This window comes from Pipistrellus kuhlii, unplaced genomic scaffold, assembly GCF_014108245.1.
Source record: "Pipistrellus kuhlii isolate mPipKuh1 unplaced genomic scaffold, mPipKuh1.p scaffold_m20_p_6, whole genome shotgun sequence".
Lineage (NCBI taxonomy): Eukaryota > Metazoa > Chordata > Mammalia > Chiroptera > Vespertilionidae > Pipistrellus > Pipistrellus kuhlii.
In genome coordinates, this window is record NW_023425562.1 from 73,570,699 (window position 1) to 73,704,365 (window position 133,667).

General features: G+C 46.5%; 3 protein-coding genes, 1 long non-coding RNA gene and 2 pseudogenes across 5 annotated transcripts; 2 read left to right on the plus strand and 4 right to left on the minus strand.

The window, feature by feature from the left end:
• Positions 1-2,167: 2,167 nt before the first annotated feature.
• Positions 2,168-3,946, plus strand: LOC118707593 (annotated as a pseudogene).
• Positions 3,947-18,763: 14,817 nt separating this feature from the next.
• On the minus strand, positions 18,764-19,151 carry LOC118707720. The gene is made up of 2 exons (XR_004984371.2): positions 19,089-19,151; positions 18,764-18,853 (listed from the first exon to the last, which is right to left on the minus strand). It is a non-coding gene; the product is annotated as an uncharacterized LOC118707720 (long non-coding RNA).
• Positions 19,152-21,629: 2,478 nt separating this feature from the next.
• Positions 21,630-75,751, minus strand: ACSS1 (acyl-CoA synthetase short chain family member 1). Of its 2 annotated transcripts, XM_036418470.2 has the most exons (14): positions 75,141-75,743; positions 66,490-66,586; positions 42,092-42,291; positions 38,859-39,034; positions 38,327-38,479; positions 33,167-33,314; positions 32,544-32,681; positions 30,696-30,788; positions 29,476-29,588; positions 28,590-28,716; positions 27,849-27,976; positions 27,687-27,750; positions 24,388-24,503; positions 21,630-23,282 (listed from the first exon to the last, which is right to left on the minus strand). In XM_036418470.2, exons 1-14 carry the CDS (start codon positions 75,472-75,474, stop codon positions 23,103-23,105), a joined length of 2,067 nt encoding a protein of 688 aa, XP_036274363.1. In that variant the 5' UTR covers positions 75,475-75,743; the 3' UTR covers positions 21,630-23,102. The 2 variants fall into 2 exon arrangements, with proteins under 2 accessions (XP_036274363.1, XP_036274364.1); XM_036418471.2 differs by lacking the exons at positions 24,388-24,503; positions 27,687-27,750 and having other exon boundaries at positions 21,630-22,302; positions 27,903-27,976; positions 75,141-75,751.
• LOC118707819 lies at positions 42,635-45,946 on the minus strand (annotated as a pseudogene).
• Positions 75,752-83,459: 7,708 nt separating the features above from the next.
• On the plus strand, positions 83,460-84,306 carry LOC118708118 (S-phase kinase-associated protein 1-like). The gene has a single exon (XM_036419144.2). The coding sequence runs from the start codon at positions 83,563-83,565 to the stop codon at positions 84,052-84,054; it is 492 nt and encodes a 163-aa protein (XP_036275037.1). The 5' UTR covers positions 83,460-83,562; the 3' UTR covers positions 84,055-84,306.
• A 14,168-nt stretch (positions 84,307-98,474) lies between these two features.
• On the minus strand, positions 98,475-105,534 carry VSX1 (visual system homeobox 1). Its single transcript, XM_036419162.1, has 5 exons — positions 105,132-105,534; positions 101,940-102,018; positions 101,368-101,491; positions 100,027-100,207; positions 98,475-99,301 (listed from the first exon to the last, which is right to left on the minus strand). Exons 1-5 carry the CDS (start codon positions 105,532-105,534, stop codon positions 99,030-99,032), a joined length of 1,059 nt encoding a protein of 352 aa, XP_036275055.1. The 3' UTR covers positions 98,475-99,029.
• Between the last annotated feature and the right edge of the window lie 28,133 nt (positions 105,535-133,667).

The window sequence follows — 133,667 nt, forward strand, 5'->3', positions numbered from 1 at the left end:
TAGGCAGTTAAGGTGAAGATTGACCTTTGTAAGAGAAAAATATTGCCTTATGACATGACTACCACCATGAACCTCTTTTAGTTAAGAAGTTTTCATTTCAGCCCTGCTAAGTTTGGCTCAGTGGGTAGAGCATTGGCCTGTGGACTGAAGGGTCTCAGTTTCTATTCCAGTCAAGGGCATGTACCTTGGTTGCAGGCTCATCAATGTTTCTAACTCTCTATCTCTCTCCCTTCCTCTCTGTAAAATCAGTAAAATATACTTTTTTTAAAAGAAAGTTTTCCTTTCAGACCATCCTGTGTGGTTACTGTAGGTCTCTAGTTGGTAAAACTGACACGCAGGCCTCCCCTGAGCTTGTCAGGTGTAGTATTTGGCCCCTTTTTCTCATTCATACATCTAACTCCAGGAGTCCCACTTGTTTCTGGGAGGGCTTTTCAGACTGCTACCCCCAGCCAGTCTACAAGAGCAGACATTTCTTTCTCTTTTTTTAAATATGTTTTATTGATTTTTTTTACAGAGAGGAAGGGAGAGAGATAGAGAGCTAGAAATGTCAATGAGAGAGAAACATCGACCAGCTGCCTCTTGCACACCCCCTACCGGGGATGTGCCCGCAACTAATGTACATGCCCCTGACCGGAATCAAACCTGGGACAAGGCGCCAAGAGCATAAGAGAAAGCCTTAGGGCAAACTCCTTTGTTCAGGGGATTAAATATCCCAAATTTCACACCCTTGCAGTGACCATTCTGGCCAATGACTTATTCCAAGTGGGACTGACAGGCAAGTGCCTTCCCAAGGTCACCCCAACTTTCCTGGCCATGTGTCTGTTCTTCTCCCTGTCCAGGCCCTTCCCCAGGGATCTGTGGGGAATGTACTGATGGTTCCCGGGGGAGTGTAAAACTTTAGCTTCCTGGTGAGGCTGCCTAAATGGCCTCTCCCTTCCTGTTATTAATAAACTAGAGGCCTGTTGTACTATATTCCTGCAAGAATAGGCCTTCCGCCCTAATCGGTTTGGCTCAGTGGATAGAGCATCTGCCTGAGGACTCAAGGGTCCCAGGTTCGATTCTGGTCAAGGGCATGTATTGATACCTTGGTTGCGGGCACATCCCCAGTAGGCAGTGTGCAGGAGGCAGCTGATCGATGTTTCTCTCTCATCAATAATTCTAATTTTTTATCCTTCTCCCTTCCTCTCTGAAAAATATCAATAAAATATATATTTTTAAAAAAATAAAGGAATAGGCCTTCCTTCTCCTGGCTTCACTCCCGGCTGCCCAGGATCCTGCAAGTCCCCACTCCCAGCTGGAACTCCGCTCCTGCAGTTCCCTCTGTTCCACTCTCCCCCTCCTAGCAGGTATCCAGCCCCATCTGGCTGCTTCCAGCCTGTGTATGCAAATTAACTCGCCATCTTTGTCATATTAATTTGCATATTCACTCCTGATTGGTTGTGGGCATAGAGGCGGTACAGTCAATTTACATGTTTGTCTATAATTAGGTAAGATAGGTTAATTACAACAGTATCAATTGGCCAAAATGGGCGTGGCCACTGCAAACGCAAGATTTGGGATATTTAATCCCCTGAACAAAGAAACTCACTCTGTTATTCTCTTGTGCTCCTGAGCTTTCAGGACCTTTGTTACCCTTGTGGCTTGGGGCACACCCTCCTGTATTCTCCTATGTGGCCTATGGCCATGTGGACCCCTACACCAGTGGTCGGCAAACTCATTAGTCAACAGAGCGGCAAACCGCCACAGTTTGCCAACTACTGCCCTATACACATGGTTTAGTGGACTACAACTGGTTGATGGTGTACTGGACCCAGCTTCAGCATGGAAAGGAAACTAGACTCTGGCTCTGCTTCTAGCTTTCTAGAGGGATGTAATTCCACAGAAATAAAGCTTTCTACCATATCTCATCCTCCACAGGGGCCTCCAGAAATGCCTATTCCGTCAGTATCCCAAGAACCCCACTTCCACTGCTAACCCGGTTGGTTTAGATTCTTTGCCCCAAGACTTATCTTTTGGCTAGCACTTTTGGCTCAATAAAACCTTACTTACAAAAAGACTTTCAGCTGTGGTGTAACACGGTATAGAATATTTAAAACAACAACTCACATTTCATTAGCTAACTAGCCAAGAATTAAAAATAAGAATATACTAACAAAAAACTTTCAGCCCAGGCCTTTCAGCTAGTGACCGTGGGTCAGAGGAATTTGGAGCCATGGAGCTGCTAAGCACAGCCGGGTCCTTCTCGAGATTTTATTCCCTCAAAGTTGCTCCCAAAGTGAAAGCCACGACTGCCCCTGCAGGAGCGCCTGTACTTCCTCAGGACCTTGAGTTTACCAAATTACCAAATGGTTTGGTGATTGCGTCTCTGGAAAACTATGCTCCTGCCTCAGGAATTGGTTTGTTCATTAAAGCTGGCAGTAGGTACGAGGACTTTAACAATGAGGAACCTCTCATTTCCTTCGTCTTGTACCTAGTCTGACTACAAAAGTTCATCTTTTAAGATAACTCATGGAATTGAAGCCGTTGATGGTAAATTAAGTGTGACTTCCACAAGGGAAAACATGGCCTACACTGTGGAATGCCTGCGGGATGACATGGAAATTCTAATGGAGTTCCTGCTCCATGTCACACAGCACCTTAATTTCACTGTTGGGAGGTGGTTGCACTTCACTCTCCGCTGAGGACTGACAAAGCTGTGACTCTTCAGAATCCACAGGCTCATATCATTGAAAATCTGCATGCTGCAGCTTACCAAAATGCCTTGACTAAATCACTTTTTCAATCCCATAATTATAGGTGAATAACATCACTATGTTCAGAACCATTTTACAAGTGCAAGAATGGCTTTGGTTGGACTTGGTGTGAGTCATCCTGTTCTGAAGCAAGTTGCTGAATGGTTTCTACACACGAGGGGTGGGCTTGGTTTATCAGGTGCAAAGGCCAGATTCTGTGGAGGTGAAATTCGGGAGCAGAATGGAGAAAGTCTTGTTCATGCAGCCTTTGTAGCAGAGAGTGCTGCCACGGGAAGTGCAGAAGCAAATGCATTTAGTGTTTTCCAGCATGTCCTTGGCGCCGGACCACATGACAAGCGGGGCAGCCACCAGCTCTCTGCACCAAGCTGTTACCAAGGGGATGCACCAGCCATTTAACGTTTCTGCTTTTAATGCCAGCTACTCAGATTATTTTATACTATCTCGCAGGCTACAGCTGCTGGAGATGTTATCAAGGCTGCCTACAACCAAGTCAAAGCAACTGCTCAAGGAAACCTTTCCAGCACAGATGTCCATGCTGCCAAGAACAAGCTGGAAGCTGGGTACCTAATGTCAGTGGAATCTTCTGAAGGTTTCCTGGGTGAAGTCAGATCTCAGGCTCTCGTTGCTGGCTCCTATGTGCCACCCTCCGCAGGCCTTCAGCAGATTAACTCAGTAGCAGACGCTGATGTCATAAATGCCGCAAAGAAGTTTGTTTCTGGCTGGAAGTCAGTGGCAGCAAGTGGGAATTTGGGGCATACACCTTTTGTTGATGAGCTGTAAACCTGAGACATATTGTAGGAAAGAGCTGGACATCTTCTCAACCGAGAGCAGCAAAGGCATGAAAGTTCCACCTCCTAATGTAACGTTTGTCTTGGTTTTCAAGGAGGTGAGATATCTTTTTTTTTTTTTTTAATATATTCTATTGATATTTCACAGAGAGGAAGAGAGAGAGATAGAGAGCTAGAAACGTCGATGAGAGAGATACATCGACCAGCTGCCTCCTGCACACCCCCTACCGGGGATGTGCCCGCAACCAATGTACATGCCCTTGACCAGAATCGAACCTGGGACCTTTCAGTCCGCAGACCGACGCTCTACCACTGAGCCAAACCGGTTTCGGCAGGTGAGATATCTTAAAAAGTATACATGCAAGTAATTGTTCCCTGCTCACCTAAAGTCAATAAAATATTCTAGATATTAAAAAAAAAAGTTATAGCCTAAAATATTAATAGTTTCATATGTAAGCATGTTACAGGCAACAGGAGTCCCCTTTTCACTGGCTCAACTACAGGAGTATAGCAGATCCTGATAGCTGGCCAGGCCTGCAACATCCTATCCTGAGAAATAAAATCTGCCAAGAGCAAAACAAAACACCAGACACTGACACACATGAAAGAGAGTATCCAAAGCACCCAAGAGCTGGAATGTGAAACTGCACCTCACCAAAATCCCTTATTCCCTCTTTCCATGACCCCTCTATACAGGCCCTTTGCCTACACTGAGATGTTAAGATGGTTAAGGCCTGAGCCTGCCATCTACTCAGGAAGTCAGCACCCAAATAAGTCACTTTCCTCCTAGGAGTACCTGTGTCTTGTGTTTGGCTTCATGTGGCAGGCAAAAGAACCTGAGGATCATGTGGGCCAATTTCAGTAGATGTTAAAATTTTTTAGTTAGCATATCAAAAGGTTACCCTTGGAATGATAAGAGCAGGGTGTATATAACAACAAAGTGTAAAAAGCATGACACAATCATCAGTTTGTTCATTAATGCTATTTTAATGAGCCAGTGCTGAGTGCTGGAAGATGATGGTGAGCAAACCACAGACAAACTTGTTCACTTATGGGTATTTAAGAGAGAGAGAGACACAACTTTAATCAGTTTACCATATACATTTAAATTTTCAATTCTATTTTTATTGATTTCAGAGAGGAAGGAAGAGGGAGAGATCGAAACATCAATGATGACAGAGAATCATTGATTGGCTGCCTCCTGCACACCTCAAATTAGGGTTCAAGCCCACAACCTAGGCATGTGCCCTAACCTGGAATCAAACTGTGACCTCCTGGTTCATAGGTCAGTATTCAACCACTGAGCCACGCGCCAGCTGAGCTAAATTTTTAAATGTAATAATTGCATTAAAGTGGAATAGGATGATCTTGTGATAACATTTGACAGATAAAAATGCTGAAAAATTAATAGGATTTGATGAAGGGAAAGAGAAGAGGATTTCTACGCACAGGAAACCAAGTCCTGTTACTATATATCATCACTAGAAACGGCATATACAAAATTAAATATTAAGAATTAATTTCCCCATTGCACTCAAAGGCTTTCCTGATGGAAATGTGCCTTTACCTTTCTTAGTGCTAGATGGCACTAGAATCCCGCATAATTGTTCCATAAGAAAAGATAAAGAACTAGCATGAAGGAAGTAAAAAGTTCTATACATCCAGGTCTGTAGGGATCCCAGGTTAAAATTCAGGCATTGGTCACATTTTACTACATTCCCTGCTAAATACAGCCAGTGTAACTGTTATATCAGGGACACCTTTAACAGTGCTACATGATCTGGCCCTTCCTGCCTGTCTAGATTATTTTTCCTGCCCTGAATCCCATGTTTCAGACATTCAGAATTGCTTGCTAATTCTAATTCTATGCCTCCCTGCCTTTGTCCGTATTATTCCTTCTCTCTGTGATAAAGCTTTCCTTCGCCTCCACTTCACCAAAACCATTTTTATTGTTCAGGACCTATGTCAAGTATCTTTACTGAAAATCATTCCTAATTTCTCAAGCAGAATATTTCTTCATTTCTAAGACACTTTGATCATGCCTGAATTAAAGGACTTAGTCCCCTGCATTGGAATTACTTATATCACATGCCCAGTGTTAAAACCCTCCAACCAAAAGCAACCAGGAACATATCTGAAAAAAATATTACAATAATACTACTGCCCTCGTGCATGGATTTGTGCACATTGAAAGGAAATTAGAAGGTGGCCAGTGGGCAGGACTGGGTGAGATGGGCCAGACCTGCCCTGGAGCCAGCCTCCCACAGTCCCTATCCAGCTGGCTGCACCTGGGGTGGTGCCATGGCTCGAAGGGCATCTGCAGAGTGTGCTGGGTCCCTCCAGCAGGTGGGGTCCCTGGGCCTGGCCTGCAGGGATTGGGCTGAAACCGCCTCTCTGACATCTCCCGAGGAGTCCCAGAATGCAAGAGGGCGGTTCTCAGGTGACACACTCCTGAATCGGGCTCCCTCCTCTCTGGTCTGGGATGTGTCACCTGAGAACCAATGCTGTCAAGTCACCACAGCTCAGCAGCTCATGTGTTGAGCATCTTCCCCCCGGTGGTCATTGTGCATCATAGCTGACTGTCAGACAGTTGCTTAGCCTTTTATGTATATAGACTAGTGTACTGCATACTTACTGGTTAATAATACTATATTGCAAATTTGAAAGTTGCTATGGTAATAAATCTTAGTCTTTATCACAAAAAATAATCTGTAACTATATATGGTGATGGACGTTAACTGGATTTGTGATCTTCTCACAAATGTTGAATAATTATGTTGTATACCTAACACTAATGTAATGTTATATGTCCATTATTCCTCAGTTTTAAAAAAAATAATATGTTTATTGAAGTTGCTGCAACAAAGAAATGCACCAGTGGAGTTAGCCGAAACAGGTTTGGCTCAGTGGATAGAGTGTCAGCCTGCAAACTAAAGGGTCCCGGGTTCGATTCCGGTCAAGGGCATGTACCTTGGTTGCAGGCACATCCCCATTAGGGGGTGTGCAAGAGGCAGCTAGTTGATGACTCTCTCTCATGGATGTTTCCAACTCTCTATCTCTCTCTCTTCCTCTGTGTACAAAATCAATAAAATATATTTAAAAAAAAAAAAAAAAAAAAAAAAACAACAACAGTGGAGTTATGGAAGGACCTCTTGGAATATGAGAGCTGATGTAGTCACAGATGGCCTTGTCAGGGGTCGGTCAGAATTTGTAAACAAGCAGAGTCAGTGGAAGGAGTCAGTCTTGGAGCAGATAGTCTGAACGAGCTAAATGAGTTAAATGATCTGAGCTTAGATCCCTATACCTTGTTTCTATCATTTTTTTCTTTGTGAGTCATGGTAAGGTACACTTTGATAGCTGTGCTTTCTCTCTCAACACTATTGACATTTGGGGCCAGATGATTTTTTTGTTGGGGGTTGGGAGTGGGAGAGAAGCTGTCATGTGCATTGTAAGATGTATCCCACACTAATTAACAGTCTCTGTGCAACGTCCAGATTCCTGGTCTGAGAATCTGATGTTCCCAACTATAGTGAGGTGCCAGAGCCTGGCTGATATCTGTGTTAGAAGACAGGATCCCATGACCCACCATTCCATGGGAGCCAGACTAGGCCAGTGGTCACCAACCTTTTGGACCTCACGAACCACCAGTGGTCTGCGGACCACCTGTTGGCGACCACTGGGCTAGACAGTGTCAGCATGCATAAGGTAGAACTGTCACGTGGAATTATGTTGGTCCCGGTGAAAAGAAAGCAGGCAGGGGTAGAGGTGAGGACCATGAAGAGGCTAACAGGCCTCAATAGCCCTAACAAGGAAGATTCTTAAGCTCAACACAGACTGGAAAGGAAAAGGTCTTCAGCAGGAAAGACGTTCAGCAGTAATTTGCCATGGGCATGACGATCATGTTTGCTATCTCTGTTGAAAAGAGAACTCAGCTGTCCCTTGTTCCCAGGGACGCTCAAACTGACATTTCAAGGTTAGCATGAGTCACTTATTACAGCCAGAAACCATTTCTTGAAAGCAACTGATCATTGCCCTTTGTCCTATTTCTGCTCTGCCTTTTTGAATAAACATATGCATAACTGTAAGCATTAAAGGTTTCCTTGATTCTCAGGAATGAAGGGATGTGTGGTTGGGTGAAGTGATGTCCTATAGGGAAGGAATTGGCCACTGGTGTGTCTGTTCATTCAGAAGGCGGCTAGCAGAAGTTTGGATCTGCAGGAGCAGGAAGACTAGACAACTCGGGATTACCCAGTTAATGGCTCTTACCCAGAAAGTTTTACCCTGTTGCAAGAGAAGTTAGCAAACTGATTATTCCAATATGTTTTCCGAACTCCTTAGTACTTACTGGTTTGTTAATACTGTACTGGGACAGCCACAATCTAGCTTTCTTCCCTTTTCTACTTCTGGGTTTATTCAGAGTAGGATCTTGCCCTCTGGCTTTTCACCTCCTTAGGAACAACACCAAGCAGATTAGCACTTCTTCCTGCCCTTCCTGCTTCGTAGCCAGTTTGCTTCCTCTTAAGTCAACTATTCCAGGAGGACCATCCCAGTGGTTAATTACTGTAACAAATGTGCTGTGACCTTCACGCTGGCAATGACTGGACTCAAAGACATTACATCAAAGTAAAACTAAACATGTACACTGTGCAACCCTGGCAAAATACTTCAACTGGTCATCGTGATAAGACAGTACTTTGTACATTGGAATAATCTGGGAAACTTTAAACTATGATGATGTCAGCACCCTACCCCAGGAATTCTGATGCAATTAGTCTGGGGTGTGGCTTGGGCATCAGAAGCTTAAAGTACTTCCAGGTACTTTTAAAAGCCAACTTGAACATTGCTGCTTACAGAGGAAATAGGAACTAGGGAAGTCTGTGTAGAAATCCAGTTTGTGGGAGGGATAGAATTTGAATCCAGTGTCCCTAAGATTGGAAACTTGGAGAATCACCCCTACCAACAACCTGAAGGACTGACTGCCTACCCACAAGAAACATCTGGGAGATAGCTCTAGAACGAGAGAGGTGGGGGTGGGGAAGACTTAGGCAAAACCCCGATAAAACAACCCTTCATTGGACTGGGACCCTGAGGGTCTGTGACCTGGCAGTGGAAGCACGAATTTTGATGAGCCATGGGTAGAGGGTAACTTCCAACATGCTGGCAATGTTTCATGTCATGACCTTGGTGAGGGTTACCTGGATTTTTGTTTTATGTTAATTTGTACATTTGGGGGGGGGGGGGTTGCACATATTTCTATTTGTTTGTTACACTTCATCAAAAAATGAAAGAAAAATATTATTGCCTGCCTTGAAAGATCTATCTAGGTCACTTTCTTACATTGAAATAGAAGGAAATACACTAGTGTTGGGCTTGATCAGTGATCCCCAAAAGCTGGTCACCAGGGCCTGGCTAGCTGTGCAAAACAACTGGAAGTTATTAAAATCCCAGATCCCTAGACCCCAACCTCCCGAGAACTTAGCTGGCAATTCTCAGGGAATCACCGGGCAGAGTGAACAATGTGAGCTAAGCTAATGGAAACTCAGATATGGTTGCCCGTTGGCTCTGATGGGGGCAGTCCCAGCATAGAAACAATGACCCCTGCGAGCACCCCTGTCTGGGAGAAAGCCACCCCCTGAGTTCTTGCCCTGATGCCAGACAATCCAATTGTCTCAAGTTTCTCTCCAGCCACCGCCCCAGCCCTGGAGCCCAGAGGAACCGAGTCTGAGTAAGTCCATGTGCCTGGGTCTCCATCAGCATCTGGGTCAACCAGCCACAATCCCCACTGGTTTTGACATTCTGAAGTTACGGGGACTTCTCTTCCCAACCCTGGAACCCTAGGCTGGGGATCTGGTGTGGGGCTAGGACCCCTTGCTCCTCATGGGAGGTCTCCACAATCACGATATTTCTCCATATTAAAAAAAAAAAAAGACAACAATAAGATGCCACATGTGGGTACCAGACCAACCCATTCTGTGCCTCTGCCCCTTCTACCAAGTCTCATGTACTTTCTTATTTACTTCCCTAGTTGTAGGACTTCCATTCAGCCAGATCTCAGGCGATTCTAAATGTTTGTTCTGTATTTTAGTTAAAATTTTGATATATAATAGTTGTGAGATGCGGTGAATACTGACATTTACCTACACTGCCATCTTGGTTCTTCCCAGTTTTTGTTCTTGTTTTTTTATTATTATTTTAATCTGTTATATTTTTTATTTATTTATTTATTTTTAGTCTCTAATTCATTTATTTCCATTCTGATCTTTATTATTTCCCTCCTTCTGCTTACTCTGGGTTTTTCTTGTTCTCTTTTTTATTCTTTTCGTTGTAGAGTAAGATCATTTATTTGAGATTTTTCTTGCTTCTGGAAGTATGCCTGCAGTGCCATCAACTTTCCCTTCTTGAGTGATACCACTGTGTGCCACAGATTTGGGGCTCATGTGTGTTCTTTTTCATTTGTTTCCAGCAAGTTTTTTATTTCTTTTTTATCTCAATGGTAACTCATGCACTGTTCAATAATATGATATTTAGCCTCTGTGTGTTTGAATGTTTTTGAGTATTTTTATTGTAGTTGGTTTCTAGTTTCATGCCATTGTGATCTTAAGATGTTTGACATGATTTCAATTTTCTTGAACTTTGTTAAGATTTATTTTGTCTCCTAACCTGTGGTCTATTTTTGAAAATGTTCCATAGACATTTGAGAAGAATGTATATTTTGCAGCTCTGGGATTAAATGCTCTGTAAATCAATTAAATCCATCTAACTATTGTGTGGTTTAAGATCACTCTTTTCCTTGTCTGGACGATCAATCCAATGATGTCAGTGAGGTGTAAAATTCCACCACTATGACTATATTGCTGTCACTCTTCTTTTAAATTCCTTCGAGAATTTTTAAATAGATTTCTGTGCTCCTATTTAGGTGAAGATATGTTCACAAGGGTTATATCCTCTCGTTTAACCAACCCATTTAGTATTATGTAGCAACCTTTTTTGTCTCTTTTATGGCCTTTGTTTTGAGTATTTTTTCAGATATAAATATTAATACTCCAGCTTTTTTTTTCCTCATTTCCATTTACATGAAATATTTTTTTCCATCCCTTCACTTTCATCCTGTGTGAATATTTTATTCTGAGGTGGGGCACTTGTAGACAGTATATATATGGATCATGCTTTTGTATCCAGGTACTCTATGCCTTTTGGTTGGAACGTTTAATCCATTTACATTTAAGGTTATTATTAACTATAGAGGCCCGGTGTACGAAATTCATACATGGGGGAGGGGGGTTGTCCCTCACCCCAGCCTACACCCTCTCCAATCTGGAACCCCTTGAGGGATGTCCAACTCACAATCCAGGACTGCTGGCTCCCAACTGCTCACCTGCCTACCTGCCTGATTGCCCCTAACTGCTTCTGCCTGCCAACCTGATCACCCCCTAACCACTCCCTGCCAGTCTAATCAATGCCTAGCTGCTCCATTGCCAGCCCAATTGCCCCTAACTGCCCTCCCCTGCTTACCTGGTCACCCCTAACTACCCTCCCCTGATGGCCCAGTCACCCCTAACTGTCCTCCCTTGAAGGCCTGGTTGCCCCCAACTTCTCTCCCCTGCCAGCCTGGTCACCCCCAACTGCCCTCCCTTGCAGGCCTTGTCCCTCCCAACTACCTTCCCCTACAGGCCTGATTGCCACAACTCCCCTCCCCTGCTGGCCATCTTGTGGTGGCCATCTTGTGTCCATATGGGGGCAGCCATTTGTGTGTTGGAGTGATGGTCAATTTGCATATTGCCCTTTTATTAGATAGGATAGGCACTTATTTATTGGCATTTTTATTCTTTAGTCCTATGTTCCTCTCTCTTTCCATTTCTTCTCCTTATAACATTCCCATTAGCTTTTCCTGCAATGCTGGTTTGGTGGTAATAAATTCCATTAGCCTTCTTAAAAATTCTGAGATGTTCTCTATTTTATCTTCAATTTTGAATGATAACCTTGCTGGATAAAGTAGTCTTGGTTTCAGATCCTTGCTTTTCATTATTTTAAATACTTATTCCATTCCCTTCCGACCTGTAAGGTTTCTGTTAAGAAATCAGCTGACAGTCTTATGGGGGCTTCCTTATAAGTAACTGACTGTCTTTCTCTTACAGCCCTTTAGATCCTGTCTTTGTCTTTAATGTTAGCCATTTTAATTATGATATTTCCTGGTGTTGATTTCTTTGTGTTCATCTTGATTGGGACTCTCTGTCCTTCCTGAATAATCAACCACTGGGGAAGGGACACACTGTGATCTTGGATAGAAGTCAAGGCCAAATTTTTCTCAAAAGTGAAGAGCAGGTATATGGGAGGCAGTCAAGTCTAAGGACCTTCATTAAGAAAATTACTCTGGCCCTGGCTGGTTTGTCTCAGTGCATAGATTGTCAGCCTACAGACTCAAGGGTCCCAGGTTCGATTCCAGTCAAGGGCATGTACCTTGGTTGTGGGCACATACCCAGTAGGGGGTGTGCAGGAGGCAGCTGGTCGATGTCTCTCTCTCATCGATGTTTCTAGCTCTCTATCCCTCTCCCTTCCTCTCTGTAAAAAATCAATAAAATATATTTTTTTAAAGTAAAATAAAATAAATAAATAAAAAAGAGAAACCATAAAAAGAGCATTATTGACAATAGAAATGTAATTTTATACACCTTTAGCAATTATTAACAGTTGGATTATGTACACAAGGTTTGAGAAAAGCCCAAAGAACAAGTATAATTATTATTATGACATATTAACAGACAGGTATAGATCATCAAATTAATAAAGTTCAACATCAATTTGTAGGTATACAGGCCTTGTCATTGTTTTGAGAAAGATGCTTTTCTCTGATATCAGCAACTTCTCATCCTCAAGAAGTCTTTGATCTTCACTATAGATGGAGGCAAGAATCAGAGACTGGGGTAGATGTCCATTTGAAGTTTGGGACCTGATAAGGTCCCATCCAGTAAAGGGAAAGAGTCTAATCAATGTCCTTTCCAATGGGCAAAATCTTCTGGTTGTAAGTCATGGTCTTTGAAGACTTCATCTCCCTGAAGCACACTTGTGAAATGAATGTCACTAATTTATCAGTTCCTATAATCTGGTTAATAAATTCTTGATAATAATGCAAAATGTCTTCTTCTATTGTAGTAAGGCTGATTTTATATGTCCCTTCATCCAGATGCATAGGATGACCCGTGACTATTTAATGAGGAGTTAAGATATCTGTTTACTAAAAGAAGTAAATTTCAGGCTGAGGAGCACCATAAGAAAAGCTTTTGGCCTAGTTTAGTTTTAATTGTACCATTTTCATGATCCAGACAACTGGGGTGACAGGCACAAGGAAAGTACTGTAGAGTAGGCCAAGTATTGCAAATGGATTGAATTATTTTCTCAGTGAAATGAATTCCTCAATCACTAACCCAGAGGAAATTCCCCAACTGGGAATAATTTTTGCAAATAGTAACTTACCTACTGTTAAGGCTATTGCTGTCCTACAAGCAAATGCCTCATCCCAGTGAAAAAAAAAAAATATACAAATCATAATTAACACATATTTGTATTCTTTAGATGGTGGCGTTGGATAAAATCTAATTACCACACTTCAAATGAATCCAAAGGATGTGGGAAATGGCCTTGGGATACATGCAGTGATTTTCCAGGGTTATATTTCCAGGGCCTTAGAACATCTGCTGTACACTGTATGAGCTATAGCAGAAGGTTTACAGTAATATTGTGTATTTCATGAAATCATATTTTTAGGACCCCAATGTGTTAGCACATGTACATATTAACGTATAGCTCATTAATTCCCTATAGATTGGCTTCTGATTTGTACCATTTCTGGATCAAAGGTTCCTTCTTTTTGTTGCCATATTCTCTTTCCTTCTTCTGCAGTTATGTATTGGAACTGCAAAAGATAATCTTTTATTGATTTACTAGAAAACAAGGAGCATTCTTGGGTCTGGATAATTTGACTGTTTAATGCCACCTGCCTAGCTGCAGCATTGGCTAAATTATTTCCTTTTGCTTCTGTGGTTGTAGTTTTAAAATGTCTTAAAATATTTATAACTGCCAATTATTTTCACTTCTGTATGACATCTAATAATTCTGCAACCTATTTTCCATTTTTAAGGGCTTCCCTAAGGAAGTTAAAAAGCCTCACTGCTTAATAACATTCCAAAGTCATGAGCTACACCAAACGAGTAGTAACTATCAGTGTAAATATTGGCTACTTGATCTTTGGCCATTGAATTAGAGCAATTAGTTCAGCTTGCTGGGCAGGCCTTATTTCAGGTAGATAAGAACTTTCAATTATGCACACCACAAAAGTTATTGCATATCCAGTTCGGTAATATCCCTGTTCATCTTTCAGATAAGATTCATCTATAAGCCAAATTAAATCAGCATTATCAATAGGAGTTTCTTATAAATCATTCTTAGGTGGTCAATAAGCAAAACACAATTGTGGGTGTCTTCATCCTGTAAAAAGGGTAACAAAATTGCAGGGTTAAGATGATTACATCGAGTCAAAGTAAGATTATGTGCAGAAAGCAAGAGCCAGTCAGTTGACAGTAGTGTTTAATGTTATGAGAATTCAACAGAAGGAGGAACATAACCAAAGGAAAGCCCATAACTATCTCTTCTATTTGTTTATACAACATGGCTATAGCAGAGATGGCCCTCATATAAGGAGGGAGCCTTTTGCTACTGAATCTAGTTGCTGACTAATATCCTATCTAAAAAAGAAGGAATATGCTAATTGAACATCATGCCCTCACAAGATGGTGGCACCCACAGTTAGAAGATGGTGGCATCCAGTCCCCTCAGCCCCGCCTCATCCAGCTGGAGTTTCCTAATCCCCTCAGCCCTGCTGGGGAAGGCAGTTGGGGATGATCACACTGGCAGGGGAGCCATTAGACATCAATCAGACTGGCAGGGGAGTGGTTAGGTGGCTATCAGGCAGGCATGCAGGCGAGTGGTTAGGAGCCAGCAGTCCCAGATTGTGAGAGGAATGTAGGCTGGGCTGAGGGACACCACCCCCATGCACAAATTTCATGCACCAGGCCTCTAGTAGGTCTATAATGATCTCCATGTTTCTGAGTTAAAATTTCCAAAGCATTTCCTTTACTTTTATTCATAAAAAATTTAGAAAGTTTATAATTAGGTGTCCCAGAGCAGGAACTTTAGATAATTCTTTAGAGATTTTATAGCTTATTTCCCTTCTAGGTTCTATGGTACTGAATTGGATCAGGTCCATTTGACTTTAATAGGACATATAGAGGCTGGGTCATTAATAAAAAATTTGGAACCCAATTGAGACAAGATCCAGGCAAACCCAGGACTGTTTTTGTAAGAGGAAAAGATAGGATTCCTCTGAGTCTCTCAGGGTTAATCAGTAGCCCATCTTTAGGTATGAGAAGGCCAAGGTATTTTATTTGAAGTAAGCAAAATTGAAGCTTATCCTTTGAGACTATATGTCTTTTTACAGCTAGCTGTTGTAATAGGCAGATTGTGTCCTTTGGGTAGTCCAGTAATGTCCTAGAGCCTTGGTCAGCAAACTGCGGCTCTCGAGCCACATGCGGCTCTTTGGCCCCTTGAGTGTGGCTCTTCCACAAAATACCACAGCCTAGGTAAGTCTATTTTGAAGAAGTGACGTTAGAAGAAGTTAAAATTTAAAAATTTTGGCTCTCAAAAGAAATTTTAATTGTTGTACTGTTGATATTTAGCTCTGTTGACTAATGAGTTTGCCAATTTCTGTCCTAGAGCATAAAAGTAAATCATCCACATGTTAGATTAGAGTAGAATCTCTAGGAAATTTGACATTATTTAAATCAGCCTTTAATATTTGGGAGAAATAGCTGGGGCAATCTGTATATCCCTGGGGCATTATTGTCCAAGTAAATTAGCAATCTTCCCAGGTGAATATAGGTGATATTGACTATATTTTTCTACTGAAATGCAAAGAAGGAGGAGGAGGAGGAGGAGGAAGAGGAGGAGGAGGAGGAGGAGGAGGAGGAGGAGGAGGAGGAGGAGAAAGAAGAAGAAGAAGAAGAAGAAGAAGAAGGAGGAGGAGGAGGAGGAGGAGGAGGAGGAGGAGAAGAAGAAGAAGAAGAAGAAGAAGAAGAAGAAGAAGAAGAAGAAGAAGAAGAAGAAGAAGAAGAAGAAGAAGAAGAAGAAGAAGAAGAAGAAGAAGGAGCTATAAAAATCTGTCACTGAAAATTATGGCAGTCCACAGAAACGGCTGATAATAAGGCACATGGATTTGGAACCACAGGATGTCTAGGGATAACAATCTTATTTCTAGCTCTGAGCTTCTGTTCAAATCTCCATTCTTCCAGTAAGGAAAATCTATTTTCCTTACTGGACGAATAGAAGACATACAGGGGCTTATCCTTGGAATTAGAAGACCCTTTTAAAAAATGATCTTGTATACTGGGCTCAATTCCAACTTGAGCATAAAGAATATCAGTGACTGGAATATCCTGTAACAAATATTCATTCAGTCAATCTCAAGATTAGTTTTCCCTTGTAGAAGTTCTTTTAAAATCATTATTTTCCCAATTGGTTCAGTATCTAATTTACTTAGTTCTAAATGCATTTCACCCTTCTTGGAAAAGGATATGCAAGTGTCATGGGTTTTCAAGGAAATCTCTCCTTATCAGGTGAATTAAGGCCAGTTTGACCGGTAAAAATATGTTGCCCTTAACATTTCTTAGTTGGAAGGAGACTGGTTCTGATTTTAGAACACTCATTGGTTGATCACATATCCCTACTAATTTCACAGAAGCTTAACTCTGGGGGAGAAGGCTACTTTATCTGTTCTGAACCATAACTGGGTATGGTTCAGAACAGATAAAGTATCCTAAGTATCTACTAGGGCCTTAGTAATTTCCCTTAGTGGTGATTTCAATTTATTTTAAACTATTGTAAACAAGAGGGAAAATGCCACCTCAAAGTCCTCAGAGCAACCATATTGAAATAGGAATTTTTAGATGTGAAATAGGCAGGTTTAGGGAATTTTTTTTAATTAAGGGAGTCCATGGAAAAAGTACAAGCTACAAAGCTGCAAAGGGGTACATTTCCATAAGACAAGGGAGGTGGGAGGGAGAGGCAGCAGTTACATTTCCAATAATACAAGGGAACTGGAAGTAGCAAAAGGTCTATATTTACCAAAAAAAAAAAAGGAGGGTCTCACATGTCCTATGTGAGGTTTGACCTTTGAGCTCAGGAGTTGCTGTAGTGACCAAATCAAAGGGGAATAGTGGCCAATCAGAGGGGATATTGAGGCACAAAAACTGTAGCCTTTTATAAAGGGGATGGAGGGACTCAGTGGGATTCTTTACCCCTCCCCACATGGGAGTCTGTGCTGTGGGACTTTTCCCCCTTCCCCATGTGGGAATCTGTACTTATTCTTCAATAACTTTCCAACTTTGCTATAGCACCACCTTTTGTCTTTGGTTTCATTCTTCGACAAGAACCCGAGAAACCATCCTGCCCAGGAAAACACATGTTTCCAGTCCAAAATTCCCATATCAGTATGCTTGCTTCTGTCTTTTTTCTCTTTCTAAATCCCATTTTAGTTTTCTGTAACCCTTCTGAAGGTGAATAGATTCCTCAACAGGAGTTTCCCAAAAAAACTTATTTGGTAATTCTGTTGCTTTGCTCCCAGAAACCAGTAGGTATATTAATTAGAATAGGTCAGAATAGCCAGAACCACATGGTCTAACAGGTAAATTAAATCATTTTGTGAACCCATCAGGATCCCAAAGAAAATCGCGGAAATCTTTAGGTAGATTCCTTAAATCTGTTCTAGTCCAAGGAATATTAGTATATACAATCATTGGTTCCCCCTGCCTAAGGCTGGCTTTTCCCTCAAAGGAGCTGATAGAATGTCTGAATTACCCTTGTCAGCATTTCTATTCTCATTTTTCCTTAGGTTAGTAGGAAGGTACAGTGGAGGAAATATAGAGAAGATAGAAGGGAAAGAGTGAGGTAAGGGCAAGACCGAACAAGAAAGCTCAGAATGCAAAGGATATGATGGAGGAGCTGCAGTAGGGGGGAGAATGGGTTGTTGGCATTTATTAGCTTCAGAAGCCTTCCTTAGTTCAGAGGCTATCACTAAAATGTGTTATCAACTTCTTGTAGAGAAGAGATTTTATCTGTGCTTCTCCTAGATTCTTTTAATTCCCAGTCAAGATATGCTTCCCATTTACTCATTTTCACTTTAGGGCCAGCTTTTTCTAATTTTGTATGCAAAAAGAAAATTTAGGCACCAAAAGAGTTCCATTTGGCCATCTTAAGTTGCTATCACTTCTAGTTAAAAAGTCCCATTTCTGTGAGTACTTACAGGTAAAGGCTTCCTATTTATTGTATATCTGTGGAAGTATTAATAGGGGCTGGGGCTGGAATTTTTCAGCCTTGGAGGCACAATTTCCCATGTTAATTTCAGTTTGCACAATCTGGACACATTTCTAGGGATACTGTGTGGTAGGTTGAAGTGTGCTGCTTATGAGTTGAGATCCAAGAGGCTGTAACCTCCCAAGTTGCACCAACCCCTCTTCTATGTCTCGGTTTCTCTTCCGGCTGTCGAATACAGCTGGAGGACTTAGAGCACTAGCTAACCAGCATTTTTGTTCATATTTCCAGATGAATCATTATTTTATTGAATAATTGAGTTAAAATTTTCTATAGGGCTCCTGCACATCATAAGGGATGCCCTCTGATACCTCCACAGAGATTCTTAGGCACCTAAGACCACCCAAGATTCAAGCTGAAGGGAAGAAGTGCCCATTATTTTCAGAGCTGAAAGAGTTCAGTCTCTCATTTATCCAGCAAAAGGTTTTATTCAAACTCTCAGTAATTCCAATTGAAAAGCCAAAATTGAAATGAGCCACCCACCCTAACTCCAACCTGAGTTTTCAACTCTTATCTTTAGCTTAGCTTCTCTCAACCCTTACCCTTTAGCTCCACCTGAAGAAATCTTTTTAAACAGCTCAAATAAAGTCAGGCCTCTTAGCTCAAAACAGGGAAGCCTAGAATTTTTAGAAAAACTCATCCAAGTTCACCTGATGCAAAGCAAGAAGCCAGTGGGCCTAAGAGGGCCCTGCTGATAACTAGCATAAGTCGAAGTCTTCAAGCTGGTCCAACAGGATTCCAGCTGTTGCACTATGCCAAGTAAATGTCAATGTAAGAAATGTTTAAACCTGTAGAGAATTTACATGAGTTTATTTGAGCCAAACTGAGGACAATTGCCAGGAAGCAAAATCTCAACAGATTGAGAAAATACTCCAGAGAATGGCTGTTGTGCACCTTATTTTTTTTTAAGTTTTTTTTTTTTTTAATATATATTTTATCAATTTTCTTACAGAGAGGAAGGAAGAGGGATAGAGAGCTAGAAACATCAATCAGCTGCCTCCTTCACACCCCCTACCGGGGATGTGCCCGCAACCAATGTACATGCCCTTAACGGGAATCGAACCTGGGACCCTTCAGTCCGCAGACTGATGCTCCATCCACTGAGCCAAACCAGTTTCAGCTTGTGCACCTTATTATATTACAAAGGATAAGGCATAAGGGGTTACATGAAATCCATTGGCAGTACTTTAGGGAGATAGAAGAAAGCAAAGTGGAGAAATCTCTGGGATTGGATAAAAAATAAAAGAAATAGACACATACTTCTCTTACATAGGTGGGTATAGGATAGTTAACAGCTAACATTAGCACAGTAACAATAGCAATGAGAGGCTCTGAGTTCTTCTGCTCTGGTGGGAGATTGAGCCTAAGGGGTCTGGAAAGAGGAAATTATCCTGACATTCGAAAGATATGTTATTGTAGATGCAAAGCAACAATAACACTAGACAGGCTCAGTTAAAGACTGACCTTTGTCTGGAAAGATACCAGTCTAGGACATGGCTATCAGCCATGACTGGCTTTCAATTAGAAAGTTTTAATTTTAGACCATCCTGTATGGTTACATTAGGTCTCTGAGTTGTTATTTTTAATTTTTTTTTTAATTATTGCTTTTAGAGAGAGAGAGGAAGGGGTAGAGAATGAGAGGGAGAGAAATGTTGATTTGTTTCACTTATTTATGCATTCATTAGTTGATTCTTGTTTGTGCCCTGATCCGGGATAGAACTCCCAACTTTGCTGTGTATCAGGATGATGCTCTAACCAACTGAGCTACCCAGTCAGGGCTAGGTCTCTGAGTTCGTCAGGCCCACCATGCAGATGTAGTATGTTGCCCCTTTTTCATCCACACTGCCCTGGAAGGTGTAAGGATAGATAATGCTCAAAACCTCCTTGCATATAGCACTCAGTAATGTAAGCACTTCTTTCCTCATTCACAATATTGGGTGTCTTGAGGGTAGTGGTCAAAGTCAGCTCTGCAAGGACTAGCACAGCTTACGGTGATTCTGTTGCCGGTAGAAAGGGAGTCTTTTCATAGGATCATAAAAAAAGCATTTCCAGGGACCCACACGTGGGAAATTAGGGCGTTGTGGTAAGGCATATTGAAGCTGTGCACGTTATAATTTCCTCTTTCCCGACCCCTTAGGCTCAATCTCCCACCAGAGCAGATTCATAGCAAATACAAAGGACTATCCTGGGCTCAGCTCTGTCCCACTGTGGGAAAAATCCAGCCTTTCCTTAATGACCCAGACATAGGGCCAGTGTCTAGACTTAGTCCAGATTAGTCTCTGTCCCCATCTGGCTATCTTAGTCTGTTTCCAGAGGTGCTTTGGCTGGTGCAGTGCCCAGGTTCATGCTTGGAGTCCACACTTCTAATCTGTGTGGCTGCTAGGCCCCCATGGTTGCTATGGAGAGAGAGTACATGAACAAACTCAGCAAACTCGTGTTACCCGGTGAGAGAGAGCTTTGTTAAGTTTGGGAAGGACTAGGCATTTCTTCAAACTAACCAATCAGTTTCTCAATCTTTTACAGGCTTGCATAGGGTCCTTCCCTAACCAATCCATTTCCTAGGTCTTCCAGGGTTCTGTGTCCCTATCCAATCTGATCCTTTTCCCAGGCTAGGCCGAGAATCCTATTTTCTTCCCCACAAATTCAGCTGCTGTGTGTGAACTTGGTACAAGTGTGTGCCTGAATCACCTTGTGATTTACTTTTAGATAATTGTTGTGCAAACCATGAACTTTAGCCATGATTTATTTTTTTCTATTTAATAGGAACATATTTCCCCTTGGGAATTAATCATGTTGAAAGTTGAATTTTCCCTTTGACATGACATTTGTGGGGGTTTTTTAGCCACTTTAAAAGAGAATTATTCTTTTGTTAAAATATATTTTTATTAATTTCAAAGAGGAAGGGAGAAGGAAAGAGAGAGAAAGATCAGTGATGAGAATCATTGATGGGCTGCCTCCTGCATGCCCCCCACTAGGGATGGAGCCCACAATCCGGGCATGTGCCCTAACGGGGAATCAAACCATGACCTCCTGGTTTATAGGTAAGTGCTCAACCACTGAGCCACACCTGCCGGGCAAGAGAGTTATTTTTTTAATATATTTTATTGATTTTTTTACACGGAAAACCTCATCCACCCACATCTAATGTAAAGACATCCTGGGCTATACGGGAAGTCTCACCGGCAAGCCTGGGCTTCTCCTGTGTGCAGTCTGTGCTGTTGACTCAGTTGCCTAGCGGTCTTTTTGTGTCCTAATTCTCATCTATGTTCTAGATCACCACTCACTACCAGACACTGCGTGATGACTGGAATGTTCATCCACATGTCCAATCTGGCAGCTACTGACCACATGTGGCTACTGCCATGGAGGAACTAAATATCCTATTCTGTTCTGTTTTCTATTCTATTCTGTTGTTTATATTTACATTGAACTAGCCACATGTGGCAAGTGTATTGGACAGCACAATCATCTAAAGACAGGTAAACTTAAGTCTAAGGTGGGTGACCTGTTATTGTATAGTTCCTCACTAACAGACAATAGATTGTGTGTGTGTGTGTGTGTGTGTGTGTGTGTGTGTGTGTTCTTTTGAGTGAATAGGCCCCTTCTAGTTTTGTTCTTGGGATTATATTCAGCAACATTATTTGATCAAGAACACACCACAAACAGAAGAGAATGAACAAAATAAAGCTTTATTAGAGCTGCCCTGCAGATCACTCTGAGGCCCTGGTCACTGTGCAAGCTTCCATCTAAGCCATCTCATAAATAGCACCATAACTATGGTCTTCTTAGTGCACCACACATGTGACAGGTCCAGGTGTATGGTCCTCTGTGGCTAAGCACTGTGACAACAGACCGTTACTCGGTATATCTGTGTGCTACAGCCAATGGCCACTCCGTTGGTGCTACAGGTGTACTTGCCTAATCACCCCAGAGGCCAGCACGGCTACCGCCCACAGTAAGTATCCAATACCCCAGACACTCCTTGAACACCGACACAGGTGCAAGGTACTGTGGACTGTGAGGTAAAGACAAGGATGACCTGTCCTGTCCTCCAGGCTACCTTCCCCTGTGCTCAACACCATCGTCCCTGGCATGCTTGGCTAATAAACAAACACTTTCTGACTTGATGATTACATCATCATGCTAACCTTAGGGGACTTAAGGCACATTGAAAGGGAGAAACTTGATTCAGGGCTCCAGCCCTCATTCCTGGGCCTCTGTGGTTCTTGTGCCCCAAAGACAGAATGAAGACAGGCAGAGTTCTAGCCGAGTCCATGCTCTCAGGTACCTGAGTTTTCGCTGGCTTCCCTGAACCACCCACAAATTGGGAGCATGCTGATCTCCTACCAAGAGGTATCCAAGGTGGGGAGGGGAGAATCTTCCCAGATTACAGTGTGGAGAAACAAGAACGTGTGACTGGAGCAGCTTTAGGACTAAAAGGTGAGCACATCCATGCCACCACTTTACAAGTTGAGTTTCACTGTACACAAACCAAGAGAAGTAGAAATGTATACCAGAAAAAGGCATGCTGCAGACTCGAGCATTCTCAAGAGAGCTGTGTTTAGACTGGGGTGCCAACACTTCCGATTCACATTTCCAACTATGCCAAACCATCATCACAAGTGCACCCCCGACTCTCTCCATGTTTCCCCATGAGAGAAGGCAGACAAGATTTTCATAACTCTAGGTGTTACAAAGAGCATGTACAAGCAAACCCATACATTCCACATGTTTGCATGTTATTCTTCCAAAATATAAAAGTATAAAAAATAACACATCCATCTTTTATATCTAGAAACATCTGGAAAAAAAACCCTGCCTGCTTCTACTTCTCAGTCATCTGAGCAGGCACGCTTCACCAAGTTTTTCACCTTCCTGTGCAGTCTGGCGCGGGCACAGACACAGAGTCAACAGGGACTTTTCATTCAAGGAAACCAAATTCAGGACAAGTAGAACGGACCTTAACCAATTTTACAGAATCCTCGCATGGGTTCTCCAACACAAAGGGGAAGGGGTTTTGGCACGGACTCTACATGAGGGGCGGTGTGGGTTACGTATGCGCTGGGAGGACACTACTCTGGGACATCTAAAAACAAGCCAACGGAGGGCTCTGCCCTAGAAGGACAAGTTAGGGGCTTGGGCATCACCGGCCAGCGGCCTTCTTGTCTTTGTGCTCCTTGTAGGCACTTATTAATTCCGTGATGATGTTGGGGTCCTCCAGGGTGGTGGTGTCCCCCAGGTTCTGAGTCTTGTCTGTGATGACCTTCCTCAGGAGCCTCCGCATGACTTTTCCAGACCGAGTTTTTGGAAGACGTTTCACTACCTGGCAAGGAAGGGGTGCAATGTTAGAATCTCACGTGGTGCCAGCATCTTCACGTGGTGCCAGCGTCCGACCGCATTGAGGAAAGAAGGGCTCTTCCCAGGGGATCAATGAGGCCCACAGTCTACAATCTGGACCTGAAGCTGTATCACCCCAAAGGGCACACTCAACTGTGGGTCCTGCCCAAGCCTCCAGCAGACCCTGGTTCCCCTGTACCTGCACACTGCTGACACCTGTTTCTCCCATAAGCTACATTAGCGAGGACCCCTGGGCAGCAACAGGAGCAAACCCGCACCACAGCAGCTTGTCTCTAACCACTGGCCTGGGTCTGGGTTGGTTTTGTCTTATGTATAAGGTGAGAGCTACTTAAGAGAAAAAATGTTGTCTTGCTAGTGTGTAGGAGTTTAGCATTTCACACTTTCCAAAAGCCGCGACCCACTCACGGTCAATGGCAGTATCTTAGGGGATGTATTTGGGCTCGTTGTTAATGACCTATTTTTTTAAGAAAGAGTTCAGTTCCTGCGAGGAGAGTTCAGGTCTCACTGGAACTCTGGTCCCCAGGTTAACAGCTTGACCTTGTGCCATACCAAGTGGTGCTTCAGAGGGCCGCTTCCATGCGAAGGAACACGATGGGGTGGAATGTAATGAAAGAGTGAAACACTAAAGGGCTGAGAGGGTGGCCCAGTTCTTCCACTAAACCGCTCCACCACAGGCTCCCCCAGGTAGGCTCTGCGGCATCTCCTTTGCCGGCACTGGGAAAAGTGTTCGGGAACCACACCCAGGGGCTGAAAAACTCTGGTGCTCTCCACCTGTTTCTCCATTTCTCCCTAATTTTCTTCCCCTTGTAACCAGCCCCCAAATGCCAAAGTAAGAGAGCATCTAATCTTGCTCGGCACTACCCCCTGAACAGGCAAGCTGTGCAAACTGATGCCGCTACATCTCCCTGCCCCTCTCCCCCTCTCTCTGACAATACAACCATCCGCCACCCTCACCTACCACCCAGGGAGCCAATCAGCTGGCGTCAGTGTTGTTGTGATGTTCGTTGTGTGAAGAGAAGAAGGTGTAGATGAACAGTGCAGTTCAACCTGAGGGCCGTAAGTCCACTTACCAGAATCTCATCGGGCACAGCGTACTTGGCAATCTTGGTGGCCACTGAGGACCTGAGCTCTTTCATCACAGCATCCGAGTCTGCTTTATCTTTCAACACAATGAAGGCAAATGCACCTGGAAGGAGAGCAAGATTTTAGGATGTGTTAGCCAGAGTGCTGTACACAAATCACCATAAATTCAAAGGATTTCAAATCCTATGTTGATGATCTTGTTGCAGCTGGTTTCTTTAGTTGCATCCCTAAAGATGCATTATCATCTTCATTCAAAAAAGAAGTGATTCTGTCAGTTCCTCTGAATGTCCCACGTTGGGTGGGCATGGGTGGGCGAGAGCTTGGCACCATGGCTCTGGTGTTGACTGGCTGTGTGTGTGACCTTGAACACAGGACTTATCCTCTCTCACTGTCCTTGCACCTGTGAAATAGCCTATGACATGGGCTCATAGGAAGTTTGCTCTCAGCTCCCGTGAGGTAGTACTGCACATGACACCATCTTTGTGGTTATGTGTGCAACATGGCAAGCACTAGCCACAGTGGATAGCTAAATAAAGAATATGTTAAAAATGCAGTTATTTGGTTACATGAGCCCCATGATGGACAGATCTGTCATGGCAGAGTCTGCTGGGCAGCAATGGCCATCCCATACTAGAGCACAGACACTTTGCCAATATCCTACCACACTCCAGAAAAGCTTTACTGGAGCTCCCATGGCTACTGCAAATAAAGCATTCCTTTTTAATTTATCTGAGATAATCTTGTATTTGGTATGACATCAGGATCTAATTCAATATTTTGTCCATTTGATTAGTCACTTGTCCCAGCACCATCTTGGACAGTCTGTCCTTTGTCTCACTGACCAGCAATGTCCTCCTCTCTCATACATGGCAAGCACTCCTCGTTTATTTGTATTTTATTCCTATACCAATTCCACCCTATCCTAACAAATTCTCCTTATGGCACATATCGCCTAATATACTATGTACCTCAATAGTTTCCTCATTGATCCTATTTATTGTTTAAGTCTTTCTCCCCCCTCTAATCTCTAACCACTACAGCATGACAGAAACTTCTATCTCTTGCTTTCTGCTGTGTCTCAGCATCTACAACTGTGCCTGGGATATAGTAGGTGCTCAACAAATGTTTGTCAAATGCATCAGTGAATGACTTTCCTGAATAAGCTACAATCGGTAGACACTTACAGCCTTTCCCTGAAAGCCTCCTCCCATTTCCACCTGGCAAACTCCTGTTCATCCCTCAAGACCCAGTTCAGCTGCCTTGGACTCTGGGAAGCGGTTCCTGACTCTGTCCGTGAATGCGGCTGTGGCACTTGCTATGTGTGAACAGCTGTTGGTCCCCCATGCCCACCTCACTAAGGCTGTGAGATCTTTGAGGGGAACAGCTGCACTTTTCTCTCCTCTTGGTATTTGAAATTCCGAACGTTCTAAGCCCAAACCACTGGAGCTCAGAGGAAAGGCACAAAGCTAACACCTGAGCTGTCTGCGTAGGCCCACTGAGAGATGTTTATTTTGGATTTAATTAAAAATTTGAAACTACCAAAGCAACACACACTGATTGCCAAAATTAAAACACAGAAGTTTGTAAAATAAAACTATACCTCCCCTCCTGGCTCTCTCCCTTCACTCCACCCCTGAAAGGCAGAGCAGAATTATGATTAGGAGAGACTGTTCTTGCTCCCTATTCCGGCTCTGCCACTTGCTTCCTAAGGAAGTCAGTTAGCCACGCTATGGCACAGGTTTCTACCTGGGACCTGTGAGCTAACCGTACCTGCCTCGTGGCTGCGTCAGGATTAAATGGTGACAGAACCCATGAGAGTTCTCAGGGGCTCTGGCTGCTGTCCCCAGACACAGATTTTAAAGCTAACCCCTGGGTGTATGGCGCCATCTTTTAGACCCTGGTGGGATCACACTGGACATGCTGCCAGGTGTCTCTAATCGGCACCCTTCCCTGCCAGTCTCTTGTATCTGTAATGAGATGGCAATAAACTGAGCCTGGATTGGAGAATTCCGGGCAGAGATGGGTCAGGAAAGCCTGGACGTGGGAGGAGGAGTCGGCTGCCAGCCCGGAGGAGGCGTGCACGGCTGACCTCAGGGACCAGTGAGCCAGGCCGCTGGCAGAGGCACGGCACGGGGGTGAGAAGAAGCACAGACAGAGAGCGTGGGCACCAATAAATGCAAAAAATCTTTCGCAAGAGCAGCTGATGGGTTATGTACTACAAATGGACAGATGCTCGATTTTGTAAGAAATAGGGGAAATTCATATCACCATACTCCTTATGTATAATACAATTCTCCCCCACTAGCCTGGCAGACATGAAAAGACTTGGCAATATCAGTTGCTGAGGGCGCCAGGGAGCAGTGCTGAGAGCTGCTTATGGGAGCGTGAAGTGCCTGAGGCCTTGACAGTCACACAGGAAGACCTGTTTTCATCTCCACGCCCTCTGGTTCCCGAGAGCTCCCCTCAGCCCAATCCCCTGTTAACAAAGAGAAGGCCGCCTCATGGGCACAGCCTTCTCATGGCAACTGAAACAAATATTAATGTTTACAAAGGGCCGGTTCAGAGCAAGTGCCCAGCAAATAACGGAGCAGTGGCACACACGGAAGGGAGGAGGTGACCTCCGGGACACGCGACACAGACTCTCTCTGACGGCAGGGCGAGGAGCGCCCAGGCCAGACCACTTGGCAGGCAGCTGAGGCCAGCCCGCCCAGCAGTGCAGCATGGGGTCAGTGGACATCCAGGTCACTGTGCCCCTGGCATCACAACACTCAGGTGACCCTGCACCTTCCCACCTGCTTAGAAACCAGCAGACTTTGGGGAAAAGCATGTCTGCGGTAAAGAAGACAATTCTGGCCCTAGCCCGTTTGGCTCAGTGAATAGAGCATCAGGCTGTACACTGAAGAGTTGTGGGTTCGATTCTGGTCAAGGGCATGTACCTTGGTTGCAGGCACATCCCCACTAGGGGGTGTGCAGGAGGCAGCTGATGGATGTTTCTCTCTCGTCAATGTTTCTATCTATCCATCCCTCTCCCTTCCTCTCTGTAAAAACTCAATAAAATATATATTTTTTAAAATAATAAATAAAGGACAGCAGGGCCAGAGAGTCTCAGAAACCTGGCCTCAGTCTAACAGGCATACTGCTCAGCCTCCTCACCCCAAATCTGCACTTGAAAGAGAAGAAAACCAACAGCTTCACCCATCAACGCCCTGCCACCATCCTCCAGAGGCTGTCCTCTTCACAGAGGGGCTGTGATGGGAGCGAGACCAGAGTTCCTCCCGGGCCTCACCTTCTCCTTTGATGTCATGCGGGTAGCCAATGACGGCGGTCTCCGGCACTTCGGGGTGGCTCGCCTGCACAGAACAGAAGCAAAAGGCAACGTATGTGGGAGGGTGAACACCCGACATCTCCAATTACAGCTCCCAGCCGGGCGAACGGGGCCTGTGCTCACGATGGCATCCTCGATCTCCGCCGTGCCCAGCCGGTGGCCGCTGATGTTGATGACGTCGTCCATCCGCCCCGTGATCTGGTAATGGCCTCCCTCGGTTCGGCAGGCTCCGTCTCCGGTGAAGTAGTAGCCTGCAACCCAGTAGGGAATTCAGAGCCAGCACCTCCCAACCAGGACCTCCTAACCAAAGACAGCAAGTGTCATGCATATAAGCCTAACCAGTTGTGTCCTTCCTTCGTGGGCACAAGGGGGCCGTGTCCCAGCCGTGCTCTACGGAAGGAAGCTCTGAAGCCCCGCGCTCTGCCAGCCTCCTGCCTGCTGGCCCTCCCCTTTCCCCAAAAGTGAGTCTCGTTTACAGACTCGAGACTAAAGGCCATGGGTTCCAACAGCTATACTATACACGCAAACGTCCAACCAATGGCACAAAGCCACCCGTGGGGAAAGCAGCCAGCAGAAAGCATCCAGCCGTCCTGACAGTTTCCCTGACAGCCTGCCGAGTCCGCACCATGGGCCATAGGCTCAGGGGTCTGCACGCTCTCCCCCTGCACCCCGGGATGTTCCCGAGGTGAGTCTCTCCCATTTCAGACATAAAGTCAGGGGGGCAGCGGGGAAGGGAGCAGGACTTAAATTCAGGCCTCAGAGCCCATGCTCTGAGCCTGCACTAGGGACGCTCACACGCACCGTCCCCTTGGAAACATGTTCCGCGGACAGGGCTCCGGCAGCGGGCGGAAAGGCACCGCTCACCTGGGTAAACCTTGAAGTAGGCCTCCAGGAACCTCTGGTGGTCTCCGTAGATGGTCCTGGCCATGCCCGGCCAGGCCTGTGCGATGCACAGAGCGCCGGAAACATTGTTGCCCTTCAAAAGGTTCCCCTGCAGACCAGGGAGACAGGCATTTGAAAATAAGGACAGACTCTGGTTGAGAAGCAAAGAACCGACAATCAGTATCATTCTCCTAGCTCAGTGGTTGGCAAACCTCGGCTTGAGAGCCACGTGCAGCTCTTTGGCCCCTTGAGTGTGGCTCTTCCACAAAATACCACATGCACCTAATTAAGTTAATAACAACGTACCTACCTACATAATTTAAGTTTTAAAAATTTGGCTCTCAAAAGAAATTTCAATTGTACTATTGATATTTGGCTCTGTTGACTAATGAGTTTGTCGACCACTGTGACCTAGCAGCTTGACTTGAGACAGAAAGATAGCAAGTGTCATGCGTATAAGCCTAACCAATGGACACAGACCACAGGGGGGTGAGGGCATGAGTGGGGAGGATGGGGGGTGATGGGGAGACAAGGACACATGTGTAATACCTTAATCAATAAAGCAATTTAGAAAAAGGAGAGAGAGAAAAAAGAAAGACAGTAAATGTGCCCCAAAGGAACTGTCCGGAGCCTCTTGCTCCGCGAGGAAACCCCCGGAGAGGGCTCTGCGGGGACCTGGGCTCGGCCCACGTGGTGACTGCACCCGCGGGGTCCACGAGGAGCCTGCAGTGCACGCTGCTGAGGACACCCCCTGATGGGCCCTGGGCATGTGTCACGTGGGCGAGTGAGCAAAGGAGGCCAGGAAGGCAGGCAGAAACACCGGGGAACGCAGTGGAGTGTGCGTGGAGGAGGGGAGGCCCCTACCCACCTTCTCATCCATGAGAGCCGGGATAATGCCATAGAAGGGCCTCATGGCCATGGCGGGGAGGATTTCTGCCCCTTCTTCCGAGGGCCGAGGTGCGATGCAGATGCCGCCCGTTTCTATGGGGATGACAGAGAAGAAATGCGGATGGGCCAAGAGGTTAGCACCACATTTTTCCAGGCCAAGCCCTCAAGAATCTGGGACAGACTGGCTGGGACAGAGTGGGTGGGACTGCCGATTTGGGGCAAGGAAACAGCCCCCTCTGCCCCAAGGACTTTTCTCCGAGACGAAACTAGACTTGGATCCTGGGAGTGGGCCCCGGCAGGGGGCTCCGGCCCAGGTACGGTGGCTCCACAGCCCATGGGTGCTGCCTCTCCTCCCCGGCCCCGCTGGTCCCACCCCCGTGTCAGTGGAAGGGGTGGAGCCCACCTACTGGCACAGGAAGATGAAGAATCGCTTCTGGACCAGTGCCCCAAACAACAAAGCCAGAAGCCCACGATTCGGTGTTGCATTATCGCTCTTCCCTCTATTGGCCTGCATGGCAATACCTCACGGGACTCAGCGGTAATCTCTGTCCTGTGCCCTCACGAATGGATGATAACTAAGCCACTCGGAGCGCCCCAGTTTTCTGGCTTCCGGAAAGACGAGCCCTCCGCTGCCCCAAACATCCTGATAAGTCAGACACTCCAGAGACGAGGGGGCAAATCTAAACCAAGTGCCACAGAAAACGCCTTTTCCCACTAACGTTTAGGTTTAGACGTGGAGTCCCGTAGGCAGCAGGGCTAGGCTCATCGCTCGCATGCAGAAAGGGGCCCTCCCGAGGAGCGCGCACGTTCAGCTGAGCGCCTACAGCATGTCAGGCCTGGGCAACAGGAGTGAACGGTATCCTCCTCACTCAGAGCCTGGAGGGAGCACCCCATTTTACAGATGAGGAAACTGAGTCTCAGAGAAGTCATCACACATCCCAAGTCTTACAGCTGCAAAGCCAGGTTCCACCTCTGAGCTTCGGCCACCAGGCTTTCAGCAACCACCATGTGGAGGGCAGAGGCGTTCGTGGTGTTGATCCCACATTCTCACGCCTCACGCCTGAGCCCCCGCCCTCGGTGCTCAGCCCCATGCTCTCACAGCGCAGTAACAGGAAAGCACAGCGGCTGCAGGAAAGGCCCCCGGGCGAGCCCTGCACGGGTTCCCAGGGGCCCTGACGCCCTCCTGGGAGACGCTCTCACCTGTCTGCCACCAGGTGTCCACCAGAGTGCATTTGCTGTCCCCCACCACTTTGTGGAGCCATTCCCAGGCCTCTTGGTTGATTGGTTCTCCCACTGGAATCACACACACAAGAAAAAAGGACATTAACAGGCCCCAGTAAACCCGAACCCAAAAGGAATAGATTGCTCAGGGGGAAACAGCTCTGAAATTTTCCTCAAGAGCATAGAAAGAAGGTTTAGAAAAGCACCGGGATCGGTCACATGATGGCCGATTTATCAAAGGAATAAAAGTTAAATAAGGTGTTGCCGAAACCGGTTTGGCTCAGCAATAGAGCGTCGGTCTGCGGACTGAAAGGTCCCAGGTTCGATTCCAGTCAAGGGCATGTATGTTGGTTGCGAGCACATCTCCGGTGGGGTGTGTGTGTGTGTGTGTGCAGGAGGCAGCTGGTCGATGTTTCTCTCTCATCGACGTTTCTACCTCTCTGTCTCTCTCCCTTCCTCTCTGTAAGAAAAACCAATAAAATATATATTTTTTTAAGTTAAATGAGGTGTTTTTACCACTGGAGGGTCAAAAATAAAAAATAATTATAAGAATGTAGGGACAGGAATACTCCATGCATGGTAAGGGTGTAGTTTGGTGCAGCAATTCTGGGGAGCAATTTGGGTACTTCTCTTTATTTTTTACATAAGTTTTACATAAGTCTCCTTTTTCCTCACCAAGGAGCATGGGGGGCCTCCCACCTTATTTTCCTTCCTGACCACACCTGGTAGCACATGTAGGGGCATCAGGGAAAAGCTGAGAGAACGGGCAAAGCCTCCGAGCTGCCCTCTGAATCAACCCCATATCTTTTCCCAAAAGCTTTCATGTGCCTTGGCAACCTCAGCTAAAACTAAAAACAGAAGTAACCTGTACTCTGCAACACTCGCATGGAAATATCTAGAATGAGAGCAGTGCCCAGCACGGAATGACATTTATTACAGGGCTTGGGAACAACCGGCGCCTAGCATCATGGGAATGCTTAGGGAACAGCAGCTGGCTTCCACGGGGTAGTCCCATGCAGCCACTGAACAAAGAGCTCAGCCCTTACTTTACAGAGTTGGTAAGGATTCATAGTAAGGATGAAGCCCGCCTGGCTGGGGTAGCTCAATGATTGAGCATCGACCCATACACCAAGAGGTCACTGGTTCAATTCCCGGTCAGGGCACATTCCCAGGTTGCGGGCTCCATTCCTGGTAGTGGGTGTGCATGAGGCAGCCAACCCATGTTTCTCTCTCATGGATGTTTCTATCTCTCTCTCCCTTTCTCTCTCTCTCTAAACATCAATAAAAATATACTGTTTAAAACATATTTCAGCACTGAAACAGATCTCAAAGGTTCAGTGATGATAGTAATAATAATAATAATAATAATAATAATAATAATAATAAAGCCCATAATAAGGAAGGGCACAGAAAGTGTGTGGAGTACTGTGCCCAGGCTGTTAACAGCTGTGGGCTCTGGGGAGGGGCTGACAGGCCTCTGCGTCCTACTGGGCGGGGTCTGACATTGACTTCACCTCGGACACAGACACGTGGCTTCTGTGATTAGAACCATCTAGAATAGGGGTGTTGAACTCAATCAGAGAAGGGGCCAAAATCTAAAATCCAGCCTAAATCGCGGGCCGAATGGTTTACTGAACAGTCATAAACTGTCATTGTGATGGAAACGCAGCGGAGTGCAGTGATGACAGCGCGGTGCGGGCCACATTGCAAGGCCTGGAGGGACGGATTTGGCCCGCGGGCCTTGTGTTTGACACATGTGATCTAGAAGCCTGCAGTGGCTCTGACAGACAACACCCACACCCTCCCCCGCGACAGAGGAGTGCTCACCTGACCCCAGAGTCCGCAGGGACGAGCGGTCGTACTTCTTCACCCAGGAGTCGCCGTGTTTTATCAACAGCCGGATAGCCGTCGGGGCCCCGTAGAACTGATTGATCCCCAACCTCTCCACCACCTCCCAGTACCGACCTACAAAAGAGCCCCCGTTCAGTCCATCTGAGAGCCCACCAGACAGTATCTATTTTCACCCAATTCGGAGATCAGTCAACAATACTGGGTGCTGGATACATGCAAGCCTGCAATCAACAAACCCCATCACCGGGATGGAAAGGGAGACCTCTGGGAAGGGGTTCCCTGTGGCAGTCAACCCCCCCGGCACTTCCCCATCCGCAGGCTGGCCCATTTGCAAAAAGCCTCCACCTGTCTCTGGACAGCTCCACCCCGCATAGGGTACCCCTACACTATAGTGAGGAATCAGTTAAAAACATGTTTCTGTGAATTAAAAAAAAACAACAGCCAGGCAGCGTTAATATAGAACTCGTGTTCAGTTGCATTTAAATGGTCTCTACAGTGGCGGCTGGTGCTCCCCCTGGAATGCTGCGGACAGGCCACCGATGCTTGTGTCTCCCACGGTGCTCCCTCCCAGGGACCCCATTTGGGTTCCCAGGCCTCACCAGGGTCAGGGTAAACTGGAGTGCTCTCAAAAAGGACACTGGTCCCTCCATTGCACAGGGGCCCGTATAACACGTAGCTGTGCCCAGTGATCCAGCCAATGTCGGCCACGCAGCCGAAGATGTCTCCCGGCCGGTAGTCAAACACGTGCTGCAGAAACAGGAGAGGCTGTCAGAGCCCGGGACCCACGCCCCACGCGTCACTAAGACTGTTCTGGGACTACAGTGTGGCCACTCCATCGGCCGCAGAGAGCAGAGGGGTGCGTGAGAAGACAGAGTCACTGGTGCAGTACAAGCAACAACACGCCGACTCTGGCAGAGGACAGGGAAAGAGGCCAGCCCTCGGCGTGCACACCGTGTAAGCCCCAGCTTGACCAAGCCAACCTGCATGCAGAGGTCACACTAGAGCTGGCCTTGCTGGGGGACTGCACGGGAGGCGCATGGCAGGGCCTTCCAGCGGCTGAAGGTGCCCCATGCTTGTGTGTACTCACAGGGAACACTTTACCGAGTGATATGTATAAGGACGTTTTTCTGCATTGTTATACCACAATTTAAAAAATTATTTTTTAATACGTGTACATGTGTTTTTTTTTATAATTCGTTTATTTTAGAGGTGGGGGGGGAGAGAAACATTGACTTGTTGTTTCACTTATTTCTGCATTTACTGATAGACTAGAGGCCCAGTGCACGAAATTCATGCACGGGGGGGGGGGGTGTCCCTCAGGCCAGCCTGCACCCTCTCCAATAGGGGACCCCTCAAAGGATGGGGTCATAAAGCGAATCCCTCTCACAATCTAAGAGTTCTGGTTCCCAACTGCTTGCCTGCCTGCCTGCCTTGCTGATTGCCCCTAATCGCTTCTACCTGTCAACTTGATCACCCCCTAACCACTCCCCTGCCAGCTTAATTGATGCCTAAGTACTTCCCTGCAAGCCTATTGCCCCTAACTGCCCTCCCCTGCAGGCCTGACCACCCCCAACTGCCCTCCCCTACAGGCCCGGTCACTCCTCACTGCCCTCCCTTGCAGGCCTGGTCCCTCCCAACTGCCCTCCATTGCTGGACATCTTGTGTCCACATGGGGACAGCCTTCTTGTGTGTTGGAGTGACAGTCAATTTGCATATTACGCTTTTATTAGATAAGATTCTTATATATGCCTTGACTAGAAATTGAACCTATAACCTTGGGATCGAACCCACAACCTTGGCATATCAGAAGACTAGTCCTGGAGAATCCAAGATGGCTGCTCGGGTAGGCAACTAGCTGCAGCCGCACACAACAATTTCAACAAAATACAACTAAAATATAAAATGGATATTACCCAGAACTACAGGAAAGTCGACTGACTGGAAATTCTACAACAAGAAGCAAGGAGAAAACCAGAAGGAAGCGCGGAGGAGCTGTAAAAGCCCAAGGTACGGAGACACGCGGCACGCGGAGAGGATGAAGCCGGAGAGGAGGGAGGCCGAGTGCCTGGCTGGCGGTCCCAAGCGGGAAGGAGAGAAAAGATCCGACTGTGCTGGGCCCAGCTCCAACTGCTCTGAACCCCAATTCTAGGCCAGACCCTGGGGACCCAGGCTCATCCATAGGGAGCCGGGCTGTAAGGCGGGACTCTGGGGAAGCGGCGAAAGGAGGTCCCGGAGGCGCGCACACTGCGCGCAGAGAAGGGCCGGTCGGCTGTGCCGCGGGATTGCCCTGACGGGAAGGAGACAGGGGCTCCAGACTGCTCTGAACGCCACCTCCAATCCCACTACCAACTGAACTGAACCCCAATACCAGACTCATTGGGGGAGAGCATAGATAGTTTGGCAGCAGGCGAAAATCGAGGGCACCTTTCTCTCAGAGGCGCTCGCAACAAGTACTGAAGGACCCTGAGTCTCAGGAGTCGCATAGGGCGGGACTGACAGAAGCCAAGGCTGTAGGCTCCACCCTGAAACCCCACCCCATCAGGAAAGCTGCCTGTGAAAATGCCTAAACCAAATAGATCACAAACGAAAGAAATGGAGGACAAAAAGCGACTGGATATAGAGTTCAAAACCACACTTATAAGGTTGTTCAAGAATCTCCTAGAAAAGGCCGATAAAATAAACAAGACCTATGAGGATATGAAAAGGGATCAACTAGAAATAATAAGGGATCAACAAGAAATAAAGAATACATTGTCTGAAATAAAAAATATTTTATGGAGTCCTAAAAACAGAATGGAAGATCGCAAGAATCAAGTCAAAGATTTGGAACATAAAGAGCCAGAAGACACTCCTCCGCAGACGCAAGAAGGCCAAAGAATCCAGAAAGTTGAAGATAATGTAAGAAACCTCTGGGACAACTTCAAGCGAACCAACATCAGAATTATGGGGGTCCCAGAAGATGAGAGAGAGCAAGATATCGAAAACATACTGAAAGAAATAGTGACAGAAAACTTCCCCCACCTGGTGAAAGAATTAGACTTACAAGTCCAGGAAGCGCACAGAACTCCAAACAAAAGGAATCCAAAGAGGACCACACCAAGACAAATCATAATTAAGATTCCAAGAGCAAAAGACAAAGAGAGAATATTAAAAGAAGCAAGAGCAAAGAAGGTAGTTACCTATAAAGGAGCACCTATACGATTGTCAGCTGATTTCTCAACAGAAACCATGCAGGCCAGACGGGAATGGCAAGAAATATTCAAGGTGATGAATAGCAAGAACCTACAGCCAAAGATAATCTATCCAGCAAAGCTATCACTCAGATTCAAAGGTCAGATAAAGAGCTTCACTAATAAAAAAAAGCTAAAGGAGTTCATCACCACCAAACCAGAATTATATGAATTGCTGAAGGGGGTTCTTTCAGAAGAGAAAGTAAATAAAGATAAAAATTATGAACAACAAATACGTAACTATCAACAAGTGAATCTAAAAACCAAGGAAACTAAAAAAAAAAATCTGAGGAACAATAGTAACTGTTGAATATAATAGAACCTTGGCATATCAGGATGACAGTATAACCAACTGAGCTACCCAGCCAGGGAAAGTTATGCCACAATTTTTTTAAAACCTTAAACATTGCAAAAAAATTAAAGTATGAAAGGCCAAGAAATTCCTCAAGCGTCATCAGCTTCTAAGACTTTATACTCCCCAAATCAGTTCACAGTCCCATCACCCCTTCAGAGTCAACTGTCCTTTTCCCTGAAGAAACAAACTGCCTTAATATCCTCTGCATGTGCACGCAAACACAGGTGTCCACATACGTAAGACACATGTACACACGTACACATACACACACACTTATGTATAGACGAATGAAAGGTTCTATTACTAATACTTCCCCCCAAAATCTCATTGTATTGAAAAAAAAATTCAAAAGATGGTGCTTGTCCCTATGTCCCCACCCTTCTCTTGTTCATGTAGTTTCCTGGAAATGCAAAACACCTTAAAAATGCAAAAAATAAAAATAAAAAGATGAAACTCTCACCTGAGCTTCCCTAATATTAATCTATATTATAAAGGCCAGTGGCCATAACACTGTAACACCGTAACAACCAAACAACCGGTCACCAGGACGTGCATTGATGGGTCTCACGGCAGTGGGTCTGGAGTCCTGCAGCAGCGCAGCAGGTCTGGGTCTCACATGATTTTGCAAGCTGGGCCTCTAATTTTTTTTTTTTTATAAATTGGTGGAAACAATTTGATTCATTCTATGACTTTCTTGGTATGTTGTCTCTGTGTTCATATTTTCCAAAGTATTTTTACTTACATTATATAACTTCCCTACCAAGAACTGAGAAAGGGTGGGGTTTTTCAGACAAGAACATTAAGTACTTAGGTTCTGTGACATTCTCAAGGTCACCCAGCAGCAGCCAGAGGCCGCTGTTTTAATAAGTACGGTGTATTAAGCGTAACACACTGAATGCTCAGCCTGGCTCTGTACCACATCTGTCTTTCTGCCTCACTTTCATATCCTTACGGGTGGTGTGAGTGGCCACCCGTGGACAATGCCATGTGAAGGCTGTGTGCACGCTGTCCAGCACCTGCTCCTCATCCACTCTCGTTCCAGAAAGTTTGCCTCCTCCATGACCCAGCCTGGCCAATCAGCATATTTCACCCCCGCCCCCACCCCCGCCCTGACCACAGTGACTGGGATTGTGGAGACTCCCTCTGGCCCCTGGGGAAGCCAAACTGATAGCCTGCTTGGGAACCTATGGACTTAGAAGAGGGCTGAGTCAGGGAAGATACCACGACCCAGGACAGTCTCCAAGCCCTGACTGGAAGGGCCTGGGCTTTCTAGTCACTTGGCCAGACGCCCCCCTTTGCTGCTGGCACCTGTTGGAGCTGAGTTTGGGTTCTGCAACAGAGAGAGTCTGGTCCACAGATGGTATGTCGAAACCCAATCCCACCTGGAAATGTCAGCCACCTCCCAAGGCAACCAGGGATGCCATGTGAAACTGCAGTCCTCCGCCAACATTTCAATGAGTACTGCTTTCTAAACAGACTTATTGGAATAACAAAACATGTCCTAGGGTTTGCTTTATGACTCCTAAAGATGGCTCACTATAATATTATAATTTCCACATACTAAATGTAAGTTGCTTTATCAAAGTAAATTTTTTACTTTTGAAATATGGTCCCAATGGGCACGGTAATTTTAGGGGCCCATGAAAATCTTCTACTTTCTCTTAAAATCAGGAGAAAAATATGATCTTTTAAGTTTAAAAGAAGTTTTAAAATATAATAGTATATATTATGTATTTGGACATTTATTTAATAGAGGAAGGGGCCCAGGAAGGCCACAGTGTCTTGGGCCTGAGCATCAGAATGTGGCCCCACCAGCGAGTATGCCAGAGCTGGCAAGGGCCCGATTCCTGCAAGCCTTTGAGCCAATAGGCAACACGGGCACAGGTGCAAAGGGCTAAACACCAGCAGTGAGTCCAGGTTTGGGGCCTGGACTGTTTCAGCAAAAACAAGACCACGGCCCCCCTTTCAACCCACTCCACTGGACCAGTGCCACGACTGGTAGCAGCCCTGCTCATGAGCACACTCACTGCGGGGGACACAGGAGCCCCTCACGCCCACGGGCACTGCTTTAGAACAGGAGGCACTCCAGCCTTACACCCAGCCCCACAGGCCCCTGCCCTACCCCACCAGGGAGGCGAGCACTGCCCACGCTGTGCCCACCACCAAGGCCGTACCTTGTGTGTCATGGCGGCAAATAGCAGGTAGCCCGCCTGGGTGTGCACGAGCCCCTTGGGCTTCCCAGTGCTCCCGGAGGTGTACAGCAGGAAGAGCATGTCCTCACTGCCCATGCTCTCTGGGGTACACACAGGTTCCTCCTGGGCCATAGCCTGAAGGGGGAGACAAAAACAGCCCCACCCAGGGCAGTTAGTCTCCCCTCCACTCAGCGCCCCTGAGAAGACCTCTCCCTGCTGCTGTGAGACTCCTCGGACCGAATCCGAGCTCATCTTCTCTGACCTAGTTCCATTCCAGATACAGAGAAGACGCAAAGTAAAAGGATTTATCCAATCATTTCTGTTACATCAGCTGTTTTCACTGCTGGTGGTGTCTGAGTCCCATCTTCCCAACCACATGTGATCCCATCCAATACCACCCGGAACATCTCAGGGGGACCCAGATTCAACACTGCAATCTGACAAGGCTCAGACCCAGATAACCCAACAATAACCTCTCCTCATCAAACTGTACAAAGGGAGGCGGCGGACCCACCTCCTCAAGGTGGACATCCAGCTTCCCCATGGGGACCTTGTTGTCCGTCCTGTGAGCCACCAGGACGTGCTGGACCGTTGGGCATTGCTTCACGGCTTCATCCACTATCTTCTTCAGCTCCACCACACGTCCTCCCCTCAGTCCTTGGTTGATGGTGATAACCACCTTGCACTTTGCTGACAGAGACAACAGACATTTCTCATCAGCTTCTTCTCCACTTTGACCCTCACAGCCCAGACCGGCAGACACACATTCCGGGCACAGGAGGGAGATAAAGTCCAATGTTGAGTACATGAGTCAGCAACACAGAAAAGGGTGTGCCTGCTTTGCAACCTTTGTGCAGACTATAGAAGCTCCAGGCCTTTCCCCAGCTCTGAGGAAGAGCAGGAAGTCAGTAGAGACAAGTAACTTGGAAGCTGAACTCTCCCAGCCTTCCACCTGCCCGGCAGCTTTCCTAGGTGAGAGGCCGTCACATCACCCCCAGCCACAGCCACCATGAGGCAGAGACCAAGAAAGCTGGGCAGCCAGAGAGCGAGCCCCAATATGCCCTGTGCACTAACTAGGGCTAAAGTGCCAAAGAACAGAGATCACACCCCAGGTGAATGCCAGGAGCTGCTGGCCCTTACCCTCACCTTCAGGGAGGGCCCTCCAGGCTTACAACTGCTCTTCAATGACCCAGCCAGGCTCAGCCAGGTCGGTGGCAATGCCGGACTGAGCAGAGCTTCCATGGTTAACCTGGGGTGGGGGAAGGGGAGGTAGAGCAGGGAATCATGTACAAACACAACCAGGCCTCAGGACCACAAATGAACCTTGCACTGCGCCCTTAACTTGGATGACCCGGAGGAATCGGGTTACAGTGGGGTTTTACTTCCCTAAGGAAGAACCTGGAACAACCATCCAGTGTAGGACTGGCTAGTGGGGCCCCTGTAGTCACTCTGCACCAACAGAGCCACAAGCAGAACCCCGACTCCAGCAGCCCTCAACAAGTGACTCTCAAAAACCGGAGTATAGCCGAGACTGGTTTGGCTCAATGGATAGAGCGTTGGCTTGGGGACTGAAGGGTCCCGGGTTCGATTCCGGTCAAGGGCATGTACGTTGGTTGCAGGCATATCCCCAGTAGGGGGTGTGCAAGAGGCAGCTGATCGATGACTCTCTCTCATCCATGTTTCTAACTCTCTATCTCTCTTCCTTCCTCTCTGTACAAAATCAATAAAATATATATTTAAAAAAAAAACACAAAAAAAAACGGAGTATAAATGCCCTGCTCCCTCATCCCTGGGTAGGGGGGTTATCCTAACACACGTGGTTGCATCAAATTACAAGATTTCCCTGTGGGACTGAGCACTGGGCACGCACTGTGAAAGTTGCTCTTATTTGATTCCTCTTCCAAGCCTCCCTCCCACTGCCCTATAGCACCTTACAGGACCCCTTCCCAAATGAACTTGAACTCACACCTCAGGGTCTGTTTCCAGGGGGAGCCCTAACTAAGGCACCAATCTCCCTCGGCTTTTCAGTCTGAAAAGCAATTTCAAGCAATATACCCACATTCTTCCTTCCTCCCTAGAGCCCTAGACATGACATAGCCTTGAGGGCTGCCTGAGAAATCTCTACACAGGCCTTTGCAGCTGGATGACTCAGCAGGTTCTATACAGGGATCAGAGATCCTGACTCATTGCTCTTCTTTGGAACTTCACAATCAGTCACCTTGTGTAAACAAATTCTGTTGGGTAGAACCTGTCAGGGACTCTCCAAGCCCATGTCCCCCAAAGCTGGGACTGGTCCAGGTGAGCTCCCTTCAGGAAAAGAAGAGAGAAGACCCAGAAGGTTCAGACGGATCCTTCTCAAATAAGCGCTCTCCCCCACACCACCACCACCCCAAGAGAAAACATGGGCCTGTCCCATCCAACATGCTACAATCCTGTGATGTGGGTTTTAGCTCCTCCCCAGCCTCCCATGGCCCATGCCCCAGTCCTGGAGCTCATTTGTCCAAAGCCTCTACTTGGGTGCAGGGCAGGAGTCTGTGTGCACAGGTTTGGTCCCTAGGAGGTGTGTGGGGAGCACATATCGCCTTGAGGTTCCCCATAGCTGGGCAACAGGTCCTGGGTGAGTGCACAGCACAGGGGCTCAGGCAGGATCAGCCTGACACTTTGAGAGGATTCATTTTACCTTTTTGTGTTATGAGCAGGTATCAGCATCTGTATTAGTTTTCTATAGTTCCCATGTCCAATTACTATAAACTTAGTGGCACAAGCACTAATTTTTTAGCTCACAGTTCTACAGTCCAGGTGAGCTGCACAGGGTTCTGTCCTAAGAATCCCAAGGTCAAAATCAAGGTGTCAGGGTGTTATTGTCATAATCAGCTGGCTAAAGTTAAAAATAGAAAGAAAGCAACGCGGAGGCCAGACACCAGAAGCATGGTCACCTGGGCAGCTTCACTAGGGAGCTGCAACTTTACACTCCCCGGTCCAGCTGCTCACCAGTCCATCCACTGCAGATCACTGGGGGGAGGGGCCCAACAAAGGGGAAGATGGGCGCATGTGCAGTGAAGTCTGAGTGATGTAGGGAATGTAGAAACGAAAATGTTAATCCTAAAATGGTTATGAAAATGTAAGAACCCCAATGGCCCCCAGAACTTGGCACCGTCCTTGGGGAGCCAGCTCAAGGACTCTCTAAAATCTCACTGGAGCAGGGTTCAGACTGCATGGACATGGGGCACCAGGCAAACACTGGACTCTGACACCAAAAAAAGGAAGGAGATGCTATTGTTCTGCACACTGTCCAGGAAATTCTGAGCCACCTGTGGACAAAAGCCTTAAAGATTCATCACACGCTCTCATACCTGACTCTAGGCCTCCAGAGATGGTCCTTCATCATACTTCCCATTGGAAGGCTTCCAGCTATTGACCTGTGAGACCTCACCTGTACATCTCCAGCTTTATCTCTTCTCCTCTGGAGTGACACCAGCTCACTCCAGGTCCTCAGGCACACTGTGCTCCTCTCACCATTCAGCTGGTACCTACGCTGTTCCCTCCACCTGGAACCTTCCCTCCCTTCCTCCCCTGGCTAAATCCACCACACTTGGATCTTAGCTCATAGAACAAATGCTCAGGGAGCGGTAGTGTCTGTCAATTGTCTTGTGTGACTTTTATGAATGCCTGTCTCTAAGTCCAAGGAACAAGGACCAGGGGGCTCTGGGCTCCTCCCTCGCTCCCTCCCCCTGCCCACATGCTTACCATCATTGATCCTCCCAGCCAAGGACTCTGCGCTGAAGCCAGCAAAGACGACATTGTGGACAGCGCCAATCCTGACACAGGCAAGCATTGCAGCCACAACTTGTGGGGTCGTAGGCATGTAGATGGCCACACGGTCCCCTCGACGGACCCCATGCCTCTTCAATGTGTTGGCTATGCGGCATGTGGTCTCCAACAGTTCCCTGTGGCACAGAGAAGAGAAGGCCATCAGAGAAGGAAGAGGCCCAAAACTCAGAAGATTTGGAGTGGAATCATTCTGCAAGTACTATATACACATACAGCCAGTGCCTAGAGCAGCGATTCTCAACCTGTGGGTCGTGACCCCTTTGGGGGTAGAACGACCCTTTCACAGGGGTCGCCTAAGACCATCGGAAAACGCAAATATTTACATTACGATTCACAACAGTAGCAAAATTACAGTTATGAAGTAGAAACGAAAATAATTTTATGGTTGGGGGCCACCACAACATGAGGAACTGTATTAAAGGGTCACAGCATTAGGAAGATTGAGAACCACTGGCCTAGAGGATAGCAGACAATCAAATACTTACTGCATGGTGAGGTCGTTGTTTTTTTTTTAGAAAAGAATGTTTTTAACTTTGTAAACTAGTATTGACAAAGATTCATTATCACACTACTGAGGTAAAATGACTGTCTTTGGGTCCATGTAGGGCATGGATTCTCAAAGACTGTAAGGATCCAAAGCCTAGATCATCATATTGCTGAGTCTTCTTAAAACATTCACCTCCAAAATAGAGACTTCATAAGTGAGACAGTGGGAAAATGCAAGACCCCGTCTTTTTAATCAACACAGTTCATGGCATCAAGGAAGGCTCTTGCCAGGCAAGGTCCCAACCCAAACTCACGCAGCAGACCCCAACTCTGTAAACCCACAGTGAGTCAGAAGGGAAGGTAGGACAGTAACCCTCCACGCAGCCTCGAAGGAGTGTTGGTGGGTAGTAAGAGCACCCCATTTCTCCTCATACTAAGTGCTAAGTGGGTGCAGTGGGATGGGGACTGTGCTAGGAGCCCACTAGCCCACACCTCTCCCCTCCCACATGTGACCCCACCCTCCACTCCCATGCTTATTGTGAGGCTCAGCCTGCCAATCAGAACCCTGTACCTCCTTGACCAAACTGATTGGTTTAGGGGTTAGCACATGACCTAAACCAGCCCAATCAGAGTCTATGGCAATCATAGACTTCCCACTTTTCTGGAGAAGAGCAGGAAATGGGAGAAAAGCAGCAGTGTGTATATACATACACATACACATACACATACACATACACATACACATACACATATACATACACATGCATACATTCAGGATGAGGCAAAAGTAGGTTTACAGTTGTCGGCATGGAAAATATTTCAATAAATGATAATATAAGAAAAAAACACTGTTTCCCATACTCATCTATATGACTGGGTTCCAAGGATTAGGCTCCACACTCACTAGTGGTCCCAGATTTTAGAATGCTACCCACACCTGAGGACTAGTCCACCTTTTCAGCTCAGAAGCCTTGGGAAACACAGAATGCTCAGTTCCTGAGGGGGTTCTTTCAGCACCCCGTGAAACCAAAAGTGGAGGACTTTCCCCTTGCCACCTCAGCTCTATCACTGATGATCTAATGACTTTCCAGTAACAGTCTCAGGGCTGGCACTGGGCTCATGTGTAAGTGATAAACCCCACTGATCCTGGAATATAGCCCTCAGGTCATGCTGGTCTGTCTGAGAGGGTAGATCCACAGCACAGTTTGCATATCTGAAGGGTAGATAAAAAAAAGGCTAGACTTAATTTATTCAACAGCTGCTGAAATTAGACTTGTGTCTTGAAGAACTGAATCAGTCCCAGAAGAGATGGGTGTTAGCATATTAGCAACAGTAGTTAGCAGTGGCTGAAGCCCTGGAGAATACACACTTCATCAGTCCCTGCTAAAACAGAGCTATTAGAAAAATTGGCCAAAGTAACAGATTTCAGCGCTGACACAGGGAGCTGGGATAACTGACTTGAAGACAGAATCTGAGTTTTCCTAGTAGAGGATGAAGACGAAGATGGTGACACAGAAGAGTTCTGTAGTTTTGTTGAGGTTTTCCTTCATTTTACTTGCATAACTTATTTTAGGCACTATTTTAGCATGGCTGTTGTCCAGAAAAACTGGGGAGGTTTAAATAGGGCCCAGGAGTCCTCTTTGGAGGCAACAGCAGAAGCATGCTTTCCTCTGAGCCAATCAGCAAACTTTTTCTGCTCACACCAGGTTTAATATCCGTTTTTCTGCAACATATCATCCACAGCAGGTTTTCCTCAACTTGTTCTTCCAGGCCCAGTTTCATATTTCAAGATGGGCTTCAAACCATCTACTCGATTTCCCTCTTGCTCATTGTAGTCAGGATTGAGAGTTTCAAATCCCTGTTTTAAGGTTGAGACACTGGTCTCTGTTGCATTATTTTGTCACCCCTAACTGTCCTTCCCTGCAGGCCTGGTTGCCCCAAACTGCCCTCCCTTGCTGGCCTGGTCCCTCCTAACTGTCCTCCCCTACAGGCCTGGCTGCCTCTAATGGTCCTCTCCTGCAGGCCTGGTCATCCCCAACTTCCCTCCCCTGCAGGCCTGGTTTCCTCCAACTGCCCTCCCCTGCAGGCTTGTTCCTCCTAACTGTCCTCCCCTGCAGGCCTAGTCTCCCCTAACTGCTCTCCCCTGCTGGCCTGGTTCCCCACAACTGCCCTCCCCTACAGGTCCAGTCCCCCCCCCCCCAACTGCCCTCCCCTGCTGGCCTGATCACACACAACTGTCCTCCCCTGCTGGCCATCTTGTGTCCACATGGGGGCAGCCATTTTTTACCACATGGGTGTGGCCATCTTGTGTGTTGGAGTGATGGTCAATTTGCATATTACTCTTTCATTAGATAGGATGCCTAATATGCAAAGTGTCCCCTCAGGGGATCAATCGCTCACTCACTATGACATGTGCTGACCATCGGGGTGGTGCCAAATGAAGGAAGGCCCCTATCGGCCCTGATGGCCCGCCAGACCTAGGGACACCACCCCTGAAGAATTTTGTGCACTGGGTCTCTAGAAAATTAAGTTTTTCACAATCCTTGGCACTATTGTGCCTAGTTTTCCTTTTGTTAGGAATGATATATCCACTCTCAGATCCACTACCACCATTATCATATAACCATTTTATGATACAGCTGGAATTATTTGTTACAACACCATTTGGAATTACTACAAGATCACTCTTATCTACAGAGTGGTTCTCTTCAGATTTCTTTTCACAAGTCTTTCCATTCTTTTTTGTCTATACTGTTTTTCCTGAATAAAATTTCTGGTTTTAATTCCTGCTTTCCAGAAGGTGCTGGTTTTTGCTGTCTGCTTCAGATTAGTGTCTACAACTTGCTGGTCACCACTAAGGACCCTGACACTAGGGTTGCTGGGTTCATCAGAACCCAGCTTCTTTAAAGATATCTCTCTTTCTCCAGCATTACCATTTGGTTCACCACAGCCTGTATTCCTCTTTGGTGTTTCCTGGTGCAGCTACAGGGTGTGTTCCTGCTCATGTTCCAGCTGCTTCGGCTGGGCATTGGAGCAACTAAGCTCCATACTGCAGGTATTAGTGAGGCTGCAGGTAAAGGTGGAGGTGATGGTGGTTGTGGCTGTGGCTGTAGAAATAATAACCATGCTGGTGGTGGTACAGCCACTGCTGCTGCTGTTGGTCAGATGGTAGTGGCTGTGATGGTGTTGAGGTTGTGGCTGGGACTCCTTGCTGAGGCTGTGGGCTGCTGCCTTTCTTATTTTCTCTGATTCCCCAACATATCCCCTAGTAAGAGCTGACTGACCAAGTCAGGAAAGGGTAGAAATTCCAGGAGAAACTAAGCCTACAGGAAAGAACCAGATAAAAGGCCCGAGACCACAGAGAAGAAACTGGTGTGCACGGGAAAGATCCAAGATGGCACTGGCAACCCCTTCCTGAGTGACCTTTTGACAAGCTTACCTTCATTAGCATGTTAAAAACCATGCCCAGTGTGGAGACTTAACAGGAATGAGACGTGACCTATGGCCAGGCATGTTCTCAGCCTGTTTAGAAGCTGGTCTACTCCCCTGCAATTCCTAGCTCTCTCCACCCTTTTCTCAGAAATCCTCACCCCCTAAACCCACCTACCTGCCACCAACCCTGTAAGACTCTCCTAATTTCTTCAAGTCGGAGAGAAGGTGTCAGAGTATAAGCTTGCCCTTCTCTGTGCCTCGATAGAAGAATAAAGCCTCTGCTCTGCTTTACTGAACACAGTCTGATTCTTCCTTTGTGAGCAACATTGGGCAGAAGGGCCCTACTGTGGGGTCTCTCACTGACAAGGGCTTGGTGACACTCTCTCGGGTTGAGGCAGGATCACACCTTTGCCCTCTGCGGTGCTCTGAGAGGCCTCGAGGGGGCAGTGGCAGCCTCCACGGCCAGCAGTAAGCCAGAGGTCAGACTCTCCTCCAAGTTCTTTCTGCAAGGCCCCTACAAACATTGTCACAGCTCCCCTCCGTTCAAAGGGCCATCAAGGAAAGGGCTACAGAGAAGGGTAAAAGTCAACAAGAGACTGTGCAGGAAACTATAGCAGAAAGAAAATGAAAGGTCTCTACCAAGGGCAGGGACCTCCAGGGGCTTCTGCTTCTTCCCACAGCCATCATACAAGAGCCCAGATGAGAACCAGATCCCAAGCGCCCTCCCGCCACCACCACCAGCTACTCCTGCCCAGGCGGCTCCAGCACGCCTCTGTGAGATTTCATCTTTTCTCCTTAAAGCTTGTGGAAGGAGGACCAAGCTACCTTTCATTAGCACCCCACCCACCACTTGCCAAATGTTATGATGTAAGAAAGAGAACCCCAACATCTCCCAACACTGAAGTCGCCAGAATCCAGGGACCAGAGACACGCCAATTATATCCAGGGGAGGAGGCTGGGATGGCCTGCGACAGCGCTGAAGAGGCAACTATAGCCAATAGCATGGCCATAGCTCTGGGCAGTGCTCCAGGGAGATGGAGCCGGAGTGTGAGTGACAGATCAATGGTGCTGAGATCCAGTCATCCTGCAGACCAGAGGCAGCAGTTTGCAGTCAAGAAACAAATGTGAACTGTTCCAACAGAGAAGCCTGCGTTAGTTTCTATAGCAACTGCACAAGCATGGGAGCTTACCTTTCTCAACTGAGGCGCAGCAGGCGCCATCCGCCTTGTGTAACTGTCACAAGCATTAATGACGAGGATCACCCACCTGGGACCCTGCCAAACCTTCAGTAGGTATTATCTTTCCCATCAGATATCTTTGTGTGAACTCATTTTCTAGAATGACTAAAATCAGCTAACTCACTTTAGTGAACTGCCAAGATGCTAATAATTCCATTTCTAGGAATCATGGGGGTGAGTGGGGCATCAGACAAGAAAATGAGAAGCAATGTTTCCTCCAAGAGCACAGTCTGACTGGGGAAATGAAGGTACATGCACGAGAGTGTGACGCGCATTACGATCTCAGTATGGTGACACACCGCTGAGGCAGCTATGGAAAGCCTGGCTGTAAGGAGGAGGAGCAAGGCAGCAAAGAGGAAAGGAAGGAGTGAACGCTCCCTAGAGGGGCACATGCCGCCTGGCTGTCACAGCTGGGCAGCTGACCCATAGCCCTGGGGGAGGGCCTGGAGACCACCCTGAGGCAACCCTTGTGTCCCATGGAGAATCAAGGGGACTCAACCTGTGCCCAGGGGCTAGAGCTGGAGCTGGGCCTGGGGGAGAGGCACAATCCTGCTGCATCCAGAGGAGAAATTTCTGATCAAGGATTTGATCCAGGTATATCTCTAAGCTCACTCGCCTTCCTATCCACTCTGCCAAAGCCATAAACTCAAAGTAAGAAGGTGCAGCCTCCCCAGGTTTTGAAATCTCATTGTAACATTCTTTTTTGTTTTGTTTTTAAATATATTTTATTGATTTTTTTTTTTTTTAAACAGAGAGTAAGGGAGAGGGATAGAGAGTTAGAAACATCGATGAGAGAGAAACATCGATTAGCTGCCTCCTGCACACCTCCCACTGGGGCTGTGCCCACAATCAAGGTACATGCCCTTGACCGGAATCGAACCTGGACCTTTCAGTCCACAGGCTGACCGCTCTATCCACTGAGCCAAATCAGTTAGGGCTTGTTTTGTTTTGTTTTGTTTTGTTTTGTTTTGTTAATCCTCACTGAGAATATTTTTTCCATTGATCTTCAGAGAGAGTGGAAGGGGGGAGGGAAGAGAGAAACATCAACATGAGAAAGACACATCCACTGGTTGCTTCCACACGAAGCATTGGGATGGGCCATCAGAAAATATGGTGAGCGAACCTAAGTCTTCAAAACATTAAAAAATAAATGTTATTAAAATGATCTTGTTGTTCCAAGTGCTCAAAGATTGTTCAAACGCATGTTTTTGGATTCTCATGCCTTCGCAGAAACTTCCACAAACTGAAATGCTACTGCTTCTGTAGCAGAAGGATAACGCCTCAGTGACCAGAGCTTCAGGCTGCTCCAGGAACCACTGGCTGCCTCCATGGTCTCTTTCCAAGGATGGTTATGCACACTTTCTGAGAAATGATCTCACTAAAATGATTTAAAATTATGTCTTCAAGTGCAAAGAGAAATATGACACTTATTATCCAGGTACTGAGCAAGATATCTAAACTTGTCTGCCATGTAGACTCCTCGGGGCCAAGCACTCAACCTGGGCATATACAAATAATGTCACCAAATACGCAAATGTGGCCTTGTGTGCATGGTGCTTAACACCAGTAAAATGCTGACTGGCCTTGTGGGGAAGGAAGAAGACCTTGTACACTAGTAGCTAACCCTTAAGCATCAACTGGGAATAACATCCTATCCTAAAGACATCGTTTGACTAAAGTATTTGTAACCAGTACGATACCCACCCCAGCTCAGGTGTTATAAAGGCACCTCGGGTCCAGCTCAGGCCAAAGCAAGACACACTGAATTGGAGTTCAGAAGAAAGAGAAAGAAATACACCAGCATCCATTTATCTGTTTTTAAATAAAGCTTTTTTTCATGGTTACTATTTGGAAGTATCTTTCCTTCCTAGTTCTTTCCTGATGACAGCCCAGGGAAGTAAGATAAGCCATGTGTGTGATCGTGTATTTAACGGGAACGCGTGATTTGCTCACTTTCTAAAATTACTCTGGCTCTTAGTGGTCATTAAATAAACACCTGCTATCTGACTTACCTCTGATGTGTACCCACTGAGTACAATCGACTCAGGCAGAGACTGGGGGTTTATTGCCTCCTTCCCAGTGTCTAGAACTGAGCCTAGCTCACTCAGGATACTCCATAGGTATTTGTTGAATTAATGGGAACAGCGGGTAAGCCTGAAACGACAAGAGCCTGGCAGGCCCAGGGTCACTTGAGCTTGTGCTCTGACCATGACCACTGTCCACCTGCAGGTGCCTTCCACCTTCTGAACCGAGAACGGGCGGGCGAGGTTTGCCATCACCTCAGTGTCACACTGGCCGGTAAATACCCTGCCCCTTTCAGAGAGCAAATAGAAAGGACCACCACCACTAGTAAACCAGCTCACACCTACTTTTCATTTCCTCCTGCCAATGAGAGACTTAAACCCAGGTCATTGTGTTGATATGGGAGTAGAAGGCCTGTAGCAGACACAAAACACTTCACGGACAGTTATTTCTCTTCTCTAAGCCGACTGCTTACAGGGGTAGGGTAAACTCCGTGGTCTAGTTGCAAACAACTGAAAGAACGCTCATCTTCCCCTGGGACACTTCTCTAGAATTTGCTATCCTCGTCAGCAAACCATTTCTGAAAGACAGCGGTGGTGAGAGAAGAAGGGACTGGCTTGGGGAAGCAGAACACTGAGGAAGGACCTAATGAACACAGGGAGGACATGAAAGCCAGGCAGGGCGTGGAGGTGGCTCATGTATGGCCCCTCAGAACTCCCTGCCTGCTGCAGACTCCTCAGATCCAACATTGCTGTGGCCACTAAACCTGATGTAACGGTAATGGAATCTGCTCCCTCTGCTGTTTGTTCCGTGAGAGACTGGAAGAGGCTTGGGAAATTCAGCCTGATGGGCTCATAAACCCAGTACCAAATTCCTCACACAACAGTTGCAGTGAAATATAAAGCAGTCGCCACACTTAAACACGAAAAGCTCCCAAAGCTGCTATTTTCCAAGGAAGGCCCCAGACATTCTTAGGCTTCACAGGAGCCAATATCTAAACTGCCACTGGTGATGCCGGGTCAGCCAGTGAATTGGGGATCGCCAGAGCAACCTGTTTTCTAAAGTTCTTACAAGAAATAAATGTATTTTCCTTGAGGCTTTGCCGTGCTCTGTAGAAAGTACTGGAGTCAGAGTTTATCTCTCAGGCCAAACAACATCTGACCAGAGATGGGGTACCCACTCCAGCTCCCCATACCCCTAGAGCCTTGGCTGTCTTATCTACCGAATGGCCTCGGGATAAGGCCCACTTTCAGAGGGATTGTGAGGATGGCTGTGTTCTGAACTGCTGTGTCCCCCCAAATTTACATGTGGAAACCTTAGCCCCCAAAGATGATGGTACCAGGAGGAGGAGCCTTTGGGAGGCGATTAGGCATGAAGGTGGAGCCCTCAGGAGTGGAATTAGTGCCCCTATAAAAGAGATCCCCCAGAGCTCCCCTGCCCCTTCCACCGTGCAAGGACGCAGTGAGAAGATGCTGGCTGTGATTCAGGAGAACCTCAGAATGTCACCAGGCTGGCGCATGAACGTGGACTTCCAGGCTCCACTACTGTGTCTCCTACTTACAGGGCCCCAGGCTGTGGTGCTTTGACATAGCAGCTGGAGCCGACTGAAGACAGGGATCAAATATGAGGTCCCAGGCACAATTATCGCAGAGAGTGGCAGAAAAAGACGCGCAGTGAAAATCGGTGCCTCCTTCATAGAAGGTGGGCACCTCCAGTGCCTGTCCTCAGGAGGGAGGATGAAAATGCCCGTTTGGTTTCTGTGTATGAGCAAGTACTGTATCTGTGTTATTCACTGACTCAGAGTGAATGAGCCTCGCAAGCTTGTGAATGCCATGTGTGAAGCCCTCACCTACATAGCCCACCTGCTGTGTCCCTGTGGCAGGGGCTACTGGGAAGTCCTCACCTTGGAGAGGGGGTGGATCTGAAAAGGGTCCATCAACCACAGTCAGGTCTGCAGGTTCCCAGCACTCACTCAGCCTGTGGCCTGTGATTCTGAGAGGCTGGAGGGAAGGCAGACCCACCCCTCCTTGCTCTGTGCACCCCACCCATCCATCACCCACCGCATCACCCCGCAGTCTCCATCAGCAACCCCACCTCCTCCAGCCACACCTGCTGCCCACTAAAGCACAAGAAACCTCCTCTCCAGGCCTCCTCAGCATCAAGGGGGCTGGCTCCTTCTCTGGCCTCCATGTGTTACTATCCAGAGCACCTTCCCCCTATCTGCCTACCCCCATCATAATTCCTGCTCATAGAATGACAACAGTAACTGCTATTAAGTGCATGTCCTGTGCCCAGCTGCTCTGAATCCTTTGCACATCCATTTAACCCTCACAACAGCCTGTCATCACCCCACCCTCAGTTTCCAGATGAGGCACAGAGGCATTCTCACAGCTCTTCAACTGAAAGGGTTAGGCCTGGCTCCAAGGATCTTGTCTCAACCAGTTCCTCTATGGTATAACCCTCAGCATCAGAACTGCTCACTTTCTTTACTTTTTTCTTTTTTTTTTATACTCTGACATTTTTATATTTTATTTTTAAGTTGTAGGTGTATATAGTTTAATAATAATAGCAAATACTTATAAACCACTAAATACCACTCTTCTAAGTGCTTGGGCTTATTAACTGATTCAATCATCATTATTATTATTCCTGCTTGAAAAGGGACATTGAGGCATGGAGAGAACAGAGTCAACAATTGTTAGCGCTAAAATCCAAAATCTAGGTCCTGGCTTGTAAGCTCCATACCATACCGCTTCTCTGGAACAGAACTGCTCACTTTCTATGGCAACTGCCTGGACTTCAGGATTTTTGCCATCTGTCATCCCTGTTATAGATGTATCATTGTGTGTGTGGGGGGGGGGGGGGAGGCATTTTTTAAATATATTTTTTATTGTTGATAGTATTACAGATATCTCCAATACCTGCTCCCTTTGATATCCTCCTTCCAGTCCCTACCCCCCACCCCCAGGTCTTCCCTACCCTATTGTCTGTGGCCTGTAGAAAGTACTGGAGTCAGAGTTTATCTCTCAGGCCAAACAACATCTGACCAGAGATGGGATCCCCACTCGCAGGGCTATGCACATAAATATATAAGTTCTTTGGTTTATCTCTTGGGAGGGGGGGTATTTTTATGTAAATTTATATTTTAATATGCTTTTATTGATTTCAGAGAGGAAAGGAGAGGGAGAGAAAGATAGAAACATGAATGATGAGAGAGAATCATTAATCGGCTGCCTCCGGCACGCCCCCTACCCTGGATCAAGCCCGCAACCCGGGCATGTGCCCTGATCAGGAATCAAACTGTGACCTCCTGGTTCATGGGTGGATGCTCAACCACTAGCCACACTGGCCAGGATATGTAAATTTATTTTAAAAATAAACTAAAGGCTCTGAACCTGAGGCTGGACCCATTCAAAACGGAAATAAGGAAGTGTTAAAAGTCTGCTAACTGCAGTTACATCCAGCTTCTCTTGTAATCAGGAGGAAGGAGAACTAGGATGGGGGGAGCCTTTTCTTTCATAACTCAGTGCTCGGTTCCACACTCAGGACCACGTGTCCCAGGGTTGTCTCCCTGGGCGTGTCCAGGCCAAATGCCACGTCGCACATCTTTCTCTCCTACTCTGACACAGCCTAGCATGGCACTGGCCTCTGGACAAGCCTGTGGAATGGAAGTAACCATAAGACTTCAGAAAAGCTCTGTCCTCCTCCCTAATTAATGCCTAATTTCTGGCTGGACCCATGTCCCCTCTGACCCCAGCAACTGGCCTTCAACCAGAGTCTTGTCCCCTGAAAAGACGTTCTTTCCTTTCTAGAGCAAAGCCCGCTCATATCACTTGAAGGAGGAGCCAGGTTCCCATGCTCCAGGGGCGCCTGCAGGCTGGCAGCCTGGACAAGAGACACTGGTGGACCTTGGCCTGGAACCCGGCCCGGAAAACAGCTGGTGTCCTGGCAGGACATTCACCCCCTGCCCGGCAGGCTTGTTTACCTTCCAGGAAAGCCACAGAAGTGATGCTCTTTCCCGGGCAGAAAATGAGAGAGGATGTTGGTTTTCACTTTATAAAGACATGCACTTTTCCCTGTGGTTACAGGAAAACATGCCACAGAATGTTGTCAGGACCCTCTCCAGGTTTGCATGCCCACGTGCCATCTGGCGGGTCTCTACTGCTCCACACAAGTCCACTGGTCAACCAGCAATGACAAACCAGAGCAAGTGGGCTCGATACCATCATAATCAACTAGTTATTAGCAACAGGAAAGAAGCAAAGGGAAGGCCAGACATGGACCAAACCCTGGGGGAAGGAGACTGGACAAAAGGAAGACAGACGTATGCCCAGTAAAGTTGGGAGGGACTAAAGAAGGTGTTTGCTGTCGATCACACCGGGGGCGAGGTGGGGGGGGGAGGGGGTGAAGATTCAGGATATATAACCCCCTCAACAAAGGAGTTTGCTCTCTTGTGCTCTTGGCTCTCTTAGAAGTCATGTGACTCCATGTTTGTGGGCTCCCTTGCTCCTGTTCGCCTGCATTCGCCCACACACAATGGACTGATGGGCAGCAGCTAACCTGATGCTGAGCTGGACCTGGCTCCCACACGCAAAGGACACTCTGGACTATGGCTTTGCTTCTAGCTTTGTTGAAACCCCAGCTACACTTCTTCTATGATGACCTAAGGGATATTGGTCTTTGGAAATGCAGGGATTTAATTCCACACAAATAAAAATCACTCGTTCTCCCATGCGAGTCCCAGAAAATTCTTTTCTCAGAATATTGTAAGAAGTGCTAGTCCCTCCTCCCCACCTTCCCACCACACCCCCCGACCCCCAGCCAACACACGGTGGGGAAGAGGATCCCCCACTTCGTCTCACACCAGGTTCACACAGAAAGATTCAGACCAGACACAGATGGGGGTGGCTCTATTTCTCGGGCTTTAAGGGGAATCCGCAAAGCCTTCGAAGTGAACCCCCAAAGGAAAGTAAGTAGGGCCGGTTTGCTCTGGCTGACACAGCCACGTGGGTGGGGGTCCAGAGGGCACACTCAGGGTGACTGCCTCTGGCCCAGGTTGTTTTCCTGGCCTCTGGGTCGCAGCCTGGAGAAACACCACTGCTGACAAGAATGACTCATGCAGTCCACTGCTGTGCCAGCAAATGTTTAACAGCCAACACTTTCGGGGAAGAAAGCCCGATTTATAGCATTTGCCAATCACCGTAGTGCAAATAGTCCCACCACATTCCATTTCCAGCTGCCAGCATGACTTCCTGAAAGACTGAGCCAGGACTTGGGAAGAGGAGCCCCTATAATACAGATCCAAGCCTGTGGGCCTTCAGCACCCCCAACACAGCCTGTGACTCCCCACTGAGGCTGGCCCTGCAGGCCATTACAACCAATGTCTTCCTTCACAGAAACAATCATTGTTAATTACTTAATTCACTTTATTTAATAATTATTCAGTTAATAATCTACACTAATAAAAGAGGAAAATGCTAATTGACCATACCTTCGCTACGCCGACAGTTGATCAGAGCCAGTATGCAAATTAACCCAACAAAGATGGCGGTTAATTTGCATACTCTAAGGGGGGGAGGAGTGATGACTGAAGACAGCAGAAAAGGAAGAGGGAGGGAAAGCAGAAAGCAAGGCAGCTGCCAGAGGGAAAGCACGGGTGGGGTGGGGCGGGCATCAGTCCAGGGGTTTTGGCTGTAAAACCAGCAGAGACTGTGGTTGAGTGAGACAGAGGGCTTCTTTTGGGGGGGTGGGGAAGCTTCCAGTCAAAATGGTGAAGTAGGTAATGCTATACTTACCTCCTCCCACGACCACATCAAAATTACAACTAAACTACAGAACAACTATCATTGAGAACTGCCAGAAGTCTAGCTGAGCAGAAGCCCTATAACTAAAAACACATGGAAGTAGCCACATAGAGACTGGTAGGAGGGGCAGAGATGTGGAATGGGCAGTTAAAAATTAATCAGGGGTATCTCAGCTGTGGAGGTTCCCCCCTGAGGATAGAAGCATCCCAGTTCCACCCAGGCTCCCCAGCCCAGGGCTTCTGGCTGTAAAACCAGCAGAGACTGTGGTTGACTGAGACAGGGGGCTTCTTTTTTTTAATCCTCAACCCAGGATATTTTTTTCCATTGATTTTTTTTTTTTTTTTTTTTTTTTTGAGACACAGAGTGTGGAGGGGAGGGAGAAATGGGGGAAGAGAGGGAAACATCTATGTGAGAGAGACACATCGATTGTTTGCACCCCTGCAACTAGGGCCAGGGATTGGGCCTGCAACTGAGATACGTGCCCTTGACCAAGAATCAAACCCACAACCCTCTGGTCCTCAGGCCGATGCTCTGACCACTGAGCAAAAACCAGCTAGGGCGATACAGAGAACATTTTAATGGCTGCTGGAAAGGAAAGGGTAGAGAGAGGGGTAAAAAGGTGAAGGCACTGAGAAGTACAAATTGGTAGTTACAAAATAGTCATTGGGATGTACAGTACAGCATAAAGAATATAGTCAATATGTAATGACTATGTATGATGTCAGATGGATACCAGATTTACCAGAGTGATTACTCATAAGTAATATACATGTCTAATCACTATGTTGTATAACTGAAATTAATATAATATTGTATGTCAACTGTAACTCAAAGGTAAAAAAAAAAATTAGTTAAAAAAAAAAAAAAAAAGAGCCAGGGCTGGTTTGGCTCAGTGGATAGAGCATCGACCTGCGGACTGAAAGGAGGTTCGATTCTGGTCAAAGGCATGTACCTTGGTTGCGGGTACATCTCCAATAGCGGGTGTGCAGGAGGCAGCTGATCGATGTTTCTCTCTCATCGATGTTTCTAGCTCTCTATCCCTCTCCTTTCCTCTCTGTAAAAAAATCAATAAAATATATTTTTTTTAAAGAAAAAGAAAAGAAAACTGGCCTTGCTGGTGTGACTCGGTAGTTGAGTGTTGACCTATGAACAGGAAGTCAAAGTTGGGTTCTCGGTCAGGAATATGCCTGGTTGCGGGCTCGATCCCTAGTAGGAGGCATGCAGCCAGCAGCCAATTGAAGATCCTCTCTCATTATTGATATTTCTCTCTCTCTCTCTCTCTCTCTCTCTCTCTCTCTCTCTCTCTCACTCTTTCTCTCTCTCTCTCTCTCTCTCTCTCTCTCTCTCTCTCCCCCCCCCTTCCTCTCTAAAATCAATAAAAAAATACATTAAAATTCACTTGGAAGGAATGAGAGGAACATAATGTATGCCTCTTTTATTCCACTCCCGGTCACCACCCTTTTTTTAAAATTTACTTTTGATTATAGTTCACATACAATATAGTATTTTTAGATGTACAAAACCATGATTAGACATTTATATAACAAGTCACTTTCTGTTCCAGGCCATAGACCCCTGTCCCTGGGCTTAAGGCACTGAAATTGGGCTTCCACAGGCTCCACTCCCATCTTCTGGGTCAGAGAATATACTCTCAGATACACTCCCTGACAGGCTGTCACCTGGGCCACTGTAGCTGGCTGTGCAGCTCGGTCAGCCTGGTCCCAGGGCACTAGCTCCCCGCACTCCAGAGCACTCCCACGCCTTGCAACACCCTTTTGCAGTTCCACAAAACTGCCCTCATTTGCACCAGCTGCTAACATGACCAAGACTTCCTCATGTGAAACATTAGACTGGAAAACTACCCATAATTCAATCATAAGGGTTAGAAAAATAATAGGTGTTGTAATGTGAGGGGGGAAAAAACAATCCTTTGGAAAATAGCCAATGCACCTACAACAAGTATAAATCGTGACTGGCCCACCCTGGTGGAACCACTTAGTTACAGGTAAAGCCTGGAGCCCAGTAGTTAGAACAGAACTTGAACAGCCATGGTGCACAAAGGAAGGATTCAGAGGTTCTCGTCACTTGCACTGGGAGTAGGGACGACCAGGCCCCACCCAAGCAGCCTGGGACGGAGCAGGTACAGGCCCAGTCCCCACACTGCAACCATCAACCACGCACGCATCAGCTGGAATTAGGTGCACAAACCCACCCTGCCAGCAATAGCCACGGCATTCTCTCCACATCCAGGCCAGCCTCCCAGGGGTGCATCCGCCACCTCAGATGCCTCACACCCAGGTGTGCGGGTGCCTCGGGCTGCACCAGGTAGCTGCATGCAGGAGCAGCTGCATGGTGGGCTGCTGTCTTGCTGTCACCCAGTGTGATCAGGAGATGCTGGGCTCTGCCCGGAGAGGCTCCACTGGCTGCAAGAGGCAACTGAGCCAGTAATACTTGTGGTTTCCTGACCCTTAGACCAAAGCTGTAAAAATGTGTTTGAAAGCTCAGCAGTGTCTGTGGGTCCCGTGAGTCCATTCTGATTGCCCCCGAGGGAAGGGCTGGAGTCTGCCAGAGGCTGCTCCTTGGTGGATTTGTAAGCACCTGGGATAAATTCTGCTTCTGCTTAGAAGAGAGGCAGTGAATGGAAGCTAACGAGAAAATAAACAAATGGGACTACATCAAAATGAAAAGCTTTTGCACAGCAAAAGAAACCATCAACAAAACACCAAGAAAGCCCACCATGTGGGAGAACATATTCGCAAATGTCATCACTGATAAAGGTTTAATCTCCAACACCTACAGGGAATTTATACAATTTAATAAAAGGAAGATAAATGATCCAATAAAAAAAATGGGCAACGGACCTAAATAGAATATTTTCCAAAGAAGACAGAAGGAAGGCCAAGAGACATATGAAAACATGCTCAAAGTCACTAATTATCCGAGAGATGCAAGTCAAAATGGCAATGCGGTACCATCTCCCACCTGTCAGAATGGCTATCATCAACAAATCAACAAACGACAAATGCTGGCGGGGATGCAGAGAAAAAGGAACCCTCGTGTACTGCTGGTGGGAATGCAAACTGGTGCAGCCACTGTGGAGAACAGTATGGAGTTTCCTCAAAAAAACTAAAAATGGAACTCCCATTTGACCCAGTAATCCCACTTTTAGGAATATATCCCAAGAAACTAGAAACACCAATCAGAAATGATATATGCACCCCTATGTTCATAACAGCACAATTCAACACTGCTAAGATTTGGAAACAGTCTAAGTGCCCATCAGCAGGTGAGTGGATTAGAAATCTGTGGTACATCTACACAATGGAATACTACGCTGCTATAAAAAGGAAGGAATTCTTAACATTTGCAGCAGCGTGGATGGACCTGGAGAGCATTATGTAAAGTGAAATAAGCCAGGCAATGAAAGAAAAATACCACATGATTTCACTCATTAATAAGGAACATTATAACCTGATGAACAAAAAGATAGATACAGAGGCAGTAAAGCACCGAACAGACTATAAAATTACAGTGGGAAAGCAGGGCAGTATTAGAGAGACAGGGAAAGAGATTAACCAAAGGACCTGTATGCATGCAAATAAGCACAACCAATGGACACAAGACACTGGGGGGGAAGGGGGATGAGGGCATGCGACAGGGGTAAGGGAGGCTGGGGGAAGATCAATGGGGAAAAAAAGGAGATACATGTACTACTATATGTAATGCTTTAAACAATAAAAAATAAATAAATAAAGTAAGAGAGTGGCAGTGACTTCCCTTTTCTGCAACTAAATCCTGACAAATACTTTCTTGCCATGTGACCCGAGATGCATTTGCACATGCGAATACCCAGGCCCCCCCAGGAGATCCTGGCTCAGGGCCCAGGCAGGGTCTGGATGTGTGTGGTTAGAAACCTCCCAGGAGACTCAGGCACACCTGGGCTAGATCACACTGCTTCCGATCCTGCCAAACGGACATGTCACTCAGGCTCTGGCATGTTTGGAGACCACAGGGAACTCCTGAAAACGTCTGCATCAGCAAGACCCTTCCACCCTTTTCTAAGTTCCCTGCCCACACTGCATACACAGGCAAGGCTTCCCCCAAGCCGCCTTCCAAGAAGAGCCAGCAGGGGAAAGGGGCTGGGGCAGCCCGGACAGGGAGCATGCGGATCCTCTCACCTGCCAGTGGTCCAGAAACCTCGCTCCAAATTTCTAAGGGGAAGTTTAACTGGGTTTGTTGACAGGAAATGGTCAAGCCTCTCACCCACCCCTGAGGTTACCACAGCAGATGGGACCCAAGACAGCCACAGGGAGGGCCAGGAGAAAGAATGGCGAGGAGCGAGAGAGGGACAGCACCTGTCTGAGGAGCATGCAGCACCCACCACTGTCCCTTCCTCTGGTGCCCACAGCGATGCCCCCTTGCCTCAAAGCACCCCGAAGTGCCATGCCACGCGAGCATGTGTGCTTTCTCCTGTTCCACTGTAACACCAGGACTCCACAGCCCAGCCTCCTCCTTACACTGTGCCTTGTGCCTCCTCCCAGCGACCTGGAGCCCCTCATACTGGTGAGTCCCCTCCCCCTGAGCTGGTATTAACTGACCCATCCTCCTGGGGGCAGGGGGGCGGGGAGGGAGAAGGGGAGGGCAACATCTGGAACACATAGCCCTGATCAGTGAAAGGGCATTTTGTCTGCACACAGCAGAGTTCAGGCTCTGCACACAGCAGAGTTCAGGGCCTCGGCCTCGGATCTGTCACCACGCTAGTGCTCCTTGGGAGACTCGGGTTACTCGGCACAGCCAGCGAGCCAGGCAAGGCTGACTTCAAACCCCACTTCTGACCCTTCCAGCTGGGTGAGCTTGAGATTTCCTGAAGCTCACTGGGTGTCAGGTCCTGGGCTTTAAAACCAAGGGCCACCATGAATATGAACCAAGATCATCCGCGTGAGCTCCTTCCAGCTGACCAGGGGCTGCCCCCAGGGCAATGGGCAGCCATGACTACAGGAGGACCCAGGGCTGGGCTGTGAGGTTTTCGCTGCAGCCTTCCCCAGATTCGTTCCCCGTGGCCCTGGTCCCGGGCAGGTCCTGACGGGGACCAGGCACAGGGCATGGCGGTGTGTCCCACAGTGAGGCCCACAGCACAGCTCACCCCACTGTCTTGAGCCTCCAGAAGCAGAGGGAACACACAGACAGGAACAACAGAGCACTGTCCTGGAGGCCTTAACTCCCAGCCAGCTGCAGTACAGCCTGTGCCCTTCCCTCCCCTCCCCAGAGCACAGGCAACCCTACCCCCACCCACTCCCCCAAAGGCTGGTACCAGCTCCCATCTGCACCCCCAGAGTCTGCCTTCTCCCCTCACCAGGCTGTGCACCTTCACCTCCCACAGCCCAGCCAACCCCCAACACCTCCGGATGGAAGAAAAGGGTTCACAGAAGCAAGGATCCGGTTCCAAGGGGTGTGTGCTCCCCGCAAGTGAGCCTCTCCCACTGCACTCAGAAAGTCCTTCAAGGAGGTTTCCCAGAACGGACAGACAGACTCCCTCGGTGTGGGTCATTCTAAAATATGAAATTCCAGGGGCCTTGGTTTGCCCAAAAGAGGGACAAAGAAAAATAAGTGGTCATGTTCAGAAAGGTTCAAACACTTCTACTTCAACACCAGGAGCCAAAGTCTTAGGGAAAGTCTTAAAGCCAGCAGGACCCAAGGAAGACCGGGTCCTGCTGGATTCTGGTAGCCAGCTTCCTCCCGGGCTGGAAGCTGGGACACCATTCGGACGGAAGCCACTGGCCCCTCCGCCCTACCCAGGGGAGCCCAGGGAACACACCAGCTTTGACCTGTGCAGCAGTGACCAGTCTCCACACCCTTCAGCCTCACTCTGCCAGTTTATGATCCTCCCCTCAATTGCCCCCAAATTTTAATAAAGAATCTGCTTACCGAGGTAATTATTTGGGGGTGAGAAAAAGAGCAAGGTGCAAGGGTCAGGAGCTGGAGAAGGTGGAGGGGAAGCCTGTTCGTGGACCTGATTGTCCTCCTGAGTTGAAGTCCTCACCCTGGAAATGCAGCCCTATCCTCCCAGCTCCGGCAGCCATAGGGCCACCCTGTCCCCTCCCCATTGTCAGATCTGAAATCCTCTGCTGACCTCCCTTCAACTGGCCCCAACCTGCCGCTAAATGGACCCTCATCCTCCCAGATACTGTTCTGGGCTTTGACCTACACCCCCCGCCCCCCCCCTATGTCCTGCTAACACTCAGGCACCTAGTGGAGAAGTGTGTTTCCATTTTCCAGATGAGAAAACTGAGGGTCAAAAGCTGGAGTGATTTGCTGACGGTCACACACACAGCCAGGGGACGGAGCGCGGACACAGGTCTCCCATCTCCACCCACGCTTGCTGCCTCGGCCAACAGTGTGCTCGCCTATCACTACCCACTCTGCCTCCACCATCACGCCTCCCCTTCCTCTGCCTTCCAAAACCCAACCCTCCCCAGGACTTCCCCGGGCCTTCTCAATCATGGTGAGACTTCCTGCTTCCCTCCCCCGGCGCCCACAAGGACCGGCCACGTCTGTGGCCTTCAGAAGGGGCCAAGTTTGAAGACGCCCAGGAAGGTCGCACACCAGCCTCTGGGGGAGGTGCCTCTAGGCTGCAAGCCCGCCCGCTCCCTCTGCCCATGTGGCTGGTCCAGCTGCCTGGACAGAGGGGCGCTCCACGGGGCCAGGCCCCGTCTTATATTCCCGGGCCCTCCCGCACTAGGCACTGGGCTGCATCAAGTCTCCATGGTGCCCAATGCCTGGCCCAGCACAGCCGGGAGAAAGCCATCCCCGGGCACCTGAGCGCTGAGACAGGTGGGGGGGGGGGGAGGCGATGCCCCCCAGCTCCTCACTGTGGAGAGACCCTCACCAGTAAAAAGGCCCCACAGAAATCCTCCTCTCCGGGGGCTTGACTCACAGTGAAAACTACACTCAGCTCTATGGTGAGAAGAGGGGGCACTGTGGGAGTAGGGACAGATACACACACACACACACACACACACACACACACACGAGAGGACGCCTGCCCTGCCTGGAGCAGCACCGATGCCCAGCTCTGCTACTCTGTGTTTTACAACACTGGGCATGACGCCCTGCGCTGCCCCACACCCACTAGCATTGGAACAGGACTGGTCTCTAACCCGTGGGTGACAGATGAGGATGCTGTGCACAGTGTTAAAACCTGTTACAGCTTAATTACAAGGGTCACATCTGGACTCAGGTTCAAGTTCAGAGCCCTCTTTAAAGGACCTTAGGCTGCCCTAGCCGGTTTGGCTCAGTGGATAGAGCATTGGCCTGCAGACTGAAGGGTCCCAGGCTCAATTCTGGTCACATGCCTGAGTTGCAGGCTCCATCCCCAGTGGGGGGCAGGCAGGAGGCAGCCAATCAATGCCCCCCCCTCTCTCCCTCTCTCTCCCTTCCTCCCTCCCTCCCTCTCCCTGCCTCTCTGAAATCAATAAAAATAGGTTAAAAAAAAATAAAAATAAAGAACCTCACGCAAAAGATGAGCTGGTTAAAAGCTTCGGTAAATACTCTCAGGGTGGCACCCACAGCCTGCTATCTCCTGTTTCTGGGCACCCACATACACCATGGGTCTGAATCTACCTGAGACCCCACCCCCGCTGCCCTGAAGAAAACGGATCTGTGTTTCTCCACAGCCCCATCCCCCAGGGCCTCTGAAACCTGCCAACCAGAGCTACAGGTGAAGGGCAATCGTGTAAAATAGGCACAGGCTGGAGAGCTGCGGCCAGCCCCGGGCAGTGCCAGAGGGGTTTGCAGTCCTGCTGGTTCACAGGCGAGAACAGCATCCTCGGGCCATTTCTGAGCAACGTCTGAAACGGGGCTGGAGGGCCCTCTGACCCTAGCTCCCGCCTCGGGTCACACGCTGCCCTCTTTCCTGGGAGAAGTGTGTGCGGACTACCCCAGACTGGTCCCTGCCAAGCAACACCTTCCTGCCCCTTCACCTCAGAAATGAAGCGAGCACTACACTTCTCCAGGAGGGAGCACAGAAAACCACAGCCAGAGAGGCTCTCTGACCGGAGGCAGATGGCAGCACAGGCCTCCCAGCCCTGGCCCATCGGCAGGCTGTGCCTCGGAACTGGTGCCAGCCGGTGTCCCAGAAAGCAGGGCCCGATGGGCTGGAGTGGGGGGGGGGGGGAAGGGTTAGGACAAGGGCCTCCTGGAAGGTCGGTTCCCAGAGCTGACCTGCCAGGCCTCTCCCACCCGAGGGAGATAAGGTTACAAATACAACCAGTCTTCAGGATTAGTAGACAGTTGAAGGCAACAGCTAAGTAATCACGGGCAATGCTAACAGAGCAGGAGGCTGTGCCTGGAACCTGGAGAACGTTTCCAGGACAGATCGTTCCACACGAAGAGCAGCTTATAAAAACACCTGGAGTCCTGGCCGATGTGGTTCAGTGGTTAGAGTAGGGGTGTCGAACTCAATCAGAGAAGGAGCCAAAATCTAAAATCCAGCCTAAATCGCGGGCCGAATGGTTTACTGAACAGTCATAAACTGTCATTGTGATGGAAACGCAGCGGAGTGCAGTGATGACAGCGCGGTGCAGGCCACATTGCAAGGCCTGGCGGGACGGATTTGGCCCGCGGACCTTGTGTTTGACACATGTGGGTTAGAGCCTCAGCCCACGCACCAAGGGTCAAGGTTCTATTCCCAGTCAAGGGCCTGTACCTGGGTTGCAGGTTCAATCCCCAGGCCCAGTCTGGGTGTGTGCAGGAGGCAACCAATCGATATCTCTCTCACTTCTCTCTCTCTCTCTCTCTCTCTCTCTCTCTCTCTCTCTCTCTCTCTCTCCCTTCTCTCTCTCTCTCTCTCTCTCTCCTCTCTCTCTCCCTCTCTCTCTCTCTCTCTCTCTCTCTCCTCTCTCTCTCTTTCCCCTTCCACTCTCTCTAAAAAAAAATGGGAAAAATATCCTTGGGTGAGGATTAACAACAACAACAACATACTTGGAGAATGGAGAATGAGCATGATTAAAATGGATATGTGCGAGTATACGTGGTGTGTACACACACAACACCCGTGGACATGGACATGTATGTCTGCCTACACATATGGAAAACAGTGGCCATTCTCGTGAATGGGATAAAGGTGTTGCCAATAGTTATTGGGGCAGAAGCTGTCGGTTTGTTAACAAACTCAACAATGATTCTTCAGAAATGTGCCCCATCCAGAAAATCCAGCAGACCCGGGAGTGAGAGGCTTTGGGCTCCTGAGGAATGAGACCTTCACCCAAGCTTGAGACCGACAAGTGGGCGTGGTCCCCAAGAAACTGCGCTGCCACCCGCAACCCCCACGTGTTTCTTTAAGGGACCAGGCCATGAATCCAGAACTGGATCTGTGGGCGTGTGGCCGTCCTGGGGCATCTGGCTGCCACCGTGGGGAACACCGAAGGGGAGAGCACTCATTTCAGAGGCAGTTTTCACGCGGGCAGTACAGCCAGCACCAGGGTCTAGGTGGCTTTACTCCGAGGTGACATAAAGCTTCTGTCAAAAATGACCAGGAAAGCAATAACCCAAGTCTTTCAGAAACTAGCTGCACTTTTAGACAACCTGTATGTACACTTTTTACTCAAAACAGTAAATAGCCATCTGGTGCTAAGATAGCTAAAGTCTATACAGCTCTTCTGGGCTAAATCTCCATATTTTTAGAGAGAGAATAGTTGGCCTGCACTTATAAGTTTGCCGCTTGCCCAAGGTTTTTTGCTGAAGTGGAACTAAAGCTATCCTCAGCTTCAACACGCTGGCTGCAGCCCTGAACAATCCCCGCGGTTTACTGTAAAGGACACAAACCACACACCTCCAAAGGCCAGGCTGAGCCCAGCTCTTAGACTGTCGAACGCGCTGCTAAACACCCACGCGGTGTGTGCACAGGCGAGGCCCAGCAGGGAGATGGGACCCATCGCCCACCCGCCCCCGCCCAGGGCCCAGGCGGGCCCCAGGCAGAGAGGGAAGGAATTCCATCTGTGGCTGAACCACCTTATCTCCCCAATCCAGATGGTAAGCTCCTCGGCCCCACCCACAGAGCCTTGCTCTTTTCACTAACGGATCGCACATCACTCAAGATGGCCGATAAAGGTGAAGAGCGGTGGAGCCAGTCTGTCTATTGGAGCAGCGCTCCCTAACGTCCGCTGTGCACACGTGACCTGGGACCTGACCGAGGTCCGATGGGGCCTGGGGTTTATCTGTTTAGACTCTCGCTCGGCCCGTGGGAGGCAGGTGGATGCAGAGGCTGGGAAGGCCATGAGGGGCTGTGGCTGCTGAGGGTCTTGGCAAAAACAGGAGAGGACCCGTAGGGCAGTGCCCACCGGAAGCTGCAGCAGATAAACCAATGTCAGTTTGCTGCGCCCAAAGGTCAAGCTGAGTAGTTTTTATCATTTTGGGCAAATTTTACCATCTTTGGTGATAAATCCCAAGTTCAAGAAACAAATGGGAAACTAGAGGTGCCTAGTGCTCCCTCCTCCCCCCTCAGCATCTGAGTGGCAGGAGAGGAACTGCTGTTCTCGGGCCCCTGGGTCTGGACCTGCTTCTCTGGACCTTCCTCCCACCACATCCCCTCACCGTACCACCCCAGGCACCCTCTTTCTGCTCCCAGGGACCTACGCTGAATAAGGACCCCCAGGGTTCTGAATTGGCCTGGAAAGTGTTTACCCCATTCTTCTTCATATATATATATATATATATATATATATATATATATATATATATATTTGATTTTTTTACAGAGTGGAAGGGAGAGGGAGTTTTGTTCAAACTCCTCAACACACACACAATATCCAGAAGGGTGCTTGGCCCTTAGAATATGTGAAGAATTTAAGGAATCAAAGAATACAAATGTCAGGTGTATCCCCTCTTTAAAAGACTTGCTTTTATTTTTGGTCCCACTCTTATGAGCGCACTGAGAGTGATTATAATAATGATGTCAGCGTGTATTTCCTTCAGCTCGCGTTCACACTCACTTCTCCTGGGATGCGAGAACATGCCCAATGTTCCTTCACATTCAGACAACTAGGACACCTGCCCAGGACCAGACACACACTCACAGGACTGTGCCAACGGCCTCCCCAATGCCCTCAACATTCATCATCGCTGTTCCCAAGGAACCAGTTCCTTCTGTGGGAATCTGAAGACAATGAGCATTGCCAAGTACACAGGAAAGCCAGGCCTTCTCCAAACTGGGCAATTCTGGGAAACAGTTCAGCAGAGGCACCAGGTGCCAGCGTCTACAGCGGCCACAGAGACCCAGGAGACCCGTGGGGGGCGGGGGGCACCAAGATGTCTGCCGTCAGGGAGCACACAGTACCTGTAGGTGATCCTCACTTCTGTTCCGGGTTCGTCTCGCTCCCAGATCAAAGCAACACTCTCCGGGGCCTTCCGAACATGATGATCCAAGCAGTTGACTGCACAAAAACAGGTTAACAAGCATTAGACAGGGTGTTCTCAGAGTCTGAATCAGGGGAGGGCCTGGTTTGCTGTGACCTGCACTGCTCTCCGATGAGGTGGACCCATCCCTCATCAAAGGTGAGGTGTCTACTTCCTTGCAAGGAGAAGGATGATTGTCAGAGCCTGGGAAAACAAGACAATAACTACGCACATTTGATCTCACAGGTTTGGGGTGATCCCCTGTGGACAATCTGAGGCAGGTACTTCAGGCCAATAGTCTCCAGCCCAGCCACACATTGGTGTTACCTGGGCCTCCCCCACGGGCCCTGATCCAATTGACCTTGTGGTTTCAAGGCTCCCTGGGTGGTGCTAATGTGAAGTTGGGGCTGAGCACCGCAGCCTGCGCTGTTGGGAAAGAATATTTCATGCAAATAGGATGCTCCTGATGCAGTACAAGGTTCATGCAAGGAGCTCCCACATGTGGTAGAGATACACACAGTCCAGGCCAAGGATCCACATTCCTTCTCAGGTGTCCAGCCAGCACCCTAAAACCAGCCTCTGCTCCAAGGAGTGTTGCAATGACGGGGAAATGCAATGCTGGTTTGCCGGAAGGCTCTGCTCCCCTCCTGCCCACCCCCCCACCTCTTACTCAAGCTCAGGTCACATGATTTCCCATGAAAAGAAGAGGTCAGTTGTTCTGGTTTACTGTAAACCTGAAGATTAGTAAAATCATGTTCATTTGCTGACATCCTGTTCAAGGTGAGCTTAGCTGTGGCTGCAAATGCCAGCCTCGGAAGCCGGCCTTTCACTGCTCACCTCCCCCACAGCAGGGGGAATAAACATCACAAACAGCTGTTGGGGGGTAGCAGCCATCTGTCCACCTGCTCTTCAGGTCACCCCAATGTCCAGACATGTAAATGTGTGTATTTGTTCTCTTTGGAGCAGTTACTTATCTTCTCCAAATCAATCTCCTCCTAGTAACTGCGAGCTATTATCTCTAACTCAAGAGGCCATAACCGGAAACAAATGAAATACCGAATGTTCAAGTACCGTTATATAAATATAAGGAACTGATAGATGCCATACTGTGAGTGAGAGGCTTTTACATGGGATAACCGTTCTGACAAAAGTGATGGGAGGTACCAAAAGATCATAGGATTTCTATAATGCTTGAGAGGGTGAACTCATGTGAAAATATTACATAATTTAGTTTTTATGTGTGTGTCTGTGTGTGTGTGTGTGTGTGTGTGTGAATTACATTTTCCCCTCTTGGGCTATTTTATTCTTATAATAAAAAATTTCGTTTCAATTTCCTGGCTTCCAACATGTATGTAAATTATATGTCAAAAATTTTAACTAAAAGTTAGATGTCATGGGGAAAAAGTTATTAATACTATTACTGATGCAGAAACATTATTTGAATTATTAGAAAAACAGAAGAGAAGAAATGCAACAAAAAAAAAACAGAACAGAGAAAAAACAATATGAGAAATTGAGAAGAAGGGTGGTAGAACCTAGATTTATACAATAAAGTGTGTTTGTGTGTGTGTGTGTGTGTGTGTGTGAGAGAGAGAGAGAGAGAGAGAGAGAGAGAGAGAGAGAGAGAGGGGGGGGGAGTGGTCTGAAGTTGATAAATCAAAGTTTCCCACTAAAGCTAGAGATCTCTGGCTTCTCTTGAACAATTAGTAGCTGAGGACACACTCTCCCCTGAGTCCCCAGAGGGGGAACTAGAGTTGGAGTGTCTGTCAGAGACCGAGGAGTTTGGCTTTGAATTTATCAGAAACAGAGCTCAAACCACACAAGATGCCAATCCAATTAGCCACACAAATGGCACATGCAAAGGGGAATTCTGGCAGACACCCAGCCCAAAAGGTTAATGACTGTGCCACTGTGCCCATCAAGACACCTCGAGATGTTCATATTTGTACCATCAATAGATGAGTGGATAAAAAAGCTGTGGCACATTTATACAATGAAATATCGATACTATACAGTTGTAAAAATGATCTTTCTATTATCCTTTGAAACAGCATGGATGGATCTGGAGATGATTATGCTAAGCAAAATAAGCCAGTCAGAGAAAGACAAATATCACATGATCTCACTTATATGTGGAATCTAAAGAACAAAATAAACCGATGAACAAAATAGGTTTAGGGGAGGCATGGCTACATGAAACAGATTGACAGATCTCAGAGGGAGGGTGGGGAAGGAGATGGGAAAAGATTAATCAAAGTACATCTATGCATATATGCACAGCCCCTGGACATAGACAATAGTGTGATGGAGGCCTCGGATGGGGCAGGGGCTGGGTTGAGAGGGGTAAAGGCAGGGAAAATGGCAGACATCTGTAATACTATCAGCAATAAAAATAATAAATTTTTAAAAACAATTGTGAGCCGAAACCGGTTTGGCTCAGTGGTAGAGCATCGGTCTGCGGACTGATAGGTCCCAGGTTCGATTCCGGTCAGGGGCATGTACTCAATACGTTGGTTACGGGCGCATCCCCGGTAGGGGGTGTGCAAGAGGCAGCTGGTCGATGTTTCTCTCTCATCGACATTTCTAACTCTCTATCTCTCTCCCTTCCTCTCCGTAAAAAATCAATAAAATATATTTTTTTAAAAGCACACTTGTGAGCTCTATAAGATATCTGACCGTGCCCTCACCTACATCACAGGTCAAACCCACCCTGCAGAGTCCAACCCTGTCCAAACACTCATCAAGCAGAGAGGACACACTTGTCATTTAATCTAAATGTCACTTTCTTAATCCAAAATGGGGTAACAGTTCCTAACGCCGGGCGTGACAATAGGAATTAGATGCCATTGGAGAGTTTCCTGTCACAGGGTCGGGTTGTGTGCAGTGTTCTCGGGGACAGGCAGTGTCTCAGCTGCCATGGTTTACACTCATGTGACCTAGAGAAAGCACAGTGCAGGGACTGAGTGACAGTGGCCCTAAAACAGCATGTGATCTGCTGGCATTTAACACATACATATGGTTCCTGCTGTTGCTCCAACTTCCGGGAGAAAAGCAAAGAATAAAGGGAGAGAGCAAGGATAAAAGGAAGAAATTCTTGTTCCTCCACATTTTAAAAAAGCGTCTCCACCCATAGAACTGAGAAGTGGGACAAGAAAATTCCGCTTACAAGCATTGCCAGGAAGAGTTGGGCAAGACCCTAATGCAATGCAAGGCTCAGCTCAAACCCCACCTCCTAACTCAAATTTCCCAGCAATGATCTCTCTTTGTCTCCAGCACCCAGTGGCCCACACCATTTAACACTTAGTTATTCTGCCTCGTGTTCCCATTCTGGGACACAATGCTGCCTCTGCTAAACTCTCCTCCGTCTAATTCATAAGATCCCTGAGAGCAGGGACCTTGTCCCTATGACTCACACAATCATGGGGGTGTGGATTGGGGGCGCCATCATAATTCTTCCCTTAGCAACTGTAAATGCCTCGAGGAAGTAACCCTAGAGTGGATTTGCTCATTTACTGATTTGTGATTCATCTCCTCATCAGAATGCACTCAGTGGCACTGGGGCATCTTCTGCACTGCTCCTCACTCTTCATGAGTTGGAACCTTTATTTCCACATCTGTACAAGGGGACCACCAACCACTTCACACTGGTGTCATGACAATGAGATGAGAAGAGGCTCCATCATGCTCACCTCAAGGCAGGTCTACCATTGAGCCTAACACAGCTCTGCAAATAGTTCAGCAAATGACTGCTGATGGTTCATAGGTTTGGGATTTGGGGAGGTTTTTTGTTTTGTTTCTTTAAAAGAGGTTATAATATCCATTATAAAGATGGCACACACACATATGCAGGAATTTTCAAGAACTCCTGTCGGTTGTCTTAATACATCCTTCCCCTCCCCAACTTGAAGCGAACCCACGTATAAGAAATTCTATTTTAATCAAAAGAAACAAGGGAGTTAATATTCACAAAAGGATTCACAATGGGTTTTCCTAAAATAGAAAATTTCCCTGGCACGAGGTAAGATATTACATCAGTCACAAAAATTGTATCTGCCAACTCTCCAGAAGCATCTGCCCTTTAAAGGAAGTGAGGCCTCTGAAAACTGCGGACAATTCGGTCCCTTCCGGAGGAACTTTCTCCCAAGACATGGGGTTACATTTTCATTTCAAGTTCCTGGAAGGACCTTGGACAAGTTACTTCAATTGCTGAGAAATAAGCAAAGCACAAGACCATCATGTCTTGCGATTGTCAGTGAATCTGCCTTCTGAATTATTGGAGGCGCATCATAAAAGAAAGATATAGCAAAATGGTTCCCATTGCCACAATGAATATCCCCAAAAGCATCCAGAAACCTCTGTGTTCAATGCTTGGTTAAAAATAGTTTCTCTAAACCCTTGCTTGAAAGAAAGAATACACATATTAAAAAAAAAAAAAAATCAGACTCAGAATTTGATATTTATAAAAGATGTTTGGCCGAAACCGGTTTGGCTCAGTGGATAGAGCGTCAGCCTGCAGACTGAGGGGTCCCAGGTTTGATTCCAGTCAAGGACATATACCTTGGTTGCGGGCCCATCCCCAGTGGAAGGTGTGCAGGAGGCAGCTGATCGATGTTTTTCTCTCTCATCGATGTTTCTAACTCTCTATTCCTCTCCCTTCTTCTCTGTAAAAAATCAATAAAATATATATATTTTTTAAAATATGTTTGGTTGTGTGTTTTATTTTTTTTTAATATATTTTATTGATTTTATACAGAGAGGAAGGGAGAGAGATAGAGAGTTAGAAACATCGATGAGAGAGAGTCATCGATCAGCTGCCTCTTGCACACCCCCTACTGGGGATATACGCGCAACCAAGGTACATGCCCTTGACCGGAATCGAACCCGGGACCCTTCAGTCCCCAAGCCGACTCTCTATCCATTGAGCCAAACCGGTCCCGGCTGGTTGTGTGTTTTAAAAGCAACATACATTATTACCCTTCAGTTCTGCATTTGCACCTTTCTATCATATTGCGTTTATACACCACAGAGCAGAACATCGGTTGAGCCATATGGAGGACAGAGCCAGATCTCAAAGTCTGGGAGGAATCCTTTTTAGATCTTAGGAGCCCTACTGACCACCTGGGTGTCCTCCTGACCCGTTTCCAGCCTAGTCCAGACTGATCAGACACAAGCGCATGTGGTCCTGTTCAGAGGAAACACGGCACTCTCAGCAGCACTGCTGAAGGTGAGGCTCAATGTCACAGCCCCCTAGCCACCCCCAGCTCCCTACTCCCACAGGATTCATTCATTAATAACAACTTGACTGGGTGTGAGTCAAAACTGTGCAGAGATTTGACTTAATTTAATGTTAACAACAGCCCTGGGTGTCCCCAGGCCATCCACTTTGTGTCAGAAGAAACCTAGCAGCTTCTGCTGTAGTGTCTGTAACTTCTGGTCGATGTTCCCTGGGCCTGTGTAAGTGGTTTAGGACACAGTTCCAGCCGAGCCAGCCTGAGTCCTCCCAGTCAAGGCCCCAGACTAGTGACGACAGCCTCGGACTCTGATCCGCGGGGAGCAGAAGCAAGCCATGCCCCTGGGGCCCTGTCCAAAGTCCTGACCCACAGAATGGCGAGAGCACTACGAACTCTTGGGGGCAGTTTGATATGCAGCAATAGTAACTAGAACACAATTCAGACTGTCTTGTTGTGCAAACAAGGAAATCCACATACAGAATGGTAAGGGGAAAGCAAGGATGCAGACCCAGGTGGGATTCTCAGGACATACCCAGAACCACTAAGCTGTACTGCACCACCCATCTGCCATTTCTGTTTGCTTACTAGAGTCATCTCTGGGACACGAATCCCAATTCTGCCCATTTAGAAGTGTCTTGTCTGCCCTAGTTTGGAGCCTATGGATCAGTGGTTCTCAACCTTGTGTGTCCCTCAGAAGCACCCGGAGAGCTTATAAAAACAGATGGCAGAGCGCCACCCTCAGGGCTTCAGATTCCGGGGTCTAGGATGAGGCCCAAGAACTTGCATGTCTAATAAAATTGCCAGGTGCTGCTGGTCTGGGGACCACAGTTTGAGAACAAGTGATACAGATTTTCCTAAAGGTGTAATGGGAGTTTCAAAAGTGGTATTTCCTGCCCTAACCAGTTTGGCTTAGTGGATAGAGCATCGGCCTGCGGACTGAAGGGTCCCAAGTTCGATTCCGGTCAAGGGCTGGCATGCACCTCCGTTGCAGGCATATCTCCAGTAGGGGGTGTGCAGGAGGCAGCTGATCGATGTTTCTAACTCTGTCCCTCTCCCTTCCTCTCTGTAAAAAATCAATAAAATACATTTTTTTTAAGTGATACTCCTTTGGAATAAGCCATCATTACAGTGACTATCAGACAGACAGATCAGCCCAAAGGATACCCACCATCCACAACTATCTAGGGGGCTCCTGGCCCGGTCTTTTTCACACCATCACCTCTGTGGTTTGCAGACACTGTCAGAGGGCAGAGATATTCCTGACAGATGAAAGGGTGAACATACACATTCAAGGTGAGAATGCTGCTGGAAACCTGTTTTTCCACAAGGCAGTTTCTAAAGCTCAGTTTCTGGTTTAAAAAAAATTTTTTTAATTAATTAATTAACTAATTAATTAATTAAATAAGTGAAGGAAAAAAGAGGCACTTCTGCTGGCCAACCACTTGTTGAGCCTGACTGAGTGAGGCTCAAGAGGCCCTTCCTGCCTGTCCCGTGGGGTCCATCCCCAGTGAGTGATCTGGGAGTGAGAGGCGACAAGTATGCCTGAGCCAACCCTGACCAACCCCGGTGGCCTCGGGCCTCCACAGTCCCGGTCGCTTGCCCAAGAGCTGCACATTGCATGCCCTGCTCTCTCCTGTAAGCGCTCTCCTCCCTTCAAGGGTAACTGCAAGCCTAAGGGTTTGTTTTGTGCTTCTTTTACCCACTAGTTCAAGGACACTTGCTGCTGACTCAATTTTAAAGAAAACACTTACCTCCTAAGTGATTCATTTTAAGTAAACCATCAAAATAGTATGCAAAATGGGGGGTGGGGGTTGGGGGAGAAATCTAGCCCAAAGTTCTTCCCTAAGTTTCTTTGTTTGAAAAATAACTGCAAGAGCCCTAGCTGGTTTGGCTCAGTGGACAGAGCAGAGCGCTGGCCTGCAGAAAAGGGGTCCCGGGTTCAATCCCGGTCAAAGGGCACATACCTTGGTTGCAGGCTCCTCCTCGGCCCGGTGAGTACAGGAGGCAATCAGTCGATGTGTTTCTCTCACATCGATGTTTCTCTCTGTCTTTCCCTCTCTCTCTAAAAGATCAATGCGAAAATATCCTCAAGTGAGGATTAACAAAAAATATACTTAAAAAAAAAAGAAAGAAAGAACTGCAAAACACTACCTATAATTGTATGGCTATTTCTAAATATGATAAAATTGCTACTACTTACTGATCACCAGTAAGTGCTTGGCCTGTCCCACACCTCCAGCACTCCGTCCTCACAATCAACCTTCAGGTGGGCTTACTGTCCCAGGTTCACAAATGAGGCGACAGGCTCAGAGGAGAAGTCGTAGGCCCAGTAAATGGTGGAGTTGTGCACACACCAGACCCTACCATGAAGTTCAGGTCTTGGCCAGGGACCTGACCCTGCCATTAAGATCTACATGTCAGTCTCCCCCTCCCCCTGCCCCCCCCCAAACATCCCCTAGACCCCACTTCCGCCTAAAGGGGTACCTCATCCTCCCTAGCCATGCAACCCCCCTGAGCACTCCACCTAGAGATAAATCCCCTGCTCCCCAGGCTACCCACACACCCCAGTCTACCCTGCCTGCATGGCCACTGCCTCCAGTTCCTGGGCCTTCTCTCCTTGCTGCCTCCAGGCACAGTGTACTCATCCCACCGCCCAAATCCCAAATCCTAACAGTAGTCAGACTCCATCTCAGCAGATACCAAAAGGCCTAGGGGCTGGTGGTGCTAGTTTCTGGGACCTCAAAGAGAACCAGATCTAAAGCAAGCCATGGGTAGGTGTTTTGGGGAATTGGGGGGGGGGGGGGGTGACTTGGGAGGGGCACGGTCATCTGAAACTGAGAGCTGGGAGGCCCCGCCCGTTCTTTTCCTCACTCCCACAGGCACCGCCAGGGAGCCAAGAGATAAGTGATTCCAGCTGCGGGCCCTGGGCTTCCTCCTCCCAGGCTACGCGCCACGCCACCACCGCTTGGTTTGTTTACTTGGGCAACCTATCTCCCCAAACCAGTCGCCGCCAGGCAGGCAGCTAGCTGGTGGTAACACCGAGTGCGGGGAAGTCCCCACTACTCCTGTGCACCCGGCACTCTCCACCCCGGCCTGCCCCGGGTGTCCACTGCTGCTCCCCGTGGTGACACTTGAGAGCCCACCACGGGAGGAGGCGGCAGGGCAGGGCCAGCAGCTGGGCCGCCCGAGCTGACACCCGGGCGGGCGCGGGCTGGAGCCGGGGAAGTGGAGGGGGGACGCGGGGGGACAGCGCAGAGGGAGGTGCCGGCCCTCGGGCCAGCGGCCCGGCCCGGACGGCTGCGCTCGGAGTGGCCCCTGGACGTCTGAGCTGGGGGCGCCCTGCTCCCCGCCGCCCACTCACCAGACACGTTCAGCTGGCCTCCCAGGAACCAGCCGATCTTGCCGCTGTTCAGGTCACAGTCCCAGACGGTGTGGAAGGGGTTGTCCCACACCAGCATTTCGCGCGCCAGCGGCCCCCAGAAGGCGTCGGGCTGCCGCTCCGCCAGCGCTCTCAGCTCGGGGTACGAGGTGGGCAGATCCAGCGCCCCGGTGCACGGGGTGCAGCTGCCCGGGAGCCCGGAGGCCGCCCTGCGCGGTGCGCTCCCTCCGCCGGGCGGCCACCCCCGGGGCCCCGCGCGCCCCCGCAGGACGCTCCGGAGCCGCCGGACGCCGCAGCCCACACTGCGCGCCGCCATCGCCCCAGCGCCCCGAGGCCTCTGCACCCCCGGCCAGGCTCCCAGCCGGTGGGGAGGAGGAGGAGGAGGGGGGTGTCGCTCTCTCCGAGGGCCCGCCCCGTCTCCGCCCTCCCGCCGCCACTCACTCCTCGGACCCCTCCGGGCCTGAAGCCGCCGTCAGCACCCCCCTCCCCGCCTGGAGAGGGGACCCCGAAGGAGGAGGGGTAGCGGCCCGGGGAGGGGCGCTGGGGAGTCCCCGCCCCGGCGAGGCTGAGGGCGGACCTGCTGCCTGCGCTGCCTGCGCTCCGGCCCGGCGGCGGCGGACTGTGGCCGTTTTAGTTTCAGTTTGAGGGTCAGGTTCGGACCGAACCGCGGGGACACGTGCGCCCCGGCCGGGCCCGCGCCCCGGACTTCCGGGCCCCAGGAAAGGAGCCTCGTAGAACCATCGGCCAGCGCAGCGCAGCGCACAGGTGGGCGCGAGGAGCGGAGGCAGGTCGCTTCGTATCTCAGGCTGAAGTCTACCTGTCAGTGTCTGTGCCATTCAGAGAAAGCCGCCTCCCCACACCCCTCGTGCCAGGCCGGTCTGTCCCTCCGTCCGTCCGTCCGTCCGCACACACAAACTCAAGGAGCCCCTGTGGGCTAAATGGGCCGATCAGGCGCCCTCCGCCCAGGAGGCTGTGGGGATCCGGGGTGGTCCATTGTTTTCATCACCCAGCTGCCTGGTTTGGAAGCGTGTGACTTTGGGGGTTTTCTCCAGTTGCCTCAGTCTCCGTGGCCTGGGTTCAAACCCTGGATTTCCTAGCTCTGTGGTCTTGGGCAAGCTCCTGAACTTCTCTGTGCTTCGTTTTACTTCTGTGGAAAACGGGAGTAATATCTCCAGTGCAGAATAAATGCTACCGTGAAGAATAAACGAAGATTGTGTTGGAAGCGTAGAAGGCCAGTAGGAATGCCCAGTGTGAGGCTGAGGGAAACTATTCAATGCAAACAGCTCCATTGTGATACAGCATAGCTATGCAACCAGCAGCACCTCTCCAGCTAGACAGCTCTGCTCCCTGTCCAGAGAGACATCTTTGGTGTTTCAGCTCCTGGAAAGGACATCTTAAGGTGGAAAGGGGCAGTGCACTCCCAGAGCTAGAGGAGAGCTGACATATAAACAGAAGGCCCTGCCTCTGGTCCCTGATGCAAATGAGGACTCCAAATCCTCTCAGTTTGATTGGTTCCAGAGGCACTGTCCTGATTGGTCAGAATGGTGCCTCTCTGATTGGTCAGTGAAGATGTTGAGGGAGTTATACCCCTGCAGATCCCATTGGAAAGGGAAAATCTCAGTCCTATTGGTTGAATTAGGATTCCAGGAATCCTAGCTAATAAAAGAGTAATATGCAAATTGATTGTCACTCCAACACACAAGATGGCTGCCTCCTTGTGGACACAAGATGGCCACCACAAGATTGCCAGCAGGGAAGGGCAGTTGGGGCAATCAGGCCAGCAGGGAAGGGCAGTTGGGAGGAACCAGGCCAGCAAGGGAGGGTAGTTGAGGCCGATCAAGCTTGCAGGGGAGGGCAGTTAGGGGTGACCAGGCCTACAGAAGAGGGCAGTTAGGGGCAAACAGCCTGGCAGGGGAGCAGTTAGGCATCAATCAGGCTGGCAGGGGTATGGTTAAGGGGTGATCAGGCTGGCAGGCAGAAGTGGTTGGGGGCAATCAGGAAGGCAGGCAGGCGAGCAGTTGGGAGCCAGCAGTCCTGGATTGTGAGAGGGATGTCCGACTGCCCGTTTAGGCCCGATCCCGGTAGTCGAACATCCCTTGAGGGGTCCCAGGTTGGAGAGGGTGCAGGCTGGGCTGAGGAACACACATTCCCACCCCGTGCTGAATTTCATGCATCGGGCCATTTATAAAGGGCTGGACCAGATGGCAGGAACACAATTCAGTTGAAGGCAGGAGACGGTAGCTTATTTCAGGCTTTTCTCTGAAGTGCCATTTGCATGAGAGGCCCCTTGGTGGGAATGGCTGCTAGGCTCTGTTTTTGTTTGTTTGAATCCAGTTAGCCACCAGGAGCCCATCTTATTGGGTATCTTCTCTCTCAGGTCACACCTGGAATCAGCACCTGGGGGCTTAATAGTAGAGGTGGTGTTTTTCTTGTCAACCCAGAAAGGATAGAAGGGAACACATAGAAACTTGTCTCAACCGGCTTCCTAAATGTTTCAACACCCAAGAAGTAAACACATAATAAAGAAGACAAGCACATGGGAAAGGGGGTTTTTGAGAACTGGTTGGTTGAGTTTTTTGGGTTTGGGCAAGATTCTGCACTCTTAGCTGTGAGATTTGCAGAGGGAATGCCCCTGCCATTCTGCTGTCCTTTAGCCCCCAGCCACGTCGAATACCTGCTTCCTGCCACAGAAGAGAGGATTTTAAGGCTGGAACACCAGTGATAATAGCTACCACTAGACATGTGCCCTGATCTGTGTGCGCTTGATCTGCATTTTGTTTTGTTTTTTGCATGTTTCAAGGCATTCAGTGCTGTCACCTCCTGCCCATCATAAACCTCTACTGGAATGAATGAGGAGAATGAGACCAAATGAATCAATTGACTTACTAAAGAACGCATGGACTGATGGAGTAGCAGCATCAACACCCAGCACCCTCTATTCCCCCTTTCAATATCAAATCACCACTTGGCCTGAACCCTCATTTTTAGTGAAAGAAAGGCCATGACTGTGCATGGGTCCCAAAGATACCACCATTGCTGTATCCCCTGGAATAAGTGTGTGAGAAGCGCACTCCATCAAGAGGAGGAGTGCACTTGTTCCCTCCCTGCCTTGAACCTGGCCTGTTGGATTGTTCTGACAGAACGAGGTGGGAATGCTGCTCTGACAGCCCCAGGTTTGGGCTCTGTGAGGCCACGGCTGCACCCCTGCTGTCTTGGGGCCCAGCTGCCATGCTGTAAGGGAGTGGAAGAGACCCTACAGAGAGAACAATGAAGAATGTACATAGAATTGACTCTTCTTTAAGTAAAGAAGTGCACAGTTCCCATTTCCTTCAGGTTGGATAAAGAAGCCACTATAGCCGAAACCGCTTTGGCTCAGTGGATAGAGCATCGCCTGTGGACTCAAGGGTCCCAGGTTTGATTCCAGTCAAGGGCACGTACCTTGGTGGTGGGCACATTCCCAGTGGGGACTGTGTAGGAGGCAACTGATCAATGTTTCTCTCTCATCGATGTTTCTAACTCTCTAACCTCCCTTCTTCTCTGTAAAAAAAATCAATAAAACATATAAAAATAATAATTGATGAACTTTAAAAAAAAAAAGAAAAGAAAGAAAGAAAGAAAAGAAGTCACTATATGTACATAAAACACCTCAGAACCCATCAGGTGGCACAGAATTGTACTTCCCACGGCCCGAGTTATTCGATTTCCTCGTGAGCATCACAGCCTCTGAGGCCAAGACTGTCCCTGCTGTGTCCTGGAAGGAGATCTCTCTGAGCTAGAACAAGCTGGAGCCACCCACCCCTGCCCTAGCCATGTCCACACAGCTGTGTCCTGTGGGGTCTGGATAGTTCTGGGAGAACAGAGGTTACCCAAGCCACACTGATCAACATTTCCTTCCCAGGAAGCCCCCCTCAACCTTAATGTGAGCAGGGCCCTCCAGTCCTGAAAGCTGTAGAGTCAGGAAGGACTGGGGAGGGTTTCTGTAGGAACCTTATATCTCAGACCTGAAGGAACCTTATGTCTCAGACCTGAGATTTAACTGGAGAAGGTGGTACAGCCACAGTTGCTGACCCTTACAATCCTTAAAGATAGATGCTTTGATCATCACTTTACATGTAAGAAAACAAGCACAGAGAGGTTAGATGCTCAAGGCCACACAGCTAGCAAGTGGTAGGGCCTTAGCTTTCTGCCTCCACAGCTTCTAGTTTATTTTGTTCATTTGTTTTTTGTTAATCATCACTGAGGATATCTTTGCCATTGATTTTTAGAGAGAGTGGAAAGAAGAGAGGGAGGAACATCAATGTGAGAGGGACACATCAATTGGTTGTCTCCTGGGCCAGTCCTGACTGGGGCTGGGATCAAACCTGAGACCCAGGTACAAGCCCTTGACTACTAATCGAGTCCACAAACCTTTGGTGCATGGGCTGATGCTTTAACCTTGGAGCCAGGCCAGCCAGGGCCAAAACTTCTAGTTGTAGCAGCTTTTGCCATTTGTCTTCATAGGACCTACAACCAATTTTACTTAGAGAGTTGCAGCACTTGGATGCCAGTCTGCTTTAACAGATCCCCTGGGAGACCCACCTGCCCCCAGTCAGCAAGACCTAACATCAAGTCACCAAATCTGTTCACTGTAGTCTGGTGCCTTCAATGCACCTATAAAGCACTCTGCTTCTTCTTCCCTGTATTTTTCCTTTTCCTCATTCCTCCATCTCTTCTTTGCAAGGACACACAAATACCCTGTTTCCCCAAAAATAAGACAGTGTCTTATATTAATATTTTTTCTCCCAAAGTTGCGCTAGGTCTTATTTTCAGGGGATGTCTTATTTTCGGGGAAACACGGTAGTACCTGTGGAGCCCATTCTGTGTGCGCAGCCCACAGGGGGCTGTCAGCTCAACAAGAATGAACCCAACACTGCCCTTGAACTCAAGACGATGATTGGGGGAGGAGTGTGGGGAGGAACAGAGAGACACATACCAGCTCAAATAAGAGAGATTCAAAGCAAATCCAAAACAAAAAAATCCACAAGTAGAACCTTGAAAGGATTTGGAGGAAGAAGAGAACCCAATTGGCTGGGAGTATGGGAGTGGTCCCTTGAGAGGGAAGGGCTCACCTTCCCTTCCAGTTCCCATTTCCTGATGTTCCATGAACTCAGTGGTTGCAATGACATGTGGGAGGCTAAGTAATCTGCTTCATTGGGATGGGGGGGGGGGGCGCGGGAGGAGGGGGCGGTGAGCTGCAGCAAAACCTTTGTCTCTGTCTTGTAAGTTGCACACTCCATCTTTGTGGGGCTTACCCCACAATGCATAGCAACTCCAGGATGAGTAGGTTCACCACCAAAGAGCAGGCACAGGACACAAGAGGTGAAAAGCAGGACCAACACCAGGTGGTGCCAGACTGGCAGCTGGGTGTTCTCAGAGGGTCCCTGGAGCTGGGGGACCCCCATCTGAGGGCAGTGAGACTGTGGAGCAGCCAGACCTCATGGCAGGGTCCATTCCCTGTTAGCTCTAGCAACACACTAATTAAATTCCATCAAACCAAATCCTGTAAACTCTTAAATTGCTTCCACTTTTGAATTCGCTTGTGGCCTCCATGAAATGCCCTTAGCCAATAGTGGCCAAGAGAATGATCAGAGAGACAACAGCGTCTCCTGTGACTGCTAATCACTGACACCTGGAAGAACCCAGTCTCCTAACTGCCAGGTGCACAGGGCCAAGGGGAACCAGGACTCCCAGCCCACATCCCCTCTTCTTGGTCTCCTAGTAGACACCCTTCTGGGGAGACAACACCTCCTATTCCTGCTCTCACTTGAGGCCAGGCTGGCATTATTAGTGATGATCACACAGACACAAGTTATCCTACCCTGTTTTCCGGCGTATAAGATGACCCCCTAATTTTACAGTTAAAACATAGGTTTAGGCCTATATTCGCTGTATAAGACTACCCCCCACTTCCGAGGCAACACCAGTTCTTTTTTCAATAGACTCTGACTCTGACTCTGGCCAATCTGAGCAGGCTTTTTACTAGAATAAAGTGTAGCTTCGGGTACAGAACATGTATAATTTGCATGCATAAAAAGCCTGCTTGGATTGGCTGAGTTAGAGAGGCGGTCTGAGCAGCCTTGCAGTGATTGGTGTGGAATCGAGTTGGAAAATTCATTTAGCGGCATATCGAGACGTTTTTTCGGGATATACTCGGCGTATAAGACGACCCCCGATTTTTCGGTTGACTTTTTTTTGTTTCAAAAGTCGTCTTATACGCCGGAAAATACGGTAAGCCTGATATAAGTGGCCACCATCACACGTGGATCAAACCCTGACTTTATAACCTGAGAAAGCTGAGTGGACAGAGTGCTGAACAGTGAGCCAGGTGACCTGGACTAGACTCTCGATTCTGACCCAGCCCACCACAGGGTAAGTCCCTCAATATCTCTAAGCCTCGGTTTTCTCATCTGTATAATGAACAACATGAACAAATGTGAGCCAGATTCTGAATCCTTTAGCTCTAAAATTTGGAGTGGTGCATTCATACCAATAAGGATATGTCAAACTAAATACTCAAGTTCCTTCTGTTTCCCTAGGTTACAGCTAATGCCAGTGTGAGGGCTCCATGGGTGTGTTTGAGGAATGTTTCACTTCAGCTTTGGAGAGCTCAAGCCCAACCCCCTCCCCCATTCCTTGCCTTTCTTTGTTTCCAATTCAGTAGACTGCCCCACCCCACCTGGATGGGTGCAGTCCCCCAGATCAACAAGACTTTTGGGCCCAAGCTCACACCCAAGTGATGCAGTCAGGAATACTCTCTGTGGTTTTCTTTTAAAGCTGGACCAACTAGAACTGACTTCAATGCAACCAAGAATCAACAGTTTGACGGAATTCTGGTCCCGTGCTCCCAAGAATGTCATACAGCTCTGGCTTGAAAGCTTTGTATTTTGACTTGCATAAAATGAGAAAAATTAAGGGGTGGGCAGCTAGGAAAGGTGCTCTCAGCTAGGTCCTGGAGTGTCCTTTAACTTGAGTTTGAATGAGGAGTCACAGTGGGGAGGTGAGAGGAGGATGCCTATACACCAAAGGGCAAATGGGATGGGATGGCCAAGTTCAGCCCTACTCAGAGAAGCAAGTCGACAGAATCGTCTTGAAAAGTATGTGGATTTCCAACACGTGCCAAAAAGGCCACTTGCCCTCATGGTCCATCCAATGGGTTCATCATCTGGTAGAAGCCTATACAGTCCACACACTCTGAGCCAATGTCCCAGTGCCCACCAGCAGTCTGCCCCCACCTCTTCGAGGTCTCAGTCCAATGAATATCCTTGCTCAGATGCTTGCTTGGCAGTGATCACCCGGGTTGCTTGGTTCCTCCATAAGAGGCTGTGAGGTGAAGGAAGGGAACTAGGGAGCAGCTGTTGGGCAGGTCTGAGCTGTTGGGCCCCTTTTTCCTGACCCCACTGTCACCATTGCTGCCTGTGGCCTTAGGAACCATGGGCTTCCCAGCCTCTCAGCTCAGTCAACTCATGAGGGAGAGTTTATGATATGGGCATGACTTTGAGACAGGGACCATGGACAACACTGCCACCTGGTGGTGAATTCTGCCTTCCTATCATCTGAGGAATTTAATGTTTGTAATCTACAGAGCCATCTCCAACCTTTGGGACCTTTCGGTCTATGACAGGAAAGGGGTCAGAACACAGACATGTGCTGAGTGCCTGGAGGGACATTGCTTTCTCTGAGGCCAGGAGAGATTAAACAGGGCTTCCAAAAAATACCGTGTGAGGATCCAAGAGGCTGTATATTGATTGAGCAGGAGCTCAATAAGTAGTGACTGGAAAGATGAGTGATAGCAAAACAAATCTAATATTAGTAATCAAATTTCTTACATCACTGAATTTGAGAAATTTTAAAGCTGGCCAACACTGCCACCTGGTGATGAATTCTACCTTCCTGTCATCTGAAGAATTTAATGTTTGTAATCTACAACAGCGATCACCAACCTTTCAGAGATCACAGTTCACCAGTGGTCCGCGGACCACCGGTTGGCGACCGCTGATCTACAGGACATGCCAACTAGAAGAACACAACACATTCCTTGCAACCATGTCAAAATCAAGAGAAGTCCAGGAACATTTCCTGAATAACAAGGTTCCTTGGAACAGTCTTTGTCACTTCTTGGTCTTTTTAGTGAACTTATCAACCGTGATTGATTAGCAGTCATGGACTCAAGGGCAATGAGAGAACTATTCTAAATGAGAGACTCAGTCAAGATGGTGGAATGGGTATATGACATAACTAAAAATTTTTATTTTAAAATCTGGAAAGTTGGTAAGAGGCCTTGTTCTCCACCTTTTTCGTCTGCTTCTGCTGACGCTGCTCCGCTCTCGTCAGCCTCCGGCCCGTTCTCTCCTGGAGACCGAGCACCATGCCTTCAATTAAATTGCAGAGTTCTGATGGAGAGATATTTGAAGTTGATGTTGAAATTGCCAAACAATCTGTGACTATCAAGACTATGTTAGAAGATTTGGGAATGGATGATGAAGGCGATGATGACCCAGTTCCTCTACCAAATGTTAATGCAGCAATATTAAAAAAGGTCATTCAGTGGTGCACCCACCACAAGGATGACCCTCCTCCTCCTGAGGATGATGAGAACAAAGAAAAGCGGACAGACGATATTCCTGTTTGGGACCAAGAATTTCTCAAAGTTGACCAAGGAACACTATTTGAACTAATTCTGGCTGCAAACAATTTAGACATCAAAGGTTTGCTTGATGTTACATGCAAGACTGTTGCCAATATGATCAAGGGGAAAACCCCTGAAGAGATTCGCAAGACCTTCAATATAAAAAATGACTTTACTGAAGAAGAGGAAGCCCAGGTACGCAAAGAGAACCAGTGGTGTGAAGAGGAGTGAAAAGTTGTGCCTGACACTGTAACACTGTAAGGATTGTTCCAAATACTAGTTGCACTGCTCTGTTTATAATTGTTAATATTAGGCAAACAGTAGACAAATGCAGCAGCAAATCAATTGTATTAGCAGAATATTGTCTTCATTGCATGTGTAGTTTGGGTACAGATACCAAACCTGTGGCTGAGTTTCTTCCAGTATGATCAAAAGTATCTTTTTTCTTTGCTCTGAATAAAACTGAATTGTGGGTTCTCTATAGAAAGTGGCATTTTGGGCTTTCCCTCTTTTTGCAAAGCGATTTCTGCCTTGTTTATTGTCTAATTAACTTTAGTGACTTTTTGAAAGTTGGCGTTGTAAATAAAACAACTTGCAAAAGTTTTCTGAAAAAAAATAAATAAAATAAAATCTGGAAAGTTGAGGAAAGATAAAGCCCTTGTATTTTAGTTTGGCATAATTTTTTTTTTAATACCATGAAACTGGACAGCTGAAACACAGAAATTTATTTCTCAAAGCTTTGGTGGCTAGAAAGCCCATGATCAAGGCTCTGGCAGCTTCAGTGTCTGGAGAGGGCTTACTTTCCAGTGCATAGACAGCAGTTTTCTCATTCTGTCCTCGTGTGGCAGACAGAGTGAGAGACCTCTTTTATAAGGGCACTAATCCCATTCAGGGTACTCCACTCTCAGGATCTAATCGCCTCCTATAGGCCCCACACCGATGTTCCCTAATGTGTGCATTCTCCTCTCTCTCTCTCTCTCTCTCTCTCTCTCTCTCTCTCTCTCTCTCTCTCTCTCTCTCATTTAGGATTTCAACATATGACTTTTGGGTAACATCCATAATACCTTGGTTGAAGAGAAATCCTAAGGATGATTTCTGCCAGATGAGAGGCAAACAAGGTGGAATTAAAGGAAGAAATTACAGCCCAAAACACATACAAAAGTTGAACGTGACTTGGGGAAGCCAGATGTGAGCAGCAGAAAGATGCTCTGGGGAAACACCAGGTGTTCGGTTTGGAGTCAGGAAGAAGTGAGGGGAGAGAAAAGTTGCGGCAGGGGCCAGACATGGCTGGGATCTCCCTTTTCTGAGTCCTGCATGGAAAAAGAGATTAAGGAATCGGTTCTAAGTGGAGGTGGCCAGGGATTGAGAAATAATAGAAATAAAGAGAGAAGACACAGAAATAGATTTAAGGCTGGGAGCTGGGTGGGCCACCATTCTGTCTGCAGGAGAGGCAGGAAGAAGACAACCCCTCTCAGCGCATTTAATTTATACTCCCAATACCAGGTAGTTATCATCAACTTATTTGCATTCTTAAGTAGGCCCTAGCATGCCTGGATTTACATATCTAGTCCCGCCCCTGCCGACACCTGAGCTGATATGAAGGCCTAGCTGACAACATGTTGCCCATCTTGGGGAACATGTTCCCAAGGCATGGCTTTGCGTAGGCCTTGAGTTCAGCTGACAATAATTAAGAAAAATGCCTATGTGTCTTCCCAGGCAGCCGTCTACAAAAAGTAAAACCATGTGAAGGTTTGTGTCTGGATGGGGTGTGATATAAGCTACTTGGAACCAGATATTTATAGAAACATATGCTATATACGTTTAAAACGTATGAATAATTTTTAGAAAGCCAAAAATAGAGTGTAACTTCAAAACCATTTGTGAGGGAAATGGAACAAATGTTAACCAATTTTTTATAAAGCTGGAAAGGGTGGGATGAGAAAAGGAGCAAGCAAGGATGGTAAGTTGAAAAATGTAAAATAAGATCAAGGGACATAGCCAAGCATCGTATCAGTAATAGCTACGAACTAATCAAATTTCGCCAATAAATACAAATTATAGCTCAGAGTCAAAAGGATATGACATTTGAAAAACAGGTTGCAAGATTTAATGTGAAGGAGAGAGCTCCATGATGTGACTCAGCCAGGCCCTCCAGCGAGACCCAGGCCAGACAGAGTGCTCCTGGAAATCCTCCAAGACTGTCTGATGGTGATGGATGCTTTCCTTCTGACGTAAGCCAGAAGCTCTCCCTGGGGCCCCAAGCTGTGCTGGTTTCTTTCAGGGGCGAGCATTTCAGGCATTTTCCCATACCTAGGACAGGTCACACCGCAAAACCCTATCCATCTTGCCCTGTTGCATGGAACTCTTTGGTGCCTGTCAAATAGCCCACGTTGTCTTGCAGCTGCTCAAGATGCACTTTGGATGTGTTTCCTTTAATGAACTCTGTTCATTGCCAGACTGAAGGGGCCGCCTCTTTCTCCAATCTTTCCCAGCTCTCTGTTTTCAGAGGTCTGTTTTCAGTCTCCAGGCTTTCCCCTGTGTCTGCAAGTACAGGTTGTGGAACACACACACACATACACACACACACGCACACACACACATTTGGAGGTCCAGAATGAGAGAATGAGAAGAAGCAATATTCGATGAATTAAAAATGTTTCCCATAATTAATGAACGACCAATACCCAGGTTCAGAAAGAACAAAAATTCCAAGCCAGCTAGAATGAAATCAGCACCTATATACATCACAGTGAAACTATCAAAAACCAAAAGACAAGCAGCAGGTCTGAAAAATAGAAAGAAAAACAGATCACTGACACAAGAATAGTGATTACATTGACAGATAGCAGTGGAGGAATATCTGAAATGCAAGAAGTATGTCAATGTAAGAAATATTCAAACATGTAGAAAATGTTTGTGGGTTTATTTGAGCCAAACTGACTATTGCCAGGAACCAAAAGCTCAAAGGATAGAGAATATGCTCCAGAAAAAAAAAAATGGCAGTTCTGCACCCTTCTTTATATATTATCGATATAATCAAAAGAGAGGATGTAAGTGGGTTACACGAAATCCATTGGTGATAGATAAGGGAGGTAGGAGAAAGCAAAGAAAATGGGGGAAGACAGAACTTCTGAGGCTGGATAAAAAGTAAAATAATAGACATAAAGTTCTTTCACATAAGATGGTACAGGATAATTAGTCAACAGTAACTCAATAACAACGAGGGAATTTGTGGTCTCCCAATCTGGTATGGTATTTGTGCTTGAGGGATCCAGAAAAAGGAACTTACTTTGACATTCCAAAGGTATGGTATCATAGATGCAAAAAGACAGGCTTACCTAAGGTAGAGACTGACTTTTGTCAGGGAAGATTCTAGCGTAAGGCATGACTGCCTGCCATAAACTGCTTATAATTAGTAAGATTTCATTTCAGATCATCCTCTGCAGTTATTTACGTCTCTGAGTTTATAAAAGCCACCAAGCAGGCCTCCCCTGAGCTTGTCAGGTTTAGTCTGTGGCCACTTTTCGTCCACAAGAACAATGAGCAAGGAAATGGTTACAGTTGTGAATAAGTCAAAACAATATGAAAGTAAAACAAAAATATCTACATCATTGCATTAAAACAAGCAAGATAGGGAGAAAATCCTGAGCAACAAGAGCATGGAAGTTAATGGAAAAAATCAAATGTAGCATCCTACAATCCTTCCAATGCTTTCGAGAGTTTTAAGTTTAATTAAATAGGCATATTAAATGCCTTAACTCAGTGCTCAGCAAACTGTGGCCCTAACTGATTTGGCTCAGGGATAGAGCATCAGCCTGTAGACTGAAGAGTCTCTGGTTGGATTCTGGTCAAGGGCACATGCCCTAATTGTGGGCTGAATGCCCACTAGGGGGCATGCAGAGGGCAGCAGATCAATGATTCTCATCATTGATGTTTCTATCTCTCCCTCTCCCTTCCTCTATGAAATAAATAAAAATATATTTTTAAAAATTCTAGATTAATTAAAAACGGAAATAGAAAACATAAATTCTAATCTAGCAGAATATATAACTTCCAATTTAGCAGAAAAAATAGAATAAGAAAAGTCTGAGCAATCTGATGAAAAAAAAGAGAAACAACTTTAAAAAAAAACACAAAGAAAAGAAATGGTGAAATTTTTAAATATACACACAAAAAATAAATTTCAAAATGTCCATAATTATATTCTAAATAAATGGAGTAAAAAAAAAAGGGGGCGTTGGAATAAATTTTTTAAGTCTCAGCTAGATACTCCTTCAAGATACATACTTAAACCAAAAATATAAATATTGAGAAATATGATAGTAAAAGAAAGGAAAATATTTCCCAGATAAATATGAATGAAATATTAGACAAAATAGAAAGTAATTCAAAATGTAAGAGAAGCAATAAAAGAGGAAAATAAAAGTGGTAAATGGTCACCAGAGAGATCTAGCAATTTGTAACTGGCATATATCTAATAATATATCTCCAACAAATAAAAAGCAAAAATAGATAGAAATATTGGGAGAAACTTACAAATTGATCCTCATAGTATTTTCAGGCCATCTATACTAATAAAAGAGTAACATGCTAATTGGCCATACCTTCATGACACCCACCAGCCAATCAGGAGTGAGTATGCAAATTAACCCAACAAAGAAGATGGGTTAATTTGCATGTGCAAGCGATGGAGCAGCCAGGGGCGGGGTGGGATGCTTGCATCATCACCATGGCAACAATTCAGGCATTCCACACCACCCCAGCCTCTCTGGGCCTCTGGGCAGTGTGGGAAGGTGGAAAGGTGGCTTCGGGGCCAGAACAAAAAGTGGAACCTGCCAGAACAAAGGCAGTGCCAGCAGCCAGGGAAAGAAAGGCCCATTCTTACACAAATCTTCATGCATTGAGCCTCTAATTTGTATATATAAAAGCCTAAGCGACCAAATGACTGAAAAGCCAATCACCATGATGTGCACTGACCACCAGGGGCAGACACTCAATGCAGAAGCTGTCCCCTGGTGGTCAGTGCGCTCCTACAGCCAACCTCCCATGATCTCCCCTACTGGTGAACCTCCCATTACCCTGGTTGGCCCCAATTACTGGCCAGGCCGAGGAACCCCACCTATGCATGAATTCATGCACCAGGTCTCTAGTGCATGCATAATCACAAAACTGTCTTATAAAAAATGGAACAGCCCTGGCAGGCTTTGCTCAGTGATTAGAGTGTCAGCCTGCAAACTGAAGGTTCCCAGGTTCAATTCCAGTCAAGGGCACGTCATTCCTGGGCTACAGGTTCTCTATCTCTGTTGGGTAATGTGCAAGAGGCAATCAATTGATGTGGCTCTCTCACATTGATGTTTCTCTCTCTCTCTTCTCTCTACCTCCCCCTTCCTTTCACTCTTTCTAAACTCAATGGAAAAAATATCCACCAGTGACAATTAACACCACCAACAACAATAAAAATGGAATAGTTACTGGGCATCATTTATATTTATAAAAGTGGCAGTTTTATTGAATTCCAGTTTTGTCTTCAAAACCAAATTTAGTAAATTAGTCCGTGTATTCAAATGGAATTTTAGATTATAAATTTCATCTGCGAGACCTGAAAGTACAGTACAAGGCAGGTTCCCAGAAGCATCCACAGTTCAGTGTCTAAGAAACTCCAGGCAGAAAGCAAGAAATACCCAGCATAGCAGCCAGACTTGCAAAACTGGAATAAAAGATGTTCAAGAAAATGTGACATGGAGCAGAGGAGTGTCCCAATAAGAAATTTATTGAAAGACCCTTCAATGTATTATTTGGTAAAATAAATAAATAAATAAATAAATAAATAAATAAATAAGGATTTCTATCATCACCCTATTCTTCCCCCTCCCCCAACACACACACATACACACACTCCCTTGCAAAGTTGGTCTTACATTGGTCACTATTAAGAATACCTGGCCCTCCAGGGGCTTCCTACACATGGTGTTACAAGAGATCCCAGAATCTCCCCACCTCCCATACTGAAATGCATCTCTTTTGCTCAAAATTGGATGCAAATTTCATACAAAACTGACAAGGTATTGAAGAGGGAAGGAGAAAAGAAGTAGTGTAGATGGAAGGGAATGGAAGAGAGGTCCTGAAATGGAAATATGAGACTGGCTGGGAGGTGGCTAAGGGGACAATTATGTGAGTGGAGACATTTCAAAGATCAGCAGTGAAAGGGGGGTGGGGGTGGGGGGGGAAACATGGTTTGTGATTAAGGGGTTGAGTTGGAGGGATGAAAAACATAAAAATTCCTCTACAAAAAGATCTCCAAGCTGTGAATTTAGATAGCTACTAATCTACAACCCATGGCAACAGCACAAATACAGGCTTGCCAAGAGTTGGCACAAAGATGTTAATTAATAAACTAGTTAATGAATGAAAGAGGGGAGAAAGGACAACCAGCTTTGGGTGAGTTTTAAAGAAGGGGAAGGGTCGCTAAAATATCAGAACAATTCCATAAATATCTACACTTTCCCAGTGGGGAGGGGAGGGAGATCTGGGGGAGATAAAAGATCAACTGAAGGACTTGTATACATGCATATAAGTACAACCAATGGACATAAAACTCTGGGGAGGGAGGGTATGTATATGAGGGAGGGAGGGGGGCAAAAAAATCAAAAAATAAAAAATAAAATAAAATAAAATACAGGAAAAAAATAAATAAAATAAAATAAAGTGTACTAAGGTTTAAATTCACATATTGTCAGAATAAAAGTTCAATTAATTCTGAAAAAAAAATAAGTATCTACACTTTCCTCTTGACATAACTTGTATAAAAGTTCTTCTTATATGTACCTTTAATATGAAGGTACATCTGTAACTTGGACCTATATGTCATGAATATGGTTTTATTCTCATCAACTAGGTAACAGGAGAAAAAATGTACACTTGAGAGATTAGTTTCTAATGTTCTTGAACCCTTTGCTCTGCACGTGGGAACAGGGATCATCAGTATGACAAAGGGAAATTAGCATGCTTACTTAGGCAGAGCACTGCTTCAGGAGAAATTTCCCAGAAGGAGCCAACATTAAAGGGTGTGACTGAAGGTGATTGTGCGCCAAAACAGGGTCTGAAGGAGCCTGTGTGCTCTCTGATAAAATGGTGTCCATAGGGGCCTGGAACAGCAGACATTTACATTGGAAACAAAGTTTCAAAACAATTCTGGGAGCGGCCAGTCTTCCTGGAGCTGCCAGAGAAGTTGCTTCCCCATGGCCAAACTTGGTCCCATTCCCAAGGTTCTGAAAACCTTTGCAGACCCTACTCAGCTTCCAAAACGAGGCCCAAAGAATCTGAAAGCAATTCCAGAACAAATGGCCCAGAGTGCATTAGCTGATATTACAGAGCATAAAGAGAGCAAGTTTCTGGACCTTATAATCGCTCACCTAGGAATGCAGATTACTAGGACGCCACATCTGAGTAGCTGGAAGATGATTTTCTCTTCTAGACACAAAGGATTCTTTCCTAAATCTTGCACAAACTTTTCAATCTGTATGCACTACTCAAAGGACTTTAATAAATAATTAACATGCCTGCTTACCTCCAAAATAGTTTCCTTCCAAAGGTTTCCCTTATTTTTAAAAAAAGTATCAAATTATAAAAAAAATTAAAACTCAAGTAATGAGTTTTAACTCATCTTAACCATTAAAAACTCAAATAATGCAGAAAGAATGAGATAGTATCACATAGTACAAGGATCTCAAGGTCTGGACAGTTCTTACTAAATGCTATTCTTGCTAAATGTTACAGACCAGCTGTAAACAGAATGAGCTTGACAGGAATTCATCCAATTGGTAGAGGTGGACTTTAAGGTTTTTTTGTTTTGTTTTTATATTTTTTAAATTGTTTTTGGAGATGAAGGGAGAGGGAGATAGAGATAGAAACATTAATGATGAGAGAGCATTATTGATCGGCTGCCTTCTGCACGTCCACCACCGGGATCAAACCCACAACCTGGCATGTGCCCTTGACTGGAATAGAACACGGGACCCTTCAGTCAGCAGGCCGACACTCTATCCACTGAGCCAAACCAGCTAGGGCAGACTTTAAGGTTTTTTCATGATAAGGATGTGGCAGAAGAAAAAGAAGAAGAAAAGCCACTTTTCTGGCTGTCACCCTCCAGGCTTTAGGAAAGTTGGGGGTGACAGATTGAAGACCACCTTGGGTGAGTAACCCCAGCCCCCACCATGGGGCCAGCCAAAGGCTCACAACAAAGTAGGGGCCTACCCAATGTTCCTATTGCAAGACAGTGCCCCAACTGTCCTTCTAGAAGGAGGGAATGGGAAGCTCCTCATTCTTTGCAGTTACTCAGATAGACGATAAGGACTGACAGGTCTGAGGGGAGAGGGGAGCTCCCCTTTTGGCTCTAAAAGATAACATTTTAATCCCCCATGAGAAGCCCTGGGTTACTCTGAATATAGAAGAGGAGAAAATTTAAATTCTATTAGATCCTGGAGCCACATATTCTGTTTGTACTACCCATTGGGCCCCCTCTCCAAGAGAGCCAGACATCTATGAAAGAATCAGCACAGTTGTCATACCCAATCCTCTATATACCTTTAGCATCTAGTTTACTTCTTAGGAAGGACCTACTACGTAAATTGGGGGCTACTATTTGTTTAAATAAAGAAATAATAGAAGTACTGATTCCCAAGGATGCATGCTCACTGGCAGTGGAATGGGCTGACCTGGGCACCTACCCTACTGTGGAAGCAGCGAGATGGAGCAGCCCATTGTTTTTGCCATAGCCAGAGGCAACCACGGAAGTTTAGGAACAGAATACTGCATTGCTGGGGTGTGAGCTGGAAGGTGTACAGGTGCAGGGAGGCCACACTTCCCAGAACCTTCTTTTAGGCCAGTGGTTCTCAACCTTTCTAATGCGGCGACCCTTTAATACAGTTCCTCATGTTGTGGTGACCCCAACCATTAAATTATTTTGTTCCTATTTCAAAACTGTAATTTTGCTACTGTTAATGAACTGTAATGTAAATATCTGTGTTTTCTGATGGTCGTAGGCGACCCTGCTAGTGATTCTCAACCTGTGGGCCTATCCTGGGCCTATCCTCTGTCTCACAGTCCCACCTGTCTGGGACATGGGGAACAAGCCTTGGGGAGGCCTTCTCAGCCCATTTTCTTTAGGAATCCAGAACCAGGGAGCTGAGAGGAGCCAGGACATGTAACTGTGTCACTGGAAAGGGACCAGGACAGGAGAGGGTGTGCCTCTGGCCAGCCTGCAGTGTGTGGATTCTTGACTTCATGCAGGAAAGTTCACAATATGAGTCCAGGTGATTTTGAGAGTGCGTTTAATGAAGCTGGGGACAGTGAAACAAGGAAGGGCCTCGGATAGGAGAAGGAGCAGGAGAGAGCGAGGCAGTGCTGCTTTAGCTCTCCAGAAACATTACAGGAAAGAAGTGAGCCATGCGGAGCTGCATGGACTCACTGAGAAGTAAAAGCCACAGTGATAGACGTGGGCCAAAGCCAGGCTGCTTTTAGTTCACTGAAAAGTCAAAGAAAGCAGGCCTTGGAGACTTGGATATATAACAAAGGTTTAAGGGGTTAGCCCAGGACAAGCTGCTGCTGCCCACTGCTTCCCTGGTTGCAAGTCTGGTGGAGACCCATAAAGTTTAGGAGAAAGAAAGTCAAGTTCCCATCTAAGCTCCTGTAAGTCCTTTGTTATGAGGGTTCTTATCTGTTTTCTAAAAGACTGATCTGAGGGGCTGTTCTAGGACAGTGGTCGGCAAACTGCAGCTCATGAGCTGCGGTTTGCTGCTCTGTTGACTAATGAGTTTGCAAACCACTGACCTAGACTCTCAATTCCAATAATTACAGGCTGTTGTTGTTCCTTGTGATTAAGCCCCTATCCCAGTGGTCAGCAAACTCATTAGTCAACAGAGCAGCAAACCACGGCTCTAGGAGGAGGTCTCAGCAAAATACTCATCAGCTTTCCAAGTGTGGTCCTTGAAACCAAGGGAAATAACAGGAGGGAGAATGATTCAATACCAGGCCATGTTATTGGATAATTCTAGCATCGTTATAAAAAATTGTTGGGGAATAAAAAAAAGATCTCGAATAGCTACAACAATCTTGAGAAAGATGAACAAAATTGGAGGATCACAATACCAGATATCAAGCTATATTACAAAGTCACTGTTCTCAAAACTGCCTGTTTTTGGCACATAAGAACAGACATATAGGCCAATGGAACAGAACAGAGATCCCAGAAATCAACCATTATGTTCAATTAATATTTGATGAAGGAGGCAAGAGCATACAATGGAGTCAAGATAGTCTCTTCAATAAATGATTATGAGAAAATTGGCCAGATACATGCAAAAAAAAAAATTTTAACCTAAATCACCAACTTACACCATACACAAAAATAAACTCAAAATGGATAAAGGACTTAAACATAAGATGGGAAACCATAAAAATCTTAGAAGAATCCATAGACAGCAAAATATCAGACATCCGCTATAGCAATATCTTTACCAATACAACTCTTAGAACAAAGGAAACTAAGGAGAAAATAAACAAATGGGACTAAATCAAAATAAAAAGCTTCTGCACATCAATAGAAACCATCAACAAAACAACAAGAAAGCCCACTGCATGGTAGAACATATTTGGCAGTGTTATATCTGATAAAGGCCTAATCTCCAACATTTACTAATATGGGGAGCTCATACGTCTTAACAAAAAAAAGATAAACAATCCATTAAAAAATGTGCAAAGGACTTAGACATTTTTTTAAAGTGGACATACAGAAGGCCAAGAGACATGAAAACATGCTCAAAGTCACTAATCATCCAAGAGATGCAAATCAAATGACAATGAGATACCATCTCCCACCTGTCAGAATGGCTAGCATCAACAAATCAACAAATGACAAGTGCTGGCGAGGATGGGCTGAAAAAGAAGCCCTCGTGCACTGCTGGTGGGAATGCAGACTGGTGCAGCCACTATGGAGAACAGTATGGAGTTTCCTCAAAAAATTAAAAATGGCCGAAACCGGTTTGACTCAGTGGATAGAACATCGGCCTATGGACTGAAAGGTCCCAGGTTCAATTCCGGTCAAGGGCATGTACCTTGGTTGCTGGCACATCCCCAGTAGGGGGTGTGTAAGAGGCAGCTGATTTGATGATTCTCTCTCATCAATGTTTCTAACCCTCTCTTCCTCTCTGTAAAAAAATCAATAAAATATATATTTTTTTAATTAAAAATAGAACTCTCATTTGACCCAGTAATCCCACTTCTAGAAATATATCCCAAGACATTAGAAACACCAATCAGAAAGGACACATACATCCCTATGGTCATAGCAGCACAGTTTATAAGAGCTAATATTTGGAAACAGCCTACGCACTCCTCAGCAGATGAGTGGATTAAAAACCTATGGTACATCTACACAATGGAATACTACGCTGCTGTAAAAAAGAAAGAACTCTTACCATTCACAACAGCATGGATGGGCATGGACAGCATTATGCTAAGTGAAATAAGCCAGTCAGAGAAAGATAAATGTCACATGATCTCACTCATTTGTGAAATATAATGAACAACATAAACTGATGAACAAAAATAGATCCAGAGACAGAGAAGCACTGATCAGACTATCAAGCTTCAGAGAGCACTCAGGGGAGGGGAAAGGGGGAAGATCAACTAAAGGACTTGTGTGCATGTATATAAAGCATAACCAATGGACACAGACATTAGAGGGGTAAGGGCATGTGCCAGGAGCGGGGATGGCCGGGGAGAGATCAATGGGGGGGGGGGGGGGGGAGGAGAGACATGTAATAATATATATAATACTTTAAACAATAAAGAATTTTTTTAAAAAAAAGTTGTCACACTGCCCTGGCTGGTGTTATTAAGTGGTTAGAGCATTAGCCTGTGCACCAAAGAGTCACGGGTTTGATTCCCAGTCAAGGGTTACAGTTTTGATCCCAGGCCCTGGTCAAGGCAGCCAATCAATGTGTCTCTCTCACATCATTGTTTCTCTTTCTCCCTCCTCCTCCTCCTTTCCTTCCTTCCTTCCTTCCACTCTATCTAAAATCAATAGGAAAATATCCTTGGGTGGTAATTAGCAAAAATAAAAAGTTGTTACACCTTCTATCTTGCTGCTTCATTGCCAACCTCCTTTAAAGTCTCAGGTCATAACTGTGTTGAAAGGGGTTTAAGGAGACTCCTACATGTAAGGGGTGGATAAATGAACATAAGATTTTTTTTCCTCAAGAATTAACTTGGAAATAGTAAAAAGAAGCCCATGATTTCACATATTATGGAAAAGAAGCATGATATACATGGTTTGGGCCCCAAGCATGAGAATAGTCATTAATGGAGTCGGGGCCAGCTGCGCCAAAGAACAACGCATCTACCAGACCTCCATTATCACCTTTAAGGCAGGCAGTCCAGTCCCAAGGAATGTTGCCTAGAGAAGAGTGACAGGTGGACTGTGCAGTGATGTCCAGGAAAAGGATTGAAATGCTTACTGGTGTTAGTAAATAAATACCTTTACTGGATAGGTTCAAGCATGCAAATGCTGAACTGGAAGGAGCAAAAAGTTGTAGTCACTGCTTAAGAAAATAGCACCGAAGCTTGGACTCCCCCAGAGCCTTTCAAAGTGACAATGATCTGGCTTTCATCGTGGCCCTCATAAAGGAAGTAGCACTAGCTCTCCAAATGAAATGAGTCTTATATTCTTCATGGAGACCACAATCCTCAGGGGAAAAAATGGAATGATGTAATAAAATACTCAAAAAGACCTTGGCCAGCCAAAACCGGTTTGGCTCAGTGGATAGAGCGTAGGTCTGGGGACTGAAAGGTCCCAGGTTTGATTCTGGTCAAGGGCATGTACCTTGGTTGAACAAAAATAGATCCAGAGATATGAACTGTAACCCTTGACTGGGAATCATCGATCAGCTGCCTCCTGCACGCCCCCTACTGGGTACATGTAGATATTTTGATTCTGGTCAAGGGCATGTACCCAGTAGGGGGCATGCAGGAGGCAGCTGATCGATGATTCTCTCTCATCGATGTTTGTAACTCTCTATCCTTCTCTCTTCCTCTCTGTAAAAAAATCAATAAAATATATTTTAAAAATAAAAATAAATTAAAAAAAGACCTTGGCCAAACTGTGCCAGGAAACCATGAGACTTGCCTTAAATAATCACCAATTGGTCGAAACAGGTTTGGCTCAATGGATAGAGCATCGGCTTGGGCACTGAAAGGTCCCGGGTTCGATTCCGGTCAAGGGCACGTACCTTGGTTGCGGGCATATCCCCAGTAGGGGGTGTGCAAGAGGCAGCTGATCGATGACTCTCTCTCATCGATGTTTCTAACTCTCTATCTCTCTCCCTTCCTCTCTGTACAAAAATCAATAAAATATATTTTAAAAAAACCACGAAAATAATTTAAAAAAATAATAATAATCACCAATTGCCCTGACCCAGATCAGGGCAGTGCCCAAAGGAATAATTAACGTAAGTCATTTCGAACTTATGTACTGTAGACCCTTTTTGTGTTCCTCTCAAATTCTAGGATACCCAGACCCATTTATAAAAACAGGCTGTTAAACATATTATTCAACAACACAAATATGCTAATCTGATTTTACTCATACCAATTAATACTGGGCTATACCCATATGATTCAGGGAACTGGGTATATTTTAAAACCTGGAAATCAGGATCCCTGCAAGATCAATCAAACCCAATATAAACAAGTCCTCATTTGGTGTTCTTAACAATTCATTCTCCTAAACTACAAGATAATAGCTTGCTGGATACCTTCCTCTAGGGTTACGTCAGCTAAACACCACTCAGTGAGAACAAAGAACTAGACCCACACACAATTAACTGTTATGTAGCCATGAGGTGGGGGGGGGGGGGGAGAAAGGAAATCTTGCCATTTGCAACAATATGGATGGACTTTGAGGGCCTTACGCTAATGAAGTAAGTCAGACAGAAAGACAAATGCTGCATGATCTCATTTTACAGTAAGGACAGGTGACAATCTGTTTTCACAGTAGTATGGAAGGAAGCCAACCGAAGGGAGTCCTTCTTTTCTCACCTGTAGAGATGGGAGAACCAGGCCCCAGCTGACAGATGACTGCGCCGTTTTCCAGAGGAAACCCTTGCAAGTAGTGTTTGCACATTCCTTTCTCAAAGCTCTGCATTTCCCTCTCAGCTCTCTCTGGACTCGACTCTAACAGGTGAATTAGACACAGCCACTGCCTCAGGAGTATACAAAGCAACACATGTTGAGTGCTGCAGCCTGAAGAATGAAATGCTTTCGAGATTCCCAGATTAAAAGGGGATGGGGGACGGCTTGTCGGGGGATCGCCAATAATATGGAGACATGCAAAGACATGCACTTTGACAGGCAAGCATACTACACAATGTTTATTTTTACATAATAAATAAGTGGCAAAGGGAATACAGGAAAGGAAATATTCATGAAATCCAAGTCACTAAAGTGCTTTCCAATATAAATTTTGAAAGACCAAGGAACCTGGTCTGATCTTAAAACACTGTTTATAAATAACCAACAATTGTTTAAATACGGTCCATGTTATTTCCAAGAGAAAGGGGAAAGCATGCTTTGTGTTGTTGGGTTGTTTGTTTGTTTGTTTGTTTTTGCAAACTCCAACACACATAGCATATCAAATGTAACTCAGGAGAATGCAAAAGTATTGCCTGGTAAGAAAATCAAAATGTCTGAAGTCAAGCTCAAGATAAAGGTAATATAACTCATTCATATGTCTGCAAGGGGTCTTCAGTACTTATGAAGACATCTGATTCTCAGGAAGTTAAGTAATTTTATGTTTTCAAGTTCAGAGTGAGGACATCAGACCTAACCTACTCATCGAACCAACTCTCAAATGATGCCCAGCAGTGAAAATGCTGTTTGAATGAAAATCTTCCCTCCTCAAGTTCCACGGAAGACAATGAAATGTTTACACCCCATTAACTGGTTCAAGTGTCTTTCAGGAGTGGTTTCCACTCTAGAACAAAATGGAGTTTTTCCCGAGTCACCCATTCATCTTCTAAAACAAATGGCATTGAATTTTATCCTCGCACTAGCAAGAAATCCAACTGAGACGACTGGTCCTGGACAACGTTTGTTTTCTGAAAAAGCCACGGTGAAGAATTTCCTCCCTGTGAGGGTGGGGCCTGTGGCCCTCAGAAGGCTCCCACCTTCCCAGGCTGGAGCCCCTCGGAGCCTGGAGCACCGGTCCCCTGGGGCACCGTCTTGGTTTCCTGCCATGCGGGGCTGGAGAGATCCATGGCAGCATCCTCCACGTTATTCTCAGGGCTGGCTTCATTGGAGACTCTCAGGGACCTGGCCTCACTTGGACTAGAACCTTCCTTGAGGTGGTCAGGGCCCCAGAGTCCAGCCAGCTTTTCTTCATTTCCTGGTTTCCTTAGCATCCCTGAGGATTTTTTATGCATCCCTTCAAAAAAAAAAAAAAAAAAAAAAAAAAGAGGGAAAAACAGATATCTTTAGGATTAGCAATTAACTGAATTTCTTCTCTGTTCTTTCTCTCTGCATCCCTTTAGAATTGCCCTTGTCAGTACCTCTCTCTGGCTCCTCAGGTAACTCCCACTGTTAGGGGTTGGAAGCTGGTGTGTGCCAGCCAGGTGCAGCCAGCAAAGCTGCCTTGTTTAGATGACATAGGGACTTTAAACTTCTTATTTTGAAAATTGTTCACAACATTTTAAAAATCAGGAGATTATACATCGAAAGCCAGACTTCCAGCTTCTCTCAAAAAGTCAGAATGTCTGGCAGCACTGGGCCCAGTTTCTCTTTTTTCTTTTTCTTTTTTTTTAAATATATTTTATTGATTTTTCACAGAGAGGAAGAGAGAGGGATAGAAAGTTAGAAGCATCGATGAGAGAGAATCATTGATAAGCTGCCTCTTGCACTCCCCTTACTGGGGATGTGCCCGCAACCAAGGTACATGCCCTTGACCGGAATCGAACAGGGACCTTTCAGTCCGCAGGCCAACGCTCTATCCACTGAGCCAAACCGGTTTCGACAGAGCCCAGTTTCTTGTTTGGCTATGGACAGCAGATGCCAAGTAGGCACTTCCACCCACACACTCAACCCCTGGTCCTATCATCTCAGAGGGATGAGCTTCATTTCCCACTGGATTTTCTCTCTCAGCCTCTTCCTTACCTAGGAGCCAGGGCGCACAGAAACCGGCCAGGCTGTCCTCCGCGGAGTTGAGGACAGAGTCCGGCAGAGGGATGCAGTGTCGCACCATGGCCCCGTAGAGCCCGTACTCGGCCATCACGCTGCTGCCGCCCCAGCGCTTCTCCTGCTTCCGCCACCTGGCCCTCCGATTTTGAAACCAGACCTGGTGTGAGGCAGATGACACGGTGACTAGGGCCCTTGGCGGTGTCCCTGAGCTGGGAGTTCTAAAACGGGTCAATACAGGGAGCTCATACGGTCCAAGACCTTTCAGTAACTATGCCCACTGTTCACTCAACGCTCACAGGGACTTGTTGTGGGGTAACGTGTGACCACTTTCCACTGAATTTTTCCATGGAGTTGACAAAAAAAGTAAAGTATTCTCTCCCACATAGTGTGAAGGCATCGACTGTAATGTTTTCTGGCTTTTCTCATGGTTTGGAAAGAAGTCGCTCAGTCAATGGCCCATTCTAATCTCAGGTTGTTGGGTTGCTGGTGATATTTCTCATAGGAAACAGCTTGATAAAGGAATAGTATGAACTACTGTTTCGCTGTTAAAAAAGGGTGAGTTTGTGGCATATCTTCTGACCTGGACAAATATCCAACATGTGCTGTAAGCAAAGAGGTAGAGTTGTATGATATGATACATTTTTGTAAAAATAAGACAAAATTCTATATGTATGTGAGTGTATATATTGTTCAGGGCCAATATACACCGAGTGGCCATTATTATGATCTCTGAATACATAATAATCTGGCCAGATAGTGTATATCCTATATAATAAAAAGCTAATACGCAAATTGTCCCCTCAACCAGGAGTTCAACCATGTCCCCTCCCCCTGGTCAGGCTGGCCAGACCCTACTCATGCACTAATTCATGCACCAGGCCTATAAAACACACACACACACACACACACACACACACACACACTCACTGAGTGGCCAGATTATTATGCGTTCAAGGCAATGTGCAGAAAGGCCACGTCAGGTTACTTATATTGTTTCCTTTGAGGTTTTATAGGGATGGACGGTCACTTCCTTTTATTGATATATCTTTATATAGTTTCTTGTGGCAGCCCACAGCATTGTGATTTTAAAGAATAACTTAATAAAAGAAAAAAAGGCATGAAGGTTACAGGGGGTATCCTCTTACATAGACATAAGGAAGGTTCTAGCACGATGGTGCCTGTGGCTGAGTGGCCCTCAGTTTGCCTGTGCGAGGGAATGTGTGTTTGGCTGTTTAGATGTGGCCATGGGTCACACTGGCTGTGAGGTTGACATGTTCTCTAGGGTGTCTTCGGGAAGGAGAAGGGAACCCCGGACACCTGTATTCGGTCCTCAGGGAGCTCCGTTTTCATGGCCAGCATCTCCCGGGCATACACATCGGGGTAGTGCGCCTCGCCGAACGCCTTCTCCAGCTCTTCCAGCTGCTGGGTGGTGAAGACAGTCCTGCAGGGAGGCCCAGAAGACACGTGTGCACATGGTCAAAGGAGGATACCAGGCTTCCCAGGGTGGGGACTCTGTGCCTACCTCCCCCGTTGTCCACACCCCAAAGGCCACCTCATAATAACCGAATACCCCACTTCAGAATGATTAACCTTTGGAAGGTTTGGTTCAAATAAGATAGCTCTTCAGCATGTTTTTTCCCCAACTCATCTAGTCAGTCACCAACTCATTCTAAGACCCATTTTAAAGATCCACAAACCTGTGTCCTTTAAATGCTGCGAAGATTGTCCTGCAGCCTCTTGGGATTTGCAAAATTATGTTCCTAAATGGTTACTGTATCCTTCCCATTGCCAACCTGGGACCCACTGGGCTTCCTCTAATGCGGGACCACCCACTCTCAGATGCTGTGTGTCCCAGGGAGAGGGTCAGAGAGGATGGCCTGGCCCTGTACCTGTGCCGCCTCTTCTTCCTCTTGCCAGGGCTGAGGGACACCTTCAGGTTACTCCTGTTTTCAGGTAGACTTTCCTCATCTGTTGGCATAAGGAGAAAGAGAGGACTTTATAACAGTGAGTATATTCTTCACTTTAATTTCTGCGTTTTAAAACTATGAACTTGTTGCAAAATGTGAGTAATATTTAGTTTAATACAAGCTAGCATTTTTAGCACTCACAATCCATGTTCTGTACTCAGCATTATTCAGGCATTATTGCCATTCTTCTTCATAAAATTAGAGAAGTCTGATATAGCTGCTGTTAGCATCCTATTCCTACAGATGGGGAAACTGAGGCACGGAGAGATTTTATTACCATGATCACACAGGTAATAAATGGTCACGTTGGGATTCAAAAACCCTAGATTGTGTGAAGCTAAAGCTACTTGGCAACTAATCGAATTTTCTATCCCCACTCAGCTCTCAAATTCATCCACTTCCTTCTGCTTCCAACTTCCTTATCTTAATCAGCACACCAATATTTCTCAAAGGTGGGCTGAAGTTTGTTACATCAGAACTCTTGTCGAAGCTGCACCCCTGCCCTAGCAGGTTTGGCTCAGAGGATAGAGCATCAGCCTTTGGGCTGAAGAGGTCCAAGTCTGATTCCGGCCAAGGGCACGTGCCTGAGTTGCAGGCTCGATCCCCAGTGGGGGGAGGGCAGGACGCAGCCAGTCATGCTTCTCTCTCATCATTAATGTTTCTCTATCTCTCTCCCGCTCTGAAATCAATAAAAATATGTATTTTTTAAACTGCACTCCTTGCCCTGCTGTACCAGTTCTGAATCTCTGGAGGTGGGGTCCAGAAACTCATTCGTGATAAATATGCCTAGATAAGTCTTAGGTGCACTTGAAAAATATTAAGAACACTACTATGCTTTATCTCTTGATAGCCTTTTTATTAAAAGATCTGTATAAAAAGGAAGGTTAGAATATCAAACTATTGTAAGATTCATTGTTAAAAACCATTTTTGCCTCAAAGTATGAAAAATAAATTAAAGGAAAAATAATATTAATTTTACTCCAACATCAATTCACTTACCAGAAAACTGTATGCTTAGATTATAATACCCATGCTGTATTAACATACATAAATGAACATATGAAATGTGGCTGGTCCAAACTGAGACCTGCTAGTAAATGTAATATATTCTGTTGATTAAGAAGACTTACTACCCCAAAAGTAAAATATTAATAGTTTTTAGATTCATTATATATAAATTTATTTTATGTGTATTGGATTAAATATAGTATTTAAATTAATTTCACCTGTTTATTCTTCCTTTTTGTTGTGTGGCTCAGTTGGTTGGGTGTTGTACAATGCACTGAACAGTTGCTGGCTTGATTCCCAATCAGGGCACACACCTGGGCTGTGGCCCCAGTAGGGGGCGTGCAGGAGGCAGCCAATTGATGCTTTGTTCTACGTGGACGTTTCCCTCTCCCTTCCTCTCTCTAAAAAAAAATCAATTAAAAAATTTTTTAAAAAGATAAATTTTCTTCACACTCTCAGTCACATATATCTATTGGGTAGCATTGCTCACAGACTAAGATTTAGTTGCATTTTGCTTTCATTTTATCAGTGCCCACAGAGAAAGATCCCATCCTGCCAAAACCGGTTTGGCTCAGTGGATAGAGCGTCAGCCTGCGGTCAAGGGCATGTACCTTGGTTGGGGGCACATCCCCAGTGAGGGGGGTGCAGGAGGCAGCTGATCGATGTATCTCTCTCATCGATGTTTCTTAACTCTCTATCTCTCTCCCTTCCTCTCTGTAAAAAAATCAATAAAATATATATATAAAAAAAAAGATCCCATCGTATGTAGATGGTTTCTGCATTTTGGGGGGCAGGGAATGGGAGTACTAATTGAGGGTTCATTTTATTTTATAGACTCATGAAATAAAGTCCTTTTGGAGTTGAGCAAAAGCTCACTTACCACTGCCTTCCTTTTATCAGTGGAGACCCAATGTACTCTTTTTTTTATTTCTAAATATATTTTATTAATTTTTTTTTTTACCGAGAGGAAGGAAAAGGGATAGAGAGTTAGGAACATCTATCAGCTGCCTCCTGCACACCCCCCCTGGGGATGTGACCGCAACCAAGGTACATGCCCTTGACTGGAATCGAACTTGGGACCCTTGACTGAGCTAAACCAGGTAGGGCCCAATGTACTCTTTTTGCCTTGGCTGCCTGGATGCTCAGCTCTAGATTCTACTGCATAGTTTCTCTCACTCCAGTTTTCTTATGGAATTTTCCCTAACACCTTAAACGTTTGTTTCTTGGCCCTTGTCCTCTAAAGAATGTTATTGCTTCCTTCTCTTTCCCTATAATCCACATTGATGTCTTTGAGGAAACAGGTGGGCTCAGAACAAAATACTAAGCCTAACTACAATGAAATTGACCAGGTTGCTTTCTTTCTCAAGAGTAGGGAGAAGGAAGGGCGGCACAGGAGGGAAGCGGGGCGCCCGGGGAGGTAGACAGACCCGAGGCTCCAGGCCCAGCGCTCTTCACGGACCTCAACTAGTTCTGCAAAGGTGTGAGCGCCCCGGGTTACCGGGTTACCGGGTTCTGTGCTGCTGGTGGGAAGGCAGGCTCAGGCCTTCCAGACCTCCTTGGTTCTCAGGGTCGAAATTCGCACGGGGCGGTGGGGAAAGGCGCTGGGCAGAGCCAGACCAATGCCGGGCACTCCAGACCCCCAGGACGGCCCGAAACCCGGCGGCAGTGATGTTCACCAGAATCCGGGGATAGGCAGGGATTTAGGAAGAGGCAAGAGCGGGTGCGGGTGCGGGTGCGGGGATGCGCCTCCCCTGGACCCGGCGGGGACCTGGGGTCCTGACCTCCCTTAGATTTAGGATAAGGTGAACAGATCGTCCCGCTTTGGGCGGGACAGTCTCGATTTTCAACAATTTTTCCCACGTCCCGCGGCGTTTAAAAAAAAAAAAAAAGTCCCGGTTTTTGGAAAGATTCTTTCCAACAATCGGGACTTTTTTAAAACGCCGCGGGTCGCGGGAAAATTTGTTAAGAATCAGGACTGTCCCGCCAAAAGCGGGAGGATCTGGTCACCTTAATCTAGGACGCTGGGGGTGGGATGATGCTGCGTTACTACTGCGCGGCCCGAACCCGAGGGAGCAGGAGCAGGAGGGGATGGGATGGCCCCGTTACCCGACGTGGAGACGCTGTCGCTGCGCTTCTGGCGGCCCCGCGGGGACGGCGGGCGGCGGCGGGCCAGCGGCGGGGCCGGCGCGGGGTCCGGGCGCGGCACGTCGGCTGCGAGGATCAAGCGGGGCTCCCGGGCGGCCGCGGGGGGCTGCGCGCCGAGGCCGCAGAGGAGGCCGAGCCCCAGCGGGAGCGGCCCGAGCGCCAGGCGGGGGCCGCCGAGCCCGGGGCTGGGCCGGGGCGCGACTGCCGGGCCCCCGCAGCCCGACGCGGGCCCGGGCCCGGCCGCAGACGGCGGCTCGGCCTCCAGGCCCAGCAGGTCCGTGATGGCGAAGCCGCGGGGCCGGGGACGCGGGCCGGCGGGGGCGCCCCGAGCGCGCCCCTCGGAGAGCGCGTCTCGGCCCGTCATGGGGTGTCGGTCGCGGAGGTTGGGCCCTCGGCCGGTCACCATCGCGAAAGGGGCTCGGCTGGGAGGGCGCTTTATATAGCGGGGCCCCCGTCGGGCGCGGACGGCCAGGAGGGCTCCCATCAGCCCGGCGCGGGCGCGTCATCGCCCGGGACCCCGCGAGCTGGGACGCCAGCAGCTCCCCGCCCTCCGGGCGCCGCCCTCGCAGCTGCAGCCCCCTCTGCTCCCACCTCCTCCCAGCTGTCCCCCGCCCCCCCCCCAACACCACCACCACCACCACCACCACCACCACCCCCGTTTACGGTGGGAGGAGACAGGGACCCCGCTATCTGCCCGTCCCTCTAAAAGCCGAAGGTTTCAGTGCGCATGGAATTCCCTTTCCTTCCAGATCCTCTGGGTGGAGGTTGGGGTCTCAGCGGCCCCCGAAGCCTCGATCCCACCAGCCGGCCGCACACGGAGACCTCGGGCTTCGTTCACAGCCACGCTCCCCTGGAGGCTTCGTTCACAGCGCTCACCGGCACCGCGGGCACCAAGAAGGGCCTCCCCTCCCTCCTCCCCCCCCCCCAAACCCCCAGCGTTCATGTAACCCCTGCCCACTCTGCCTCCGGGCACATCCACCCCCTGGTGCTCCCGGGGTGGCAAAACTGCTGGGAACTGGGAGGAAGGAGAGACAGAGACAGGCAGGAGTGGAGTGACCCCCTAGCAGGTGGCAGGTTTAGCAAACTGCATGACTGGAGGTCCGTGAACCTGACATTTCAGATATGCAATGAAGACTTTTTTATTTTTTAAATATATTTTATTGATTTTTCATAGAGGAAGGGGAGAAGGATAGAGAGCTAGAAACATCGATGAGAGAGAATCATCGATCAGCTGCCTCCTGCACACCCCCACCAGGGATGTGTCCGCAACCAAGGTCCATGCCCTTGGCTGGAGTCGAACCTGGGACCCTTCAGTCCGCAGGCCGACACTCTATCCACTGAGCCAAACCGGCTTCGGCATGAAGACTTCTTTAGTATGAGTATGTGCCAGCATTCCTTCTTGCAGCCCTCAATGGGGATAGTGGGGAGTTCATTGGAAAATAGGGATTGTGCATTGGAACAGAGAGCTTTTCTCGGAGGCTGACACTTTATTACTGTCAGTGTTTGATCAGACCAAGAAAGCTTGGTTTTCATGTTCAAGTTGGCGCCAAACTTGAACTTGGGGAAGCCAGACCTTGCCGACACCCCGGAAATTGGAGCTCTGAGCCCACCCTTCCCAAACCAGGAACCGGGAAGCAGCCTCTCCTCAGTCCCACCCTGAGGTCCGAGCAGTCACTCCGCGAGGAGGTGTCACCTCGGAGGAGGCGGCCACTCTGCGGGCCCGGCCGGACCGAGGGCTCCTGCGCTCCCCGCTCCCCGCGGAGCCCGGCCCGCGAGGTGGGCCTCCTTCCGGACGCGCTCTCCAGCGGGGCCTCCGGGAACGTGCGGATTAACCGCGGGGCCTCCGGTAGAGATAATTAATTACTACAGGCTGAGCATTAACTCTCACGAATTAAAGGAAGACCCAAATCTCCCCTCGAAAGCTGTCCCCGGGATTAGCAAAACAATAACTTTCCTTCGGGGTAACTGCCCTTGGAATTGCTCCGGGGCGGGGCGGGCGGCTTGGACGCTGGCGTCACTTTCGGCTTCGGGCTGGGGTCCGGGAGTCTCCCTCGGGCAGAGGCCGGGGTCACCGGAGGGCCCCACCTTCGGGCTCCCCGCACGGTGGCGGCGCACAGGGAGTGCCGGGAGCACTGCGGAGGGATCCTACAACGCGCATTTCCAAAGAAGATGACCTGAGGCTGGTGAATGCGCTCACCCTGGACACGGAGAGACACCCGGCGAGAGAAGCAAGAGGCCTGAGAAGGAGGCAGGGCTGGTGGCCTGGGGACCTTGCAATTCCAGGATAGACGCGTCCCTAACGCCTCCTGCCGCCCCACCTGCGGGGAGGGGCCCGAGGGACATGGGGGTGGGATTGGGGAGAGCTGAACCCTGGCACCCCTTCCTTTGCGCAGCATTTTCACTGCGCCCTCCCCCGTGAAAATTGCCTTTCCTACCACCACCACCACCCCCGCCCTGCTGACCCGCCCCCGGCTGCTGCTGGAGATCCACGGTCCTCCCCAGCGCGACTCGGGGGATCCGCTCAGAGCCCCAACCCCTGAGAACAGCTCAGCAGCTAAGGGTTTCGTGCAGAGTTCCCCAAAGCTGGGGAAACACTTGTAGTTCTTCAGACTTGGCAAGGAGAGTGAGCCGGCCTGGGGTGTGAGCGTCCGGGGCGCCGGGCAGGTGCCAGTCTAAGGGGGAGGGGGGGGACTCCTTAGTAGGTTAGAGGGCAGCACAGACATTTCAGAGCCCTCTCCAGCCTCTAGCCCAGGATTATCCGGGATGTGACTAATCAGTAGTTTCTCCGCTCATTATTTTCCAGGGAAGATTTCCACGCCCCCTTTGTGGCCAACCACAAATGTGAGCTCCACTGCCCCAGACACACACACACACACACACACACACACACACACACACTCACACAGCCGAGTCCCAGGCTGGCCTGGCTTGGGCTCACCTAAATGGACCCTGGATGGGGTGTGAGTGGCTCCACAGAGCCCAGGTTAGGCTTTTTGGAGTTGCCTCTGGCAGGCTGGCAGGATAAAGTACAGACACAACGGAAGTGGGATGCACTGTTGCTTAAAATGCATCGCCTTGTGATTGTCCACACAAACATCCCCTGGCTCCCTGCTTCTTCTGATCTCCCTCCCGCCTCTCTGTCTGTCCTTCCCGGTTGCTTTTGTGTCCCCTTTAAGGATCCTTGTAGCAGACTCTTGTTTTGCCCTGTCCACATCTCATGCCCTAACCACTGTGCCTACATGCCCATCAGGCCTCCAGTACCCCCCTCCCCACGTCTTCTCGTTTCTTTATTTATTTTTTTGTTTTGTTTTGTTTCCCTTCCCCAAGGAGATGTGTCAAATATATATTATTAAGAGAGATTTTACTGCTTAGGTTTTCTTCATGGATTTTTAAGGTTTTAATCTAACATCCAAGTCTTTAATCCATTTGAGTTCATACTTTTTTTAAAAATATATTTTATTGATTTTTTACAGAGAGGAAGAGAGAGGGATAGAGTGTTAGAAACATCGATGAGAGAGAAACATCGATTAGCTGCCTCCTGCACACCGCCCACTGGGGATGTGCCCGCAACCAAAGTACACGCCCTTGACTGGAATCGAACCTGGAACTCTTGAGTCCGCAGGCTGACGCTCTATCCACTGAACCAAACAGTCAGGGCTGAGTTCATACTTGTGTATAATGTAAGAAAGTGGTCTAGTTTCTCCCCCTCCCTCCCTGCCCCTTAACGGGTCAATTTACCCAACACCATTTACTACCGTATTTTTCGGACCATAAGACGCACCGGACCATAAGACGCACCAGTTTTTAGAGAAGGGAAATGAAGAAAAAAGATTCTGAAACAAATAGTGTCCTAAAATATTTTATGTGCATTAAAACCCAACATCACAGTCATAAACACATGTAATCAACCCTGTAAAGTAAACAGCAGCATTTAGAACCATTTTAGAGCTGGGCAAGCACACAGAGACCACACAGAGCCGGGCAAGTAAAAAACCTTTTTTTTTTTTAAGTATATGTGTAGGCTATATTTGGACCATAAGACGCAGGGACTTTTTCCCCCCACTTCTGGGGGGGAAAAAGTGCATCTTATGGTCCGAAAAATACGGTAAATAGTTTGTTGTTACCCCATTTTATGTTTTTGTTTTATTTGTCAAATATTAGTTGACCATGTAGGTGTAATTTCATATCTGGGTAAGAGAATATGCTTGATATTATTTCAATCATCTTAATTTTATTGGGACTTGTTTTGTGATCTAACAGAGGTCTCTCCTAGAAAACGTTCCACGTGCACTTGAAAAGAATATGTATTTTCTGCTGCTTTGGGGTGAAATGCACTGAAGATATCAATTTAATGTATCTGATCTAGTGTGTCATATATGGCTACTGTTTCCTTCTGGAAGATCTATCCATTAATGCCAATGGGTGTTAAAATTCCATACTATGACTGCGTTACTGTCAATCCCTCCCTATATGTCCATCAACATTTGCTTATTATATTTAAGTGCTCCTATGTTGGGTCCATAAACGTTTACAATGGTTATATCCTGTTGTTGGGTTGATCCCTTTATCATTGTGTAGAGTTCTTTTTTGCCTGTTAATATAATATGTTCTTTTAAGTTTATTTTGTCTGATATAAGTAATATAAGTATTGCTATCACATCTTTTCTTTTTCTTTTTTCTTTTTTTTGCCATTTCCACTTCCTCGAAATATCTTATTCTATCCCTTTATTTTTATCTCTGTGTGTTTCTTGTTCTGAGGTGGGTCTCTTGTAGAAAGTATATACATTAGTCTTGTTTTCTTATCCATTCAGCTACCCTCTGCCTCTTTTTCTTAATCCTCACTCCAAGAATGAGCATATTTTTCTACTAATTTTTTTTCAGAGAGTGGAAGGGAGGAGAGAAAGAGAGAGAGAGAGAGAGAGAGAGAGAGAGAGAGAGAGAGAGAGAGAGAAATCAATGTGAGAGGCACATCAATTGGTTGCCTCCCACATGAGCCAAACTGGGGATAGGGATGGAACCTGCAATCCAAGTATACACCATTGACTAGGAATCAAACCCATGATCCTTCTATGCACAGGCCACTGCTCTAACCACTGAGCATGCCAGCCAGGGCTACCCTATGTCTTCTTATAGGAGCATTTATGCCAATAACATTTAAGTTGATTATTGATATGTATGTATTTACTATCATTTTATTCTTTATAACTATGTTTCTCTTCTTTTTCTTTCATTTTTTAAAATCAGACCATTGAACATTTTTTGTAATACTGATTTGGTGGTAATGAACTTTAGCTTTTTGTTGTCTGGGAAGTTCTTTATTTCTCCTTCAATATTAAATGATAATCTTCCTGAGTAACGTAGTCTTGGTTATATGTCCTTGCTCTTCCTCTCTTTGAATATTTTGTGCCAATGCCTTCTGGCCTTAAATGTTTCTGTTGAGAAATCAGCTTACAGTTTTATGGGAGTTTCCTTGTAGAAACTTTCTTTCTTTTGCTACTTGTAAGATTGTCTTTTTGTCTTTAACTTTTGCCACTTTAGTTATGAGGTATCTTATTTTGAGCCTCTTTGGGTTCATCATATTTGGGATTCTGTGCTTTCTGGACTTTTGTGTTTTTCCTTCATCAAGTTAGGAAAGTTTTCAGTCATTATTTTTTCAAATAGTTTATCAATTTTTACTTTCTTATTCTCATACCTTCATGAGGTGAATAATGTTACACTTCATGTTGTCCCAAAGGTTCTTTAAATTATTCTTACTTTTTAAATTCCTTAAAAAATGTTTTTTTGCTACTCTGATTGGTCATTTTTCTTCTAACTCACAAATCACTCAATCAATCCTTTTAGAAGCAAGTTTTTCATAACAATATTACTCATTTGTCCTGATTACATTCCCCAAATCTTGTTTTTACTTTATCATTTCTTATCTGACAACTTAATCAGGTACTATTTTAATATGTTAAATCAAATAGTAACAAACTACCTGATGTCTGTGTGGGGGGTACGGGAAGAGACTGGACAAAAATCATATATCTATGGATGAGGACAGCTGGGAGGGGGGAAGAGGTAAGGGCAGAGGGTAGAGTGAGGACCAGGTGGAGGGGAGCTATTGGGAGAAGGAGGGCAGAGAGAAGGAGAAACAATTGTAATGATCTGAACAATAAAGAGTTATTTTTTAAAAAAGAAACTACCTGGTATGCAAAATTATTTTTTATCCTAACATTATATGCTTTAATTTTTTCATTTTCAACAAAGTGTAACCTAAAGGAACTTACTTAGATTTATAAATGATTGCTAATTATACTTATTATTCTTTTACTTATAGGCATCTTGGTTAGTACCATGCAGTAAGATCTGTTATGGGAACTTTAAGGAAAAAAAATATAAAACTGAAGTAAAATTGAGAAATGTACACTTTAGAAATGTTTCTGGCAGCTCTGACAAAAATACACTTATTTCAGCTATTTCCATTTTATATGTTACCTTAAATGCTTAAAAATTAAATCCATGAACTATGGACAAAGAGATAGAATACACTTATAGACACCCACAGGAATTGACTTTATTCTTACATTTGTGACAGATTAAGCACAGCTTCTCCACATCTGAGAAAGAGGAATTGATTCTACTCAAAGCCAGTTTTCTCAAATCCAGGGAATTGATTTATAGATTGTGGTGTGTGTGTGTGCTGTTGTTGGTTTTTTAAAAAAAATATTTATCTTGACCATGCATACAGTGTATGTTCTGAGAATAAGAAAGCACTACAATCTGGGCTCATTTCACAGGCATTAATGATAGCTGCTAAGTGCTCGATTTGCAGTGTGTTCACTTCCCCGTGAGTGACCAGGCAGAGAAATGGCTCGTTAGTGACAGCAGGATACTTGCATCCAAGTTAAAATATATTTTTATTTCCATTTATATTTTGTGGATTTCCACTATCCAACAACCTTTCCCTATAAGCTTAGATAAATTATATATCTATATCTATATCTATATCTATATCTATATCTATATCTATATCTATATCTATATCTATATCTATATCTATATCAACTATATCTATATTTATATGTATGTGTGAGTTAGAGGCCCGGTGCACAAATTCATGTGGAGGGTGGGGGAGGTACTGCAGGAAGTTGGCCACTGGCTCCAATGAGGGAGCCAGCCCTCAGACTCCTGGGAAAGGGGTCTGTCGCCCTCCATCCTTGGTTCCCTGTCTCAGGCAGGGCCGAGGGCCCACAGAAGGAATGGACACCTGAAGCCACTGCACAGTTCCCCACCATGGGAGTGAGACAAACCCTTGTGTCAAGGGCTGACTTTCAATAGATCACAGCAAGTGAGCTGCTCTGCTACATATGAAACCGTGACCCAGAAACAGGTCTCTAGGAATGGTTTAGCACCAGGGGCCGATGGAGGCCAGCTGGGGGGAGGAGCCACAGGAAGTTGGCTGTGGAAGCACACTGACCACCAGGGGGCAGCTCCTGCATTGAGCTTCTGCCCCCTGTTGGTTAGTGCATGTCATAACAACTGATCAACTGGTTGTTCTGGCCATTCTGTGTGTGTGTGTGTGTGTGTATATATATATATCCTTTCTAACAGGGATATTCTTTTTATGTGCAGATAGAATGTTGCTCAGAGGTGACAGTGAGATCTTTCACCTGCTTTGCCCTGACATCAAAATGTGCAGTAGAGGCCCAGCCCATGCCCTCTACAAGCTTTTTCCTGTAACTGAGAATTCTGGGGATGTAGAACTGGCATGCCTCTTAGCAGCCTAGTATGTCCCAGGTTTGGTTTTTGTGAATGTTAAATACGCTAACTCCAAGGAAGTGTAATTGAATGGGTGGGACCCTCTCAGATGCCTTGTAGTGGTGAGTATGTGATTAAACTTCTCTTCGGAGAAAAAGAGGAAGCAAGAGACAAGGAAGAGAAGAGAAATACATGTAGAAAAGAGGTGGGCCCAGGGTCACATCCCATCCTTAAAAGAGGATATTCTGAATGCTGCTGGTTATCTTTGTAAAATCAGGCCCTGGAATTTCTGTTTCCCTTTCTTTTTTAAAAATATTTTTTATTTATTTCAGAGAGGAAGGGAGAAGGAGAGAGATAGAAACATCAATGATGATAGAGAATCATTAATCAGCTGCTTCCTGCATGCCCCCACTGAGGATCAAGCCCGAAACCCCAGCGTATGCCCTGGCCAGGAATCCAACCATGACCTCCTGGTCCTTAGATTGATGCTCAACCACTGAGCCACACCGGCTGGGCTCTTTCTTTCTTTTTATTTAAATTTATTTGAGGAAATATTACTTAATAAAATTGTGTAGGTTGCAATGTATTTTGCCTTTCAAAAGAGCGTTACTCAAAACTCTAAAAGCTTTCCTCTGCCTGACAGTGCTGTGTTCACAGGATCAACACGTGATTATTTGGAGACTGGCTTGGTTTCTCTCCTTTCCCCCCCACCTAACAGCTGTGTGTTAATAGAAAGTTGCCCTCACTGAAGGATTAGCCTGGAATTTCTGTAATAAAATAGAAGGATTTGCAATAAATACTAAAAGAATCCTCTGCAAAACAGGTATTTTTCAAATGATTAAAAGGCCCAGAACATATTGCTTTATAGCAGGGCCGCAAGCCTGCCCGCCCTATGGAGCAGTGGTGGCAGATGTGCCCTGCTAGCCAATGATTAAATAGTTCTGTAGAGGTCTCTCCTTCGCTGCAAGGCTTGCACCCACCCATCCTCACCACCCATACACACACATACACACACATACACACACACACACACACACACACACATCTCATCTACAACGTGTTCCTTCTTCCTGAACTAGTTACCCACGTGACAAGAAGCTCACATTGTTCTGCTACTGTGGCTCCTCTAGGGGTGAACTGCATGCCCTTTCCAGCTGTAGTGAATATAAACCCACAAAGGTGAATGAGATGGAAGATAACAGTAGACAGGGAAGGTCAACAAAAATTCAGAGAGACAGTAAACGGGGGACTGGTGCTCAGGGAGCAGATCAGAAAAGGCCCAAGTCGCTGGTTTGACAATTCCAGTAGGGGCAGATGCCCAGGTTGTGGGTTCAATTCTTGGTGGGAGGCATGCAGAAGGCAGCTGATGATCGATGTTTAGCTCTCTCACATCAATGTTTCTCTCTTTCCCTCTGCCTTTCTCTCTCTAAAAAAAAGTCAATAAAATATTTTTTAAAAAGAAGCTAAAAAAAAAAGTTTAAAGTGATGCCAAAACCGGTTTGGCTCAGTGGATAGAGCATCGGCCTGCGGACTGAAAGGTCCCAGGTTTGATTCTGGTCAAGGGCATGTGGGGGGAGTGCAGGAGGCAGCTGATGGATGATTCTCTCTCATCGATGTTTCTAGCTCTCTATCCTCTCTGAAAAAAAATAATAATAATAAAATATTTTTTAAAAAGATTCAAGTCTATAAAACTCCTAGAAGAAAACATAGGCAGTAAAATTTCAGACACTTGTGGAATAAAGGGAATACTAGCACAATGCTGGTGGGAATGAAGACTGGTGCAGCCACTATGAAAAACAGTTTGGAGTTTACTCAAAAATTAAAAGTGGAAATGTCATTTGACCCAGCAATTCCACTTTGAGGAATATATCCTAAGAATCCAGAATCATCACATTGAAAGAATATATGTACCCCTATATTCATAGCAGTGTTATTTACAATCATTAAGATCTGGAAACAGCTTAAGTGTCCATCAGTAAAGGAATGGATAAAAAAAAAAAAAAGCTGTGGTACATTTACACACTGGAATACTATGCAGCTGGAAAAAAAGAAGAAGGAGGAGGAGGAGGAGGAGGAGGAGGAGGAAGAGGAGGAGGAAGAGGAGGAGGAAGAGGAGGAGGAGGAGGAGGAGGAGGAGAAGAAGAAGAAGAAGAAGAAGAAGAAGAAGAAGAAGAAGAAGAAGAAGAAGAAGAAGAAGAAGAAGAAGAATCTCTTACCCTTTGCAACAGCACTGATGGGCCTGGAGAGTATTATGTTAAGAGAAATAAGGCAGTCAGAGAAAGACAAATATCACATAATCTCACTTATATGTGGAATATAATGAACAAAATAAATAACGAACAAAATAGATCCAGAGACATAAAAGCATGCAACAGACTGACAGATCTCAGAGGGGGGGGGGGGGGGGGGGTGAGATTAACTGAAGAACTTACATGCATATATGCATAGCCATGGACACAGACACTAGTGTGGAAAAGGCCTGGGGTAGGGCAGAGGTTGGGTGGAGGAAGCAAATCAAGGGAAAATGGGGGACATCTGTAACACTATCAACAATAAAAATATATATTTAAAAGAAAACTGTTATATTCTAAAAAGGCCAAAAATGGTAAAATCTAACCCAAAACTTGAGGAACTTGGACACCTTCCACTGACCTTGGATCGAGCAGTGTCCATGGCTTCAATTCTTCCTCTTGGGTTATGTGCCACACTGTGGATTAATATTGTGTTCCCATTAATTATTGATTTTTTTCTAGATAATTGTTAAAGAATTAATACTATTGTTTTAGACCAAATATTGCCCAAATACTGTCTTTAGTAGGTCTGTAATCAGATTTATCCACTTTCTATCTAATCTGATTTAAAAGATTTTCTACAAAGTCTTTTTTCTTATTTTGTTGCTATTAAAAGGTCACCTATTTGGATCTGCCTCAAATTCTAAATTCCCAGGATCAACTTGTAATTGTAAGTTCACAGATGACCTAACCAGAGATTGGATTACTAATCTTTTAATTAAAATTTTAAAAAGGCTGAGAGAGAGAGACATGGATTTTCACATCTAGTGGATTTTGTGGGGGAAATGTTTGGTACTGCATTACTGAATGTATTTTAGCCTATTTTCCTGGCTCTGTGCTATAAGTCTGTTCATCATAATGCCTTTTGACCCTCTGCACTTACTCCATCATAATTATCCTTTAATACTCTTATAAAGGAACTTTTAGCTTATCTTCCACTAATTCTCCAGAACCAGCAAAGCCATCTAAATAAAGTGTTTAACCCTCTTGTGATCTTCCTTTTCGCAGGGGCAAGGCAGTCTGGGAATTTCATAGCCCTCCTGTGTAGACCAGAGCAGAGCATGAATCACGGTCACCTGCCTCTTTTCTCATTCCCAGGGGGAGGTTTACAACTAGAGAGTGAGACAGACCTGCTGGCACCAGGCATGCAGAGGTGAGATAAGACAGTGAGCCGAAACCGGTTTGGCTCAGTGGATAGAGCATCATCCTGCAGACTGAAAGGTCCCAGGTTTGATTCCAGTCAAGGGCATGTATCTTGGTTGCGGGCACATCCCTAGTAGGGAGTGTGCAGGAGGCAGCTGGTTGATGTTTCTCTCATTGATGTTTCTCTCTATCCATCTCCCTTCCACTCTGTAAAAAATCAATAAAATATCCTGGAGCTGTAGGGATTCTCAGCCTGGAGCGGGGCCCTAGGAGCAGGGTCTCTGCAGGCCTGCCTGGGCCCTGGGACTGGGTGGACTGGTCCATGGAGGGCAGGGTCTGCCCTTATCTTCAAAACATGCAGGGATGCTCCAATGTAGACCAGGAGCTTCGGTAGTGGTAGGACAAGAGCCCCTTTGAGAAGGAAGGCTTACTTTTTGCAACAGCATGGATGAAACTGGAGACTATTATACTAAGTGAAATAAACCAGACCAAGAAAGACAAATACCATATGATCTCTCTTATTATGTAGAATATAGTGAACAAAATAAACTGGTGAACAAAATAGAGCCAGAAGCACCGACGCATGAAATGAACTGATAGAGGTCAGAGTGGAGGAGCATGGGAGGGATTGGATGAAAGAAGGTGACACAGCTGAGACCAGTTTGGCTCAGTGGATAGAGCGTCGGCCTGTGGACTGAAGGGTCCCGGGTTCGATTTTGATCAAGGGCATGTACCTTGGTTGTGGGCACATCCCCAGTAGGGAGTGTGCAGGAGGCAGCTGATCGATGATTCTCTCTCATGGATGTTTCTAACTCTCTATTCCTCTCCCTTCCTCTCTGTAAAAATCAATAAAGTATATATATTTGAAAAAAGAAAGAAGGTGACACAGATAATGGTGTGGTGATTATAGGGGGTAGGAGGGATAAAGGAGTGTGGGATGAGTGGAGATGGATAAACGGGGAAATGGGGGACTCCTGTAAGTGTCAACAATTTTTTAAAAGATGCACCTTTGAGTTCTGAACATGGAATCATGAGTAGATTCTCTCTCCTGTGAGTGGATGTGGATCCAGATCTTGGTAATAGTCACCTAAAGAAAGCAGAAAGGCTCCTGATCCCCTCAGCCTCCCAGAAGCAGAGGAGGGAAGTGCAGAGGACCCCTAGCTAAGCTGCTAGTGCTGGGCTGTGGCTCCTACTGTCTCCCTTGGCCAGGAGAGGAGGCATCCATTTTTCCTGAGAAATGGGGTCCTCTTCTTTGGGCAGTAGAATGGGGATGGCAATTTCACCATCATGATCCAAAAGTGTAAAATGGCATGAGCCAAGAGGAACATCCTGATATTTCAGGGACTCCCAAAGAAAGGGAAGGGGCGGGGGGGGGGGGGGGGAATTCTAGGCTGTTCTCTTTGGAAGCCTCCAAGCCTTCAGCAGCTGGACCACGTGGTAAGTACATGCCCTTCCAACTTACATCACTAAAAAACTAAGGTAACGCTTATATTTCAAACATAGAACTTGCACTTAAATCGTTGAAATACAATTAACTTGCATGCATCTAATTTTTTAAAATATATGTTTACTGATTTTAAAGAGAGAGGAAGGGAAAGGGAGAGATGGAAACATCTATGAGAGAGAAACATCATTTGGCTGCCTCTGGCTTGCCCCCTACTGGAGATATAGCCACAGCCTGGTTATGTGCCCTGACTGGGAATCAAGTCAGGGACCTCTTGGTGCCTGGGCTGATGCTCAACCACTGAACCACACCAGCCAGGTTGTATGAATCTGATTTAAAGTTAAGGCTTAGATTTCGCAAATTGTTTAGGGGTCACTCTGGTGGCCAATGGTGAAGTCTTATCACCAAGTGACATTTGCTTGGGAAATCAAAGACTTCAAAAGTATTCAGGCAGAGAAAACTTGCCAATATGTCATCAGTAGCATTGACTGCCCCTTGCTCAACATTTTCCTCTTCCCAGTGATTTTTCCTCTATTTTCTATCCTGTGATATATTTTCTGTGGCCTTGAAGGAAACTGTCTTATCAAGCCCTCTGCAGTCTTCACCAGCATGAGCAGCTCACAGTCTTTACTGCAACTTTAAGAATTGTTTTAATAGGAAGGAAATCCTCCTAAAAGCATTTTCTGGCCATTGTTAAAGAATTCAATCCCCTCTTTCAGCTTACAGATAAATTAAGTCCTGATTACTGGAGCAAAGTACCTTGAGAATTTCAAATTTATTCCCCTGATGGCATAATCCTTCTGCCAATGAATTAACCATGTGACATACATGCTCCTGTAATGCCCACTTGTTAATGTCAGAAAACAAAATCACAATCTGATTTGATATTTTTGTTTTTTTGAGGGAGAAAAACCCCAAGCAACATAATGCAACTACATAATCATTGGACACAAAATAAGCTGTTTATTCGAATTCACATACACTCACAATCACACCTCACTTTTGAAATAACTATAATTACTTTTAAATATGATTCACCCACAGTCCATTCCTCTAGGTATATTCTTTCCACACATTGTGTTCATTCCAACCCTTTTATGTTTTATTTACCAAAGTACTGTACTTGGCTATTTGCAGTGTTTTCAAAACCAAATGTTTCTTTCCTTTGTGTTTTTAATCTTCAATACTTGGTGTAATAGAAGCTGCAAAGATGTGCCACTTTATCTATGACAGATTTATTGTATACCAGTAAATTCTAGTTTAAAGACAATAAATCAATAAATAAATAAATAAATAAATAAGATTCGGTTTTTTCTGGTTATAAAATTCTGCATGTTTGTTGTAGGGAATACAGAAAATAAGAAAATCATAATCATCCTAATCCTATAAACCTGTTAACATTTTTTTGTATATTTTATTTTAACACACATTAATGTATACATAACTTTACATCTCAGTATCATTGTAGATATAACCTATACTGAGTTCTTTTCACTTTGCATCATTTATGTGCTGTTTTAACTGTTGTCAAAAGATTTCAAAATCTAAAAGGACATATCCGAATGTATTAAACAGTGATCATCTCTGGGTGGTAGAAATATGATGTTTTTATTTTCTTATTTTATCTAAATTTTCTACAATGCACACTTATTATGAAAAAAAATATTTTTAATTTAAAAAGATAATGGATACACTCTGGTTTACTTAATCTTTACCCAAATGGCGAACATTTGCCCTTTCCAAGGCTTCAAGAGGAGCCCTAGCACTATGTTCTCAGGGTCATGTATTTTTGTAAAATTTGCAATGATTGACTATTGTAATCAATAGGCATTAGAGACCATTCCAGCTTGCCTCTCTCACAGGCCTGTGTTGGGTGGTCAGAGGCATTGGGGGAAGTTGCATTGATGATGTGTTTATGTGAATCACAGTCACTCCCGGTCATAGCTAAGTTACTGCAGCCATCCTAGCATGGGAATGCCTTTTATGAACACTGCTAATGTCACCAAGGTTTTATGGGGAAGATAGCAGCATGGCAAAGATTTTGAATCTCTTTAAATTCTACACAAAAATAATATGACGACAAGATAGCAAAACCAAAAACACATGGACAAACTTACAACAAACTTATATCCCCAGCCCCCAAATAGGGAAGACCACCATGGCCACAACCCATACCCGGTGTCAGCCACCGCGTGGGGGGTGGGGAAATACGTGAAGGAAACTGAAGAAACCCAGAAAAAAGAGTACTCAAGCTCAGCTGGCATGGCTCAGTGATTGAGCATCGACCAAAGAGCCAAGAGGTCAGGGTTCAATTCCTGGTCAGGGCAATGCCTGGGTCGCAGGCTCGATTCCAGTGCCGGAGGCAGCCAATCAATGAGATTCTCTCATCATTGATGTTTCCATCTCTCTCTCCCTCTCCCTTCCTCTCTGAAATTAATTTTAAAAAAAAAATTAAGAGGATTTAAGAAAGAATTCAAAATTAAAAAAAAAAAATCTGAGAAATGAAGGCTAAGCCATCTATAATAATAAAAGCGTAATATGCTAATTAGACCAGACAGCCAAATGACCTTCCTTATGACCTTCCAGATGAAGGCTTCGAGGGCCAAGCCCCTTGCACAAATTTCGTGCATGGAGCCTCTAGTCCTATATAATAAAAACGTAATATGCAAATTGACTGAATGGCAGAACTACTGGTCAGCAGAGGGCGGGGCCAGCAAGTAGGAGACAGCCAAGGTGTGTGCCTACAGGCAGAGGGAGGCGATGGCAATAGGAGGAGGGATCAGCCACTAACTGTTGGTGCAATGCCCTGATTAGCCCACCGGTAGCCTCACGCAGAGGGAGGCCAGGCTGCAGCTTAGGGAGTGGGCCTAAGCTGTCAGTCACACACCCCTTGCGGGCTCCCGGACTGCAAGTGGGTGCAGGCTGGGCTGAGGAACTGGACACCCCACTAGTGCATGAATTTTTTGTGCACTGGGCCTCTAGTATGGAGCATGAGAGCAAATAACACAACAATTAATGTCTTAAGAGAAATAAGAATGTTTATTAAATCATAAGGACATGAAGACATTAAGAGGATTTTTCTAAAAGTAGCAAGCAAGCAAAAACAGGGTCAGCATATAGATAATATGAGCACCTGAAGCGGGTGGGGGGAGTAAAAGAAAAGAACAAATTCTGAAATCTGTAATTTCAGAAAACTTTCCTGAAACATAGAAAAAGATGAGGAGCTACATATTGGCAGAGCACACTGTTCACCTGAGAATATCAACCCAGAATGACCAATGCCAAGAGATACCCTAGGAAAATTAAACTTTAAAAACAAACAAATAACTTGTTTGGTCAACGGGACAAAAAATGGCACTAATAGGACATAAAATAAAAGGGAAAGAAAATTAGATCACCATTAGCACTGACAGCGATACTTCCTCCAAAAGGAAATGGAGAAATCTATTTCAGATGCAAAGAAAGGAAATATGAGCCCAAGATATTCCATTCAGAAAACTTGCGTTTAAGTGAAAAGATCGCAGCACCAGGAGCTTCTCCTGTTGTGTGAGAAATCTTCTCAGCCCACACACCCAAGGAAAACCAGGAAGGGCCTGGCCTCTGAATTGCACTTGCATGCTCACAGCGGGCCCTTGCTAACTGACCGTCCTCCTCCTGTTTCCCTCCCTTAGACTTCCCCAGCCTTTCTGGGGAACCTCCAAAGGGCATTTACAGGTCCTGAGGGACTTGTCCAGAGCACTTGGCATTTGCAATCCAAGGAGCTTGTTTTAGTAAGTGCCAGGGGGCTACGTCTACACAGGGCACGTGTAGACGCATGGGTGGGCCCTGTGCAGAGAATAGGGTGGGGAGAGCCAAAAGGAACCTTCACAGCCAGCCCAGGTTGGCCTGGAGCCACCACCAGCAGAGTGTGACATCTGCTGGAGGGAGCATGAGCCAGGAAGGAGCTCCCTGAGGAGGTGCTGAGCCACCCCAGGCCGGTGCCAAGAGGACAAAGCAGTGTCACTGCGCTGGGCCTGGGGGGAGTAACGATGCCGTTTCTGCAGAAACACAGCATTGAGGGCAACCACCTCCAAATGCTTCCTTCTGCTGTTTTCACAAAGGTCCCTGCCCACAGCAGCAACAGAAGTTCAGGAGAGCAGACACACCAAGAAAATCAATGACCGTCAAGCCGGTTTTGAAGGCCTTTGATAATTGCTCACCACTGCGAGAACTGCAGGTGTCCCTGCCGACTGTGAGGCCGGGTCTCGTGTACCAGAATGACCAAAACCATCACTGTGTCCGCACAGTCCCATAAACATAACAACCAACCTGGTGGCCAGTCAGCTTCATTTTTTAAAAAATTAGTAAACATACTATTCAAAAGTTCTAAGTCGTGAAAAACAAGACTGAGGAACTATCACAAATAGAAGGTGGAGACCCAATGACTAAATGCCATGTGGTATTCTAGATCAGATTCTGAAACAAACAAACAAAAATGACAATGGAAAAACTGGTGAAATCCAAATAAAGTGTGTAGGTTAGTGAACGGTGTTGTACCCGTGTGAAGTTCTTCGTCTTATCAATGTAACGAGTTATGGGAGTCCTCCCTGGCCTTGCCCCAGGAGTCCCTCAGAGAGCTGCTACCAGAGATGTGCATGCTGTGTCACGCTGTTGCTCTGAATTCCAGGACAATGAGTAAAAAAGAGGGGTGACTCTTTCCTGAGCTTTCTCTGTGCTTTGGGAACCAGTGCCCTCTTGCAGCAGTGCTCAGGACTATCCTCTCTGCTTCAGGACACAGGGACGTGGGAGCGGACACAGCTGAAGGGTCTGACCGTGCTCACCTGTCCTTGCAGCCCAGTGTTAACGTGGTTAAACCACTTGGTCCTCCCATGGCGCTTTCTTCCATACCCACAAAGCCCAGGTCCCCACGCTGTCCCGTACACCTATACGACAGGGCCCCTCAGTCTAGCCTCGAGGCAGACAGCTGACCCCAGAGGACAAAGCCTGGCACAGGTTGGCCTGCAGGCCTTGTTTGGGTACAGATCCCAGGGAACAGGGGCCCAGGCCTGCAGGGGAGGCAATGCTGATGCCAGGGTGCATTACTGAATTGATCACCCTGTCCATGCAGTGCTTTTGAAGGGGCTTTGTGTAGTGTGACCCCCAGAAAGAAGGGCCTGTGTGTCAGCTCCAGGCACTGCACACCCAGGTCCAGGGAACCCCAAGCAGGAAGTGGAGGCCATGCCAGAGCAGGGCTAAGGCTGGCTCTCAGTTTCGTACTCCTGGGCAAAGTGAAATGGCAGGGGAGGGAGAGGAAGGGCCAAGAGAACGGGCAGTGAAAAAGGGAGGGTCCGGAGCACGTTCTCCATTCCCCCAGCATCTGGGAGGCTCTTGTCAAGCGTTCATTGCCCATGGCCAGACCAAGCCCAAGAGGAGGCAGACAGAAGGGCCAGGGAGCAGCCCTCTGCCAATCCCAGACTATTGTTCTCAGATAAAGACCCAGCTTCCTGCTGACCAGGCTGGTTTCCGCAGGCTCCCAGAGGTCCCCAGCAGGCTCCAGCCCAAGTGCCCACAAAAGTCACCTGGTCGTCAATGCGACCTGCCTTGGCTGCTTCCCTTCCTCCTCTCACTTCGCTAGCCCCTCACAGTGCATCACAGGAGCAGGTGGCAAACTTTTTGCACCAAATCCTTGTCTTGGGTTTGCAGTGACTGAGCCATTGTTTGAACCCAGCACAGCCTGACTCAAAGCCCAAATGCTTAACCCCTATGCTACCCTCAGCTGTTGGGAAAGTTAGTTACTACTGGGTACCAATTGGCATGTCAGATACATGCTGCTCCCAGCACCGAATGCATCTTTCTACTCCTGTCCAACTGACATCTAGCATCATGGGCAAGACAAGCGCCGGAAACGCCGACACCTTCTGTGCATCTTCAGATTCAGAAAGGAAATGGTCTCTTTACACCTCCGTCAGGCATCTCTCAGTTTACCTGCATACCTTGCTCAGTTCTTCCATGCAACACACCTATCCCTGTGGCTCCACACTACCCAGGGCCTTTGCTTTATTTTCTCCAGAGAAAATTTATTTGTGGAGTTGTTCCATTCACATGCATTTGGATGCAGCATGGCAGCCTGAGGACAGTGGGTGGGTGACATCAAAGCTGATGCCCAACATCCAAAATGTGTGACGGATGGGTACATCCTCTGTTTGGCCTCACCATGGGCAGGGCCCCTGGCCTCGTCCGCCAGTAGGGTCTCCGCTTAACCCCTTCCAGGGACCAACAGCATCTCAGGCAGAGTGGTGAGGGGACTTTGGCATACCCTGGGGTCCTCAGAGAAATGGTTTCTTCTTCTTTTTCACTTGGATCACGTGGGTGGGACTCCTTCCTTATCCCCTTTGTTGTCCCATTCCAAACGCTCCCCAACCTACCACAAAAATTTACCTCCTCAAACCAACAGGTGGGTTGTGGTCGTGGGTAATTTTGTTTTTGTCAAGTGACCTCAGTGAATTGTGTATTTGACAAGGAGCTGAGAGTGCTGACATTGTTCTATGGGAGCTAAGAGGTCACTCTGTGATTCCTGCTGATAGATTAAATAGAGAAGGTAGCCGGAGACCAGGATGGCAGGACACACACAGGCTTTACTGGAGGGAAGAGTACCCCTGCCGGCTGCTTCCACAGAGAGGGGTGGAAGAGAGCGAGGGCCGGGGTACAAGCACTTTTAAGGATAGGGGATGGGGCTTAGGGCACTCAGCACACGCTGATTAGTAATTAGGAACCTAGGGACTTAGGGATGGGGGCTTAGGGTATTTGGCAGATGCTGATTGGTGGTTCAGAGCTCAGGAATGTCTGGCCACGGGTGGGGTTTAGTCAGTCCATTAACTGGAGGAAGGGAGGATCTATCACCTGCCTCTTGAAAACTGCCCCAGTGTATCCTAAGTCTGAGGTGCCGATCTGGGTTGCCCTGGCCATTGAAAAGCCCAATGATTGACATTTGCCAGGGCAGAGCTGTGAGCACTGGTTTGTGAGTCTCAGTATCATATCCAGGATTCCCCTCACAACTAACTGGAGGTGGGAATATTTCCACAATATGGCAGACCATGCAACAGGTGAACCTGCCCAACCAGCCAGTGTCAAGCCCCTTCTTTGGGGGCATGCTTCCACCCGCACTTTCACTCATCACCATGCCCCCCACCTCTCTGCCCAAGCAGAACCCCTAAGGACTTGCTCTCTTAGGCCTCTGTCCCAACCTCTGCCTCATCTCCTAAGCTTTGACCCAGGCCATCGCTTCTCACTTCATTATCCCAGCCTTCTCTGTTTCATCTCACTCTTCTTGGCAAGACTCCTGAGGCCAAATCTGGTAGAACAGCTTCCTCCACCACCTCTGTTTGGCTCTCAGAATTGTTCTGTGACAGTCCACGTGGCATATGTGTCGTATGGAATTTGGAGAACTCTTCCCGGACCTCACTGGCTCTTTGCTCAGGTCGCTCTGTCACAGGACATCAGATTTGGGTGGCGTGAGTAGACTGCACTAATTCCTGTGGTCGACAGCAATGCTGCCCCATCCTCCCATGACCTGAGCACCGTCCCACAGAGGAGGCTCAAGACAGGGCTCTGGTCCACAGCTCTGAGCCCTGAAGGAAATAGGGTGGCAGCGGGGAGAAGGGGAACAATGGGGGGAAGCCAACGCCTGCAGAGAATGGAGAAGGCTGCAGCCAGGAGGCTGGTGAAGTGTGGTAGTTACCATACTTGGGTGAAAATTGCTGTTTAATATTTTATTTTAACCTTGCTGTTTTGGGTTCTGTACTCATTTAAACATTATCATCCCAGTACTCCGTTGATGATGGTTTGAATATCCCATAGTTTGTGATCTCACTGGCCATTGGAGCACTCAAAGCACATTCCTGGGACCCAAGACAGTTCAATGATCCTAAATTGCCTCGGTAGCTACAGATAGTGCATTCCTGTTGACTCAGTGGTCCCAGAATCTGGACAGCACAATTATTCTAACTTGTCCTGGTGGTCCCAAATAATGGGTTTCTGTCAATTCAGTGATTCATAGATACTTTAGATAACTAACTTGCTCAGTTTCAATTCCAGACCCAGTGATGTAATTGATATTTTGTGATATTCTGCCAATATAAGCCAGAGGTGGCAAGCTGTCCGAGGCTGTGAGATTTGGAGCTTTAGCCCCTCGTCACCCGCCAGTTATTTAATAAATAATTCCATAATTCTACTTTTTTGAGGCGTCCTTTGTAAAATGGGGGTTACATCACAACACTGGGAGGGAGTAGGGCTCACAGCCCAGGCCCAGGAGTGGGCCACTCTGGGTCTGAGTCCCTTTGCCACTGTGCTGGTTACTTAGTCCTAACCCTAAAGGCTCTCAAATTCTTATCTCTAAAGTGTGAATAATAACATCAACTTTACCGGGCTGCCTTGGGGATGAAATGAGATAGATTAGCCTCTCAGCATGAGGCCAGGCCTGTGATAAGTATCTATAATTGTTGCCATTGTAATCTTCATTAGCGATCATTTTTCACATCTCTGAAGCCTCTTAAAATGGAAAACCAATTGTTATTGTTAGCCATCTGAGAAAGGAAAGCAGATTTTTTTTTATACTCTAGAATTTTATTTATAGGACAAACTTATATGGACAAAACAGTTAATGGTTGGTGCAGTGGGTGGGAGAAAGGGTTGATCACAAAGAAGAGATCAGAGGTTCAGTTTGGATGAGGGAACTCTTCTATATGATGATTGTGGTAATGGTGGCATAACCATATACATTTTACCAAACTTGAAGATTTATACACTAAAAACTGTAGATATCATTGAGGAAGGCAGATTTTTAAATAAGCATGATTCAAAGAGTTTTCTCCCGGCAACAGTTGTTAAACCCAGGCGGTCCTGGAATTTCTTTTAAAAGAGGACCCCATATCACTGGCTTCGATGGTTCCTGAGAGAGAAGAGAAAAGATGTAGCTGTCTCACCATCCCCCTAGATTCTGTGATTCCTCAGTTCTCCCTAGTTAAGTTGTCTGGTTAATCCCCCTCTCCTGGAGCCTTCCCTGGCCTCCGTCCTTCCCGGGCCTTGCAGTCACTCCATGCACCATGGACAACTAACTTATGGCAACCTGTTTGCAAATTCATTGCCCCTCAACAATATGCTGCACAGACAGGCTGCCCAGCTCCACAGCCACCCCCTTTGGGAGAAGGCCAACTGGTGACCGGCAGTTGCAATGTCTTCTAAGGAGACAAAAGACCCACTCAGCTGTGCAACTATCTGGGGGCAGCTGCCACTCCCTCACCGGGTGGTTAGGGCCTGTGCTTCCAGGAGCCAGCTGCTGAGTCCTCAGAGAAGAATGGAGGGGCCACAGGGGCTGGACAGAAACCGCCAGCCCTTGTGTCCGTAGCCAACCCTCCACACAGGGAATCCTCAGCATATGGGTCCCCAGGGTTTTCCCTCATTTAACAATCATGACTTCCCTCTTCAGGACACAACAATATTTGGAGATGTTAAATGGGCCGTGGGACAGAGTTAAATTCCCAAGGCAACCAGAACCAAGATGCTAATTGCCTTGGCTGAAGCATCTTCCCCTCCATGAAACAGATTGGCTCGTTTTTCAGGTGCCTAATTATCAATTGAAGACCAAATAGCAAGAGCTGGAAAGGGCCTCACCGCCCACTTAGTAAATGTTAAAGCTTTGTTATTCACAGGCAGAGTAGGGGGGTCTGGGGTGGGGGGCTACGCAGGGATCCCTTGTGTACAAACTGTCCTGTTGTTGCTTTCCCTCCGCACAACATGGTGAAGAGGCTGTTTACAATGAACTCATTGACATCAGACAGGTGGGGTGGGAGTGGACTGGGGACAAGGCTATGTCATCTCAGGCCTTACAGAATCAGACTTCGGAGAGATTGCCAGAGTTTGCATACATCTGTACAAAATAGAGTGTAATTCAGACTTATACTGTCAGAATTTAAAAATTAAAAAGTCCTTCCGACAACTCTTAATTTGTATTCCACTATGAGACCATACCTTTTGACACTTATAAATTAATATTTTAAATAAACTTAACAGTTATCTTGTGAATGGGACAACTTTATTGCACTGTATTTTTTGTTGTCTGAAAGGTATTTACTTGTTAAAGGCAAACAACTGAAATGCACATTATGTTTTGGTAACCCATTTTTTCCAATATTTTGTTATGAAAATTTTTAAATATACCGAAAAAGTTGAAAGTGAACCCCATTCAGCCACTGAGCACATTCTATAATTATTTTAAAAATTTTATATTTAAAAATATAATACACCTGCCTCATCACAAGTCAGTCCCTTGGTCCACCTATCCATCCATCTGAGTTGGCAATCAACACCCTTCCTTCCCCTAAATAGATCAGCATGCACATCAGGAACCACAGGTCAATAAGTTTGTGGGAATTTTTAGGTAAAACAAACGTAATTTGACTTTTGACTCTGAAGTGCACTGTTCAATGAGTGTGGACAAACTTGTGTACCCATGGCCAAACCTCTCTCAAGATATACAACATTCTATCACCTTAAAATTTTATCTGTCCCCTTTCAGTCAATCCAGTCCCACTCCCAGTTCATCCCCAATTCCAACCCCTAGGCAACAATGTTTATTTATTTTTCCACCATAGTCACAAACCATCTTTGCTATCTATATCTTAATATTCCTGGAACCTCTCAGACCTCAGAGAGAAGATAAGGGAGGATGGGGGTAAGGGGGAGAGATCAACCAAAGGACTTATGGGCATGCATATAAGCCTAACCAGTGGCCATGGACAACAGCGGGGTGGGAGCATATGTGGGGAGGGGTTTGGGATGGGAATGGGGGGATGAGAACAATTATGTGATACCATAATCAATCAAGAAAAAAAAAATTCCTGGAACCTCAATAAGTAAAAGTGATCTAAGATTCTTTCAACTTTTGTGAGGTACAGAGAATGAACTTACTATTCTTTAAAAATAAAAACACCTGCCGAAACTGGTAAAAAATCAATAAAATATATTTTATTTTTTTATATATATATTTTATTGATTTTTTTTTACAGAGTGGAGGAGAGAGGAATAGAGAGTTAGAAACATCGATGAGAGAGAACCATTGATCAGCTTCCTCTTGCACACCCCCTACCAGGGATGTGCCCACAACCAATGTACATGCCCTTGGCCAGAATCGAACCCGGGACCTTTCAGTCCACGGACAGACCCTCTACCAGTGAGCCAAACCGGTTTTGGCAATAAAATATAATTTTTTTAAATAAAATAAAATAAATAAATAAAAACACCAAATCATCAATGTGCTCCTCTATAATAAGAAAGCAGAGTGCAAATTTTAAATAATTAGCTCTCGCTAAGCCCCTGAGTACAAGATGACATTTTTTTTTTTTATTGTAAACAGGGAAAACTAAACCTGTTGAGGTTCTGCCGAGACCAGTTTGGCTCAGTGGATGGAGCGTCAACCTATAGACTGAAATGTCCAGGGTTCAATTCCGGTCAAGGGCATGTACCTTGGTTGCGGGCGCACCCCCGGTGGGGGGGTGTGCAAGAGGCAGCTGATCGAGGCAGCTAACTCTCTATCCCTCTCTCTCTTCCTCTCTGTGAAATATCAATAAAACATATTTTTTTAGAAATAAAATAATAAAAAAACAATAATAAACCTGTTGAGGTTCTTATGGGGCACTTCAACTCACAAATGATTGACCATACACCTTTTTAGAGAACACATGGCTCTTTGAACCTTTTGAATCAGAAATTTAACACCTACCTCCCCCCCCAAAAAAATTAGTAATTGATATGAGTCCCAATTTTTTCAGGCAAAAATTACCAATGGATACAAAAATGAGTGCAAGTTTGAGGAGTGAGGGGATATTTACATAGGGTCAAAGTATATCCCCACAAGGTACTTATTATTACACAAGGATATATAGCAACTATTGGGTCGGCAACTAAGTACTTGCGGATTTTTTAAAGAAAATCAAAGACAATTTTTTCATGGAACTAAATAACTTTATTCTGTAATGTATTGCCCATTTTGATCAATGACCTTTTACCATCTTTCAGGCAGCATCATAATCCCACGTTCAAAAAACTTCTGGTTTTTATTAGCAAAAAACTGAATCAGGTACGATTTGACATCATCATCATTATTGAAATTTTTACCATTCAAGGAGTTTTGTAAAGATGAAAACAAAAAGTAATCAGATGGTGCAAGGTCAGGACTATATGGTGGATGTGGCAAAACATCCCAACCAAGCTCCATTAATTTTTGCCGAGTGACCAAAGATGTGTGTGGCCTTGCATTGTCATGATGGAATACAACACCTTTTCGATTTGTCAATTCAGGCCGCTTTTCTTCAACTGCATTGTTTAATTTCGTTAGTTGTTCAATGTAGACATCAGAATTGATCGTTTGGTTGGGTGGTAAGAGTTCAAAGTAGACAATTCCTTTGTAATCCCACCAAACTGATAACAAAACCTTCTTTTGATGAATATCAGCTTTTGATGTTGTTTGAGTTGGTTCACCTGGCCTGCTCCACGATCTTTTCCGCTTGATATTGTTGTAAACAACCCATTTTTTATCGCCAGTTATCAGTCGTTTTAAAAATGGATCATTTTCATTACGTTTCTTTAGCAAATCGCAGCTGCTAATGCGTTGTGTAAATTGTGATTCTTTCAGTTCGCGAGGAATCCATGTATCGAGTTTTTGAACATAGCCAAGTTGTTTTAAGTGATTTTCAATGCATGTATGTGATACATGAAGCTTCTCTGCAATCTCACGTGTTGTACTGTGAAAGTCCGAATTAATTATTGCTTTGATTAGGGCGTCATCAACTTCAACTGGACGACCAGAGCGTTTTTCATCTTTGAGTGAAAAATCACCAGAACGAAATTTGGCAAACCAATTTTGACACTGCCGTTCTTTTAAGGCTTCATCACCATAAACAGCACATAACTTTTTATGAGCTTGCAATGCGTTTTTCCCTTGTGGAAATAAAAAAGCAAAATATGACGAAAATGTTCCTTTTGATTTTCCATTTTTCAACGAACGCCAAACGAAAACTACAAAACAGATCAAAAAACTTTTTTCACTGATTAACAGCAGAATAGCCAACTGCCAAATAACAAAATGTGTTTTACATTTGTACTACGTCTGCAAACCTAAAAATTCAACTGAAGCCATATGTATGTGAAACCCGCAATTACTTAGCTGCCGACCCAATAGATAGTGAAGAAAGCAGGCAGACAGCACCTTCACTAAGGAGGAAAGTTGACATCACCAGTGATTTAGACAAACCCACACTATGAGCTCTCTGATAGGATACACAGAAAAGGCACATCACCACTTCTGTGGAATTTGTGACAAAAATACACAATCTGAATCTAATCATAAGGAAATATCAGAGGCATTTATAAAATAACTGATGAAAGTTGGCAGCAGAATAGGTAGAAGTTATATTCACCTCCTCCCGAGACCAAACTGGAATTACAACTAAAATAAAGACCACTCAACCTGAATAACCAACTGAAGACTAGAGGAAGAGAAGTCTCATAACCAAGGATTTATAGGAGAAGCCATATCCAGACTGGTAGGAAGGGCAGGAATGCAAAAGAAAGAGCTGCCCCCACACCGACTTGCTATGGCTGAGAATCTAGAGGGATATCCCAGCTACAATGGTCTCGACCCCACAGTGGGCTCCCCAGCCCAGAGCACCAGAACCAGGAAAAGGAGCCCACATAACATGTGACTGTGAGAATCAATGGGGATTCTGTCCACCAGAGACAGATGGGAGTCAGCTAGAAACCCAGGTGCTATGTTAAAGGGCTAGCACACAAATCCTCATTCACCGAGGCCTCAGATGAGGGAGGGTGGCTTTGAGCAAACTAGAGTCATGTGAGAAAAGACTGGGTTGTGAGGCTCTCAGGAAAGAGTTGAAGGGACCCTGTTGTACTGAGTTGTACTGAGTCCCTCTCCCACACTGCCCACAGATGTCATCTTTCTGCCATATGCAATAAGGAAGAGGGGGAGTGGGAATGCAATAGTCACACCCTCCCCACTCCCTGCCGCCCCACCCTGAGGAGTGAACTCACACCCTGAGGAGGAGTCAGTGCCTGAGTCCCTGGTGTAAAGGTCTGGACAGACTCTGGAGAGAGAGGGTGTTTCAGAGACTGAGTTGTGTGGCTCAGGACTATTCCCCTGACTTAACACAAGCCTGACCAGCACTCCCCTTCACACACACACACACACACACACACACACACTTTGGAGCTACACTAGTCCCACCCTCTGGACTCCCTGTGGGCATGACCTGTTGAGCTGGAGCTGCTGAGGAGGTCTCGGCCAGAATCAGAGACTCACTGAGTTGTTTGTCTCTAGGGAGGGAACCATTCCTCCCTTGCTCCTGACTGTTGAGACCATTCCTATGCAAAGCCCTTTATTCACATGAGAGACATAGAAGATCTGCCCAATACACAGAAACAAATACAGAGAGGCAGCCAAGTTGAGAAGACCAAGAAAAATACCCCAAATAAAAAATAAAATAAAAAAAAGTCCCCAGAAAAATAACTAAAAGAAATGTAGGTAAGCAATATACCAGATACAGAGTTCAAAAAAAATAGTAACAAGGATGAGAAAAAACATAGGGAAAAATGAATAAATATAGTTAGTACTTAAGTAGACAATAACCATAAAAAAAGGACATAGAACCCACAAAAAAGAACCACTCAGAGCCAAAGCTGGTTTGGCTCAGTGCTAGAGCGTTGGACTGCGGACTGAAAGGTCCCAGGTTCGATTCCAGTCAAGGGCATGTACCTTGGTTGCGGGCACATCCCCGGTAGGGGGTGTGCAAGAGGCAACTGTTCGATGTTTCTCTCTCATCGAAGTTTCTAGCTCTCTCCCTTCCTCTCTGTAAAAAAAAATCAATAAAATATATTTTTTTTAAAAAAGAACCACTCAGAAATGAAGAATACACTAAAAAAATCAACAGTGTGTTAGATAAAGCCAAAGATTGAATCAGTGATGTGGAAGACAAGGTAGCAAAAAATACCCAATAAGAGCAGCAAAATATTCTTTTCTAAATGAGAATAGTTTAAGAGCATTTGGGATAACATGAAGCATAGCAACATTTGCTTCATATGGGCACCTGAAGGAGAAGAGAGTGAGCAAGGAATTGAGAACCTGTGCTTTCAATGTCATATCTAAAAATTCATTGCCAGATTCCCAGAAGTGGAATTGCTGAGTCAGGAGTCAGTTTTATTTTTAAATTTTTTAGGAAACTCTATACTGTTTTCCACAGTGGCTGCAACCAGTCTTCATTCCCACCAGCGGTGTACTCGGGTTCTCTTTTCCACACCTCCTCACCAGCACTTGCTGTTCGTTGGTTTATTAATGACAGCCATTTTGGCAGGTGTGAGGTTTTAATTTGCATCTCTCTGATGATTCATGACCTTGAGCATTTTTTCATGTCTATTGTCCGTCTGCATGTCTTCTTTGGAGAAATGTCTACTCAGGTCCTTCGCCCATTTTGTCTTCCTAGTGTGCAGTTGTATAAGTTTCTATATATTTGGAAATTAACCCTTTATGAGATGTTCTCCCATACAGTGGGTTCCATTTGTCTTTTTTTTTTTTAAGTTCTTCTTTAATTTTGATATTTTTTTGAACATATTTTATTGATTTTTTTTACAGAGAGGAAAGGAGAGGGATAGAGAATTAGCAACATTGATGAGAGAGAATCATCAATCAGCTGCCTCTTGCACGCCCCCTACTGGGGATGTGCCCGCAACCCAGGTACATGCCCTTGACGGAAATCGAACCCGGGACCTTTAAGTCCACAGGCCAACACTCTCTCCACTGAGCCAAACTGGTTTCAGCTCCATTTGTCATTATATTGA

Bases quoted from the DNA above. Each gene is read 5' to 3' on its own strand.
- ACSS1 (XM_036418470.2), bottom strand. From the start codon at position 75,474: ATGGCGGCGCGCAGTGTGGGCTGCGGCGTCCGGCGGCTCCGGAGCGTC. The intron at 27,751-27,848 runs GTGAGCACAGGC...TGTTCTGTGCAG, and splicing joins CGGAGATCGAGGATGCCATC to GCGAGCCACCCCGAAGTGCC. The intron at 24,504-27,686 runs GTGAGGCCCGGG...CTCTCCTTCCAG, and splicing joins GCATGACATCAAAGGAGAAG to GTGCATTTGCCTTCATTGTG.
- LOC118708118 (XM_036419144.2), top strand. From the start codon at position 83,563: ATGCCTTCAATTAAATTGCAGAGTTCTGATGGAGAGATATTTGAAGTT.
- VSX1 (XM_036419162.1), bottom strand. From the start codon at position 105,534: ATGACGGGCCGAGACGCGCTCTCCGAGGGGCGCGCTCGGGGCGCCCCC. The intron at 102,019-105,131 runs GTAACGGGGCCA...TTATGCCAACAG, and splicing joins CGACAGCGTCTCCACGTCGG to ATGAGGAAAGTCTACCTGAA. The intron at 99,302-100,026 runs GTAAGGAAGAGG...TTTTTTTTGAAG, and splicing joins CTGTGCGCCCTGGCTCCTAG to GGATGCATAAAAAATCCTCA.